The sequence below is a fragment of the Artemia sp. Qi Xiang Cuo genome, chromosome 2, assembly GCF_049724085.1.
Source record: "Artemia sp. Qi Xiang Cuo chromosome 2, ASM4972408v1, whole genome shotgun sequence".
In the NCBI taxonomy this organism is placed as follows: Eukaryota; Metazoa; Arthropoda; class Branchiopoda; order Anostraca; family Artemiidae; genus Artemia; species Artemia sp. Qi Xiang Cuo.
The window spans coordinates 47,287,826-47,412,492 of NC_142795.1; the positions used below are offsets into that span (position 1 = coordinate 47,287,826).

A 124,667-nucleotide genomic window follows, 5' to 3' on the forward strand; every position below is an offset into this window, starting at 1 on the left:
TTCCGATAAGAAGGGTGTATTCCGATAAGAATAGTGTGTGCACATTAGTCCAATAAATGTTGTATTTTTTTTATAGATAAATAAACAGAAAAAAAAGTGTATTTATTTAAGTGTTTTTTTTTTCTAGTGGTTATGTAAATGTTGTATTTTTTTTATTATAAATAAAGTTAAAAAAAGTGTATTTTTTTTATTGATGTTTAATGTGTCTTTTTCAATGTAGTATTTTATTTTTTTAAAAGTATTGTTACCTTTTTTATGTGTATAATAAAAGAAAATATTATTCGTCTTCTTCTTCTTCTTCTTCTAATTATTATTCTTGAACGGAGTAGTAGTAATAGGGAAATTATTTAGTCATTAGACAGCCATAGTCTACAGTTAGTTGTCCAGGTGAACTCTTAAAAGGAGCAAGTATCAATTTAAAACACCATTCAGATCGTTTCTGTGTGGACCGTCAATGTCGGGCAAAACAACACTCTTAACTAAAATAATTAAAAAGTGTGATAAAATGTTTGCGGAAAAGCAGAAAAAAATCTACGATTGCTGCAGTATTTGGCAGGAGTCATATGATAAAATAAAAGCAATTGCTGCCACGACAGGATTGGTGCAGATACAATTCATACAGGGACTTGATGTTTTCAGCATTATTGAACCAAATTCTTGGTTGATCATTGACGATCTGGCTAAATCTATTGAATAATGGTCCCAGGAAAGGCTACAACTGTTCACTGTTCGCTCTCATCATGAACAGATTTCCGTTACTCTGGTTCTACACAATCTCTTTCATCAAAGCAAGTGTATGAGAACACTTGCATTGGACTGTACCTACTATATCATCTACAGAGTTGTTCATGATTCTAGCTCGCTAATAACTCTCAATAAACAAATCTATCCAGGAGCCCCCAAATTTCTGCTCTCAGCATACAATCAGGCAACGAATAAACCCTATGGCTACATCCTATTGGATCTTAATCAAAATACACCCGAGGATCTGCGTGTAGTCACAGATATTTTTGACAATGAAATTACAGTATATCACCCCGTGAACACTAAAAAGACCTATTAGTTGCTATCATGACATTAAAGAAACTACATGAAAATAGACATTTGTTTTCAGTTCTAAGCACTTCAAAACCTCCGCTTAGGAAAGCAATACTCAAACACGGTACTGACAATGATTTCCTTAATCTAACATCTGAACTTTGTTTAAATTCTATTGAAGGTAATATTCAACTGCCAGAAGTAGTTAAGGAACTGGCGAAGCAAAATATTTCTACTGTACGTACATTGAACTCTAAAAGTAAATGAAGGAATTTTAAAAGGAAACGAATTCTTCAGGCGGGCGGTAGCTTTTTCACACTTTTACTGCCAATAATTGCAGGACTTGTAAACAGTTTTCTCTAGATGGCAAAACCCTATAAATTGACTCCAATAGAACTCGCTCTCTCACCCGTCGAACACTTTTAGGACAATCTGATTAAATTCCTCGACAATGAAACTATTGATGATTATAAAAAACTGATTTTACTTCAAGATGCACTTCTCCGAGTGGGCAAACACTATTGATCAAAGCCCACTGCTGGTACTGCTGCAAATCCCAAAAAAGAATCATCTCCTCAAGAATCTGCTGCTGCTGGAACAAAATTAAAGAAGGAGTAATTGGATTCAATTGTTTTTAAAATTGGAAATCTAATGCCCCACTATTATCGTGAAAAAATAAAACGACTCCTAATCTATCTCTTGGAAAGCAATCAAATTCAAGTTGAGAGCAATGGGGAAAGGATTATAATTCAGGGCAAGAGCTATAATCTACTTGATTTAATGTATGACATCGTTAAAAATCGTAAAGGACTATTATCATTTGACACTCGTCTATACAACTTTCTAAATACATTAAACTTCACCAAAAGTCTTATTGGCAATAGACAAATTCTAAAAAAAATTAAAGGAACACGAATCATCATCAACATTAAAATATAAATATGAAGAAGAAGAAGATATTATAAAAATGGTGAACACTACTAGCACACAACGGAGAGCACGACAAAAGCGAAGACGTATCACGTCAACTTCCACGCCAGCCCCACCAGCAGCAGCCCGGCAACGAAAGGGTAGTGGACATTACACACCGTGTTTACATTCAAAATGGCTGAAGTTCTGAAAGGTGTTTATGAAAATATTGGCGAGGCGGGGAGTGTAAGTTCCCCCACAACTCTTTCCAAAGTCACGGGTGTTCACACTAAAAGTGTACAAGACTATCTACAAAATGAACCAAGTTACACTCTGCATAGAAATCATAGACTTCGTGCCAATCAATATCGAAAAACTAAAGCCTTTTACCCATTGCATATAATGCAAGCAGATCTCCTGACTCTAGATGAGCTTCAAAGACGTCACAATCCCCCGTGCAAGTACATTCTACTTGCAATCAGTGTTTTTAGTCGCTATGCATATGCAATTCCATTGCAATCAAAGAGAGGTGTTGAAGTTGCTCAGGCCATTGAAAGTATTCTCGAAAAGGATTCATATAAAAAAAATTCAAACGGATCGCGGTGGTGAATTTGTTAATCCTCATGTTGCAAAAGTACTAGACAAGTATAGTACACTGCTCTACCATAGTCACAGTCCTATAAAGGCTGAATTGTCCGAACGATTGATAAGAACTATTCGACTTTTAATTTCAAGATATTGTACATTGAAAAATACGCCGGCTTTTATTCATGATCTGGATAAAATCATGTTGATTTATAATCAACGACCTCATTACTCATTGTCCAACTCTACACCAATGAAAGTTTATTATTCTGATCATGATACAATTGACACCTTTCTTAAACAACATTCCAATGAAACAAAGGCCGAGAAGAAGAAGAAGAAAAACAACTTCAAGGTGGATGATACGGTTCGAATTAATAGAACAACTAATTTTTTAGAAAAGTTGAATTACTTGTGGTCCACTGAACTTTTTAAAGTTGCAAAAATCCTATACAATAAACCCATAACTTATATCCTGCGAGATACCCAAGTTGAAGAGATTCTCGGCTTCTTTTATGAAGATGAATTGCAAAAATTTAAAAATGCTAGTGAAATCTATCAAATTGAAAAGATATTAAAGACACGTACTTGCGAGGGTAAGAAACAGTTAATTGTTCGGTGGCTAGGATACAACTCTGATTTTGATTCTTGGATCGGTGTTGAAGATATTGACAATGCCCCATGATTTCTATGTAACTTTCATGTCCACCGTTTCCGATTCTCTTTACAACGACTTAAATGAAACAAGGGACTTCGTAAAACCACTCTCCCTTACCGTCTTATTCGACAGGGTGTATGAAGTGGCTCTTGTCGACTGTATCCTCAAAAATACATATGAAATCCGGTGAAAGTCTCGTGTGTATGATATAAAAGTTATACCACTCGATTGGGATACGACCGGGTTGAGCCCTATCACCTCTGAATGGGCAGAAGCACTTGAATATAGTGACTATTCACATGTCGGATTGAAATATATTGAATATGATAACATGGGGGATTTGTGTCGTACAATCAATAGAAAAATCTCATATCGTCGGAATGGTACATTCCATTTTAATTATTCATTGGAACATGATAGGATTTACATTAGCTCACCTGTTGACACTGAAACAATTATTCTCAATGACACCCTGAGAGATATTCTTGGCTTTAAACAGAATATGACCATGGGAAAAATGCTGGCACCGTTTACGGGATGGATCAAGTTATTCTTGCTGATTATCCACCTGGTTTTGCCTTGGACTCTTGCATATTTCTCTATGCATCCTTTGTGGAAACGTCGAGAGTCGGTAATTCAAATGCCCCCCTTCTCCGTGTTCTTGAATGAAAAACAACCCATGAACTTGTTCATCACCATAATATAAAGTATATTTAGTATGTTCCTGTAAACACTTCATATTTGGAACTCTGTTAGTTAACACTGAGAAGTGAATTGGATGCTCCTCTAGCAATAACAAAAGGCTTCGCTGTGATTACATGTAATTTTCGACCCATTGTCAATGACGACGGTACAATAACCTAAAATGAACAATAGAAGAATTCAATTTGTCTGTCCCGATATCGATTGTTATGTTGGTGCTTTGAGTCCACGTCAAATAGGCAATGGATTGGACTACTACAAGGGGCGCAATACGTTGCCTGGCTATGTTCTTGGTAGCTGCTTTGTTAGGCTATTTTATTATGCACTACCCCTTACCATACAATATCTTGTGCCTGCTGCATCGAATTTTGCTGCCTCAAAACTAGAGGAATGGGGGTCGGGCAAGAATTTCACTGAGAATGTTAAGGAAAATATTAAATCTTCAGGAAGAGCTGTTGGTGAACAATTAAAATCTCGACAAAATGGGGAGGGATTGAAAAGGATGCGTTCGCGTCATTCACTCATCTGTCTCCACCCAGGCAGGAAGCAAAGGACATCAACAAGGACTTTGAGAAATAAAACAACGAAGGCCAATAAGCAGAAAAAGAAGAAAAAGAAAAAGATGTTTCGATCAAAGAAGGATTTTTTCTCTTAAGATTAACTATCTCCACCACAGGGAGGCACATCAATCAATCAACTCTTCATTGAATATGTCCAATACCGGAAATGATAATTTCTGCTTCGAGTTTAGGTGCTATGAAAAATTTTCTCCCCAACAGCCCTTCTTGGAATAAATACACTTTCAGATATTTTCCAATGAAGACTATTTCATTGATTTGTCAATGAAGACTATTTCATTTATTGATTTAAATGTTGTGGTGAAGAAAAAGTCAGATAATAAAACTCCAAATGCCGGCGATGGTCTCTCCTACGAAAATTGTATTCTACACAACCTATTCAAAAAAATTAATGTATTTATTAATTTAACATTGGTGAGCACTAGCAATAATTTATCAAACTATGCAAGCTACATACAATTTATGATGATGACGCCAAAGGCTTACAAGGAGTTGAGAGGACAATCATTAGGCTATGAATATCGATCAGATGTTGATACTGACGGTGAGTTGACTACTGCAGTCACCCAGGAGTATCATCTAGTTGGAAAATTAAATCATGAGATATTCAATATATCCCAATGGCTACCCTCCAATGTCAAGATTGAAATAAAGTTACAGATGGCCCACTCGAATTTCATTTTGAGAAAAACACTTCCTGCAGCACCCGATGCAAATGTCATTATCACATCGGCAAGTCTCCACGTCCGAAAACAACAAGTTATGAGCTCTGTTGCATTGGCAGTGGAGAAGCTAAGAGCCAATGGTAACAACATTAAACTTCTTGTCCCCCATACAATCACCAATCAACGTCACATTGCCAACGGCTCTCGTAGCTTTACCGATTCATCATTTATCAATGAAGAAACCCCTTCAAAATTGGCATTGGGCTTTGTGAAGAGTGTCATTGTCTTTGGATCCTGGACTGAATCCCCCACTGATTTTAATTTTTTCGTTCTATCTAGCCTCGTGTGCAAAGTGAATGGTATTCCACTGTACATTATCATTTGACAAAAAAATCTTATAGAACTCTGTACGAGTTGACTATGCAATCCCTAGATCATGACTCTCAACTATTTGAAAATGGAATAACCGATTCAATGTTTTAAAAAACTCATGGGGTTATTGTTTTGGATTTGTGAGGCACACAAGATATGAGCACAGTACGAACTGGGAATGTACCTTTAGAGTGTACATTTGCCGATGCTCTGACTGAGAGTATTACGCTAATATCACTGAGTCAATTTGAGACCTATTGGTAAATCACGCCCGACGGTAGTGTTCTACTAGACCTAGCACCATGAACACAAATTAAATAATCAACGTATTTAGTATGGATCCATACATGTCCCAGTACAAGTCCTAAAGCATACCCTCGGACTTCATTGAAAAAATTCCAAGTGTTAACAACACCCTAATCATTGTTAATAGCAGTCCATCGACTTTGAAGACCGGTCATTGGCTATACATCTTTCAAACAGCAAAGAATATTGAATTTTTTGATCCTCTTGGCCTATCGTGTAAATTCTACGCTCCATACATCAGCAACTTTATTGAAAGCAGGGGGGAAACTATTATTCAAAATCAACGAAGAGTACAGGATTTAACGACTAAAACATTTGGCTTTCATGCACTACTCTTTTTCATGTTCAGATGTCGTGGCTATACATACAAGCAGTTTCTCTACATCTACGTTGACTTACCTCGATTTAACGACTTTCTAGAGGATAATATAATTACATTTGTATTTAATATTTATTTTAGTGCCTTAATAATAAAATGTTATAAGGATTTATGTTAAATTTTTTATTAATAAAAAAAAAAAATTAAACAAATGATAAAAAGAGTTTTCTAATCTTTCTATTTCGTCCCCTACTAGATATTGTTTAACAACAACTAGTCTGGGTATATCATCTGAATTCAAAGTGTACTGATCCTTATGTACCACAATGTCAGGGTCACATTTTCTACAGTAGAGTGTAACTTCACTCTTGTCATATCTCTTTGTATAGTCAATGATACTATTATCATTCATTCTGTAGAATTCACATGTTTCAATTTGTCTATTTGAAGCAATTTCACAAACAGCGTCCTCAAGTGTCGAATCACATTCCGTCACAGCCAAATAAAAAGCAGTGGGTTTATAATCATAAGACCCATTGTCTTCACAACGATGACGTAGAAACCATATTCTTTTGTTGATCCAACAGTTGAATCGTTGACCCGGTTCCTCCTCCCAGAACAATCTAAAACCACGACGATACGAATCTCGTACCAATAAACTAAAATCACGGTTAGGATTCTTTCCAATCATACCGGGATATTTAATCTCCCACTGATTACATTTATCATAATAACAATTGGAGCATAGGTGACCTCTAGGATGAGAGTCACACACCTCTTCAAGACAGGAAGTACAACCTTTAATTTGTACAGCATATCCTCTATGCAATTTACACGGGTTGCATAATCTACACTTTTCATCATACTCCTCAATCATTATGCAATTCTCACATGATGACCAGCTGCCCAGTGAGTACATACATAAAGGACATGTATGGAACATTTTTTCATGTGTTGACACTCTCACTACCACAATGAAACTGAGCTAGCAACAAAAAAAAATTGTCTGAGATAGAAAGAGAGGAGTAAATCATCCTTGAGCACTATCTTTCTTATGAAAAAAGGTCATAAATTTCTAAAAACTAACGTTTAAAAGCATATCCACAATATCATTTTGCAGTGTCGTGATCAATAAATCATTAAATTATGTAAATGCAGTTGGATCACGATCTCGAAGGTTAATACGGTACTATAATGATGGAGAATAAGTTTTCACTATATCGACAAGCATTCCTCGAGAAAATATCTTCCCTTGAATAGACAACTCTAGAAAATCTTCGTCTAGAATTAAATGTTTTTCCATAAGAACTAGATTCCTCATGATTCGATCTTTCTCAAATCTATCCATTTTTTTTTTTAGTCCTAACTCTCTCACAACCAACTTCAGACTAACCAGAATTTCTTTTTTCTACTCTAAAAAATATACGCTAGTCTACTATGGAAAAAGAAAAAATACCATTGATTTAGAAACAGTTTTATTGATCATAATTACAATGATAATATTCACTGATGCATTTTGTTCTCATCAATATATTTCGATAGGACATCTAATGCTGACCGAAGTTTATTTATATGGAGAATATTTACTTTTCCAGCAAAACACACAGCTGCTCCTCCTGCTTAAATTTGCTTAATGATATCACGTATCTAGCATACATAGTGTCCCATTCAAGACATAGTCTACAGCCAGCAGTTATTTCCACAGCTACATTAGGTACTCGTATATCGTTGTTGCTGCTGCTGTCGGTTCCATCATTAATCTCCAATAATGTAAATGCACCACTCATTTTTTTTCTCCACTAATATCCTTGCAAATAAAAACTATTCTCTTTGAATTCAATTCTCTTACTAATATGAATTGTAAAGAAAACTATTCCTTTTATTCAAATCCTAATCACCAATCAAGTTATACTCCTTCCTCTTGGCAAAGGTGTAATGACCTGTAGAATAGGACTACCAGAAAAACCTGTTTGGTACGGGGGCGTAAGCAAAGTATATAGCTTCAAGCAAATTCCATATGATATTTCAAATTGCTATAGCTTCTATAGAAATGGTACCTCTTTGCAAATGACCCTGGTAACCCCATTACTTGAAAATATACACACATATCCATGCCTCAGGCTTGTGAAAGTGCATGTAGGTTTTCAATCTTATATGGCCTTACTACTAGAACCCCCTCATATACGTAATAACATACACGTAATAAAAAAAAACAATAAAAAAACAATTGATACGGTTCAATAGTAATCGAAACTTTTAAAAACGGAATTTTAATGTCAATAAATGTATCAAAAGAATGAGCTTATAATGCTGATTCTAAATATATAAATTTTATTAAGTTTAGTATTACTCATCAAAGGCTACGAGCCTGAGAAAATTTACCTGATTTTTTAAAGAGGGAGGAAACATCCCCTACAAGTGAAAGAATTTTAATGAAAATCGCACTGTCAGATTCAGCGTATCAAAAAACCCTATTACATAGGTTTCAAGCTCATATCTGCAAAAATCTGCAACTTTGTATTTTTTGCCAGAAGAAAAATATACGAATATACAAGTTCGTTACGTAAGTTAATTTGTAAATTACGTCGGAACCAAATTTAGTGACAGCCATTTAGCAAAAGAAAAGTAAAATTTGTATGCAAATTTTGTTTACTTATTCAATGACGGTGAGCCAAAAAAAAGCTGCATTAGTAGAGATGCCATAATAACTCCGATCAGAACACCATATATGGGCATAGAACCACGTGGTTTATGGACTTTGTCAGTGAGAATTTGAAAAACAGGGGCTTTCTCACATTTTTGTATGTTTTTATGGTTTTTGTCAGTGAGAATTTGAAAAAACAGGAACTTTCTCACATTTTTGTATGTTTTTATGGTTTTGTAAGTGAGAATTTGAAAAAAAGGGGCTTTCTCACATTTTTGTATGTTTTTATGGTTTTTGTCAGTGAGAATTTGAAAAAACAGGAACTTTCTCACATTTTTGTATGTTTTTATGGTTTTTGTCAGTGAGAATTTGAAAAAAAAGTAAATTTATAAAATTTTTTTATTTTTTTTTTTTTTTTTTAAGTGATAATTTCAAAAAACAGGAACTTTCTCACTGACAAAACCATAAACCACATGGTGCTGTCACGAGTCAGAACACCTGTGCTGTCGACCTCAATTCACCTATCGTGAATTAATAATTCCCCTTAGAAACAACAAATTAATTTGTTTGTTGTTTAATTTGTGAATATTTCAGTAGTGTTTGGTTGTGGTTTACCTTGTCACAGTTACATTTTCTTGATTTTTCAAAGTTCATTTTGAATTTCTTTTGTTGAAATGCAAGAGTTGGAATATTTCAGTAGCGTTCAGGTTGTGGTTTAACTTGTCACAGTTACATTTTCTTGATTTTTCAAAGTTCATTTTGAATTTCTTTCGTTGAAATGCAAGAGATGGAATATTTCAGTAGTGTTTGGTCGTGGTTTACCTTATCATAGTTAGATTTTCTTGATTTTTCAAAGATCATTTTGAATTTAGTTTGTTGACTTGAAAGAGTTGGACTATTTAATTAGAGTTCGGTTGTGGTTTAACTTGTCAAAGTTAAATTTTCTTGATTTTTCAAAGTTCATTTTGAATTTCCTTTGTTGAAGTGCAAGAGTTGGAATATTTCAGTAGTGTTCGGTTGTGGTTTAACTTGTCACAGTTACATTTTCTTGATTTTTCAAAGTTCATTTTGAATTTCTTTCGTTGAAAAGCAAGAGTTGGAATATTTCAGTAGTGTTTGGATTTGGATTACCTTGTCACAGTTACATTGTCTTGATTTTTCAAAGTTCATTTGAATTTGTTTAGTTGAAATGCAAGAGTTGGACTATTTCAGTTGTGTTTGGTTTTGGTTTACATTGTAAAATTTAAATTTTATTGATTTTTAAAAGCTAATTTTTAATTTATTTCGTTGAAATGCAAGAGTTGGAATATTTCAGTAGTGTTTGGTTGTGGTTTACCTTGTCACAGTTACATTTTCTTGATTTTTCAAAGTTCATTTTGAATTTCTTTTGTTGAAATGCAAGAGTTGGAATATTTCAGTAGTGTTTGGTTGTTGTTTACCTTGTCACAGTTACATTTTCTTGATTTTTCAAAGTTCATTTCGAATTTCTTTCGTTGAAATGCAAGAGTTGGAATATTTCAGTGGTGTTTGGTTATGGTTTACCTTGTCACAGTTAAATTTTCCTGATTTTTCAAAGTTCATTTTGAATTTCTTTCCTTGAATTGCAAGAGTTGGAATATTTCAGTAGTGTTTGGTTGTTGTTTACCTTGTCACAGTTACATTTTCTTGATTATTCAAAGTTCAATTTGAATTTATTTCATTTAAATGAAAGAGATGGAATATTTCAGTAGAGTTTGGTTGTTGTTTACATTGTCACAGTTACATTTTCTTGATTTTTCAAAGTTCATTTTGAATTGCTTTCGTTGAAATGCAAGAGTTGGAATATTTCAGTAGTGTTTGGTTTTGGTTTACCGTGTCACTGTTACATTTTCTTTATTTTTCAAAGTTCATTTTGAATTTCTTTCGTTGAAATGCAAGAGCTGGAATATTTCAGTAGTGTTTGGTCGTGGTTTACCTTGTCACATTTACATTTTCTTGATTTTTCAAAGTTCATTTTGAATTTCTTTCCTTGAAATGCAAGAGTTGGAATATTTCAGTAGGGTTCGGTTGTGGTTTAACTTGTCACAGTTAAATTTTCTTTATGTTTCAAAGTTCATTTTGAATTTCTTTTGTTGAAATGCAAGAGTTGGAATATTTCAGTAGTGTTTGGTTGTGGTTTACCTTGTCAAAGTTACATTTTCTTGATTTTTCAAAGTTCATTTTGAATTTCTTTCGTTGAAATGCAAGAGTTGGAATATTTAACTAGTGTTTGGTTGTGGTTTACATTGTCACAATTACATTTTCTTGATTTTTAAAATTTAATTTTTTAATTTATTTCGTTGAAAAGCAAGAGTTGGAATATTTCAGAAGTGATTGGTTGTGGTTTACCTTGTCACAGTTACATTTTCTTGATTTTTCAAAGTTCATTTTGAATTTCTTTAGTTGAAATGCAAGAGTTGGAATATTTCAGCAGTGTTTGGTTATGGTTTACCTTGTCACAGTTACATTTTCTTGATTTTTCAAAGTTCATTTTGAATTTCTTTCGTTGAAATGTAAGAGTTGGAATATTTCAGTAGTGTTTGGTAGTGGTTTACCATGTCACAGTTACATTTTCTTGATTTTTAAAAGTTCATTTTGAATTTCTTTTGTTGAAATGCAAGAGTTGGAATATTTCAGTAGCGTTAGGTTGTGGTTTACCTTGTCACAGTTACATTTTCTTGATTTTTCAAAGTTCATTTTGAATTTCTTTTGTTGAAATGCAAGAGTTGGAATATTTCAGTAGTGTTTGGTTGTGGTTTACCTAGTCACAGTTAAATTTTCTTGATTTTCAAAGTTCATTTTGAATTTCTTTCGTTGAAAAGCAAGAGTTGGAATATTTCAGTAGTGTTTGCTTGTGGTTTACCTTGTCACAGTTACATTTTCTTGATTTTTCAAAGTTCATTTGAATTTCTTTCATTTGAAATGCAAGAGTTGGAATATTTCAGAATTGTTTGGTTGTGGTTTACCTTGTCACAGTTAAATTTTCTTGATTTTTCAAAGTTCATTTTGAAGTTCATTCGTTGAAATGCAAGAGTTGGACTATTTCAGTAGTGTTTGGTAGTGGTTTAACATTTCACAGTTACAATATATTTATTTTTAAAAGTTCATTTTGAATTTCTTTAATTGTAATGCAAGAGTTGGACTATTTCAGTAGTGTTTGGTTTTGGTTTACCTTGTCACAGTTACATTTTCTTGATTTTTCAAAGCCCATTGCGAATTGATTTCGTTGAATTTCAAGAACTTGTCAATTTCAGCAGTGTTTGGCCTTGGTTTACCATGTCAAACTTATACTTTCTTGATTATTTACAGATCATTTTGATTTTCATTTATTGAAATTCTCTAGGTTGACTATTTCACAATTGTTTGCTCGTGTTTTACCTTTTCACAGTTACATTTTCTTGATTTTTAAAAGTTTATTTCGAATTTCTTTCGTTGAAATGAAAGAGTTGGACTATTTCAGTCGTGTTTGGTTTTGGTTTACCTTATCACAGTTACATTTTCTTGATTTTTCAAAGATCATTTTGAATTTCTTTCGTTGAAATGCAAGAGTTGGAATATTTCAGAAGTGTTTGGTTATGGTTTACCTTGTCACAGTTACATTTTCTTGATTTTTCAAAGTTCATTTTGAATTTCTTTCGTTGAAATGCAAGAGTTGGAATATTTCAGGAGCGTTCGGTTATGGTTTACCTTGTCAAAGTTATATTTTCCTGATTATTCAAATTTCATTTTGATTTTCTTTCGTTGAAAAACACGAGTTGGAATATTTCAGTAGCGTTCGGTTGTGGTTTACCATGTCAAAGTTATATTCTCCTCATTTTTCAAAGTTCATTTTGAATTTCTTTCGTTGAAATGCAAGAGTTGGAATATTTCAGGAGTGTTTGGTTGTGGTTTACCTTGTCACAGTTACATTTTCATGATTTTTCAAAGTTCATTTTGAATTTCTTTCGTTGAAATGCAAGAGTTGGAATATTTCAGTAGCGTTCGGTTGTGGTTTACCTTGTCACAGTTACATTTTCTTGATTTTTCAAAGTTCATTTTGAATTTCTTTCATTTGAAATGCAAGAGTTGGAATATTTCAGAAGTGTTTGGTTGTGGTTTACATTGTCACAGTTACATTTTCTTGATTTTTCTAAGTTCATTTTGAATTTCTTTCGTTGAAATGCAAGAGTTGGAATATTTCAGTCGTGTTTGGACGTGGTTTACCATGTCAAAGTTACATTTTCATGATTTTTCCAAGTTCATTTTGAATTTCTTTCTTTGAAATGCAAGATTTGGAATATTTCAGTAATGTTTGCTTATGGTTTAAATTGTCACAGTCACATTTTATTGATTTTTAAAAGAAAATTTTGAATTTCATTCGTTGAAATGCAAGAGTTGGAATATTTCAGTAGTGTATGGTCGTGGTTTTAACTTTTCACATTTAAATTTTCTTGATTTTTAAAATTTAATTTTGAATTTCTTTAGTTGAAATGCAAGAGTTGGAATATTTCAGTAGTGTTTGGTTATGGTATACCGTGTCACAGTTACATTTTCTTGATTTTTCAAAGTTCATTTCGAATTTCTTTCGTTGAAATGCAAGAGTTGGACTATTTCAGTAGTGTTTGGTTCTGGTTTACCTTATCACAGTTACATTTTCTTGATTTTTCAAAGCTCATTTTGAATTTCTTTCGTTGAAATGCAAGAGTTGGAATATTTCACTAGTGTTTGGTTGTGGTTTACCTTGTCACAGATGCATTTTCTTGATTTTTCAAAGTTCATTTTTTAATTTATTTCGTTGAAATGCAAGAGTTGTACTATTTCAGTGGTGTTTGGTTATGGTTTACCTTGTCACAGTTGCATTCTCTTGATTTTTCAAAGTTCATTTTGAATTTCTTTCATTGAAATGCAAGAGTTGGAATATTTCACTAGTGTTTGGTTCTGGTTTACCGTGCCTCATTTAAACACATGTATACACATGTACACACATGTGCTTATCATAAGCGCTCATGATAAGTTAACCTAACCCTTTCCGGTGAATATGGTTAGGTTAGACTAGATTAAGTTAGGTTAGATTAGGTTAGGTTAGGTTAGCCTACGTACGCTTCACTTAGGTTAGCTTAGGTTAGGTGAGAGACATGCGAAAAGTTAGGTGTACGATTAGGTTAGGTTAGGTTAGATTAAGTTATGTTATGTTAAGTTAGGTTAGGCTAGGTTAGCCTACGTACGCGCGTGTACGTAGGCTAACCTAGCCTAACCTAACTTAACCTAACCTAACTTAACCTAACCTAACCTAATCATACACCTAACTTTTCGCATGTCTCTCACCTAACCTAAGCTAACCTAAGTGAAGCGTACGTAGGCTAACCTAACCTAACCTAATCTAACCTAACTTAATCTAGTCAAACCTAACCATACTCACCGGAAAAGGTTAGGTTAACTTATCATGAGCACTCATGATAAGCACAAGTGTGTACATGTGTATACATGTGTGTAAATGTGGCAAGGTAAACCAGAACCAAACACTAGTGAAATATTCCAACTCTTGCATTTCAACGAAAGAAATTCAAAATGAATTTGAAAATCAAGAAAATGTAACTGTGATAAGGTAAACCATAACCTAACACCCCTGAAATATTCCAACTCTTGCATTTCAACGAAAGAAATTCAAAAATGAACTTTGAAAAATCAAGAAAATGCAACTGTGACAAGGTAAACCACAACCAAACACTACTGAAATATTCCATATCTTGCATTTCAACGAAAGAAATTCAAAATGAGCTTTGAAAAATCAAGAAAATGTAACTGTGATAAGGTAAACCATAACCAAACACCACTGAAATAGTCCAACTCTTGCATTTCAACGAAAGAAATTAGAAATGAACTTTGAAAAATAAAGAAAATTTAACTGTGACAAGGTAAACCATAACCAAACACTACTTAAATATTCCAACTCTTGCATTTCAAAGAAATAAATTCAAAATGAACTTTTAAAAATCAAGAAAATGTAACTGTGAAAAGGTAAAACCACGACAATACACTACTGAAATATTCCAACTCTTGCATTTCAACGAATGAAATTCTAAATGGGCTTTGAAAAATCAATAAAATGTAACTGTGACAAGGTAAACCACAACCAAACACTACTTAAATAGTCCAACTCTTGCATTTCAAAGAAAGAAATTCAAAATGAGCTTTGAAAAATCATGAAAATGTAACTGTGAAAAGGTAAACCACGACAAAACACTACTTAAATATTCCAACTCTTGCATTTCAACGAAAGAAATTCAAAATGAACTTTGAAAAATCAAGAAAATGTAACTGTGACAAGGTAAACCACAACCAAACACTTCTGAAATATTCCAACTCTTGCATTTCAAACGAAAGAAATTCAAAATGAACTTTGAAAAATCAAGAAAATGTAACTGTGACAAGGTAAACCACAACCAAACACTTCTGAAATATTCCAACTCTTGCTTTTCAACGAAAGATATTCAAATGAACATTGAAAAATCAAGATAAAGTAACTTTGACAAAGTAAACCACGAGCAAACACTAATGAAATAGTCCAACTCTGTCATTTCAACGATAAAAATTCAAGATTAAATTTTAAAAATCAAGAGAATGTAACTTTGACAAGGTAAACCACAACCGAACGCTACTGAAATATTCCAACTCTTGCTTTTCAACAAAAGAAATTCAAATGAAATTTGAAAAATCAAGAAAATGTAACTTTGACAAGGTATACCGTAAGCAAACACTACTGAAATATTCCAACTCTTGAATTTAAAGGAAAGAAATTCAAAATGAACTTTGAAAAATCAAGAAAATGTAACTGTGACAAGGTAAACCATAACCAAACACTGCTGAAATATTCCAACTCTTGCTTTTCAACGAAATAAATTCAAAATGAGCTTTGAAAAATCAAGAAAATGTAACTGTGATAAGGTAAACCATAACCAAACACCATTGAAATAGTCCAACTCTTGCATTTCAACGAAAGAAATTCGAAATGAACATTGAAAAATAAAGAAAATGTAACTGTGACAAGGTAAACCATAACCAAACACTACTGAAATATTCCAACTCTTGCATTTCAACGAAAGAAATTCAAAATGAACTTTGAAAAATCAAGAAAATGTAACTGTGACAAGGTAAACCACGACCATACACTACTGAAATATTCCAACTCTTGCATTTCAACGAAAGAAATTCAAAATGGGCTTTGAAAAATCAAGAAAATGTAACTGTGACAAGGTGAACCATAACCAAACACTACTGAAATATTCCAACTCTTGCATTTCAATGAAAGAAATTCAAAATGAACTTTGAAAAATCAAGAAAATGTAACTGTGACAAGGTAAACCACGACCAAACACTACTGAAATATTCCAACTATTGCATTTCAACCAAAGAAATTCAAAATGAACTTTAAAAAATCAAGAAAATGTAACTGTGACAAGGTAAACCACAACCAAACACTTCTGAAATATTCCAACTCTTGCATTTCAAATTAAAGAAATTCAAAAGAACTTTGAAAAATCAAGAAAATGTAACTGTGACAAGGTAAACCACAAGCAAACACTACTGAAATATTCCAACTCTTGATTTTCAAGGAAAGAAATTCAAAATGAACTTTAAAAATCAAGAAAATTTAACTGTGACAATGTAAACCATAACCAAACACTACTGAAATATTCCAAATTTTGCATTTCAACGAAAGAAATTCAAAATAAACTTTGAAAAATCAAGAAAATGTAACTGTGACAAGGTAAACCACAACCTAACGCTACTGAAATATTCCAACTCTTGCATTTCAACAAAAGAAATTCAAAATTAACTTTGAAAAATCAAGAAAATGTAACTGTGACAAGGTAAACCACTACCGAACACTACTGAAATATTCCAACTCTTACATTTCAACGAAAGAAATTCAAAATGAATTTTGAAAAATCAAGAAAATGTAGCTGTGACAAGGTAAACCATAACCAAACACTGCTAAAATATTCCAACTCTTGCATTTCAACGAAAGAAATTCAAAATGAACTTTGAAAAATCAAGAAAATGTAACTGTGACAAGGTAAACCACAACCAAGCACTTCTGAAATATTCCAACTCTTGCTTTTCAACGAAAGAAATTCAAAAATGAACTTTGAAAAATCAATAAAATTTAATTGTTACACATTAAAAAAAATAAAAAAAATTGATAAATATACAAAATAATTAATTAAAAATTAATAAAAAAAAAATGAAATTTGAAAAATAAATAAAATTTAAATTTGACAAGGAAAACCACAACCAAACACTACTGAAATATTCCAACTCTTGCATTTCAACGAAATAAATTCAAAATGAACTTTGAAAAATCAAGAAAATTTAACTGTGACAAGTTAAACCACAACCGAACTCTACTGAAATATTCCAACTCTTGCATTTCAATGAAAGAAATTCAAAATGAACTTTGAAAAATCAAGAAAATGTAACTGTGACAAGGTAAACCACGACCAAACACTACTGAAATATTCCAGCTCTTGCATTTCAACGAAAGAAATTCAAAATGAACTTTGAAAAATCAAGAAAATGTAACTGTGACAAGGTAAACCAAAACCAAACGCTACTGAAATATTCCAACTCTTGCATTTCAACGAAAGCAATTCAAAATGAACTTTGAAAAATCAAGAAAATGTACCTGTGACAAGGTAAACCACAACCAAACACTACTGAAATAGTCCAACTCTTGCATTTCAATGAAAGAAATTCAAAATGAACTTTGAATAATTAAGAAAATGTAACTGTGACAAGGTAAACCACAACCAAACACCACTGAAATATTCCAACTCTTGCATTTCAACGAAAGAAATTCAAAATGAACTTTGAAAAATCATGAAAATTTATCTGTGACAAGGTAAAGCACAACCAAACACCACTGAAATATTCCAACTCTTGCATTTCAACGAAAGAAATTCAATATGAACTTTGAAAAATCAAGAAAATGTAACTGTGACAAGGTAAACCACAACCAAACACTACTGAAATATTCCAACTCTTGCACTTCACGGAAAGAAATTCAAAATGAACTTTGAAAAATCAGGAAAATGTAACTGTGACAAGGTAAACCATAACCAAACACCACTTAAATATTCCAACTCTTGCATTTCAAATAAAAAAATTCGAAATGAACTTTGAAAAATCAAGAAAATGTAACTGTGACACGGTAAACCACAACCAAACACTACTGAAATATTCAAACTCTTGCATTTCAACGAAAGAAATTCAAAATGAACTTTGAAAAATCAAGAAAATGTAACTGTGACAAGGTAAACCACAACCAAACACTACTGAAATATTCCAACTCTTGCACTTCAACGAAAGAAATTCAAAATGATCTTTGAAAAATCATGAAAATGTAACTTTGACAAAGTAAACCATAACCAAACACCACTGAAATAGTCCAACTCTTGCATTTCAACGAAAGAAATTCAAATGAACTTTGAAAAATAAAGAAAATGTAACTGTGACAATGTAATCCACATCCAAACACTACTGAAATATTCCAACTCTTGCTTTTCAACGAAAGAAATTCAAAATGAACTTTGAAAAATCAAGAAAATGTAACTGTAACAAGGTAAACCACAACCAAACACTACTGAAATATTTCAACTCTTGCATTTCAACAAAAGAAATTCAAAATGAACTTTGAAAAATCAATAATATGTAACTGTTACAATATAAAACACAGCTAAACGCTACTTAAATGTTCCAACTCTTGCATTTCAACCAAGGAAATTCAAAATTAACTTTGTATAATCATGTAAATGTAACTATGATAAGGTAATAAACAACCACACACTACTGAAATATTCCAACTCTTGCATTTCAACGAAAGAAATTCAAAATGAACTTTGAAAAATCAAGAAAATGTAACTGTGACAAGTTAAACCACAACATAACTCTACTGAAATATTCCAACTCTTGAATTTCAGAAAAAGAAATTCAAAATGAACTTTTAAAAATCAAGAAAATGTAACTGTGACAAGGTAAACCACAACCAACCACTACTGAAATAGTCCAACTCTTGCATTTCAACGAAAGAAATTCAAAATGAACTTTGAAAAATCAAGAAAATGTAACTGTGACAAGGTAAACCACAACCAAACACTGTTGAAATATTCCAACTCTTGCATTTCAACGAAAGAAATTCAAAATGAATTTTGAAAAAATCATGAAAATGTAACTGTGACAACGTAAACCACAACCTGTGTGTGTCTCTGTGTGTGTGTCTCTGTGTGTGTGTTTCTGTGTGTGTGTCTCTGTGCGTGTGTCTCTGTGTGTGTGTCTCTGTGTGTGTGTCTCTGTGTGTTTGTTTCTGTGTGTGTCTCTGTGTGTGTGTCTCTGTGTATGTGTCTCTTTGGGTGAAACAGTTTGAAGAATTTTAGGCTATTATTTTAGAAAAAAAAAGAATAAATTTTAAAATCAAAAAAACTTAAGTTCTGTAAATAATTCCTTGGGGGGGCCCGGGGTTGGCCTTTGGGGGTGTGGTTGGGCGTTTGGGGGCGCCGGTGATCCTTTGGGAGCTTGGGGGCCTTTGGGGGGCACAGGGAGGGCCTTTGGGTGCCTGGGGGACGTTTGGGGACTGGTGGAGGGCCTGGGGGACCGCGGTGGTCCTGTGGGTGCTGGAGGGGCCTTTGGGGACCGGTGGAGGGCCTTTGGGTCCCCGTTGGTCCTTTGGGAGCTCGATGGGCCTTTGGGGATCGGTGGAGGACCTTTGGGGCACAGGGAGGGCCTTTGGGTGTCCGGGGGGATAGTTGGGGGCCTGGGGGACATTTGGGGCCTGGGGATGGCCTTTGGGGGTCTGGGTGGGCCTTTGGGGACGCCGGTGGCCCTTTGGGAGCTTGGGGGGCTTTGAGGACCGAGGGCTTCCTTCGGGGTTGGGGTAGGAGGATCGGAACCCTTTGGGGTTGGGTTAGAGGACCTCACAACACTGTTCAAATGAAGCTTGTGTATTATAACGACCACAGAGTTTCACCATTAAATTCTCTTCTAAAATCTCTTCAAAAATCTTCTTTTAAAATGTCTCTATCTGTTTCGCCGAAATAGTTCAATAACCTGTCTAAAACGGTTTCGCCCAAATAATCCCTAAACGTAAATTCAGCGTGTTCCTTTGTTATTGGCATCTCTGCGCTAACGCATTTCAAATTAATATGAAAGCATTTCGCGCGCTAAAACAATTCATCGCTAAGATGTTTCTTGCCTAATTGTTTCCATGGCCTTTGGTTATTAATATCTTTTGGAGTTCGACCAGTAGAACTGTTCCTGAGGCGAAGACATTAATGACTTGGATCTATTCCTGGAGAAATGTTTCTAGGCGAAAATTTTTAAAGTCTGACAGATGATGTCATTGATTGATTGATCCGTCAGGAAATGGGAAATTAATTTGTTGTTTCTAAGGGGAATTATTGATTCACGATAGGTGAATTGAGGTCGACAGCACAGGTGTTCTGACTCGTGACAGCACCATGTGGTTTATGGCTTTCTCAGTGAGAAAGTTACTGTTTTTTCAAATTTTCACTGAAAAAAAACATAAAAACATACAAAAATGTGAGAAAGTTCCTGTTTTTTCAAATTTTCACTGACAAAAACCATAAAAACATACAAAAATGTGACAAAGTTCATGTTTTTTCAAATTCTCACTGACAAAAACCATAAAAACATACAAAAATGTGAGAAAGCCCCTGTTTTTCAAATTCTCACTGACAAAAACCATAAAAACATACAAAAATGTGAGAAAGTTCCTGTTTTTTCAAATTCTCACTGACAAAAACCATAAAAACATACAAAAATGTGAGAAAGCCCCTGTTTTTCAAATTCTCACTGACAAAGTCCATAAACCACGTGGTTCTATGCCCATATATGGTGTTCTGATCGGAGTTATTATGGCATCTCTACTTGCATTAACTAAAAAACGATCAGAAATTAAATAAAAAAAACAAGTTTTTTTAACTGAAAGTAAGGAGCGACATTAAAACTTAAAACGAACAGAAATTATTCCGTATATGAAAAGGACTGTCCCCTCCGCAACGCCGCGCGCTTTACGCGCAAGTTTGACGGTGTCTCACAACTTTATTTTTTTAAAAAAAAAAAAACTTTAACGTAAAGAGAGAGGCGTTGAGGAGGGGACAGCCCCTTTCATATACGGAATAATTTCTGTTCGTTTTAAGTTTTAATGTCGCTCCTTACTTTCAGTTTAAAAAACTTTTTTTTTATTTTCATATTCAGTATTACCCTAAATATGAGGGAAAATACCATCCCTTCTGAGCCCCCATCTTTCACAATTAGACTCAACATTGTGAAATATTAACTCGATTCTATTTGGTTGATTTAAGTGCATTTGCTGTTCAGAATGAAGCCTAATTGTCTTCAACCAGAAAGAGACTGTCGTCCCCATCAAAGCCAATATCTGTACACTGACGTTCAACTTTTTATCACAATACTTCAATGTTCAGAAACTAACGCTTACCATTAAAACTAATGATTTCAATCGGTTCGTGGTAACGAACTGTTAGTAAGGAGCGACCCGGCTTAGTGGTAACCGAAACTCTAAAAAACGGAATTTTGGTACCAATAGATACATCAAAAGAATCAGATTTTAATTCTGATTTCAAATATATATATTTTATCAAGTTTAATCTTACCCATCAAAAGTTACGTGCCTGAGAAAATATAAAATTTTAGCCAAAATTTGTGTTTTGCTGCTCTCTTCCTACATGAATATCCACTGACCTCTCCCCTAGTAGCTGATTATTTAGCTTCTAATGCTCCCGAAGATAATGGACGGATGGAATGCGTGCTATCTGAAATGTCATAATTTAGGGATGATGCTAGGCATATTTCCCCTTGAAAAATCCCCCCCCCCGTGCGGGAAATTCCTCCTAGACACGAAATTGAGCAGTCGAAGAGAAAGTATGACAAATAGAAATCATGAAGAAAAAAAAAGGAATTATGAAGAAGGAAAACATGTTGAAAATAAAAAAAAAAGGAAAATACATACAAAGGTTTTCCGTCTCAAGTACATCTAAGGTGCATGTTTTTTTATTTTTTTTTATTTTAGCTTAACTAACATGGGATTTTTAAAATCTCATTAAAATAATATGGAGTCAAACTCTAAGTCAAAACCAAGCCAAATTTGAAATCAATAGGATTCTGATTCTTGAAGGAAGTTACCTTGGATATATGTTATGCACCCAAGTCAAATCCGGCATCGAAAAGAAGAGCCCCTTTGAATCCTTAGTTTGACGCCTGGACTCCTTAAAAGTTGGAGGAAGAAAAATAATCCTTGAGGCTTATAGGTCCTCTAAGCCATCTTCGTGTGATTCTCGATTTCAGCTTAAGCTTACAATTCAAGCTTAAAGAAGAGTTTTCAATTTGCTTTGCCCAAAGGCTAAATCGTTATTTTATTTTAGAAAATTTTCTGCGTGCGGTAAAGACATTAGAAAGACATAGCAAGTTATCAATTCTGTTATCAGGCCATCTTCTTTGCCTCCTTCAGTCCCTGCAAATGTTGTGATTGACGGCGATAATGTAAAGGGTGAGCTAAAAGTTCAAGATGCGTTTACTTCCTATTTTGCTAATATTGGCAAAACTACAGCCTCTTCTGTAAGTCCTTCTTCTTCTCTGCCTGATTTTAGGTCTTATCTTGAATCACCTTGTCCTAAATCAATGGCATTGGAACCTGTCTCTGAAGCTGAAATAGCCAGGATTGTCAATGATTTGAGGGGTTATTCATCTTCTGACCCAGAGCGTATCAAAGAGTTCAATCAAATCAAAAGAGTTCAAGAGTTCATCAGAGCGTATCAAAAACTGTAAGTAAGGAGCGACCCGGCTCAATAGTAACCAAAACTCAGAAAACGGGATTTTGATACCAGTAGATACATCAAAAGAATTGGATTTTTATGCTGATTTCAAATATATAAGTCTCATCAAGTTTAGTCTTACCCATCAAAAGTTATGAGACTGAACAAATTTGTCATATTTTCGAAAAAAGGGGAAAGCACCCCCTAAAAGTTATAGAATCTTAATGAAAATTAAACCATCAGATTCAGCGTATCAGGAAACCCTAATGCAGAGGTTTCAAGCTCCCATCTGCAAAAATGTGGAATTTTGTATTTTTTGCCAGAAGAAAGATCATGGATGTTTTTTTTTCAGGGGTGATCGTATAGATCCAGTGGTCCTATAATATCGTGAGAGGGCTTATCCGAACAGAAATTAAAAGTTCTAGTGCCCTTTTTAAGTCACCAAAATATTGGAGGGCAACTTGGCCCCCTCCCACGCTCATTTTTTCCCGAAGTCACCCGATCAAAATTTTGAATAGCCATTTTGCTAAATATAGTCAAAAATCTAATAAATATGTCTTTGAAAATGACTTAATCCCCCACAGTTCCCGGGGGAACGGCTGCAAGTTATGAACTTTGCCCATTGTTCATATAGTATTGGTTATTGGGAAGTATACAGACGTTTTCAGGAGGGATTTTTTTTCTGGTGGGGGAGGGGGGTCGGAGGAGGGGGTTATGTGGGAGGATCTTTCCATGGAGGATTTTTCCTTGGGGGAAGGGAAATTTCTAGGAAGGGGGCGCCGGATTTCCCAGCATTTTTTAAAAAACGATCAGGAATTAAATACAAAAAACAAGTTTTTTCAACTGAAAGTAAGGAGCAAGATTAAAACTTAAGACGAACATAAATTATTACGTATATGAGGGGGTTTGGCCCCTAGTCAATATCTCGCTCTTTACGCTAAAGTTTTTTTTAGTACTAATGAAAGAGTCATCTATTCTAATTAAACAGCCTTTGTGATTTAGGGTTTTGTTATTCGAAAAAAAATCGAACTTTAGCGTAAAGAGCGAGGTATTGACTAGGGGCGAACCCCCTTATATAAGTAATAATTTCTGCTCGTTTTAAGTTTTAATGTTGCTCCTTACTTTCAGTTGAAAAAACTTGTTTTTTTTTATTTAATTCCGACTAATGTTGTCAAGTTCATTTTTCCTGTCATCGTTTCTGCCCTCACGAGACTTGTAAGTCTTTTTTTTTTTTTAATGGTGTCTTCCCAAGTGCTTTAAAGCGTACTCGTGTTACTATTCTTTTTAAAGATAGATGAAGTAATGATCCTGCAAATTATTGTCCCATGTCTCTTTTATCAGTGTTTAGTAAAATTTTTGAAAAAGCTTTGCTATCTCGACTTCTTGATTTTCTTAATTCTAAACATTTTTTTCATGATTTTCAGTTTGGTTTTAGGGCGAAGCACTCAACTGAGCATGCATATGCAACTCTCTTGAATTATTTACATTCAGCTCTTGACTCTGGTCTGATACCTGCTGCTCTTTTTTCTCGATGTACGAAAAGTATTCGACTTTGGAAACTGTCAAGATTCTTCTTTGGAAACTGTCCCATATTGGTATAAGAGGGACTGCTTATTCTTGGTTTATATCATATTTATCTGTTCGAGTCGTCTCTGTTGATCTGTACTTTTCTGACCCTTCTGGAAAAGAGGCGTTCCACAAGGGTCTATTATTGGGCCGGCACTCTTTTTAATATACGTCAATGACCTTATTAATGCGGTTAAAAATTTAAAACCTACCATTTACTGTCGTCTTTGTCAACCAGCGTCCGTCACTAATTGTCACAGGAGTTCGTCCTTACCGGATGCACTTATTGCTTATGATGATGACAGTACTCTTGGCATAGCTTGTAGAACTGAGTCTGATCTTCGTTCAAAGACGATACCGGTAGCCCTTTTTGAAAGAGTTATCCAGTGGTTTGATGTAAATTATCTTGGCTTAAATGTCGGAAGGTCATGTTTTCTCATTTTCTCCAGAGTTTCTAAGGCTTGCCGTGACTTAAATGAAATACACGTATCAAGATGTTCTTTAAGTAGACCTAAGGATCGTTACGTTCGATTCCTAGGCATCTTGCTTGACAAAAATCTTTCCTTCATGCATCATATTGACCTGATTAAAATGAGATTCTCCAGGAGTCTCGGAATCCTTAGAAAGCTCAAACACATATTTTTAGGGTCGATTCTTACGATCTTGTCCTGAAGTCTAGTTCAGTCTTATGTTTCATATTGACGTCTTTTTTGGGTGTCAACTTTTCCCTCGTCTCTGAAGCCACTTTCAAAACTTTATGATAAAGCAAGGACTCTTATTCAGGAAACTTACCGATCTTCACTTAAACCCTTGCTTGATTTGATATCTCTCTATTTTTTTTCTTGTTCTTCTTTCATTTTTTTACAGTTGCGCGGCCATCTTCCTGCTGCCCTATGTAATAATATATCTTTTGTTTCTGATCAATCGACTTATCATTGCCGCACTTCCAACAATTTACAGATTCTTTATGCTCCATAAGTGAGGTCTGACTTCGACCCTCTGACAGCTTGCAACAGGATCTGGAACACGCTCCCAGAGTCTGCACAAAGCTGCCCCTCATTTTGTGCGTTCAAAAATGATGGTAGAGAATTTGTAGCTAGTTAATAATTTTTTCCGGTTTCTCTTGGAGTTGATGTGTCTGGATTGAGTTGGAGATTTAATTGAATTGGTGAAATCATGCACTACCCCCTGCCTAGCTGGTCATTCTGGGGATTATTAAGATGAGCGACTGAAATTTGTTTTGGATTTTGTTTATATTTGTTTTGTGTTGGTATTTGTTCTCCCCTTTTCTTTTCCGGCCATGGAGCCTTATGGGGGAGATTGTATTGAAGTAGTTATTTGTTCATGAATTTTATTGTTAAATAAAGAACTCAGAACAGAACTTTTTATTCAAATTACTTTCGACTATTGAAAAGGGCACGAGCCCTTTGAATTTCCAATCGAATGAGCCCTTTTTTCAAGTTTCTACGACAAAGATTTCAATAAAAACCTTATATGTCCCAAGGGCATAACTTATAACCCTTGCCCTGAAGACTGTGGGGCGAGGGTCCTGCTCAAAGGTATAATTTCCTGAACTTTGAACTTAATGGACAAAATGGCTATCTCGAAATTTTTATTGAATGTGTTTGGGGAAATGGTGGGCACAAAAGGGGTGTTAGTCACCCTCCAATCACTTTCGACTATTAAAAAGGGCACAAGCCACTCCAATTTCCAATTTAATGAACGCTTTTCGAAGTTTCTACGACTACTTCTTCAATACGATGTGCCCTACTCTAAAGGAAAAACAATAATAAATAATACATTGTGCCCACATCGATTTTATATACCCCCAGGGCATAACTTAAAACCCTTGCCCTGAGGGTTGTGGGGGAGTATCCTCCTCAAGAACATATTTTCTATCTGGAAATCAACTACGCTGAACGAAATGGCTATCTCAAAATTTTGATTGGACGTGTTTGGGGAAATAGTGGGCGTGGAAAGGGTGTTAGTCGCCTTCCAATCACTTTCAACTATTAAAAAGAGCACAAGCCACTCCAATTTCCTATTGAATGAGCCCTTCTCAAAGTTTCTACGACAACTTCTTTGATACGAAGTGCCCTGTTCTAAAGGAAAAAAATGATAAATAATACATTGGGCCAACATCGTTCTTATATGCCCCCATGGCATAACTTAAAACCTTTGCCCTGAGGGTTGTGGGGCACTGTCCTCCTCAAAAACATATATTTTCTATCTGGAAATCAACTACGCTGAACAAAATGGATATCTCAAAATTTTGATTGGATTTGTTTGGGGGAATGATGGGCGTGGTGGGGGGGGGGGGGCTAGTTGCCCTCCAATCACTTTCGACTATTAAAAAAGGCGCTAGTCACTCCAATTTCCAATCGAATGAGCCGTTTTCGAAGTTTCTAGGACAACTCCTTCGATACGGAGTGTCCTGGAATGGAAAAAAAAGTACATTGCGCCAACATCGTTCTTTACTTAGGCAGCGCGATTGCCCTGCCTATGATTAAACGGCCTTGGCATTTCAGCAGTCGTTCTTATTTAGGACAAAATTTGTATGTTTAATGTATTTACAAAAATGCTTTATCTATTTTTGTGACAGAATTTTGAGTGAACCGAGAGGGGTATTATTGTTCATATGGATTGAAATTCTGCGTGAATTTTGACCTTCTACACGGCTGAAGCCATCGCGACCACTATAATAAGGTTGTCCGATGCTTAAATACATTGAAGGATTGTATACAAATAGGAAAAGAGAAATATGACCATTTAATATCGCTGAAAACAAAGTTCCTGGCTAGAATAGCTACCCCATCCCTAAAAAATATTGTGGCAAGGCTGATGAAGCCCCGTCTTGCCTTTTCCACCTCCGTACTGGTAGGCATGCGAATGTTATATTTAATGCTACATAGAAAAAATATTGTCGCAATATGAAACCTTTTAAAGTTTGTCCCAAATCTAGGTCGTTTTGTTATTCCACAAAATATCTTTTTCTCATTTTACAATCTTTTCTATTGTTCATTTCCAAAAAGTGGTATCATAGTTGTCTACGCATGCTTGACGTTTATGAGTCATTAACAGTTTTTGGTCACCAAACTAAGAATTCGGTGCTTTTCTGGTGACACAAATTGGATTTTCAGCACACCTTAGAATAATGGGACAGAGTATAGTGCAAGCAAAGCGCAAAAAGGTCCACCTTGCTTTGCTTGATAATGGCAAAAACCAAAGAAGTTTCTCAAGAAACACCATCTTTTCCAGTAACAGCTACAGAAAAGTCCACAGATCCATGAACACTTCGCTTTAGTAATCTGTTGTTTTTTTTTATTTCACCCCTTTTATTGGCTATAACACTTGTAAAGTAAGAGTTTGGCAAGAACATCAACAAGGTACACATTTAATTGTCGAATATAGCGATAGCGTCATTTCTTTTGTAAGGACAAGAAACCTTAAAGCTGATTTACACGTTTTATCCTCATATGAAAAACCATGGCTTAAGAGTATTAAAAAATGTAGGAAAATGATGATTTTAGTATTAATAGAGCTAAGTAAGGCATCATTAGTTCGGAGACAAGCCAATTGTGTCATAGAACAATCCCTTCGTCACTTCTAATAAGAAATTCCTTCCTTTTAAACTTTGCGGAAGGTTTTACTCTCCTCAAACATTCTTACCAGTTTTCTGTTAATTTTCTAGCTTTTTTTTTTTTTTTTTTTTAAAGCTACAAGTTTATTAAATTAAAATAAAAAAAAAAATAAAAAAAACTTAAAAAAAAAAAAAAAAAAAAACCGTCCTCAAACATTCTTACGAATTTTCAGTTCCTTTTCCAGATTTTTTTTCTTTTTTTTTAAGCGACAAGTTTATTCAGTTACTTTCGTACAATTCACTTACAATAAAAAACAACAATTTTCGGCAAAGTAAAGAAATATATAATAAATAATGACCATAATAAAGTCTCTCAAGGTATTGGATCTGATAAATTTAGCTCATAATGTTGCCCCTTCCAATGGGAAAAAATCATAAATTTGCAAAAAAACTAGTCTTTTGAGGGTTATTTCTTCTTCTAACGAAAACCGGGTTTTAACAGTAATTAAACTCTTCTGGTAAATCTAAGCAACAAATTTGAAGCAAAATTGTAGAAAAGAGAAGGACGTTTACAGCTGGAGAAAAACACGACGGTAATATGATATTTAAATGTTTTTTCTTTCTGGATTTTTTTAAATGAATGCTTCAATTCCTCAATAACTTTCTTCAATTTCCTCCAAATTTAAATTCTGTTGACGATGAATATTTAATAGCTATGTTTTTTTAAAGTTAATAAAACTTAGATTTAATATTAACATTTTTGAATGAGTTTTGTTCCTATCTCGATGTGTAGGGTATTATTGTGTTGACATGTTAACTATATATGGTCAACTATATATATATATATATGGGAAAATAGGGTCAAGGCGCAGGAGTAGGCTCTCTCTTGCAGTAGCAAAATCAGAGGCAACGCTATAGCGTTGTCTATAGTAAAGGCCATACAGCTCCAATGTTTTATTATTATCTATTTATTTTTTTCCCAGAGGCACATATAGAAGGGGTCGTCGTAGAAACTTCAAAGGGGGCTCACTCGATTGGAAATCGGGAGTTATAGTGCCCTTTTTAATAGTCAAAAGTGATTGGAGGGCAACAACCTCCACGCCCTTTTTTCCTCAAACTTAACCGATGAGAACTTTTAGATAGATTTTTTTTTAAATAGTTCAATCAGCATATAATGAAAGCTCAGGGGTCAACACAGCCCCCCAGGGCCCGAGGGCAGGTGTTGTAAGTTATGCCCTGGGGGAATATATGGTTCTTATTGAAGGGATGCACTTAAAAAATTCTGAGATAGCTCATTTGATTGGAAATTGAAGGGCAACTAGCCCCCCCCCCCATGCCCCTTTTCCCCAAATGCATCCAACAAAAATTTTGAGATAGCCATTAACTTAAAAATTTCTCAAAAGTCAGATAACAAAAACTCAGATGTCGTCACAACCCCCCAGGGCCCGGGGGCAGGCGTTGAAAGTTATGCCCTGGGGCATATATTGTTCATATGAAAGGGATGCTCGTATAAACTTCAGAGAGGGCTCATTTGATTGGATATTGAAAGTTCGAGCTCAGTCTTGATAGTCAAAAAAGATGAGGGGATGGGTATCCCCCAATCCATCCCCCCATGCCTCCTTTTTCAAAACCCATCTGATGAAAATTTTGAGATAGACATCTTGTTAAAAATAGTTCAAAGGTTGGATAAGAAAAAATCCAGTGTCAATAGAACCCCCCAGGGCACAGGGGAAGGCGTTCTAAGTTATGCCCTAAGGGTATGTATGGTTCTTATGAAAGGGATGCTCGTATAAACTTCATAGAGGGATCATTTGATTTGAAAGTTCTAGTTCACTTTTTAAGAGTCAAGAGAGTTAGACTAGCCCCCCCATGCTCTTTTTTCCCCAAACCCGTCCGCTAAAAATTTTGAGATAGCCAGTGTTTTGGAAATTGTTCAAAAATTAGATAACAAAAACGCTACCCAAAGCCCTGGGGATAGGCGTTGTTAGTGTTGTACTAGGGGCGGATATGTTCTTATGAAAGAAAAGCTCGTATAAACTTCAGAGGGGGCTCATTTGAATGGAAATTGAAAGTTCTAGTTCAATTTTTAAGAGTCAAAAGATATCCGAGGGCAATCAAAACCCCCACACCCTTTTTTCCCCAAGCCCATCCGATAAAATTTTTATAATAGGCATTTCATTAAAAATAGTTCAAAGGTCAGATAAGAACAATTCCTGTTTCGACGAAACCCGCCAAGGCCCGGAGGCAGGCGTTATGAGTAATGCTCTAGGGGCATATATAGTTCTTATGGAAGAGATGCTCGTAAAAACTTCAGAGAGGTTTCATTTGATTTGAAATTGAAAGTTCTTGTTCACTTTTTAAGAATCAAAAGAGATCGGAGGGCAACTAGCCCCCCATCCTCCACGCCCTAAATGCATCAGATAAAAATTTTAAGATACACATTTTGTTAAAAATAGTTCAAAGTCCTGAAAAGAAAAAACTCCGGTGTCGACATAGCCCCCCAGGGCCCGGGGGTAAGTGTCGTAAGTGATGCCCTGGGGGCATATATGGCTGTTATGGAAGAGATGCTTTTATAAAATTCCTAGAGGGCTCATTTGATTGGAAATTGAAAGTTGTAATTCACTTTTTAAGAGTCAAAAGTGGTTAGAGGGCAGCTAGCCCCCCCCCACACTCTATTTATTTTTTTCCCAGAGGCACTTCAAATAGAAGGGGTCGTCGTATAAACTTCAAAGGGGGCTCATTCGATTGGAAATCGAGAGTTCTAGTGCCCCTTTTAAGGGCCGAAAGTGATCAGAGAGCAACTGGCCCCCCCAAGCCCTTTTTCCCCAAATACATCAGATAAAGAATTTGAGGTAGTCATTTTGTTAAAAATAGTTCAAAGATCATATAACAAAAACTCCTTTACGTATGGTCATTTCGTTAAAGAGAGTTCAAAGATCAGATAAGATAAATTTCTGTGTCGACACACACGCCCCCCCGGGCCGGGGCAGGCGTTGTAAGTATTGCTCTGGGGGTATATATGGGTCTTATGGAAGGTATGCTCGTATAAACATCAGGGAGGGTTCATTTGAATGGAAATTAAAAGTTGTAGTTCATTTTTTCAGAGTGAAAAAAGATCAGAGGACAACTAGCCCCTCCCGCCCTCCACGCCTTTGGGTGTATCAGATGGATAAACCCATCCGATAAAAATTTCAGGTGACCATTTGGTTGAACGTAGTTCAACCATCAGATATTAAAACTCCAGGGTTGACACAACCCCCCAGGACTCAGGGATAGGCTTTGTAAGTTGTACTTTGGGGAAATATATGTTTGTTATAGAAGAGATACTTGTATAAACTCCATAGAAGGCTCATTTGTTTGAAAATAGAAAGTTCTAGTTCACTTTTAAAGAATCAAAAAAGACCTAAGCTTAATCTAGTCCCCCCATGCCCTTTTTCCTCAAACCCATCTGATAGAAATTTTGAGATAGCAATTTTGTTAAAAATAGTTCAAACATCAGACAATAAAAACTCCGAGGTTGACACAAACCCATTTTTTAACTTTGATATTGTTACTTTGGTATCAGTTTTGATACTTTGATGAATATTTTATTTTTTTTTTTAAGTTTGATTTTGAAATAAGTAATTTTAAAAAACTTGAAATTTTTTGCAATCAAAAACTAACAAAAATTAATTAAAAAAAAAAAACGTTCCGAAAAATAAGTTTTTCAAAGAAAGTAAAGGCCATTTTAAAATTAAGCTCAGCAGATAGAAATACCTTTTAAAATTCAAACTCAAAACGACCAGAAATTACTATTAAAGAATAAATGAAACCCAAAACGAACCGAAACTAAATAAACAATTATAGCAAAAACATACAACAAGTAATAATATAAATGAATAAATAGATCTTAAAGCGAGTAATGCTTAAATTGAATATGAATATCAAGCTTAAAACAAAAAAAAACAGTATATTTTCCTACTGAAGTATAATGAAACTTAAAACGAGCAGAAATTAAATAAATAATCAATGCAAACAAGCATACAATAGATATTAATGAAAATTAATAAATAAATCTTAAAACGAGTGAAACTTAAATTGAATATGCAAATCAAGCTTGAAACGAACAAAAATCACCACAAACAAGAGTTTGGGTATGACCCCCTTCTCTCACTGTAAGTCAAAACCTACTGGGTCATTGGCGCTTTACTGAAAACTATATACGTCTTGAACAGTCTTGGAAAGTATAAACAACATCAAATTGAATGTTTGAAAGGTGTATGAATTGTTGTTTTAAATGATATTAATTGTTGAAAGATCCATCAGTTCAAGAATTTATTTTACTGTAATTGTATTTTTATTTTCAATGCTGTAAGAACTGGAAAATAAAATATTTATAATATAATCCGTTTTCACTAAAGCGCCAATGACGCAGTAGGCTTTTGGTTTTTATTTACAGTTAGGAAAGGAGACAGTATCCAAACAATTGTTTGTAGGGAAAAACTATATTCGTCTTTAACAACTTTAAAAAGAGCTAACAATTAAACTGAATATTTGATGTATAATGATATTAATTGCTGAAAGCTAATCAGTTCAAAATTTTACTGAAATTTTATTGTTTATTTTCAATATTAAGTACAAAAGAAAATATTTGTCATAAAGTTAGTTTTCAGTAAAGCGCCAATGACGCAGTAGGTTTTAGACTTTTACAGTGAGAGAAGGAGGTCATACCCAAACTCTGGTTTGTGGTGATTTTTTTTCGTTTCAAGCTTGATTTGCATATTCAATTTAAATTTCACTCGTTTTAAAATTTATTTATTAATTCACATTTATATTATTACTTGGTGTATGTTTTTGCTATGATTGTTTATTTAATTTCTGTTCGTTTTGGGTTTCATTTATTCTTTAATAGTAATTTTTGGTCGTTTTGAGTTTGAATTTTAACAGGTATTTGTATATGTTGAGCTTAAGCATACAATGACCTTTACTTTTCTTTGAAAAACTTATTTTTCGGAAAGTTTTTTTTTAAATTAATTTAATGCAACAAAGAATGATTTTACATTCAAACATGCAAAACAAGCAACTTGCTGCTGAAAGTGACGTCTTCAAGCCAAAGTGACACCTGCCTTTCTTCAGAAGCGAAGGGTTTCGGATAGATCGTCTAGTAATTTTACAGAATTTATCGCATCTTCAAAGAAGGCTCATCACTAATGTTGTTTTCCAAGGCCAGGGTTGCAATTTAAAGTCGTTATAATAAAATAAAGTGTGTACTGAAAAACCATTTTCAGGCAAAATTAAACCTTAATAAGGCACGTCTTGAAGACCCTCAGGATACATGAAACTTAGTGAGTGATTTTAAAAAGGCAAAGCTCCTGGGTTACATTCTCTAGTAAACAAATAGTTGATATCCAATGGAAGCATATTTATATTTGAGAGGTTATGATGGACAATTTTGACAAAGATTTCTGGCACACATTGATTGTGCAAATTTAAAAAACAAATGTAATCCAATAGTCCAAACCACATGGGAGTAACTTTCCTCTCTAACTAGCACAAACTATTTCGTATGTTAATTCTATCTGGAGCTTGTGATGCTGTACGCAAGCAACCTTTCTAAGAGACGAAGAAAGCACTTTCAGGAAAAAAAGTTTTATTGTATAAAACTTTAATTTTTATTAATTTAATTAAAAACAAAAGTTTTTAAACAAAATATTTTTTATTTCATTGTCTTAAATCTTTATATTTAAACAAAAGCTTTTCTGTCTTCTTGCTTTGCTTTAATAAGCTAAAAAAAAATAATAAAAAAAATGTAAGGTGTAGTAACTACTCAATGGTTGACGACGTTTAATTACGGTCATTCAGTTTTCGACCAAAAAGCACAATACTAAGTGAATTAAATACGTTTCTCTGTTCACATTCAAATATATTGCGGATTTTGAGTAAGTAAATATAAAAAAAGCAAACAATACTGGGAATATAAATACATAAAATAGCAATAGAATAATACTTTCGAAAGATAAAATGGACTTCTAAAACTCTTTAACTATACAAAAAGTCATACAAATCCCCTGTTCCTTCCTTTCTCGGTTTTGTGGGTGGCACTTCTTCTGAATTGTAATTATTCATGCTTTTGTTAGGTACAGAATTACTATCAAATAGCTCAGCGTTAGTCACAGATAAGTTCATAAGAGCTTTCCTCTTTTCTGGAGGAATAGAGGGATCGCTGCTTAATATTTCAAATTGATTTTTCAAGTCAGCAAAAATATTAGAGTGGCTACTATCGTTTTTTCTACACTGAACAGATTCACATTTGACGTCGTCCACTTGAGGAAGTTCCCCTTCAGAACCACAAACTATCTTAGAAGGGGGCACAGGAGTTTCACTAACAAGTGCGTTTTCATGCGAAAGACCTTTCAAGGTTTCTTTCACGACGTCTCTTGGGCAAAAACTTTCAACCACTACATCTCTGGACGACAAACGAGAAAGAATCTTTTTCAGAGGAGATGGTAGTGACATACTATCGATGCATGTTTCGGAAGATTCAACAGTGTGCTTGACATTTTTTATCTGCTCGGTATCATTAACTTTGGATTTACACTTTTCGAGGTCCACTTTGCGGCTGGAACCTTGAAAGATTTTGTACTTTCTGGAGGGTAAACGATTATAACTCGTTTTGTTCGTTAGATTAGAGTTCCAATTAGGCACATGAATGTCACCTTGCAAGCGTAACTTTTGCGCCGAAGACTCAACTTCAGCTCCTCGAATATCAACGATCTTAAATGAAGGTTGAATTAGTCTATCACATGTATAATTGAGATTCAAATTTACTTTGGAGGTCGAACTGGAAGGTGGGACATTTTTTCGCTTCGACGCCATCCTTTTTTGATAAACGGTCATATAGCTACCCCTATTAGATGTCAAGGCAGAACTTATCTTTTTCACTTTAATGAAATCGCCTTTCTTTTTGCTAATACTAATTCTAAATGGAGTAGAAGTCATTAATGGCTTTGCACTTGCCGTCAATTCCCTGCTTTTACTTTTAGAATTAAAAGTCATGTTCTTTGAAACTAAGCTCTCATTTCCATGGCTATCATAGTCAATATAAAGGCGACGAGACGTCTCAGGATCCGAATCCTCTGAGAAAGTTTTATCTTTCTTCATCGAAATATTTTCTTGAAGTTCCCTTTGCATTACTGACTGCAACTCTTTAGGATTATCTTCTCTTAAAACGGAAGGGATATCACTCATCTGAGAGTCATACAGTGCTTGTGGTTCTCTGTAAAAAGCAGGAGATTGGACTTCAATTGATGAAAGACCACTTCCAGTCAGATTCTCTTGATAGCGATTTCTTCCATACAATAATTTTTTAGGCGTTGGATTTTCGACTGGCAAAAATATATGTCGCAATCGTTTAGGACAGAAATACTCATATTCAAAGGTTTTTTTGGAATGCAGATTTCTGGGATCTACTAGATTAAAACTAGGAAGTTGCTCAAGAGGAATTTCAATGATACCCGGAAACAAAGTCATCTGCATTGGAAACTTATCATCCTTTAGGTGACGAGATGGCTTGGTATCTGAAGACAGTAATTTATCCACTAATAGTGAAGGAACATCTGAGTGCTGAAAAACTTTAGATGATGATATCTCCTCTGGCTTATCTATGGCAGAGGTTACGTCACCCAAGTTTGAAACACACTCGGAACTTTCTTCTATTAAGGTTTTACATTCAGAAGCTAATGTTTTAGATTGGCAATTCTGACTTTCATCGTGTTTATATGAACTATTGTTTTTAGACGTATTAACAATATATTGACTTTTACTGCTTAAAACAGAAATCTGGTTGGGGTCTTCAGTGTGCCATAAATCTGTACAAAACGAGGAATTATAAGAGGATGAAAAGTCGTCTGAAAAAGATAAAACAGGTGATGTCTGCGATTGGAGAGTAGTAGATTTTCGACCAGCTGATTTTGTCACAGACTTTTCCTCTTTTCTTCTACAACTATCATTATCTTTGTGGACCCGAGTCCTTTTCTTATTATTTTTCTTTGGAGACACATCATTCTTTATAGCGTCCGATTCACAATTTGTATGCTCAAATTGCGCATTTGAACCTGTAGGTTCAGCTTCTGGCACGTCGATTGAGCTAGCTTTGGATACTGGAAAGTCAACAGAATCTGCAGACCCCAAGAAACCCTGAAATCCTGCTTTTCTATTGGCTTCACACAGATCCAAGTCTCTACCAACTTTGTCACGGCGGCAAACTTTACTTCTGAGAACATTTGGCGGTGCGTTTAAATCTAATTCCACAAATTCCTCTTTACGTGAACGGGATCTAGTGGTTCGCTTACAGGCAAGCTCCGTTTTCTGTTCCACCTTTTCTTTACCTTCTTCTTTGGTATTTCTGGAACAATCCAATTCATCCACAATCATATCTATAGGTGAAACATGAAGGGTAAACAATGTTTTTTCATCTACTTCAACACCACTACATGATTCTTTTTTTGTCGGTTTAACTTTTTCAGTTAGGTCCTCTGTAGCGATTTCTGATGTACATTTTAACATTCTCTGTTTCTTACTTTTCTCGTTTGCTTTAGTTTCTCCTTTCCTTTTACGTTTCTCCTTCGGTCTCGGACTAGACTTTGAATCTACTTTGTTTTTCTGGCCAGAGCTTACTTTGTCATAGACTAACTCATCTTGCTTTTGACGCAGAAAAGTATTTTCTGAAAGTTGTTTCGGTTCATTCTGTCTAGTTCTTAAGGCAGAAATAGTTTCTTTTCTCATTTGAACACCATGCTTAGCCTGGCTATTTTGGACAAATTTTTCAGGCTCTTCACTTTTGTCACTCTTGCTAGAAATAAATTCTGAGCATCCATTAACAGGTCTGTCCTTTTCAAGCTCAGTACCAATATTAATCAGAGCATTCTCAGCTGAGTCAATAGAGTCATTCCTAAAAGGAATAAGTTCACTTCCATCATCAATATTTTTCTCACTTGATGATACGTAATAATTACTCAAGAGCACCTGTGTAGGGCTGATATTGCAGGCAAACGTGTCATGTTTTAGCTCTGATAATCTTGGAGTGTTTAATGTGCACCCCATCGTTCCCTTAGAATCAGGAGTTTCTTGGAGCAATCTTGGAGTTGCAGGGGGGCCTTCAAGAAAAGGACTCTCTGATGACAGTGGTAAATAAGAGAAGCCTTTGGTGAGTGATAACTGAAAAGGGCTTGAAGATTCAGAAGAAAATGTATATTTTCCTGGTGTTGCTGGAATTGAATCATTGCTATCTTTTGACGGGGTTTTAAAGTCACTAGGGTCAAATGTATGTGTCGCTAAAGTCACGGGACCTGAGTTGACTTTTTCTCGATTCACTAACGGCTCAGAAAAAGTTGGCTGGTTTTCTCCATTCATTGGCAGGCTTCGACTTTGTTGCGGTTCAGTAATACCGACAGACGAAGAGCTATCCCTTGACTTCTCATTGGCTATACTGTTTAAAGCAAACACAAGAGGAACTTGTTCAGCTACATTACAAAGTTTGTTATGAGATGAACTGGCCACTTTGTCTTCAACTAGTAGCGGCAATGTGGGCTGGGCTGATTCTTTAACTGCTACGATAGACACATTATCACAGTTCCTAATTACTTCTATTTCACCCGAAGAAGCACATGAGGCAGCACATTTGCTCCCTTCTTCTTCTTCACTTAATTCTTCACTGCATTTTAACTCATCATCTTGTTTTAAAGGGGTTTGTAAAGAATCTTCGATTTGTTGGGCACACTTAATGGTTGAATCTGTTATTTCCTTCGATTTGTTCTCGTCATTTTCCGATGTAGAAACGTTAGCGTCATAAGAGTTCCGCATCTTCGAAATCGCCTTTTGCTTCTTGTTACTTTCTAAAAGTAAACAGAAAGGTAAAAAAGAAATAGATGCTAGATGTATAAAAGATACGTAAAGAGTTAAAAAACAGCTCATTTTAAAATATTACGAAAATCTAGATCAAATTTCTTATTCTATTTGAATATTGACAGAAGCAAAACCATTTGCAGCCCTTTAATAGCTTACACCCTCTTTGATGCCTTATACATGCCTAGTTTTTTACTCTGTAGATGAATCTGTATATTGAGTCAAGATAAATACTCACATCGTTCTTTTGTCTTTTATATTTCATTATATACTTAAAATAATATATAATATACTGTAAATCTTGGTTTTATAAATAAAAAATATAATTGTGTTTATATTAGTGATGTTCATATTTTCACCAATTCTGATGCCAACTAGACTTAAAAATCCCAGTTCTGGTTATCAGGGGTATGATGTCACTCCTCTGACAATGCTAATTTTTCACTGTTTTAAGTTTAATTACTGTTCCTTTATTTTTGAACACTAAGGTTTGAAATCGTTAAAAAAGAGCAAAAAAAACCTCAAAGCTTTTACTTCCGATAACCTTGAAACAAAAACAGATCAACATTTAAATCAATACATATAAATCCGTTTCTATTGTACGGTTATCGGAGGGGAAATAAAAAAGTTGTGAGGTTTTCTTTCCTCTTATGAAAATTTAAAATTATAGAGATACGTCTTTTTGATACCTGGCTCACCAAATGAGCGATAAGCACCGAAACACACTTTAAATTAGTGCAAAATCAGCTTCTACAAAAATTGCGAGAAACATTTCTTCATCTCTCCATTTTTAGCAACGATTAAACATTGGACGTTGAAAGCGAACAAGCTTTCAACGAACATCTGTATTAGGCCAACCTTTGCAGTTTATTGAAACCCATTATAAATGAGAAGATGTATCTAATTTCATCTTGGCTTTCCTCTGTACATGTTGTTAATTTTATTTTTGATTGCACTGCTTTTTTCAGGCTTATTACTTAATATTGATTTTTTTTTTCATGAAAATTTTAAATTTATTCTTGTTTCGATTTGGTCCTTACGAGAAATATCACTGAAATAAATCCTATATTGTTTTCTATCCAGAAAACAGCTTCAGAACATCGCCTTAAATATTAGAGTATCAAGATCGAGATGTCGCCTAAAACTCCTTCTACTTTAATTCTCCAACAGTGATCACAAAACACTTTTGTTTTAGAAATGTCAAAGTTCCCTTTGTATTTCTGTATGAAGGGGTTGAGTTTACTTCAGTTTCTTTTCTTATTTTACAAGACAGCCGAAATAAGATTTATAAGCATATTGCGGCAAGGGTTTTCTATTCTTCAAATATGTAAATAAAGAACACAGATAAACAATATGGGTTCATTATGGTTCTTAATGCGTAAAATTTCGCCAGCTAGTCTTTGAGTTAGGTACTGGAAGAAGAATTATGTTGGGCAGTGTATCCGACAGCCGAACTAGACAGTAGATGAGCCTCTTCAAATAGGACCAGTGGGTAAAGAGGCAGTATATATTTTTCTAACATTTAACATTTTAACATTTATATATTCTAGAAATGAATATTCTAACATTATTAACATTCATTAACAATTAACATTAACATTCAATTAACATATTCTAACATTTTAGAAATGTTAAAGTTCCCTTTGTATTTCTGTATGAAGGGGTTGAGTTTAATTTAGTTTCTTTTCTTATTTTACAAGACAGCCGAAATGAGATTTATAAGCATATAAATGGTAAATAGGTGGGTAAAAAGGCAGTATATATTTTTCTAACTCCAGCTTTCCACCTACGCAAGTGGACTGAAGACCTTTATGCAGAAAGGTAGGATAAGAAAACGCGTGGGTGAAGTCTATAAGTCATCTTTTCTTTAATAAGTCATATGTCAAATCTAAATAAAAATAGGCCTATGTAAATGCAAAAAATTTGAATTAAAATCAAGCTGGTGGACTGTGATGAAAAAGTTAAGAGCCATGGCTAATTGGAAAAAAAGCCAAGACAGATAGTCTGAGTGAGAGGCAAAGCTGGAATAAGCCATTTTCAAAATAGTACAAAAATGATGTCATTTCACTTGTTGATAAATAGTCTAGCATACATGCATCCTAGGGCGGTACTAAGGTATAAAGTCATGGAATAAGGGTAATTCAATAGTCTATAAGCCATTTGAAGGCTCATAGTTTTGCATCTAGAGATCGAATCTAATGATTAAGCCTGAATTAGACACTTACTAATTCAGGAAATTAGTTTTAAGATGAAATGGAAGTGATTGGGGCGAATATTAAAAGTATTTTTAAACCATTACATTAAACATAAAGTAAACTCAATATTAGACGGAGAATTTATTTCGCTTCTTCAACTGCAGTTTAGAAGTCAGGAGCCTAATAATTAAACAACTTACTCTTCGTAATCTTGTCTTGCTTTTTCTTTTTGGCTTCAAGTTTTTGGTCTTTAGTAGAAATAGGCTTCTTTTTCTTCTTCTTTCTTGCTGCTGTATTGACAAGTTCCTCTTCTGGAATTTTGATTAGAGAACGGAGTCCTTCATCCCAAGTTTTCTTCACCGTTACTGGGGATGGAAATGCTGGTTTATCAGCAGGGAACTGTTCTTCTTTCTCATTTTCGGTTGTACCTTTCAATGGTGAATCACCAAAATGCAATGTTCGAACATGGTTACTAGGTTTTTTCACCAGCACTGGAACAATCCGCCGAAACTTTTTCTTTGCCAAGACTTCTTTTGGCTGATGACTCTCCACAGTATTTTGCGGTAGTAAAAGAGGAACTGAAGCTGACTTTTGATCAGCTATTTTTAGCTCTATAATCGATGACTGACTGTCTCTTTCATCTTCTCCTTCACTGCTCTTCTCTTTTTCATTCCTCAGTTGTGACTTCGGTGAATCTTCTCTTTGATATAAAGCTGCTGGATCAAGTTCTATTTGTTTATTGGCTTCTATCATAGCCATATCGATGCTAGTCCAAAAATCTGAAACTAAGATAAACAAAGCATAATCATCAATGATATTTCATTGTCACTTAACAAAAATCCAATGAAATTGACATGGTACTACGATTTTTAAAGGTCAGAGCATAACTAGAGTAGCTCCTTATTCTTATAATTTCTAGCCAGTTAAACCACTCTTTAGATTTGCCTCAAAAACTTAAAATATTAGCACTTCGTAAACCTATTAATTGATCAATTTTTTTTTTATTATATTTGATATTTGGCAATATATTTATTATTTGTCATTATACTAGCTTAAAGTAAAAGGTAAGAAAAGAGATAGGAGAAAATATCATATATACAATAAATCACCGGCTTTTAATACCCTCCTTCTACTCACTTTACTCGCTACGGTCAACAGCTTAGGCAACCCTTACACGGTTGTCTTCACGACGTCACACTTCCAGTTTTTTCTTCATATTTTTCAGATTTTCAGAATCTATTTGCCCCCTCCCCCCAATCAGAATTTTCTGGGTTTTAAATTTTTTGCCCCTTAGCATATCGTTGATAGAGGCTCCACTATTAAAATTTCAACTGGATCAGAGACAAAAAGTGCCAAACCTTGGACCTTTACCTTCTCCATCGAATAAACTCTAAGTCATTAAGACCCATGGAGAATACTCCCGAAAATTCAAGTCGATCACCCCGGCCACTCCTGAGATTAGGACCGTATCCATGATTTTTGTTCAAGGGGAGGGGGTTACACAAAAAAAAAAATTAAAAAGCGTATCAAAATTTGTTTATATGCATTTTTGGTACGTTTTAATGAGTCGGACAAGCATTTCAGGAGGGGGGGGGGAGTTAAACCCCCTGGACATGGCATTGGTTGAGATAACACATTTTTTGCACGTACGTTGTCTTGATTGTGATGGTTAAAGAGAAATCATACGTCTATGTTACTCATCAAGTTTTTAGAATAAATATTCCAAATGCTTTATGATTAGCTTTCTAATTATTACGCAAATCCCACGCCTTTGAAGGGGCTAGACCCTAAGGCTTCACTTAAGTTGTGTAGCTGATATTATACTGATGGGCTTTCATTCAAAGCTAATTCGGGTAGAAATCTGAACATGATAGCTGTAAAATCCTCTCCAATGAAGTTGGACAAATAAAGTTGGCTAAATTTTACTTTATGCAACAATACACACATAAAAGATACCATCTTCAATAGAGCAATATTTTGGGTCAAATCAAGTCTAAAATATTGTACCACAGCTGCTGATAACATCAACAATTTATATTAGTTTATCTTCTTTATAGATATTTCAAATTTTTGTAATATCTTCAGACATTGCAAAATAATATATTTATATTTCATGCTCCCTTTTTTCCAGTAATTTTAGTGTCTGATAATCAATTTAGTAAATATATGACCTATCGGGAATACTGCAGTCTTATAATCAATTGTACCACAAAATGGACTGCATCATAAAGAGAAAGAATTAAAGAGGAATATGTGAACAGGACATAAATTCAAACAGAAAAGAACAAATTAACTTAAGTGCTCTGAGTTGCCGCTAGTCTACCCTTAACGGCTAGAAAATGTAGTGCAAATACACGGATTTATTTTCCAACAGACTCAACCTTAGAAATCACTTGGAACTTAAACTTGGTCGAATTTCTGTAGAGTATATAAAATTATTGATTCGTGTTATTAGTAAAGTCTCTAATTGATTAAAATTATTCTAAAGACTTTAGTGGGACAGACGTTTCTCATTGTTATAAACTAAACACACATCTTAAACTCGGATGTAGCCGTGGTCAATTAACCTACTCAAAACACGGTATTATATCATATTGAGGTTTTCCACGGAGGCGGGGGGGGGGTTGTTCAGGGGCTATTTTTTAATGGAAGGGAGAATTTGTTTTGGCGGAGAAGCTTTCACATGGGGAAATTTTTTTAAGTACTTTTCAATTAGAAAATATGATCGCTATTAATATGCTCAGGGAAGTTCCCGGAGGCGTGGGGAATATTTGCGCGGGGGAGACTTCTGGAATTATTTCCCGTGGTGGGGGGTTTTCCGACATAGGGTAATCTCCCGATGAGGAATTTTTAAGGGGGATTTTCCTTGATTTTTTTTTTTTAGATCACAGCAACGCGTGATAAATTAAGCTAGTTATTTTATTAACTATTTTAGAGAGTTTTTTCCTCCATACTAGCTTCTCAATCTTGACCTGTCTAGCTTGACTTATTGTATTTTAAGTAGAGTCTCAATTCTATGCGAAGAGCATAGAACAAAGAGCAAGGAGACACCAGCCAAAAAATTGATAATAATAATTCAACTGAAGTGAATTAAGTAATATTCTGAGAGGAATCGAACTTCCTTTGTCGATTTAATTGTGCACAAGTAAAAAAAAACGCAAGCAATACATTAATTATAATGAAATATAAGGACCTGTAGGACTAATCATTAATGTCTCAGAATTTTTGAAGGAGGCACGGTCCCAGGTAGTTTAATCCCCACTAAAAAAAACACTAAAAAAAATGAAATTTAAGGTGACCTTTTGGTAACAAAACTTTTAAAGTTTTGCTATATTGAAGCCAGTGATTATGTAGTAAAATAAGATTTCAGATATGAGCAACATAACCAAAATCCATTCTGAATGTGCAATGGGGTTCAAACTACTCTTTAATGCTTCAATATATTCTCTAGTAAGCATTCCGAAAAAACATTCAAGAAATCATCTAATTCAACCATGAAAAGAAATATAATTCCAAATTTGGTCATTTTTTAAACAATCCTTTGGGGAACAGAAAAAATATGAATAATACGAAAAATACAGGAAATTAGGGGGAAACTGGCCACTTATTTCCAGAAAATTATATTCGATTCGTATTACCAACTTGTTGTATCAAGAAATCGTTTAATTCCTAAACCCAACCCCTCCTACTTCACCCTATCCAGTTTAAGAGTTCTGCTTTAACCACTTCCAAAAGAATACAAAAAAATATCAAGCTGCATATTCGTCAAATATCACACCCGGCCTATGAAAAAAGGCTGGGTAAGATTCAATTTGCTTCTGTTCTAAATGACAACTAAAAATTTGTTTATCTGACTTGAAAATTGCGCTTAAAATAAAGAAAAACTTTTCGTTTATGCACAGGTAAAAAGGTGTTATCACTCTTTTTTTTATATTAATCTAAAATACCTACCAAAGATAAAAAAAAACTTTTTTCAAAAGAAAAAATTCTCAAGGAAGACTTCCGGGAATTTTCCTTTTAATAAGATAATACTAGTCAGATTTCAAATGATGGCGTCACTTGGTCATTTCGCTTGACAAAACTTATCGTCCTTTATCAGAACTTACCTCTAGATATCCAGCACCTAGATAAGGCTTTTATAAGAGTTAAATTACAAAATTGTTTTTATAGGACAAAATGAACCAAAAACCTAATGCTAGAAAAGGAAAATTTAAACGAGATATTTTTTTTTCAAAAACGTATATGGTAATTTCAGGAATTTTTAACTGAGTCTGTTGAAAACTGCTAGTATTATGGAATGCAAATGTTTGCACAGAAAAAAAAACTAGTAAAGAACATACGTTAATGATTTTATTTGAAAACATTAAATGGCATTATTTAGGTATCTGCCCTCAGGTGCTTGCCTCCTCTTGGGAAGGGAAGCCATCCTTCTAGCCTTCGTTTGTCTTCCTAATTAGAAAAGGAAATGAATAGGCCGTTTTTTCTGTTATGTAAAGTGTAATATTGTATGTGTATTTCATAATGAATAAATCTTATCTTATATTTAGTTTCAAGTCATAGGGAGGCAAATCATCAATTTCAGTTGAATTAAGAAACTCTGTCGTGAGTTCGATTCCTCCTTCCCACTTATACTTTGCAGAGTCTAAAATATGACGTTCCTTATTCAACTTAATTTCCTGAAACACCTATTTTAAGCAATAGCATAATTATCGTGTATTCTTTTTTTGGAGTCATTTGGGGGTGTCACAAAGCATTGCAGCCAAAATTTAGTTTCAAATTTGCTCTCTCCCAAATGAATCCGAGGACGTAGCAATACCATGCTGATAAGTTCGAACTAAATGGTAGTTAAGAGTCATGATTGAGTTTTTCTAGTGATTTAACCAATAGCAAAAAGCTGCAGCAGAAATACCTGCTACTAAAGCAGCCACAAGAAAAAATAAATTGGGTTTTTCCTCGGTCCCATTGTTTTCATTTGACAAGTTAGTTGGTTTGTTCAGTAATTCGGAATTATTCATTATATTGTCTCTACTATTTAAATTACTTTCCTCGGTTATTAACTTTGTGTTTTCTTTATTTTTGGCTCCGCTTAATGTAATTTCACTGTCATCTTTTACCTTTTTCTCTTCGGTCTCAACTTTACTTACTTGTTCAATTTCGTCCTTACTTTTTTCTTCCTGTGTCTCATTTTTCACCGGTTCTAGGTTTTCTTCTTCTTGTTCTTCAGTTTAGTACTTATTCATTATGCAGTCATTAATGTTTAAATTATCTTCCTCGGTCTTTATTAACTCTGTGTTTTCTTTATTTTTGACTTCGCTTAATGTAATTTTACTATCATCACTGGCCTGTTTTTCTTCGGTCTCAACTTTACTTTCTTGTTTAATTTCGTCCTTGCTTTTTTCTTCCTCTGTCTCAGTTTTGAACTTGTTCATTATTTTGTCACTAAAGTTTAAATTACCTTCCTCGGTCTCTATTAACTCTTCATTTTCTTTATTTTTGGCTTCGCTTAATGTAATTTCACTGTTACATTTTACCTTTTTCTCTTTGGTCTCAACTTTACTAACTTGTTCACATTCGTCCTTGTTTTTTTCTTCCTGTGATTCATTTTTCACCGGTTCTGGGTTTTCTTCTTCTTGTTCTTCAGTTTCGGACTTATTCATTATGCTTTTAATGTTTAAATTACCTTCCTCGATCTTTACTAACTCTGCATTTTCTTTATTTTTGGCTTCGCTTAATGTAATTTCACTATCATCATTGGCCTGTTTCTCTTCGGTCTCAACTTTACTTTCTTGTTTAATTTCGTCCTTGCTTTTTTCTTCCTCTGTCTCAGTTTTAACTAGTTCTGGGTTTCGTTCCCCTTGTTCTTCAGTTTTGAACTTGTTCATTATTTGGCCACTAATGCTTAAATTACCTTCCTCGGTCTTTATTAACTCTTCATTTTCTTTATTTTTGACTTCGCTTAATGTAATTTCACTGTCATCATTGGCCTGTTTATTTTCGGTCTCAACTTGACTTTCTTGTTTAATTTCGTTCTCGCCCTTTTCTTCCTCTGTCTCAGTTTCTACTAATTCTGGGTTTCCTTCCCCCTGTTCCTCAGTTTCGCTCCTATTATCTTTACTTCCTTCGTTTTTGTCACTCTTTACGCGTTCAAAATTTTCTTCTCTATCCTTGTAAAGAACAAAGATGGGCTTCTTTACTTGGGCTTCTTGTTTGATATCTTTCAGCAGTATTTCATTATCCACTTCTTCTTCCATAGTCGTTGAGGAGCCAATAGACGACAATGACATATTGTCATTTTCGGGTGTTTCTTCTGCATTATAATCGAGTTCTTCCACCTTAATGTGAAGTTTGGCGACAAGTCTTTGTGATCTATTCTTTTTTATATCAATGATGAATTTACCTGTTTTTAATTCCCCCTTTTTAATTATTCCATTGCCATGTCGTAACCTCTTTTTATAATCCCTAGCATATTTATTTTCTCTTTCATCCGAAAGTTAACCTCAATCAATTCATATTCGTTCGCTTTGAAATTAGCTTCATGATTCCAGATGGGCTTGAGGTCATTCCCCACTTTGTCGGTGGAGTAATTTTTACCATTGTATGACATTTTAACATAAAGTATAGGGTTCGGGTTTCTTTCAAAAACAGCCGGTTCTAAAACGGAGTGTTCTACAGTTAGTCGGATAAACATCATTTGAATATTTTTAAACAATTTAACCTAAAAGACAAAACCGTTACCTCAATAGAGTTTACCTCTCTCGGCGTTAAATTGATTTAAAAGAAAATAATGTAAGGTAAATATTTTTTGTCATATATCGATTCATTTTCAAGCTCCAGGGTTATTTTTGAGATTATTATATTCTAATAGTGGTAGATATTTCTTTTTATGAAGGTCAAACATGGCTCTGATATATTGGTTATCATCAGACATCAGTAACATACTCAGATTTTTATCTGCGTATCTTATTTGTATATTTGTTTCGTATTATGAACCTAATGGAGACAGAATATTGCTCTGATATGGAGTATATGCTAATTGTTACTCTAACAGAACCAAATATGGCTCTAGAATTGACCCAAATCAAGCATATGATGATTTATTTTACGATGAGCTAGAACTCGTTCTTAATTATTAAGGATAGTTAAGTGGCCTATACATGTTAGTATGGGCAAGAGTTCGTTCTTTATTATATTTATTTTTAATTACAAAAGTGACTAGATGTTGCAATTTCCTTTAAAATGAGCTATTATACAGCTCTCTATGATTTTCCAGTGCCCAGCTAGCTGAGGAGAAAAATCAAGCGGAAAGAAAAAAATATCCCGTTTGTGGAGAATAACGTGGTAAAAGTCTATTTTCTTGATTTTCAAGCCAATATATTTTCTTTGTTATTCAAGCCAAAGGGCGGTAAGTTTCCTTTATAGAGGATTCGGACAAGGCGGTTATAATGGTGTACTTTTTGTTTTGATCTGACTCTTTTTTTAGGAGTTGTGGGGTTTTATATTTATTGACATTGGATGTGATCGTCTATTACTAGGTTGCTAGCTACCGCTGCAACCCGGATTATCATAAACGTTATCGATCCTTTATGTAAAATTCTCTTACAACGCCATGCCTAATTTAGTATAGCCAAGAGGTCGTTCTTTATTATAAGGCCTATATAATTTAGTATAGGCAACAGGTCGTTCTTTATTATAAATCTAGTAAGGTTTCAGACAAGGTAGTTCTAATGATGTACTTTTGTTTTGATCTGACTCTATTTTTAGGAGTTTTGGGTTTTTATATTCCTTAGCATTGGACTGATCGTCTCTTACTAGGTTGCTAGCTACCGCTGCAAACCGGATTCACATATATATTATTTATGAGAGGCAGCCTGGCCGAGTGGTCCAAGGCACTGGTGTTAGCCACCAGTCTCTTCAGAGGCGTGGGTTCAAATCTTGCCGCTGGTATACGATTATGTTTGAAAGACTGCAGTGTGAAAAGACATCAAAAATGCAGTTTTTGGTGGAAAAATTTATTTTCTTTTAGAAATAATGTATTTTAGTTACTATAGATTTTTAACCCAATTAATTTCCTTTAAAATGAGCCATTGAACAACTCTCTACGATGTTCCAGTGCCAAGCTATCTGTGGAAAAGAAAAAAAGAAAAAAAGAAAAAAAAAAATATCATGTTTAGGCAGAATGTTGTAGTAGCTGCCACTTTTCTTGATTTTCAAGCCAATATATTTCCCTTCCTGTTCAAGCCAAGGTGCTGAAAGTTTCCTATACAGGGGTTTCGGACAAGGCGGTTCTAATGGTGTACTTTTGAATTTGATCTGACTCCTTTTTTAGGAACTATGGGTTTTTATATTTCTTAACATTGGACGTGATCGTCTCTTACTAGGTTGCTAGCTACCGCTGCAACCCGGGTTACAAACAGGAAAAAGCCTACGGCTTTTTCTTCTTTGAAATAGTAAGAGACGAACCACAAGTAACTACCCCTGGAACCACCATATATCAGATACTATGCATGACCGATCGTTCTTTACTGTAAACTTTTTTTTAGGAACTATGGGTTTTTATATTTCTTAACATTGGACGTGATCGTCTCTTACTAGGTTGCTAGCTACCGCTGCAACCCGGATTGCTAGCTACCGCTGCAACCCGGATAATATGAAATTATAATCTGATTTTAGTTACTATGGGCTGGAAGTTTGTTCTTTACTGTAATGTTCCAGTGCAAAGCTATCTCTCGATAACAAGAATGAAAAAAATATCCCGCTTAGGCAGAATGTTGTAGTAGCTACCACTTTTCTTGATTTTCAAGCCAATATATTTCCCTTGCTGTTCAAGCCAAATGACAGAAAGTTTCCTATACAGGGGTTTCGGAGAAGCCAGTTCTAATGGTGTACTTTTTGTTTTGATCTGACTCCTTTTTTAGGAACTATGGGTTTTTACATTTCTTAACATCTGTGGAAAAGAAGATAGCCAAGCTATCTGTGGAAAAGAAGAAAAAAAAATATCCCGTTTAGGCAGAATGTTGTAGTAGCTGCCACTTTTCTTGATTTTCAAGCCAATATATTTCCCTTGTTGTTCAAGCCAAGGGAAAGTAAGTTTCCTATGCAGGGGTTTCGGACAAGGCGGTTCTAATGGTGTACTTTTTGTTTTGACCTGACTCTTTTTTTAGGAGTTGGGGGTTTTTATATTTCTTAACATTGGACGTGATCGTCTCTTACTAGGTTGCTAGCTACCGCTGCAACCCGGATAAACAGTAATTATAATAACTTTATATTCGTTCTTTATTATAATTATGTAAGACTACCGCTGCAACCTGGATATGCATGATTACAAACAGGAAAAAGCCTACGGCTTTTTCTTCTTTGAAATAGTAAGAGACGAACCTCAAAGCATCAAGTAGCTAACTAAGTTCAATGTTTTCAATGGTTTAAATTCCAATGATCGTCTTTTAGTGTAACTTTTATTACTTCCGTTAATATGGGTTAAATTTCGTTTCTTAGTCTAAATGCCCAGCTAGCTGAGAAGACAAAAAAACGGAAAGAAAAAAAGATGCCGCATGTGGAGAATATCGTGGTTAAAGTCAATTTATTTTGATTTTAAAGACAATATATTTTTCTTGTTATTCAAGCCAAGGGACAGTAAGTTTGCTATTTAGAGGTTTTGGACAAGGCGGTTCTAATTATGTACTTCTTGCTTTGATCTAAATCTTTTTTCAGGAGTTATGGGCTACTTTAGTTTTTACTATGGGGCCTGATCGTCTCTTACTAGGTTGCTAGCTACCGCTGCAACCAGGATCTTCCAATGCTCGTCTTTTAATATAACTATGGACTAAAGTTCTTTCTTTAATGTAATCTCACTAGGTTGCTAACTACCGCTGCAACTCGGATATAAGGGAGAGTTCCTCTTTTCTATTATAATACGGTGCAACCCGGATCTTCAGTTACTACGGGCTACAGATTGGTCTTTACTGTAAACTTTTAATCTAAAAAAATATAAATACTGTAATCTTAGCTATAGTGAAGTTGCGTATAAAAGTTAGTAGAGGGAAGAGTTCGATCTTTATTATAACTATAGATTTTTAACCCAATTAATTTCCTTTAAAATGAGCTATTGAACAACCCTCTACGATGTTCCAGTGCCAAGCTATCTGTGGAAAAGAGAAAAAGAAAAAAAAAGAAAAAATATCCCGTTTAGGCAGAATGTTGTAGTAGCTGCCACTTTTCTTGATTTTCAAGCCAATATATTTCCCTTGCTGTTCAAGCCAAGGGACAGAAAGTTTCCTATACAGGGGTTTCGGACAAGGCGGTTCTAATGGTGTACTTTTTGTTTTGATCTGACTCCTTTGTTAGGAACTATGGGTTTTTATCTTTCTTAACATTGGACGTGATCGTCTCTTACTAGGTTGCTAGCTACCGCTGCAACCCGGATCAAATGTTACCGCTGTTATACGATTATGTTTGAAAGACTGCAGTGTGAAAAGACATCAAAAATCCAGATTTTGGTGGAAAAATTTATTCTCTTTTAGAAATAATTTATTTTGGTTACTATAGATTTTTAACCCAATTAATTTCATTTAAAATGAGCCATTGAACAACTCTCTACGATGTTCCAGTTCCAAGCTATCTGTGGAAAAGAAAGAAAGAAAAAAAAAGATGCCATTTAGGCATAATGCTGTAGTAGCTGCCACTTTTCTTGATTTTCAAGCCAAATATTTCCCTTGCTGTTCTAGCCAAGGAACAGAAAGTTTACTATTAAGGGGTTTCGGACAAGGCGGTTCTAATGGTGTACTTTTTGTTTTGATCTGACTCCTTTGTTAGGAACTATGGGTTTTTATATTTCTTAACATTGGACGTGATCGTCTCTTACTAGGTTGCTAGCTACCGCTGCAACCCGGACTATACTATAGTTAAGTGGCCTATATAATTTAGTATAGGCAAGAGGTCGTTCTTTATTACATGTATGCCATACCGTAGAGAAGCAACTTTTAAAAGAAATTTGCTTCAAGTCATCTTGTCAATAGATTATGTCAGTTGATACCGTCGTTCTTTACTATAAACTACTTTAGATACTCTTGACTGACATTTATCTTTTATGTAATGTTCTTTACTAGGATTCAGCCATCTCTACAGCCATGACACTGATGGAAATTACATAATCCCTATTTATGTTTCAGATAACATAGGCTAGGTGTCGTTCTTTATAATAAAATCACAAACAGGAAAAATCCTATGGCTTTTTCTTATTTGGAATCATAAAAGACGAACTTCGAAGAGTCAGGCAGGTAACTAAGTCTAATGTTTGCCATGGTTTGTTCTTTAGTAGGTTTCAATCATCTCTGCAGCCATGATACTGATGAAAATTATATAATCCCTATTTACTTTTCAGTTAACATGGGCTAGATGTCGTTCTTTACTATAAATTTTAATTACAAAAGGTTTTTAATCCCATTAATTTCCTTTAAAATGAGCCATTGAACAACTCTCTACGATGTTCCAGTGCCAAGATATCTGTGGAATTACTAACCTATATCCGGGTTGCAGCGGTAGCTAGCAACCTAGTAAGAGACGATCACCTCCAATGTCAAGAAATATAAAACCCCCCAACTCCTAAAAAAAGAGTCAGATCAAAACAAAAAGTACACCATTAGAACCGCCTTGTCCGAATCCTCTATAAAGGAAACTTACCTCCCTTTGGCTTGAATAACAAAGAAAATATATTGGCTTGAAAATCAAGAAAATTGACTTTTACCACGTTATTCTCCACAAACGGGATATTTTTTTCTTTCCGCTTTTTCTTTCTGCTCAGCTAGCTGGGCACTGGAAAATCATAGAGAGCTGTATAATAGCTCATTTTAAAGGAAATTGCAACATCTAGTCACTTTTGTATTTAAAAATAAAATACTTTTTAAAGTAGAATCAATTTTGTCAAAAAAATTGCATTTTTGATGTATTTTCATACTGCAGTCTTTTCAAAGATATTTGAATTTTGAAGCAATAAAACAGTCCATGTAATGAACTCTATAGTAATAATAGCTACTTGTCTCAATAGTAACCGAAACTCCTGGAACCAAAATTTTCTTTTTTGGCTTAATCGCTAAAATTATTATGTAAACTGCAAAAATATTTATGATGCCTAATCAGTAATAGTAATTTTTTAATTTAAACAACAAAAATACATGAAAATTCTAAAATTAGTTTTGCTTTTTGTCTCCTGGAAGAAATTTTTTTTTCATCTCAGTTCAAATTTATTATTGTATCCTGTAATTTATAATAAAGATCGAACTCTTCCCTATACTAACTTGCATACGCAACTTCACTATAGTTAAGATTACAGTATTTATATTATGCATCATTATAAATTATAAAAGGTTCAAATGTTCGAAGATTATAGAGTTAAAAATTTTCCCACCCCGGGAATCGAACCCGAGCCTGTTAAATGAAAGTTAACTATCCTAGCCACTAGACCATATTGAACCATAAAGAAGTATGATTTAAGAGCCATATGCGTATTATTATTTCACCATACCAATTATAATAAGGCCAAAACAAAATCGTCGACTTGCAACCTTACTTTTGACACATTAGTTAAATCTTCATCAGGCTTAAAAAATGTTTTGCTAGTTTTACATGAAAGAACGAACCTTAGTCCATCTGGGTTGCAGCGGTAGCTAGCAACCTAGTAAGAGACGATCACGTCCAATGTTAAGAAAAATAAAAACCCATAGTTCCTAACAAAGGAGTCAGACCAAAACAAAAAGTACACCATTAGAACCGCCTTGTCCGAAACCCCTGTATAGGAAACTTTCTGTCCCTTGGCTTGAACAGCAAGGGAAATATATTGGCTTGAAAATCATGAAAATTGACTTTAACCACGTTATTCTCCCCAAACGGGATATTTTTTCTCTTTTCTTTTTTCTTTTCCACAGATAGCTTGGCACTGGAACATCGTAGAGGGTTGTTCAATAGCTCATTTTAAAGGAAATTAATTGGATTAAAAATCTATAGTAAATAAAAAAAATTATTTCTAAAAGAGAATAAATTTTTCCACCAAAAACTGCATTTTTGATGTCTTCACACTGCAGTCTTTCAAACATAATCGTATACCTTATAAATAAGTGGCGTATAAAATTTAGTATAGGCTGGAGGTCGTTCTTTATTATAAGCAGTTGCCAATCCATACCTTGGAAGCTTTTCATTAAACTGACAACATTTCTTTTGGATATTACTATGAAGCTTTGCCAAGGAATTTCTAGCCGACTTTTCAACAGCATCCGCTCTTTCAAAGAGAATTTTAATCTGTAATTTTGAATACTTTTCGTGATCCTGGTAAAACATGCGTAAAATGTTTCTCAATTTACGAAGATCAGCCTGCATTTTTGCCATCTTCTTGTATTTCTGAATGTAATTTTTCCCTTTGTCCTTATGCGTTCTTCGGTACAACCTCGCAGAGAATTTAATTTTTTCATTATAGCTTTTGTCACCCCAGTATCTACCCATTATTCTGGTAGCAACTTTTTCTTATGTTTGTTTCGGTAATCTTCATCATTATCATACCGTTCCCTGCTCTTTTGTCTAGCCTGCTCAATTGTTGCTTCTCTATAAAGTTTATCATTGTGATAACGCTCCTTGATCTTTTGTCTAGCCTGCTCAATTCTTGCTTCTCTGTAATGTTCATCATTACCATACCGTTCCTTGATCTTTTGTTTGGCTGTCTCAATTTTTTCTTGTCTATCAACTTAATAATAGTTATAACTAAAAATTATGTTTTCTAGAGAAATCTCAAAAGTAGATTCAAGATATAGATTCTCATTTTGATAAATATCATTGATCTTGTGTTTAGCCTGCTCAATTCTTGCTTCTCTGTAATGTTCATCATTACCATACCGTTCCTTGATCTTTTGTTTGGCTGTCTCAATTTTTGCATGTCTATAATCTTCATCATTGTGATAACACATCTTGCTGTTTTCTTTTGCTCTCTCAATTATTACTTCTCGATACGCCTGGTCGGTTGAATACCTTTGTTTTGCTCTCTCAATTTTTACTTCTCGATACGCCTGGTCGGTTGAATACCTTTGCTTTTCTCTTTTCAAGATACTAGCTCTGTTGTTTGTGTAGTACTCTTTCTTCAAATTGCGTATAGCTTGCTTCGATCTAACCATTATTCTAATCAAGAATGAGAGAATTTTCAGTTTTGACTTTCCTTATATACTAATTATGACGTCACTCTATTCACGTCATAGCTCTAATATAAAACTATGATGACGTTCATTATTTATCTAGTAGTGTTTCAGACAAGGTATTTCTAATGATGTACTTTTGTTTTGATCTGACTATATTTGTATTAGTTTTGTGTTTTTATATTTCTTAGCATTTGACTGATCGTCTATTACTAGGTTGCTAGCTACTGCTGCAACCCAAATTCACATATATATTTATTTATGAGAGGCAGCCTGGCCGAGTGGTCCAAGGCACTGGTGTTAGCCACCAGTCTCTTCAGAGGCGTGGGTTCAATTCTTACCGCTGGTATACGATTATGTTTGAAAGACTGCAGTGTGAAAAGACATCAAAAATGCAGTTTTTGGTGGAAAAATTTATTCTCTTTTAGAAATAATTTATTTTAGTTACTATAGATTTGTAACCCAATTAATTTCCTTGAAAATGCGCTATTGAACAACCCTTTACGATGTTCCAGTGCCAATCTATCTGTGGAAAAGAAAAAAGAAAAAAAAAGAAAAAAAAAAGAAAAAAATATCCCGTTTAGGCAGAATGTTGTAGTAGCTGCCACTTTTCTTGATTTTCAAGCCAATATATTTCCCTTGCTGTTCAAGCCAAGGGACAGAAATTTTAATATGCAGGGGTTTCGGACAAGGCGGTTCTAATGGTGTACTTTTTGTTTTGATCTGACTCTTTTTTTAAGAACTATGGGTTTTTATATTTCTTAACATTGGACGTGATCGTCTCTTACTAGGTTGCTAGCTACCGCTGCAACCCGGATTATCATAAACGTTATCGATCCTTTATGTAAAATTCTCTTACAACGCCATGCCTAATTTAGTATAGCCAAGAGGTCGTTCTTTATTATAAGGCCTATATAATTTAGTATAGGCAACAGGTCGTTCTTTATTATAAATCTAGTAAGGTTTCAGACAAGGTAGTTCTAATGATGTACTTTTGTTTTGATCTGACTCTATTTTTAGGAGTTTTGGGTTTTTATATTCCTTAGCATTAGACTGATCGTCTCTTGCTAGGTTGCTAGCTACTGCTGCAACCCAGATTCACATATATATTATTTATGAGAGGCAGCCTGGCCGAGTGGTCCAAGGCACTGGTGTTAGCCACCAGTCTCTTCAGAGGCGTGGGTTCAAATCTTGCCGCTGGTATACGATTATGTTTGAAAGACTGCAGTGTGAAAAGACATCAAAAATGTAGTTTTTGGTGGAAAAATTTATTCTATTTTAGAAATAATTTATTTTAGTTACTATAGATTTTTAAACCAATTAATGTCCTTTAAAATGAGCCATTGAACAAAGCTCTATGAAGTTCCAGTGCCAAGCTTTCTTTGGAAAAGAAAAAAAGAAAAAAAGAAAAAAAAATATCCCGTTTAGGCAGAATGTTGTAGTAGCTGCCACTGTTCTTGATTTTCAAGCCAATATATTTCCCTTGCTGTTCAAGCCAAGGGACTGAAAGTTTCCTATACAGGGGTTTCGGACAAGGTGGTTCTAATGGTGTACTTTTGAATTTGATCTGACTCCTATTTTAGGAACTATGGGTTTTTATATTTCTTAACATTGGACGTGATCGTCTCTTACTAGGTTGCTAGCTACCGCTGCAACCCGGATATCTCTTACTAGGTTGCTAGCTACCGCTGCAACCCGGATATAAACTTTTAAAAAGATGCTGGTATTATCTTAACTTTAGTTACTGTGTGCGGTCGATTGTCCTTTACTAGGTATCAGCTATATCCGGGGATCGATCCTTTATGTAACAAGGGACAGAAAGCTTCCTATACCGGTATTTCGGACAAGGCGGTTCTAATGGTGTATTTTTTGTTTTGATCTGACTCTTTTTTTAGGAGTTATGGGTTTTTATATTCCTTAATATTGGACGTGACGTCTCTTACTAGGTTGTCAGCTACCGTTGCAACCCGGATGTCTTCAACGGTACAATGGTAAGGATGCCCTCTTGATACGTGAGAGAATGGGGTTCGATTCCCCGTCGGGGAGAACAATGTGCTATGGTTTGTTCTTTACTCGGTTAGGCCCCAATTATCATGAACGTTATCGATCCTTTATGTAAAATTCTAATCCCAAGGCTGCAGGTTCAAATCCTGCCAGGGACGATTTTTACATATTTATCTATTTAAAGTCTAAATAAAACTTATATTAATTAGTACTACATTAGATTCTCTTGACTGACATCGATCTTTTATGTATGTATACCGCTTGAACCCGGATTATAAATTACAAACAGGAAAAAGCCTACGGCTTTTTCTTCTTTGGAATAGTAAGAGACGATCCTCAAATAATCAGACAGCTAACTAGGTTCATAATTTGTTCTTTAACATAAATTTCATTAATCGGATATTTTAGGTTGGGTCTAGAGATTGGGATAGCTCTCACCCAGTTGGCTTGAGTTCAATTTCCGTATGAGAAATTTTTACTTATGATGATTTCTTAAGGAATATAATTAAAATTTTTTAATGTAATAAAAATAATTTGTTTTAATTACAAAAGGTTTTTAACCCCATTAATTTCCTTTAAAATGAGCCATTGAACAACTCTCTACGATGTCCAGTGCAAAGCTATGTGTTGAATTACTAACCTATACTATAATTAAGTGGCGTATACAATTTAGTATAGGCAATAGGTCTTTCTTTATTATAACATAGCTCTAATATAAAACTATGACGACATTCATTATTTATCTAGTAGGGTTTCCGACAAGGTGGTTCTAATGATGTACTTTTGTTTTGATCTGACTCTATTTTTAGGAGTTCTGGGTTTTTATATTTCTTAGCATTGGACTAATTGTCTCTTACTAGGTTGCTAGCTACTGCTGCAACCCGGATTCACATATATAGTTATGAGAGGCAGCGTGGCTGAGTGATCCAAGGCGCTGGTGTTAGCCACCAGTCTCTTTGGAGGCGTGGGTTCGAATCTTACCGCTGGTATACGATTATGATTTATGTACAAAATCAAATATCTTTAAAAAGACTGCAGCATGAAAAGACATCAAAAATGCAGTTTTTAATTGAAAAATCTATTCTCTCTTAGAAATAATTTGTTTTAGTTACAAAAGATTTTTAAGCCAATTAATTTCCTTTAAAATGAGCCATTGAACAACTCTCTACGATGTTCCAGTGCCAAGCTATCTGCGGAAAACAAGAAAAAAAGAAAAAAAAATATCCTATTTGGGCAGAATGTTGTAGTAGCTGCCACTTTTCTTGATTTTCAAACCAATATATTTCCCTTGCTGTTCAAGCCAAGGGACAGAAAGTTCCCTATACAGGGGTTTCGGACAAGGCGGTTCTAATGGTGTAATTTTTGTTTTGATCTGACTCTTTTTTTAGGAACTAGGGGTTTTTATATTTCTTAACATTGGACGTGATCATCTCTTGCTAGGTTGCTAGCAACCGCTGCAACCCGGATTTTACTTATGATGATTTCTTAAGGAATATAATTAAAATTTCTTAATGTAATAAAAATTGTTTTAATGACAAAAGGTTTTTAGCCCCATTAATTTCCTTTAAAATGAGCCATTGAACAACTCTCTACGATGTTCCAGTGCAAAGCTATCTGTTGAATTACTAACCTATACTATAACTAAGTGGCGTATAATTATAACTACCGCTGCAACCCGGAAAGATGAACGTATATAAACGTTGCATAATAGAACTTAAATATTGCTTTTCAAACAGTTCGTGGAAACGAAATGTAAGTAAGGTGACCCGGCTCAATAATAACCAAAACTATAAAAAAGAGAATTTGGTACCAAAAGATATATCAAAAGAATCAGATTTTTATGCTGGTTTTAAATATTTTTATTTTCATCAAGCCAAGGGACGGTAAGTTTCCTATATAGAGGAGCTGGACAATGCCGTTCTAATAGTGTACTCTGTTTTTGATCTGATTCTATTTTTAGAAGTTATGGACTATTTTTTTTACTACTGGCTATGATCGTCTCTTACTAGGTTGCTAGCTACCGCTGCAACCCGGATAATTCCTTATTATAAAAAATTTGTTAAAAATAATGTGTGATGTTATAACCAGATGTTACAACCATCATGGTTGCAGGGGTAGCTGCAACCTAGTAAAGGACGAACCACGGCCCTTTGTAAAGTTTTTAGTTACTATGCCCAGGTTTGTTCTTTCCTAGGTTTCAGCAATCTCTACAACCATGACATTGATTGTACTTATATAATCCTACGTTTTAATGAACTAAATCAAGCTTTTATGTAATGGCGTCAGTTGCAGCTGGGGTTTTTTATATGCTATATGATTACAAACTGGAAAAAGCCTATGGCTTTTTCTTCATTGAAAGAGTAAGAGACGAACTTCAAACAATCAAATATCTAACTAAGTCCAATGTCAGCAATAGTTTGTTATTCCAATGATCGTCTTTTAATGTAATTGCAGTAGCCGCCACTTTTCTTGATTTTCAAGCCAATATATTTCCCTTGCCTTTCAAGCCAAGGGACAGAAAGTTTCCTGTATAGGGGTTTCGGACAAGTCGGTTCTAATGGTGTAATTTTTGTTTTGATCTGACTTTTTTTTTTAGGAGTTATGGGTTTTTATATTTCTTAACATTGGACGTGATAGTCTCTTACTAGGTTGCTAGCTACCGCTGCAACCCGGATCTTATATGTAACATATTTTTCATAGGTTTTCAATAGTACAATGAGTAAGTGACCAGCATACCTGCTTGTCACGCGGGTGACCGGGGTTCGATTCCCCGTCAGAGGGAATTTTTCATGTCTTGACTTTAAATATAAATGTACAAGCCTATGCTGCAGTTAAGTTGCCTATGCAAGATAGTATCGGCAAAAGTTCGTTCTTTATTATAAATGATTACAAACAGGAAAAAGCCTACGGCTTTTTCTTCTTTGAAATAGTAAGAGACGAACCTCAAACAATCAAGTAACTAACTAAGTCGAATGTATGCAATGGTTAATTATTCTAATCATCGTCTTTTAATGTAATTCACATATATAGTTATGAGAGGCAGCGTGGCCGAGTGGTCCAAGGCGCTGGTGTTAGCCACCAGTCTCTTCGGAGGCGTGGGTTCAAATCTTACTGCTGGTATACGATTATGATTTATGTACAAAAATAAACTATCTTTGAAAAGACTGCAGTATAAAAAGACATCAAAAATGCAGTTTTTAGTGGAAAAATTTATTATCTCTTAGAAATAATTTATTTTAGTTACAGAAGATTTTTAACCAAATTAATTTCCTTTAAAATGAGCCATTGCAACAACTCTCTACGATGTTCCAGTGCCAAGCTATCTGTGGAAAACAAGAAAACAAGGTTGCTAGCTACAGCAGCAACCCGGATTCACATATATAGTTATGAGAGGCAGCGTGGCCGAGTGGTCCAAGGCGCTGGTGTTAGCCACCAGTCTCTTCGGAGGCGTGGGTTCAAATTTTACCGCTGGTATACGATTATGATTTAAGTACAAAAATCAAATATCTTTGAAAAGACTGCAGTATGAAAAGACATCAAAAATGCAGTTTTTAATTGAAAAATCTATTCTCTCTTAGAAATAATTTATTTTAGGTACAAAAGACTTTTAAGCCAATTAATTTCCTTTAAAAGAGCTATTAAACAACTCTCTACGATGTTCCAGTGCCAAGCTATCTGCGGAAAACAAGAAAAAAAAATATCCCGTTTAGACAGAATATTGTAGTAGCTGCCACTTTTCTTGATTTTCAAGCCAATATATTTTCCTTGCTGTTCAAGCGTAAGGGACAGAAAGTTTCCTATAGGGGTTTCGGACAAGGCGGTTCTAATGGTGTACTTTTTGTTTTGATCTGACTCTTTTTTTTTTGGAACTATGGGTTTTTATATTTCCTAACATTGGACGTGATCGTCTCTTACTAGGTTGCTAGCTACCGCTGCAACCCGGATCATAGCTCTAATATAAAACTATGACGACATTCATTATTAATCTAGTAGGGTATCAGACAAGATGATTCTAATGATGTTCTCTTGCTTTGATCTGACACTATTTTTAGGAGTTCTGGGTTTTGATATTTCTTATCATTGGACTGATCTTCTCTTACTAGGTTGCTGCAACCCGGATTCACATATATAGTAATGAGAGGCAGCGTGGCCGAGTGGTCCAAGGCGCTGGAGTTAGCCACCAGTCTCTTCTGAGGCGTGGGTTCAAATATTACCGCTGGTATACGATTATGATTTATGTACAAAAATCAAATATCTTTGAAAAGACTGCAGTATGAAAAGACATCAAAAATGCAGTTTTTAATTGAAAAATTTATTCTACCTTAGAAATAATTTATTTTAGTTACAAAAGATTTTTAAGCCAATTAATTTCCTTTAAAATGAGCTATTGAACAACTCTCTATGATGTTCCAGTGCCAAGCTATCTGCGGAAAACAGGAAAAAAATAAATCCCGTTTAGGCAGAATGCTGTAGTAGCTGCCACTTTTCTTGATTTTCAAGCCAATATATTTCCCTTGCTGTTCAAGCCAAGGGATAGAAAGTTTCCTATACAAGGGTTTCGGACAAGGCGGTTCTAATGGTGTACTTTTTGTTTTGATCTGACTCTTTTTTTTAGGAACTATTGGTTTTTATATTTCTTAACATTGGACGTGATCGTCTCTTACTAGGTTGCTAGCTACCGCTGCAACCCAGATAAAAAGTTATCTCAGTAATTAAATTAATTAATTTATCTTATTAATTAAAAGAAAGACAAAAAATTAACTTAAGCTGGTTGTTCTCTAATATAGATGTTCTTTGTTTGATGTTAAATTACAAACAGCAAAAAACCTATGGTTTTTTCTTAATTAGAATAGTAAGAGACGACCTGGCTACAACCTACGATTATGACGTCATTGATCAATCTTTAACATGAAATATACATTTTTAGTAAAAAAATTTATTCTATTTTAAAAATAATTCGCTTTAATTACAAAACGTTTTTAACCCATTAATTTCCATTAAAATGAGCCATTGAACAACTCTCTACGATGTTCCATTGCAAAGCTATCTGCAGAAAAAAAGCCGTTTAGGCAGAATGCTGTAGTAGCTGCCACTTTTCTTGATTTTCAAGCCAATATATTTCCCTTGCTGTTCAAGCCAAGGGACAGAAAGTTTACCATATGATTTTTGCGATTTATCTGACATTTTCCAGAAATGTTTGAAGAATCTCTGGGTTTTTTTTTGTTTTTTTTTTTGTATCAGCCTGAGGACTAATACTATTTCTTTTGATAATCACCGAAGTTTTCTCACACGGATTGGCCAGCTGGATATAAAAAAAAAAAAAAAATTATAAAATAGTTGTAAAAATCGTACCACTATTTGAGTTCTGTTCTTTCCTCCCAACAGAAGATTTTTCTTGTTTATCAGGCTGTCCTGACGTCCCTTGCACCTTGAATAGAGATGACAAGCTAATTTCATTTCCTTGCAGTTGATTTGTCAAATTCTTGAATAACGTATCCTGTGTATCTATATTAATAAGAGGAAAATCTTGGTCCTCTTTAGATGACACTTTTAGACTTTTAAGATCGATACTCTCTTTTGGCTGATTCGTTGCCAAACAAGACACCTGAGCGTCCTCTGCTGCTGGGATTAAAACTACATCACACGCATTTATTTTGCTGTTCTCAAGCTTCTGGTCAACCAATGTCTCTGCACTATTCAATAAGTTATTAAAAGTGTTTGAAGAAACTGAAACAGCTGTGGTTACATTTTCAGAAGGTAAAGTCAATTCTTTTTGTGTGGGGGTTGATTCAACTTTTTCTGACAAACTGGGTAGAAAAGATACCCCTTCCTGTGGTACAGTGGCAGCATTGAGCACCGTATCAAAATCTAGACTTGACTCCCTATGGACGTTACTTTCATTCTTTGTCTCAGCTGCATCTTGTTCTTTAGTGAAATCAGGAGTCTGCAATAGAGATAATGGTCTCAGCGCCGGCTGCTCATTCGAAGTTTGAGGGAGAGGTGGCAATAAAGTGATTAAAACTTCATTGGGCATTGATTCTGGAGGCTCTGGGGGATTGGTATTCCTGTAAAGAATAAATACTAATTAAATTAGAGATTAAGTAAAACTTTGTAACGAATTTAATGGAAGAAGAAAATTGCCAGTGAGAGTTCTTAATAAAATTAGGTACGTCATATCGACCCTTAAGAAAGCAATACCGAGAATTTGTTTTCTTTATGATCGAACCAATTACAAAAAAAGTTCAATTCTAGCTGTTCAATTCAACTTTAGGTAGAAAAAGGAAGTTCTGTATAATTCCAACTTTAGGTAGAAAAAAAATTCTCTATATTTCCCACTTTAGGTAGATATTTTACCAGAATTATTTCGCCACTAAATTACAGAGAATGATTACTGATAATGTACTATTTTGGACAGGGAAGTGTTTCTAAATGTAACCAAAAACATTTAATTAGACAAGAATTACATACCGATTTTAAGGGCGATGGCATGCAAACCAGCATATTATTGGTTACCAAGTCTACATTTAAAAGAAAAAAACAAACTCTGGCACCTTGTATCAAATAACACCGACGGCAAGTTCCGAACCAGTGTCTTTGGTGATGCATTATAGTTTTTGCCCTGAAGTAAAAATGATTGCAGCAAGACAAACAGCATAAACCTAGATATAATTAAACTATTACTCCAATAATACCTGCAGACGGATTGGTTAGAAAGGGATTCTCCCCAAAGACTGCTGAGAAGTATCTCTAAAAAATGGATAAATTTTGGGTTCAAGAGAGTAATTTTTTAACGCAATTATTTTTGACGTTAAAGGACCTAACCCTTCCAAAAGTTTTACTTATTGCTCCCAAAAGTCATCTTCATTCCACGGTAAACAGCAATTACGAAGAAACAACATGGTTTTTTATCAGGTTTTAAGCTTACTGTTTTTTGTCTTTTTTAATTTTAAAGCAGTTCTATTAAAACTAAAAAAAAAAAAACAACTCATAAGATTCAAGTCTAAAACAAAAGAAAAAGTTACCAAGATCAAAACGAAGTAGAATAACATAAAGTAGAGCATTATAATAACGAATCTACTGTTCTAAAGTGGCCATTTGCTTAATTTTTGCGCCCTTAGCCTTGAAGGGTAACATTATATAATGCGTGGCGGCATATTTCTGATTGCTCTCTTTAAAATAGCTGTCTTGAAGTTTCGTTCAATATCATGTGTTGCCCCGGTGACCAAAAGAGTAAAAAGTGCTTTAGATTGGAGAGAAGGGCCATTCATTGTGTCATCTAAAAAGGGTATTAGATCCCAACACTTGCATTAAAACGATTCGATTAAAGACTTTTGTAGGATCATTCGTATTATACAATCAGGCGGGGACAAAATAAATTAAATAATACAAAGAGGGCATTTTCTTGTGTCTATTGTTGGGGTTTACGATCCCCAGTCAGCTCTCCAAACAGTAAGGGTTAAACTCTGAAAGGCATATACCCGTCTATACACCCTCTAGCACGAGCCTGGCAATGGAGTCACTGGCCATCTAGCTTTCAATTGTGTACGAACTAGCAGTTACGCTAACAATACAGTACAATTAGTTATACGTTTGATTTTCTTTAATTTTACTTCAGGGAGAACAAGCGAATCTATTGAAAGGACTAACTAGGAAAAAAGGAGGTTTACTTAGGGAAAATACTACTACTGCAACTACAAATATATTTTTTGCTACACTTCTTTTCCGAATTCTAAAAATACACCTTTTTAGGAAAGAAATGGAGTATTTTTTTGCCCAATTTTGAATTTCCACTACGTTTTCATATTTATGGCCCAGAAGCAACAAGTGGCATGGCCCTGAGGTGACGCACGGCTCAGAGGATTCATAAATCGACTGCAAACACAACACTAGGTACAAATAGTAGTGCACTGATTCTTAGGTTCTTTAATTCAGGGTTTCATGCAAATAAGTGGTAATAGAGTTGGTTTATAAGCCTTAGCATCAAATTTAATGTTATAGATCAGCTTTCTAATATACAACTGTCCGAAAAATAATAATATGTGGCTATAAAAACAGGTTGCAACACGATATCTTATAATTTTAAAAATATTTTTACTTCAATTAGATTACAAATAGCACAGACAATTTCCACGAGTCTAAAAGAACAGCCTTTTAGATTTTACACTAAAATCCCCTACAGATGTATCCCTTCATTTAAGAAGGGCTACCTCTGGATGGAAATCGGATCAACTTAGGATTATTCTGCACAACGCGAAAATATTTTGTCTCGCAGTAACCTAGCGATTCTAAAAGTTCTGAAACACATTTTTCAATCTAGATTTCTTGCTCTATCGTCACTGATTAACGATTGTTTTTGACAAAAGAAAGTTTCAAGATTGTTTTACCACCCCACACCGGTGTTGACTCTTATTTCTTGTCTCGTTGAAAAGTCTATAAGATTCCGGTTAATACTTTTCAGAGGCAACGCTATAGCGTTGCCTTTAGTAAAGGCCATACGGCTCCAATGTTTTATTTTTTTTTTTTCAGAGGCACTTCATATGGAAGGGGTCGTCGTAGAAACTTCAAAGGGGGCTCATTCGATTGGAAATCGAGGGTTCTAGTGCCCTTTTTAAGGGTCAAAAGTGATTGGAAGGCAACGAACACCCCTTCCACGCCCACCAGTTCCCCAAGCAGATCCAATCAGAATTTTAAGATAGCCATTTTGTTCAGCGTAGTTGATTTCCAGATAGAAATTATGTTTTTGAGGATGACACTCCCCCACAGTCCTCAGGGCAAGGGTTTTCAGTTATGCCCTGGGAGCATATAAGCTTTTTACAAAAAGTGCTGTCGTAGGAACTTCAAAAAAGGATCATTTGGTTCGGAATTGAAAGGGCTCCTTCTCTTTTTAATAGTCGCAAGTGATTGGAGGGCAACTAACCCCCCTCTCACGCCCACCTTTTCCCCAAACACATCCAATTAAAACTTTGAGATATTTATTTTGTTCAACGCAGTTGACAATTCGGGAAATTAGGTCTTTGAGGATAACAACCACCCAACAGCCCTCAGGGCAAAGGTTGTAATTTATGTCCTGGGGCATAAAAGGTTTTTATAGAAAGCGTTTTCGTAGAAAATTCGGAAAAGAGTCATTTGATCGAAATGTTAGATGGCTAGTTCCCTTTGTAATAGTCAACGGTAGCTGAAAGGAACTACCATCCCTTTCACGCCCACAATTTCCCCAAACAAATCGAATTAAAATTTTAATATAGCCATTTTGTTCAACGTAGTTGAAAGTTCTGGAAATTATATGTTTCTGTAGGACACTTCCCCTACAGTCTTCAGGGCAAGGGTTATAAGTTATAATTATTATAACATAATTGGTTACAAGTTATGCCCTGGGGGCATATATGGTTCTTTTGAAAGGAATACCCGTATAAACTTCAGAGAGGGATCATTTGATTGGACATTGAAAGTTCTATTTCAATTTTTAAGCGTCAAAAGACATCGGTGGGTAACCAGCTTCCCCCCCCCCCCCGAACCCTTTATTCCCAAATGCATCCGATAAAAATTTTGAGATAGCTATTTTGTATAAAATAGTTCAAAGATCATAAAACAAAAATACCGGTGTCGACACTTCCCCCACATTCTTCAGGGCAAGGGTTATAAGTTATGCCCTGGAGGCATATGTGGTTCTTATGGAAGGAATGCTCGTCTTAACTTCAAAGAGGGCTAATTTGATTGGAAATATAAAGTTCTAGTTCACTTTTTAAGAGTCAAAAGAGATTGGAGGGTACCTAGCCCCCCCCCCCCTCCACGCACTTTTTTCCTCAAACCCATCCGATAAAACTTTGAGATAGCCTTTTTTTTTTTTAAATAATTCAAAGACCATATAACGAAAACTCCGGGGTCAACACAGTCCCCCAGGCCCAAGGCAGGCGTTGTAAGTTATGCCCTGGGGGAATATATGGTTCTTATTGAAGGGATGCTCGTAAAAACTTCAGAGACGGCTCGTTTGATTGAAAATTGAAAGTTCTAGTTCAGTCTTTGAGAGTCAAAAGAGATCGGAGGGCAGCTAGCCCAGCCCCCACACCCCACGCCCCTTTTTTCCCAAATGCATTCAATAAAAATTTTGAGATAGCCATTAAGATAAAAATTGCTCAAAACTCGGATAAAAAAACTCAGGTATCGTCACAACCGCCCAGGGCCCGGGGGTAGGCGTTGTAAGTTATGACCGGGGGTATATATGGCTCTTATATAACAGATGCTATTATATATTTCAGAGAGGGCTCAATTGATTAGAAATTCAAAGTTTAAGTTCACTTTTAATAGTCAAAAGATATCCAAGGGCAAATAGCCCCCCCCCACGCCTTCTTTTTCAGAACACATCAGATGGAAATTTTGAGATGGACATTTTGTTAAAAATGGTTAAGAGGTTGGATAAGAAAAAATCAGGATAACCCCCCCGGGCCCAGAGGCAGGCGGTCTAAGTTATGCCATAAGGGCATGTATGAATCTTATGAAAGGGATACTCGTACAAACTTCATAGAGGGCTCGTTTGATTGGGAATTGAAAGTTCTAGTAAACTTTTTAAGAGTCAAGAGAGTTAAGGGAAACTAGCCCCCCCTCACTCGCCCTTTTTTCCCCAAACCCATCTGCTATAAAATTTAAGATAGCATGTTTTTTGGAAATCGTTCAAAAATTACATAAAAAAAACTCCCCCCAGGGCCCGGGGGATAGGCGTTGTAAGTGTTATCCTGGGGACGTATATGGTTCTTATGAAAGGGATGCTGGTATAAACCTCAGAGAGGGCTCATTTGATTGGAAATTGAAATCTGTAGTTCAATTTCTAAGAGTCAAAAGATATCCGAGGGCAACTAGCCCCCCTCCCTCTCCCCACACACCCTTTTTTCCCAAGGCCAATCCGATAAGATTTTTATAATAGCCATTTCATTAAAAATAGTTCAAAGGTCAGATAAGAAAAAATCCTGTGTTGACGCAACCCCCCCCCCCCAAGAGCCCGGAGACAGGCGTTATGAGTAAATCTCTAGGGGCATATATAGTTCTTATGGAAGGGATGCTCGTATCCCTCAGATCCCAAACCCATCAGACGGGTTTGGAAAAAGAAGGCGTGGGGGTTGGGGGCCCAACTTTCTATATTTTGAATTAATGGAGAGGCAAAGCCTCCTCAGTTGCGGAGAATATTTCTTTGTGAGCAAGGATCTCACGCCGGCTCCAACAGAATGTTATGCAATTAGGTTCAATAGATTATCAAATAATGTTTTGTCACTTATGTACCCAAAATTTACTTCTTAGGCGCCTTCTCTGAAGTAATTAGTAAAAAAATTAAAAACAATCCTTTTAAACTACTTATTTATTATTCATAACAGTACTCCACTTAACTTTACCACAATCTTCCACCGCCCTCCCCCGCAAATACGGAAATATACAGGCCTAACCAGAATTAATCCTACTGATTTTCAATGAATTTCCCATGCTTGATTTTTTCTTTAAGTTTATTCAACGACTTAGGAGGAAAGCCTACGTCAATTTAGCAACGAAGAAACTCATGGATAATATTTAACTTGAGCTATATATTTAACCTACTAAAATATACTAAAATACTAACCTACTAAAATATATACTTAACCTACTAAAACCTACTGCGTCATTGGTGCTTTACTGAAAACCAATTTTATTAAAAATGTTCTGTTTTGTACTTAATATTGAAAATAAATATTAAAATAACAGTAAAATTTTGAACTGATGAGCTTTCAGCAATTAATATCATTATACATAAAATAATCATTTTAATTTATTAATTCTTTCCAAGATTGTTCAAGACAAATATAGTTTCACTACAAACAAAATTTGGATACTGCCCCCTTCTTTAACTGTAAAAATCTAAAGCCTACTGCGTCATTGGCGCTTCACTGAAAATGAAATATATTACAAATTTATTCTTTTCAAGTTCTTAAAGCAATTAAAATAAAAATAAAAATTACAGCGAAAACAAAATCTTGATGGATCTTTCAACAATTAATATCATTATATATCTAATATTCAATTTGATTTTGTTTATACTTTCCAAGACTGTTCAAGACTCATACAGTTTTCAGTAAAGCGCCAATGACGCAGTATGTTTTAGGCTTCTGCAGTGAGGCGATACCCAAACTCTTGTTTGTAGTTATTTTAATTCGATTTAATCTTGATTTATATATTAAATTTAAGTTTCACTCATTTTAATATTCATTTATTCATTTACATTAATATCTATTGCATTTTTGTTTGTATTGATTGTATATTTAACTTCTGTTCGTTTTAAGTTTCATTTATACTTCAATAGCAAAATATTTTTTTTCATTTTAAGCTTCATTTTCATATTTAATCTAAGCATTACTCGCTTTAAGATCTATTTATTCATTAATATTATTACTTGTTGTATGTTTTCTGCTATGATCGATTATTTAATTTCTGTTCGTTTTGGATTTCATTTATTATTTAATAGCAATTTCTGGTCGTTTTGAGTTTGAATTTTAACAGGTATTTTTATCTGCTGAGCTTAAGTTTAAGATGGCCTTTACAAAGTTTTTCTTTGAAAAATTATTTTTCGGAAAGTTTTTTTTAACTAATTTTAAGAAAATGTTTAGTTTCTTAATTAGTAGTTAGTTTGACTTTCAAATGAATCTAAACACGGAAGGTGCATTGCTATTTCAAACAAGCGTAATTAGATGATTTTGATGATTTTAGATGATTTTGAGGTTGGTGTTGCATTTCAAGGTCTAATGAAGGAGGCTTTGACACAATTGACCATAGCATACTCTTGGAAACATGCAATTAGTATATAATCCGTATTAAACCTTTTGGTATTATTAAGAGCTACCTCAGCAACAGGTACCTGTTTGGGCCATTGGCCCTAATTATCAGATAAATGTCCTTTTTCTTTTGTAAGCTAAACTCATTTTCACTTTGGGACCCACCCTTTCACCCCCTCTCCTACCTCTTAAATACCATATAACCTTCCTTTGGCCTTCCCTTGGTAAATTCAAGTGGTCCTGCTAATTAGATTAACTTAAAATAGACGTCTAGGGTTAGGGATGAATCATCGGATGATCAAAAACCAGGGTTTCACAATTAGACAATTGTGGGGTAGTAAAGGAGGGCTTGGGCAATTCATTTTGAATTGCGGGCGATCACAGCCTCACCCCTTGATGTTTATGATTGGCTGGGCATCCTTGAGCCGTTCCTCCGCGCTTGTTGCCAAGCAGAAGTCAAAGTTAATTTTTAAACACTACATTTTGTAAGCTTGATCTGTAAACAGGAAAAATTTTTCACTTTTCTACCTAGGTCTTCCTATTATAGCTTATTCGGCTAGGTAAAGAGCTCTCCAGGAGGAGAAAGAGAGTAATAACTTTTGGAATAGAGGAAAGAGGTCCTATACTATTGTGAGATATCGCTCCCGAGGGTGATAAGATTTTAGGAAGGAAAATTACGGGCTTGTTATACCGTGGGCGAAAGAATGTGGCACCTACTCCCTACAGATAGTACACTTGCAGTAGCCATACCAGTCATAGATGTAGTCACCATGCAGTATAAACATCGGCAAGGACAGAACAAGTAGAAGTCTGTGGCCCGTAACAAACTGCCCATGAGAGATCGTGGGCCACGATACGTGTACTAGTGGCATCAGTCCTGGCACTGGTGGCACTAGAATACAAATAGTACCAGTATGGGGGCATAAATTCCATACAATCCAGCTACGTCCTGTCGTCTGCAAAGTCCCACGGGGATCTCTTCTAGGTCCAATTCTTTTCTTACTGCTCATTAATGACATGCCTAATTGTGTTCCTGATTATTGTTTTAAGGTTAATAATATGACTAAAAATTTCCAGAATATGACAATACCCTTGTCTGTCGATGAAATCAGAGCTATCGTTACTACGAAAAAAAGCTACTTCAGACATGTATTAAGCACCGAGTTGATAACTTGCATTCTTGTCTGAGGGCAAATAGGCTCAAAATTAATTTGAAGAAGTCGAATTTTGTAATTTCTTCTGGGTTTCTCGGTTTTCATCCTTGGATTGCAATACGATTTGGAGACAGAAATCGAGTTTCTCTCTGTAAGCACCAGGAATAACAGAGCTAGTCCCAAAGGTAAAGCACTTCATATCTCCCTTCTTCGCAGAACCAAGGTGGTTACCCTTAAGGATAGATTTTCTTACATTTCACCAATAGTGCTCTTAGTGATCCCGTGGCAGATTTAATTTTTCCCAGTCACTTTGTCACCATTGACCACACTTTTCCTGTTCTGCTTCAGCAAAAATCCCCATCTATAGACCAATTGAATTTTCCACAGAAAAACATAGAAGAACATTTTTTTCTACATAACTAATACATTAAATAAACGAATTCACTCCTATTTATCCTTCCTCTTTTTACCATATGTTGCGGAAAGTTTGACTAATTTGGATATTCCATTTTTGTAGTTTAAAAAGCTCTATTAGAGCTAACAATAATCTTTTGGAGACAAATGTTATCTTATCGTAGCCTTGGCGTAATAAAAGTTGCTATTTTTTTTCTTTTTATCATAAGCCTTCTTTATTTTTTTCTAATCAAACCACACATAATTCGTTGTAGTAACATTTATCTTTCGAAAATTTTCTTCCATTGTTCGTCCTGTGCGTAAAAAAAAAAAAAAACTCCGTCCGGTTGTGTCATGGTCTACTGCCCCGTAGACCATCAAACATCGTCCTACAGGGACAACAGGCCCACATTTAACTTAAGATGAATGAAGTTTTTAAGCTTAAGTATTGTAAATTATTTGACTATTTCAGCAGCCGGCCGTACAGAAAATGTGACATGACAGAAAGGTAAGATCTGCTACAAACTTTATGATCTTCTTTTGTCACCAAATTTTTCAGCAAAAAACAGTGGAATATCATATACAAAATGTATCATTTACAAATGTATTTGTAAATGAATATCATATACAAACCTGTTCCATATGCTTAAAGTCCTTACAGCATTCAAGTTTTTCCCAAAGAGCTGAATGATAAACAAGCCTATTATTCTAAAACAAATAGATTCATGAAATTACGCAAAAACACATATTTACATGCTTTACAGATGCCAAAAGATTGATATAAAACGACTGTTCTAGAGGATAAAATACGGCTGTTCTAGTTTATGCAAAAAATTACCAGTTCTTATCATACGCAAGTCAACACGGACAAATCTCATTAGAAAATATCACGATTTGAAATGTAGAAGGCGCCGTCGATCACGTTAGTTGATAATCTGTCTGAGGTAAAAACTATAGAATTTCGTTTGCTTAAGATTCCACGGGGTCTTCATACAAATCTATTTCTATACATAAATAGGAAATGCCTAAGGATCTGCCACATCACCCTAACATTTGGCATGTATCCTGTTCCCAATATTTGCCAGTTGTTGTACCTTTTTCATATACTGGGTTCAAATAAAATATAAAATTATTTAATCTCTAGTCTTAAAAAGAAGAAAGGTTGCAGAAATGTCGCTTACCTTCTGTTCATCTGGTCCTCAAGACGTCTTCCTCTCCTTTTAGATGGTAAGTCCCTCTTCGGAGCAGTGACAGCTTTCAGAAAAGAAAAGAACCGTTTAAATACGTGCACTTTTCTCTTTTACAAAAGTGAGGGAGGGGGTCAAATACCACAAAAATATATAAAAAGACATTTTTATGTTCAGTACTTAGCAAGTAGTATCAGTAGCAATGGCATTAGTCAAGTATGGTTCTATAGCTCAGGCGCTTTGAAAGACGGAGGAAGATTTATTAGATATTTTCTAAAGGCATTGTCTGCAAGTTTCGGGTACCCGTTTGACTGACAGGTTTTAAATCAACAGACTTTACGAAAAATGTGGTTCTTTCCCACATTCTAGGACAAAAACGAGAGAGAGGATGACGTGGCTAGGACAAGGTTTGCGAATACAGGATGACAGATTGCCAAAGATAGTCCTTTTTGACCATTCATCTATGGCTAAATGAAAAGCACGTCGTCCCCAAATGGGATAGGAAGAGTCTTAAGGGACGATTTAATAAACAAGAATAAACTAGCAAAACTTCTGGCTCGATGCAAAACGAGACAAGTCCTGACTTGGTGCAAAATGAGCCAAGTCTAAGCTGCAAATAGTCCTCCCTCTCTGCCGATTTTTTTTTCACCAGAAAGGTAGGAAAGTGGGCTCCTTGTTTAAATCAGAAACTTGCAAAGATCTCTAATTTCTATGATTAGACGATTAGAGGAACAAAGTGGTCCTATGTCCACTCCAACACTCCATCTCCCTCTCACGGTCAACTTTTTAGCAGAATGGCAAACATGTTCCACCTTGTTTTGAGCCAGAATCAGGGAAGTTTTTTTAATTTATACGATCAGATGACCAGTGTGTCCGTGTTGAATGAAAAAGTTTCTTTTGGGTCTTGGTTCATAGATGTTTTTTTGTTTGTTTTTTTCTTCTTTTCTTTTTTTTATTAATGCTTTTTTTGCACATTTGTTTTTATTTTTATGAAAAAGAAAGGCCATAATTTGATTGTTTTATTTCGTTTTTGTTTGTTTTCATTTTGTGTTAAGAGTTTTATCTGTTAAGTGTTTATTATATATGTGGTCACCCAGAATCAAGTGCTTTCGTGTCTTTCTTTTGGCAGCCACTTTGACTTATGTTATGTGTTATATAGTTTTGTAATTAAATGAGCGGAACTGAACTGTTTACATGAGTTTAAGATAAGGGCCTAGGTCTTCGACTTACACAAATGAAAGTTAACTTGTATCACATTTATCTATTCTCACATTTAACTATTCTTTTCTAAATATCTTATTCTATGATAAAGAGCTATGGAAAAAAAGAATTTAACCTAGAAAATTACTATACAAAACAGCAATTATGATAAATTCCTAGATGTTAACTATTTCGAAATTTTTATCGCGAGGAAACGAATTAACCGTTAAATCTATAATAAACACGATTTTCTGTTCTTTTTCAAGAACCAGAAAAACATCGAGCCAACAAGAAACTAAAATTAGATTTTGCAGACAGTATCAAACTAAAAAAATTAAAACTTTAGTTATAGTGTATTCATCTTTAATTCAAGTGTTTTAAGCTTTTATATTTTAAAAAACAAATAACACACTCGGGGTTTAATGGGACGGTAGCATTACTATTATTTTTGATAATTCCTGTACGCTTCGTATTTCATTTGAATGTTCATTATAATTTCTGTTCATTTTAGGATTAATATATTTATTCATAGCATCATCTCGTAATGTTGTTTGACATGATTATTCATTTTAATTTCCACTCGTTTAACTTCATTTATTATTTCATAGTAATTTATGTTCACTTGAAGTTTGAATTAACTTTATTTCAACTCGTTTTAGGTTATAATATTTACTTTGCTTTTAAAGGTTCTTTTTGGGAAAACATTTTAAAAATTAATATTAGAAAAGAGCATTGAATGGAAAATCAATACTGTATTTCTTCTTTTTTTCGTATCTGATTTCTGTCCATTGTCAAGTTTACGCAGTCTAGTTTATGTCTTTTTATGAGCTAAGGACTATAATAACAAAATAGTAAATTCATGAGATTCAGGAAATTTATTTTAATAGATAGTCACAGTTGCTTTCAGTTTAACTAAATCCTAGCCCCCTCCTAATGCCTGGATACAGTCCTAAGCTACACATAAAAACTTTAAACTTCGGGGGTTTGCATTATTTTTTTTTGTGCTTATTTCTCATCAACAGTTCCTTCAAAATTCACAATACAGCCAATTAGAAAAACAAATCACCAACCTTTTTATACAGCCTAGGGCTATATTATAGCCCAGTTAGGAGGGGGGACTGGGACACAAACACTATGGCAGTATTTATTACATTTGAAAAGGGTATTAAAGACCGCAAACCATGTTCTTTGACCGAAACAGTAGTAATGCGCACATCAGAATAGAAATTTACTTAAACTTCATCAGTATCTTCCATGCTTAAAATATTGCCGATGGTTTGAATATCCTAGATAGCAAAATGAATGAATTGTTGGAGGTTTTGAGAATTTGGGATGCAAGAACAGACTCAAACAGTAATGTTCAGAAGATTAAATCGCTTAGACTAGGAACAAATGAAGGAGAAGATGTGATGTTAGGTAACGAGAAAATCGATCGAGTGGATAGCTTCACTTACTGGGTAGCATTACTAAAGGCTGTAGATACAGGTAAGATGAAGAGGTGGAATAGAGAAAGCCATAGTGGTTTGTTTACAGTTGAAAAAAAAAAACTTGGAATAATAGGAAGATAAGTCTGCGAGCTAAGATTAGAATACTGTAAGCCATGGTAATGGGAGTGGTCAAGTATGGCTCTAAAGCACGGGCGATTCTAAAAGCTAAGGAACTCTTTGGAAAGAGCTTAGCAAATGGTTTTAGGCAATTATCTTAGAAGTATGAAAATGTCTGATGCAACTTGTAGACGTGGCAGCAGCGATTAAAAAAATAGCAAGCTTACGAATCAATTTTTCGACCAGTTCTTCAACATCAGGGAACTTTTCTGAGCTTGATCTTACTTGATTGATTTTATTGGCAACTTCTTCGTGAAAATTAGCATCTGCCAACATAGCTCCAAAGACATCCTACAAAGTCAGATAAAAAAAATTAATAGACATCCAACTTTTGAAATAGCTTCCAGTTATATTAGTTGAAATATTTTAGATGAGAAGCAACAAATTCTAGTGGTTTGGTTAAATTTAAGAAAAATATCAACAAATGTTATAAGAATTTGACAGCAGCATTCAGCAGTGTTTCAAGTTAATTTTATGTGATCAAAATGATGTTCATGACTTTATTTGACGAACTTTTTATTGATGAAAATAATTTTATTTGATGCTCAGTGGAGCAATAAAAAAATATGTTATTATTGTAATAGGGTAATACTCAAAATCAAAGGGCGTTCGGACAAAATCAATGTACACACCTAAATAAAAAATCATGCACTAAATAATAAGGCAGTCGTCACACATTTCCCAATAACGAACAGCGTATATGCTGCATAGAGCATAAAAATAAGCTATCAAGTGTCCCTTATTAGGTCTTTATCCCTGATAAAAAATGCGATTAAGTGAGTCTTTATCCCCAGAGAAGGGATTTTCTTTATTAAGTCACCTATATAGAACGTTTTAATTTTTTAAACAACACTTTTTGAGCACTTTTACAGTGAAAAAGAAAGCTTCATAGGCATCATGTTTAGTAAAGTCCTACTCATGTTTGCTTGGCTAGACATCAATGTATAGATATAATCATTATTGACCAACAATAATTTGTTTTCTATTTCATGAAGAGCCCCGATTGGTCGAAAGTGATGGTGTCTAGCCTTTGATGGATAGCTAAGCACACATGAGAACGGGGCTTAACTGTTTTTTCACAGTGATGAATTGTAATTATTTTTTTCTCTGTACCATTTGGAAGAGATGAACAAATTATAGTAGAAAGTAATTGTCAGGATTTAACCAAAACCAAATTTTACAGGGGAAAAAGAGAAAACAAACAAACAAACAAACAAAACACACAAACACAGCACATTTTCAAAAAGATTCAGCTCGATTATCTTCACAGGGATATACCAACATTATATTTATACAATGCATAATTAAATTTTATATGATGATTAAATAGCACAGATTCTAACAGATCACTCATCGTACCCAGACTATATCTTCTTAAGCTTAGAATTCCTTTGAAAAAAACTTGTTCAATTAGCTTTTCTATCACACTCATTATTATTTTTTAGACCAAAACTGTAACACAGCAAAAAGTCAAATAAAAGATTTTTCAAATTCTCAAAAACTTCATGGTAAATTAGTATACAGAACATATAAAAAAAAAAAAAAAATAAAGATGGGCCGAAATATTAGGTAAAGAAACAATAGAGTTTAATGAATTGATAACACTCCAGCACGGGTTTATTATACTGAATTTTGATATGCCCGAGCAGTAAATTTTGTTTTACCTCTAATTCTATACAATACCACAGACTATTTCATAGCTACAATTCAGGTTGGATAGGATAGTGAACCTCCAACATTCAATGATTTTGGCACAGTTGTATTAACACCAATCGAAAAGTTAAAAATCGTTTTGCGAGCCTCAGCGTCGGCTGACCGTCTCAAAGACAAAAGGCCTATTAGCAAATATTACCAGCACCACAAGGAACTCCCAAAGCCACCATATGACTATGGTATTTCCATACAAACTTGGTAAAAATTAATAGAGGATCTTGAATGTGTCAACAGCTTGAAAAGGAACATAATCTTGTAGTAATTGTTAAGCCAAGTGCTGTCTACCAAAAGAACCTACAACATAAATTATACGTTCCCTGTGTCGTTAAGATTTCCAATGAAACCACCACAAGGAAGTCCCAAAGCAACTGAATTGCCCAAATGATATCTCCTTTGAGCTGATTTTTAACGTTTCCCTAGCAGATATGTTAGAAAATTTTTAGGGACTGGCATTTCCTGAAGTTAAAAAAAATTTGGCTGTTTAAATGAAAAGACGAAATTCACATTTTCTAATATGTAAGTTCCTATCTCTAGCATAAAGCGGGAGAAATTAAATAGTTTTTCTAAGATTTCTGAGAAAGCAGGAGTCAACTTTTAGTTTTCTGTCGCTTATTAGGATCTTCTATTCAAGCGAATAACTTGTAGTCTTGTCATAGCTCTATAAGGTATGAAAAGATGACCCAATCAATTCTAAATAGTTTGGCCACACAAACTCAAAAGTTTATAATGTATGAGATAGGGCAATTCTTTAAGGTACAACATCGCCTTAAACTTACTCATTAATGTTGAATATAGGTTACTGATCCGATTTCCAGTATCCATATTAATATTTTCACAAGTCTGTGTTGTAATCAGTGAGGTCAGTTCTTGGAAATGTAGGGGGAGGGGTCAAAAATCTATTCTTCATAATTTGGGGGGGGGGGATTTTTTTTTGTTTTTAAATGAAAAATATCAAAAAAGCCGTTTTTGAATAGAAACCCCAAAATAAGTATTTTACAAAATATAGAGGGGGAGAGGCTAAAAATCTTAGGAGGGGAGCAAACACCCCCCCCCCTCCGGCTTGCAACCCCAGTTTACGTCACCGATTGTAATTAATTCTTTTGACATTATCTGACGGTAAAATTGTTTTATAAACAATAGAAAAGCTTTTACGAGCAAACATTATCTATATAATTAACAAAAAAACTTTAACAAACACGACTAACAAATAGATATGACAAAAATCTTGATTACTTTTCGTACTACTAAAAATGATTGAATTATCGTTTAGATGTCTCAATTTTGCATAAATTGTATTATACGTAGCTTACTCATGATTACACATTCCAACTCTCAAAAATAAATCAAAATGATCATTTAATTCATTAAAACACGTCAATACAGTCAAGTGAGATCCAAACACTGTCCGAAGAGTAAGGCTTTGATAATTAAACTGCGAAAGTCTATATAATAAACTAGTTTTGTACAATCATAATTTTCACCAAAGACCCTAGTACAGCAAACTTTTACATAATGACAGATTGTGGCTCACGATCTAAACAAATAACACACCAACCCTTATCACATCTTAAACTTGAATGTTTCAATCAGGCAGAGAAATTCACAATGCAAACTCTTACCGATAGATCCAAACCCTCACTACTCCGTCTGGCTGGAGGGGAAATTCGATCCCTTGGAGAAAGCTTTTCACCATCCTTTTCATCAATAATAAAGGCCTCGGGACTTCTTGGACCTTCAGAAAAACAAAATAACAATGTTAACATGTGTCAGCTTCGTTTTGGAGTCTTCAAAAAAATATTATTACGGATGTGAATCATATCAACTTTACGACATCGTCATACTCTAAGAGTTTTAATCCATTCATGTATCTAAGGGGAGGAGGCTATACTCCATTTCATTTAAACCTCGCGATCTCTACGACTTAACAGGAATAAGATTTACCCGTAGGACACCTGAATGAACACAAAAATTTTAAACGAAAATTGGGACATTTTCATCCATGGCGACCAATATAGGCCAGGACTTATTTTTTGCTCTGATCTCCTTCATACCTAAAAACTAAATTTTGTTCAGTTAATTCGTAACGCCGGGAAATTGGATTAGTTGATCAAACAGTTCGTGGTACCGAACTGTAAGTAAGAAGCAACTCGGCCAAATAGTGACACAAACAAAATTCATTAAGTTTAATATTAGCTACCCAAAGCTACGAGCCTATTAAATGCGCTAAATTCAGCATTTCAGAAAACCCTACTGTAGAGGTTTCAAGTTCCCATCTGCAAAAATTTGAAATTTTTGATTTTTTTTTGCCAGAAGAAAGCTCACGGTGCGTGGTTATTTGCTTTTTCTTTCTCTCTTTTATCCCATAGGTGATCGTATCGACCCAGTTATTCAAGAAGATCGTGAGAAGGCTCATTCCAATGGAAATTAAAAATTATGGTGCACTTTTTAAATGACAAAAAAGACTGAAGGGCAATTGTCCGGAATTGTCCACGGGAAATTCTCCGCGGGAACTTGGACAAGTATATTTATCCATGAGTATTTATATGGATAAAAATTAAGTAGCCATGTAATATTATTACATTGTAACACAATGATAACATAACAAAAGGTACCTCTAGCCCCTTGTGAGCTTTATGGGCGGGGCTCGTTCCGTCCGCGCATTCGTACGCGGTTCGTAAACCAAAGGCGTTTACAGTTACGACCCAGATGATTTTCAATTTCGTTTTGTTAGTTTCGTCATTGGTAGTAACTGGAACTCGAGTCCCCAAACACAAACCTAGAGGGTAAAATGAGGCACAGGCAGTGAAAACGTAGAGCTCATGCTATATTCTCAGCCGAGTTTTCTGAATTTACCCTTTTCAGTAATAACCTCACAGTTTTGAATAACCATAACGGTTTCAAGATAATCATAGGCAGTGCAATCGCGCTACCTAAGTAAAGAACAATGTTGGCACAATGTGTTATTATTATTATTTTTTTTTTTTTTATACTAGGGCACTTCGTATCGAAGGAGTTGTCGTAAAAACTTCGAAAAGGGCTCATTCGATTGGAAATTGGAGTGACTAGTGCCCTTTTTAATAGTCAAAAGTGATTGGAGGGCAACTATCCCCCCCAAGCCCATCATTCCCCAAAACACATCAGATCAAAATTTTAAGATGAGCCATTTTGTTCAGCGTAGTTGATTTCCAGATAGAAAATATTTTTTTGAGAAGGACACTCCCCCATAACCCTCAGGGCAAGGGTTTTAAGTTATGCTCTGGGGGCATATAAGAAAGATGTTGGCACAGTGTATTATTTATTATTTTTTTTCCTTTAGGCCAGGGCATTTTGTATCGAAGAAGTTGTCGTAGAAACTTTGAAAAGGGCTCATTATATCGGAAATCGAAGTGACCTGTGCCCTTTTTAATAGTCGAAGGTAATTGAAAGGCGACTAACACCCCTTCCATGCCCAACATGTCCCAAAACAAGTACAATCAAAATTTGGAGATAGCCATTGTGGTCCTCATAGTTGATTTCAAGACCGTAAGTTTGATTTTGATTAAGACACTCCTCCACAGCCCACAGGGCTCGGGTTGCAAGTTATGCCGAGAGGGCATATAAGGTTTTTATAGAAGGCGTTATTGTAGAAACTTCAGAAAAGGCTTATTCGATTGGAAATTCAAAGGGCTAGTGCCCTTTTTAATAGTCGAAAGTGATTGGAGGGCGACTAACCCCCCCCCCCCCTCCCCCTCACGCCCACCTTTTCCCAAAAGACATCCAATCATTATCAATAGTCGAAAGTGATTGGAGGGCGACTACCCCCCCCCCTCACGCCCACCTTTTCCCAAAAGACATCCAATCAAAATTTTGAGATAGCCATTTTAATCAACGTAGTTTTAAGCTTTGGAAATTAGGACTTTAAGGATGACAACCCCCCAGAGCACTCAGGGCAAGGGTTGTTAGTTATGCCCTGGGGGCATATAAGGTTTTTATGGAACGCGTTGTCGTAGAAACTTCAAAAAAGGTTCATTCGATTGGGAATTCAAAGGGCTAGTGCCATTTTTAATAGTCGAAAGTTGGAAACCAACTAACACCCCTTCCAAGCCCGCCATTTCCCCGAACACATCCAATCAAAATTTTGAGATAGCCATTTTGTTCCACGGAGTTTAAAGTTCAGGAAATTATATCTTTGAGCAGGACACTCCCCCCACAGTCTTCAGGGCAAGGGTAATAAGCTATACCCTGGGGGCATTTAAGGTTTTATTGAAATCTTTGTCGTAGAAACTTGAAAAAGGGTTCATTCGATTTGAAATTCAAAGAGCTAGTGCTCTATTTAATAGTCGAAAGTGATTTGAGGGCAACTAACCCCCCTCTCACGCCCACCTTTTCCCCAAACACATCCAATTGAAATTTTTAGGTAGCCATTTTATTCAACGTAGGTGAAAGTTTTGGGAATTAGGTCTTTAAGGATGACAACCCCTCCCCCCCCCGCCACAGCCCTCAGGGTAAGGGTTGTAAGTTATGCCCTGGGGGCATATAAGGTTTTTATTGAAAGCGATGTCGTAGAAACTTCAAAAAAACTCATTCAATTGAAAATTGAAAGGGTTAGTGCCTTTTTTATAGTTAAAAGTGATTGGAGAGCGACTAACACCCCTCTCACGCCCATTATTTTCCCAAAAACATCCTATAAAAATTTTGAGATATCTATTTTGTTCAACGTAGTTGAAAGTTCTGGAAATTAGTTCTTTCAGGATGATAACCCCCTCAGAGCCCTCAGTGCAATGGTTGTAAGTTATGCTCTGGGGGCATATAAGCGTTATATAGAAAGTTGCTGTAGAAATTTAAAAAAGGGCTCATTTGATTGGAAATTGAAATTGCCCTTTTTAATAGTCGAAAGTGAGTGGACAGTAATTGACCCCCCTTTCACACCAAATATTTTCCCGAAAACAATCAATCAACGTCTAGAGATAGCCATATTGTTGACAGTATTTGAAAGCTTTGAACACTATGCTTTTAAGGATGAAAAACCCTCCAGAACCCCCAGGACAAATGCTTTAAATTATATCCTGGGGGCATATAAGGTTTTAATAGATAGTGTTTTCGTAAAACTTCAAAAGGGGCTCATTCAATTGGAAATTGAGAGAGCTAGTGCCCTTTTTAATAGCCGAAAGTGGTTGGAGGGTAACTAACCCCCCTCTCACGCCCACCATTCCTTCAAACACATCCAATCAAAATTATCAGACAGCCATTTTGTTCAACGCAGTAGAAAGTTCTGGAAATTAAGTCTTTGAGAATGACAACCCCCCATCCCTCAGGGCAAGGGTTGTAAGTTATGGTCTGGGGGCATACAAGGTTTTTATTGAAAGTTTTGTCGTATAAACTTCAAAAGGGCTCATTTGATTGGAAATTGATAGGGCTAGTGTCATTTTTAATAGTTGAAAGCGATTAGAGAGCGACTAACGCCCCTCTCGCGCCCACCAGTCCCTCAAAGATACCCCATCAAAATTTTATCACTGAAATTTTTTTAACGTACATGAAAGTTCTGTAAATTCGATCTTTGAAGACGACAACTAACCTCACAACCCATATATTACGGTTTTTAATTTTTTCCCGGGGGGCATATAAGGTGTTTTTAGAAAGCGTTGTCGTTTCAAAACCGGCTCATTCGATTGGAAATCGAAAGGCATAGTGCCCTTTTTAATAGTCGAAAGTGATTGGAAGGCTTGACATTTTTATTGTAAAGATTAATGTGGGTATAATGTATTATTTTTTGTTGTTGTTGTTGTTTAGACCAGGGCACTTCGTATCGAAAGAGTTGTCTTGGGAACTTAGAAAAGGGCTCATTCAATTGAAAATAGAAAGGGTTGATGCCCTTTTTAATACTCGAAAGTGATTGGAGGGCAACTAATCCCCCTCCCACGCCCACCCTCTAATTTGCCAATTATGTTTAAAAACTAAATGTTGCCTTAATCAAAATGCACTGTGTTAACGTTAATTCCCAATAAGGCATCTCAGCAGTATCCCAAGAACGACGCAAGTGTATCCAAGCTATCAAAGAAAGTAAACAGATTTTTTTGCAAATGGTATCAAGTTTTCCATTTCAGGTCAACTAGAGGAGGTATGAAACTAAATTAAACACTACTATTTGTGTCCAGATTTTTAAAAAGGCGTATTTTGTTAAAAATTGCTGAAAATTTTTCTGCCAAATTATATGCCAAATTATAAAGTCTTAAAAAAAACGAAAAGATTTAAACTATTATTTTCTTTTTCCCTGAAAAGACTATGTCAATATAAAACGAACAGAAATTAATTAAAAAACTTTTTCCACTAAATAAGTTTTTCAAAGAAAAGTAAAAAACTCCATTAAACCAAAAATGAACAAAAAATAAAATCAAATAATCTACCAAGCGTAAAACTACCATTAATCAACATCGATAAATAAATAAAACTCAAAACGAACAGAAATTACAATAATTAACGTTTTGAGTCAAACTCAAAACGAGCAGAAATTAACATAAGTTGGGCTCAAAACCCCTATGCCTTCCCAAGGCTAGAACAAAATTTGTACTTTACTGAAAAAATACAAATGAATGTGCATTGTCAGTTTAATATACATATACAGATATTTAATACCTGACGAAATTAAGATAGTAACGTCAGAGAATATATAGGCCTACGCGGAGAAATATGAAGCCCCGCTGAGAGATGGCGGAAAAAATGTTCAGCGAGCGATAAGGCTGTTTACGGAGGACTCGGAAGGTTTAACCGGGGATTTATCTGAGTCGGTTAACTTGATGCAGTTAGAAAATGTAAACCTTCGTGACGGCATAAAGGATGAAATTCGTAGGAGAGTGGAAGACCAATGCAGTAGATTAGGGAGTTCTTCAGTGACACAGATTGAGCCAGATTTTCTTGATACTGCTACGCAATCTGTCTATGAGGCGATTGATCTGCAATTCAAGGGTAAATTTGAACTGATTGAGAAATCACTTGGCGATTTGCGGGCAAGAATTGTTCAAAATTGCGCAAAGCTCCAAAAGCTTGAATATAAGCTGGATGATATAAACCAGTCTTCTCTTCTGACTAAGGTAATTGTATCTGGGATAGACTCTCCCGCGCGTGATTTGCCTCACCTTGGTGAGAAAGTATTGGCTCGTCTTAACAGTGAAATGGGACTCAATCTTGATAAATCTGTTGTCAAGGGTGCAAGGCGTTTGGGAGGTGCATCGGAAATAAAAAATCCGATTGAACTTACATTTTTTACTGAGGCATCTGCAGTTGAGATCCTGCGCAATCGCAAGAATTTGAAAGGTTCCCGAATCTATGTAAATAAGGCTCTAACCAGGGAAAGGCAAGAAATCTACAAGCTTGCGCGCAATAAGTTTGAATTGAAAAATGTATGGACTTTACGAGGTGTGGTTTATGTCAAGTGCGGTTCGAAAATCATTCCGTGTAAAACAATTTCTGACGTAGTTCAGATTCGCAATGTGTTATATGAACCTGTCGTCTAAACTAAGAAGCGGTAAATTTTTTTTTTTTTGGTTTATGAATCGTTTTCAGTGTTTTCTTGATTCACGTTTGAAATTAGATGTTATTCTAAATTCAGCTGCCGGAAGTGATAAAGATATGCCTTATGTAAATAATCTACCTGAATGGGATTATTCTTCAGGCGACTTTCTATCGGATAAAACAAAAAAATTTGATGTTCCGATCCGATCGTTACATTTAAATGCCCAGGGGCTACAAAGTGCATTCAATGAACTGAAGCTCTTGCTTGCATCTAGTCCTATAGACATTGTTGGAGTTTGCGAAACTTTTTTGTCTGCTAATACACCCCTTACAATATTAGATCTGCCCGGGATGAAGTGTATTTCGCGTACAAGGTGTCAGAAAGCGAGAGGAGGTCAGATGCTGTATACTCGTGATGAGTGGTCTTTTAGTATTCTCAGTGATTTGTCTGTATTAGATGAAGGGTTCTGTGAGACTATTTTTGTTGAAGTTGTACCTTTGGGCTGTAATACATTTATTTTCAGGTCTGTTTATCAATCTCCGTTGGGTAACCCAAAAAGATTTTTTGAAGTTTTTGAACCGCTGTTGAAAAATCTGGAAGCGTTGAAAAAACCAGTTATTATTTCAGATGATTTTAACTTTGATCTTTTGAATATCGATGCTGGAAATAATAAGGAATTTTTAAGTATGATGTTGTGTTCTAATTTCCTTCCAAGTATTTCTCTGCCGACAAGAGTTGTAGCTAACACAGCTACATTATTAGATAATATATTTTTCTCTCCTGTTTTATTTGATGCTGAAAAATCGTCAGTAATTTTGTCTGATATGTCGGATCATTTTCCGGTGAGTTTTCTTCTAAATTTAAATAATAGTAATAATCAACATCGAGATTCAACAATGGATAATTCAAAAAAGCGATATACATGGACTGATTATAAAGTTCTACGTCAGTTAATTGGTGACCATGATTAGAGTTCGGTTTATGACTCAAATGACGCAAATACTGCGTTTTCAGATTTTATTCATCAAATGATGCGACTGCAGGATCGGGCTTCTTGAACACGAGTTTCGCCTGGAAAGTTTGCAAAGAAATTTGACCAATGAATTACTGTAAGCATTTTGATATAACCGAAGAGTAAAGATATAAAGATTGAAATTTGTTTGGATTTACAGACACCTAAGTTGTTTTAATGGATCAGAACTAGTACGAACAAGCTAAAATCATATATCATCCATGAGAAAAGTAAATATTATAAATAGAAATTTTTGGAGCATAAATCGGATATGAGAAAAACATGGCAATTGATAAATGAAAAGATACGTCCTCATAGTCGTAAAATTACTAGTGTTAATTGCCTTGTTTTAAATGGAGAAAATGTTACAGAGCCCAATGAAATTTTAAATGCTTTTGGAGATTATTTCAGTAATATTGGTTCTAGACTTGCATTGACTAAGAATATGCAACTGAATTCCCCTTCTGTTCCAGTTAATGAGCAACATGCAGAAAACTCGTTTTCTTTTTCTGAGATTAAGCCTCATGAGATTGAAAAAGTTATTCTGAAGCTTAAACGGAGTTTTTCTAAGGACGAATTTGGATTTTCGGCTCAAACCGAAAAGCAAATAGCATCAAGTATTTCACCGTCGTTCGCACATATTTTTAATTTATAACTTATGCCTGGCATTTTTCCTGAGCTTTTACAAAAATAAAATTTTATTGCATTACCTAAAGTTGGGAATCTATCTCACCCTGCAAATTATAGAAGTATATCTCAGTTTTCGATTTTCAGCAAAATTTTTGGAAAACTTGGAAACAGTAAATTAAAGAAATATTCATTTGATAGTAAAATTTTACACACGTCTCAATATGGTTTTATGAAAGGAAAGTCAACTGAACTGGCAATTCATGAGCTTTTACTAAATATTAATGATTCACTAAATGATGGTCAACACGCGTTGCCGATTTTTCTTGATGTCGCCAAGGCGTTTGACACCGTAAATCATTCGTTGCTTATTTTTAAACTCAAGTCTTATGGGTTTTCAACACAAGCTGTTAAATTTTTTGCATCTTACCTTTCCGGGAGACGACATGATTGAGTTGATAAATCACGTGACCTCCGTTCCAAAACTTTTCCGATTAATTACGGAGTGCCTCAGGGCTCTGTCCTTGGGCTTATTCTATTTCTTCTTTTTATAAATGATTTGCCAGAAGTCTTGCCTCTTTGTAAAATTATAATGTTTGCTGATGATGTAGTAATTTTTTCTCCTCACTGGGACCTATCAGTTCTTTTCCAGAACCTCGAAAGTACATTACCAACTGTATCTGATTGGTATTCAAGAAATTTACTAGCTCTTAATGAAAAAAAAATGCTAATATATGTTATTTTCACGAACTGGATCAGTAGTGTCAGATACCTTCTCTCTTTTCTTGAATTAAAACGGGTAGATCAGTTCAAATATCTTGGGATTATTTTTGATGAAAATTTGTCGTTTCACAAAAATATGTAAAAACACTGTCGTTAAAAACTTCCCGAAATATTGGCATGCTGACTCGTCTTCGTCATTTCTTTCCTAAAGCAATTCTAAAATCCTTTCGTCCACCCCATATTTTCTCTATTGCATTTCGGTTTGGGCATCTACCTTTTTGTCTGTTTCAAATCTCTCCAAATACTTCAGAATAAAGCAATGAGGATTCTTTTTAATATTGATTGCAGATTTTCAGTTAGACACCTATATGGGACTTCAGGAATTTTTTCTTTGGACCAACTTCATTTAATTTCTATCTCTAGTATTTATCACGATTTTCAATATAGTAATTTACCTGTAAATTTCTCCGGCATTTTTCCAACTAATTTTCAATTTCAAAATTATCCTACTACGCATCGTTCAGACTTTTCGTGCGAAATTCGCCCGACATCGAGAGCGGGATTCAGCATCCGTCACACTGGGCCAAAAATCTGGAACTCAATTCCAGCATCAGTTCGAGGATGCAGCAACAAGCGACATTTTCTACGACTGGTGAAGAAATATCTTATGACATGCTAAGCATTTTGTTCATTAGGATTTTCTTTTTCGTTGTTGTAAAATTTAGTTAGAAAATGGCTGTGTATTTTCGTTTGCAATATTTTCAGCGCTAATGTATGCCACCAGGCATGTGCGCTGTTTTGTGACATTTATTTATCTATGTGTTATAAATAAAAATATTCTATTCTATTTAGTAATCAAAATGTTAATATTATTTGATTTATTAAAGTTATAAAAGTAAAAACATGTATATTTTTTTCAGTAAAGTGCAAATTATCTTCTGGCCTTGGGAAGGCATAGGGGTGAAAAAAAAAATTTAAAAAACACATCAAAAATTGATTTATATTCACTTTTTGTTACGTTTTTACGAGTCGGACAAACATTTCAGGAGGGGGGGGGGTCCAACCCCCTAAAGTGTCTTTAAGGCAACTCCAACATTGCTTTAAGATCAAACCTAAATAAATTTATAACCCTTAACAAGGTTTTTACTATTATTCTTTACGAAGTCAATATACATAAAGGGAGGGATAAATTTGGACACCTTCCTTTTTCCCCATTCTGGTCAAAGCTAAGAATACCAAAATCTACTCATAACACTAGTGAAGAACTACGTTTACCGCTAGGTTATATAAACTGATTATAACATATGGCAAAAAAAGCTTAACATTTCAAAGTCATGAAGCGAAAACTAAATGGAAAACCCATCTTAAACGTATTTTCAGCTGAAAAACTCATGCTTGAATGTACTGAATTCTATCCTTTCTGCGAGAGTTGGGGATATTTCAAATTGCCTCTCCAAGAGAAGCAAAACAATAACACCGTTTTATGAGTTAGTTTTGAACTACTCTTAAGCCACAGATCCTTAATTTCTTATTTTTCGAAACTAGCTCATGATATCCTTAACATTTCCATATTTCATCAGAAAATAAAAATCACATATTTCAGTTTGTTTCTAAATATGATCACAAATCTGGAATTCTGGGCCCCTGTACATGATAGCTGAATAGGAACTACCCTTCTGCTTCCACAGAGATGAAGAAAACCCCTTTTCTTACGATAATTAAACGAAGAATACTTACAAATAATACAGTGTAACTTAAATTCAGGCCTCAATCCGTCAGTCAAATTGATTTATTCACGTGTTTACTTTTGCCATTATATTCCTCCACTTTTTTCTTTTTTACTGTTTACATGGAATTCTTTTCGTTATTTTTGCACTTCTGTGCCAACAAACTGTTTCTAAAACGTCGTATTACCCCCCTCCCTTCAGCACACCACTGAGATGAGGTGAACAGTGAAGTTGTGAATATTCTGGGTTGGAGGAGGAGCTTGCGAAGCTGTGTTATCCTCATGCGACTTATTTTGGTTGAATTCTTTTTATTAATTCAATCAGAGTCAAATCAAACTAAATGAGGAAAAGAAGCTCAATGAAGACAAACTTACTCTCTAATCTTGATTTCCGCAATCCACTTGTATATGAATAGCCTCCACTAACTTGGCGAATCACTGAGTTTGACTAAAAAAAAACGAAATTGCATCATCAGTATCTACATAGGAAGCTACAAAAACTACATTCTGGCAGTAGAAATTAGTATTTGACCTTCTTAACAGGAATTATATTAATCAAAGAAGATAAGAAAGTAAAGAGAAGCAAATCTTTATTAGATTAGCATAAGTGGAAGAGTGATTAGAACCTAAAAGCACCAGAGACACAAAAGCGTTACATAACTGAAAAACTGAATAAACTGAAAAAAGTATAAAGGCCAATAGCAAAAGCAACAGTATTACTGTTGACTGTAGCTACCAGTAAACCCGTACCGTTATGCATAAACGTCCACTTTTTCAAATTTTTCAAGAGAGAAAATAAACTTAAAAAAATTTCGGCAAGTCGAAATATGGTTGAAAGGTCTTTTCCAAACAATTATCTAGGCAATCTTTACCTGCGTTTTCTCGTGGCAATATTGAGATTAGTCTATTGGTTATAGTTTTCTAGGAAATGCAGTGAACACGAGCAAAATATGATTTTTACCAGAAATAGGAAAAGTAGATCGCACAAACGTGTTTAGTCTGCCTAACTTTTGTTCTTATGATAAACAAAGTAAAAATGGCAAGAGCCAGAAATCATTATCGACTATACACTGTAAGAAAAAGCCGGAAAGTATAGGAACAAGAAGTATCAGGCACACAGTTCTTGTGAGCTCACAGTAATCAATTAGTGGCAACAGCGACACAATATCGCCGTATTTTGATCAGGGTTGCCACCGTCAGAAGGATTTTACTAGATCTAGTAAAAAAAAACGAATCTAGTAAATTTAGAGGATCTAGTAAATTTCCCGAAATCTAGTAAAAAATCATGATTTATAGTAAACAAAACTATTTTTTCCCATGAATTCAGGGAAAAAAAATTATCGTAAACATATGACAATTTTTGCTCGTCTGTTTCACAATTTACAATTTTGCTTGTCTGTCTCAGAGACAGACAAGCAGTCACCTATTTTCATAAACAGACAGTTCACTTCCGGCGTCTAAAGGTCGACAAAATCAGCTTTCTGTGCTGACATATATATATATATATATATATATATATATATATATATATATATATATATATATATATATATATATATATATATATATATATATATATATATATATATATATATATATATATATCCAAAAAAAGGATTTTTGAACTTGTAGGTTACCGGAATTTTCAATCATACAATGAAAACGATAGAAAAGAGGAAAAGAGAAAAAAAAAGAAGAAGAAAGGAAAAAAGATTGTGAAAATCGTACTGATTATCCTCCTATAGTAAAAATCGATGCTTGATGGTGCGCGTGCGGCGTAGCCGCACGCGCAAAAAATTTTTTGGGCATTTAGTAAAAACAGATGCGATCTAGTAAAATTTTCCTCTCCGATTTAGTAAATTCTTCCAGGTCAGGGTGGCAGCCCTGATTTTGATTTACGAATTGATTTCCAATTTGGGTCCCATCACTTTTGTTATTTTGTTTTCTCTTTTTCCGCAAGCTTACTACTCTAAACTGCTCTTCATCTTCCAAGTTTGTCTTAAAGTTCAGACTTCCAAAATGTTTCTCATACCGAATCCAACGTATATCTAGCCACGAAAGTACTTTTCAATAAAAATCTTTAAAAAAACGTTTTACAAATGGACTAAAAAAGGAAAAATTATTTTTTCGGTTCTAAAGAATACTTTTCATATAAATACTTCAAAATTTTCTGAATATTTTGAATGTTTCGAACTCTTTTACTCAGACTTGTAAAAATTTCAAAAAATTTAAACATGGTGCGCATTTGCAATCTACAACCTATTGATATGTAACTATTTATCATATAAGCATAATTTTATGAATGCTGCATTTGACAAATTCACAGTTCTTTATTTAAGTAAAATGCCCACCACTTTTAAATTTTTAGAATTTGTTTTTACCACAAAACGTAGTAAAACTACGCCTTTCTGTATAAACACTTCGTTTGCTGCACACCTGCTTAAAAAATTTGCCCCAGTCAAGTAGATCTTCTTTCTTCCTTTCATGTGCCACCATTGGTATTTTACTTCTTGCACACCGCAAAACGTTGGCCCAATCTTGTGAGATTCTGACAAGAATAGCAGATGTTTTTTTGTCTTTTCGATTTGGGCATTGTCAGTGTCATACTCTGGGTGGGTATAACCTGGCTCTAGGAATTCCTGATCGAAAGGTGACAGGGTGTTACCAGCTAAGTGAGATATGTAGAAACAGAACATTATCAACATAAACATATATCTGTATTGTGAGCCACAGGTGTTAGAATCAAGTGTCAAAGTTCCTAAAGACTTAGCAAGATTGGATAGGCTGAGGAACAAGCATGATGCCACCTCACTTGCCCCATTGTCTCCTATTGCTTCATGCCAGAGGTCGTTACTGGGCCGCGTTCATTATGAGAGATAACATGGACTGTGAGATTGTAGGTTCAAGCTGCCATTTATAAAAAACAATTTTCGTTTTAAGATTTGGTCTTGGTAGGCACTGTGGCAGGTCAAGGCACCAAACCTCCTGTTTTCCTTCACTAATTTTTGCTGATGCTGTATCTGCTTTTTTGAATAGTAAGCATTGGTGAAAGCAGATTAATGGTTGGCTTTTTCTGTTCTGACTGCTTCTTTAGCCTCGTAATTAGTGGCAGACGGCACAAAAATCCTTTGCTGGTACAGTAAACCCAAGGTTAAAATGATCGTAAAAATTATCTTAAAGACACCAAGGTTTTCAAATTCCTTTCCAGCAGTTATCAAGGCTTCAACATATAGATCATGCATCTTGTTGATATTCAAATTAGAAGAGAGATACTTCCTCTGAGTTCTCTGTCTTCAATAATGGGATTTATGAGCGGGGAAATTCCCAATTTGTTCTTTTATTTCTTCCACACCTTCTAAGGACGTTTCATTAATTGCTGCTCTTGGACGAGAAGAAGATATAATGCCTTTATTTGACCTTTTACAGTTCCAAGCTCTCTTCTTGTCAAGCAAAATTTTGTCATAAAACACTTCTTGCAAACCATTTGTTTTTTACCTAGGTCATCTGGCAAATAATATTTAAAAATTATAGGAACTTTTCTGGGGTTTTCTCCTCTCTTTGGTTCTGTTTAGGTAGCATACATATCTTTAGGCTATCACCACCAGATCAAACCCAGGTCACCACCACTATCTTGCAGGGCAGCTGTTCTCCAAATTGTAATTCGTTTTCGTAGGTAGACAGCTCGCTGAAAGACTAACAATCTGCTTGATACCTAGCTCACAAAACAAGCTGAAGCAGTAACCTGCGTGTTTGCATAAACAAAATCTCTGAAATATTTGACTAATATCTTTTTTTCAATGCAACATTGATGATGCTGATGAAACTAGATGAGCACAGTCCCAGATTGTTTAAATCGCTAAAATGCATAAGCGTGCTCAGTCCGATAAAGTAGGTACAAGTGGACTGAACACGTTTATACTTAATTACGAATGGCTAAAATGGGACTAGGTATGCACATACAAAATCTCTTGCTTCGACAATAATGGGCTGAAAAACTAATCAAATAGACCAATCGACACAGAAGAAAAATTATTCTAGATAGCACTCATAGTTCTATTTCGGGAAAAAGTGGACTGAACATGTTTATGCATAACGGTACGGGGCCAGTAAAATTATTCAGGACAAAATATAGCGATTTTGGGGTCAAAACCAGAAATTTGCAGTCATACTCTGTAACCTAGCCTTACTTGTTCGGTGCCCACTTACACACTTCTTGCGCACTTTATCGCCTGTTTTTCAATTTTGATAAAGCCCAAAAAATAATAATTTTTACAACATCTTGGACGTTTCGGAATAAAAATAAAAAAAATTTACGGACTAAAAACAAAAACGAAAACAGTTTAACTTAAAGATGGTCTCGAAATACACTGAGTTCTTAAGACCCACTTTATTCTCCGTTTCCGTGCACCTAATTATTGTTAATATTTTTAAAATCCACTATAGATAGATAGATAATTTTATTCACCCACTCGATACAAAACCACAAATGGCACGAATGGAGTATAAAGAAGAAGAAAAAAAAAAAACAAAAAAAAAACAATTAAATGCAAAAAAAAAAAAAAACGTTAAGATACCCCCCCCAAAAAAAAAGACATTATTACCTTGCCTCAAACATAAAAACTAAAACAATCTTTGTTGCTATTTCTAAAATTGCCGCATTAATTTACCTGAGAACATAACACCTATTTATTGTTTCCTACATAATTGATGGTAAGAACCCTTTGGTTTCATGTCTATCCCCGAGTGCTTGTCACCTAAAAACTTTACTTAATAATTGCAAAACTACGTTATTGCGTTGCATTATCATTTATAATGGTTGAAATTTAACTACCCTAAACTGCACTGGAGAAGAATAAAAGGCAAAAAAATTAGTAGAAGCATGTAAGCCCGCGTCCCAGAGGATGAGCAAATTTTATAATTCTTGATTTCAAATCACTCTTTGTGATAGAGGAGAAATTCCACACCAATAAAAATTTGAAGCATGCTTGCGCCTAGGCTGGTAAGTTCTCCGAAACAAGTTGAGTAGCGTCTCTTAGGCTGTATGTACCCTCTTACCAAACTTCAAGTGAATATGAGCCAAACTACTTTAGTGCTGCTTTCAAGTCAGTACTGCAAGAGGGTAGGAAGGAGGCATGGAAGGAGCGAAGGGCCCACTTTCCGCCTCTATCAATACAGTCTGAAATTTCAAAGAAGGTGTAGCATACCTGCCTTTCTGCAAAAAAAGCTTATGGGGGAGGAGGATTGAAGTGACCCTGGGCCTGGACATACCTACCTTTCGGCTGAACAGGTCGTAACGATAAGGGCGGGGATATTGGAGGGGCCATGCATTTTATGCCTATAATTATACAGGTTAAAAAGCCTTGCCTTATTCCTCTTCTGGCAAGATACAGCGTACCTGTTTTTAGCCAAAAAATTCCGACAGAGGGGCCAAAGGCCCAGTTTTTGTTTCCACGTTGTTTTTACAGCAAACCAGGACTGGAATCGTTTTTTTTTAACAGAGTCATTGCCCATTTTTTTTTTTGGGGGGGGGGGGGTTGTACCACAACAAAGATGTTTTCAGCCCCTCAAAATTGTCAAAATAGCGTCTATCATCTGAAAATTTTCGGGCAAAACAAAAAAGCCGATGCAATATAAATTTACTAGCTCTTCAAGAAGTATTGATCAGCGTTAGAGAAGAAAATGGTACTTATTTGGATTCAAAAGTTGATTTTCTTGCCATGGACTCACTATGAAAGGAGCAATAGAAATCTTCTACTTCTTTGGCAAAAAGAAAACTATTAAAATGTAAGAGACACAGTGTGGCACCATTCCTCTGTCTCAGTCCCTAACACATGTACAAAATGTAAACTTAGTCGAAATCACAAACAGAAATGCCTTCAAAGGTTTAGGACTTGTGTAAAATGGCGCTTTTTGGAGATGTAATTTTTTTTTTATTTACGATTCAAAAAGACGTTTCGGCGATGGGTCCTGGAAATTGTTGCATATCTTAAGTACTTTTATATTTTAGTCTAGCTTGAGTTTGGAACTGCTGCCAACTAGTTAACCTGCTTAAACGGAGATTTCCACTCGAAAGGTTCAAGTTGGATCATTTGCAGTAGTAAATTCTCTAAATTATTCGTTACGATGTTCATGAACATAAGCTTTATCTTTCAGAAGAATCAAAAACACCAATTTTGAAATCAAAGACGATCCAGCGTGGACCATATTTTCAAAGCACCAGTCATTGGATAATGTGTTTAAAATAGCCATGAAAAGTATTTTAATCCGCAATTTAAATGTGCGTATTTAAATAATTACCGAATTGTGAGGTGAACGTAAATATAAATTGCGATTTTAGGCCATAGCTTGTCTTTGGGAAGGAGGGGTCTTTCAAACCGGTTTGGACAATCCCCCTACTACCCCTCTACTGCGGCATGTATGTCCACACGCCTATTTAAAGATTTGTTTTAAGTTAACCAGGATGTAACTCTTTTAGTAAACCGTTTAATAAAGAAAACAAACTCGAGTCCAAACTATAATATTCAAAGCCATTTATTCTAGTAATAGTTTGTGCAGCATGTAGTCAAAATTTCAGGAATTTGATCCCCTATTCACGCTTGTTGATTGCCACTGACTCAGGTTTTGAAAATTATTTATAAAATGTGAAAATTAATTTTAAGTCTTGTCAAACAAAAGCTTCCAAATTACCATTTAAACTCCTACCGAAAAAAAACTTCCAATCCCTAATAACATCACGATGTAAAGAAAAACATAACATTCTAAAACGTAATAGCTTATTTTTACCTTGGGAATTAATTTTATCATCTGTCGAGTGATTGTGCTCAGACTGTCATTTCGACGAACTTTACCAAGCAAATCCCGTGGAACTTTTAAAAGTAGATTTCTGACTGAAAAAAAATTACTTTTATCATAAGCAATCACACCGATAGTATTTAAACGACAAATAGCTCTTAGCATTAAGCAACTTCTAACAAGGAATATGTACAGAATTTTACTACCGGGTGAGGCTGCGAACAAGTCAGAAGAAATAAAAACTCAAATCATGGTTGGCCTCTTGGGAGCAACCTAGAAAAGAACGAGCCCTAACCCATAGTAACCAAAAATTTAAAAACACTTTAAAAAAACTGTCAAGTGGAGAAGAATTGCCATTTGAATCTGATTCAGAAATGGTAACTATTATTTCGCTTACTCTTAAGGATAAAAGTTTGTTGGGATACAAATTTACAGGAATTTTGAAGAATAGCCTGAAACTCCACAAAAAAAAGATGTCGGATGGAAAGGAAAACTGCACCATTAAACTTTCTATAGTCAAACATCCAATTTAGAAAAATTACAATTCCCTATCTTGACCAACAGGAAAAACTACTTTTTCACATAGGAATCAGTGTTCTTCTTTTTTTTGGTCACTGCTAGTGGGGCACTAAAATATCATAGATAGATGTTTAAGGTTTCGTTTGAAAGAAAATTTCTATATCTACATGCTTTTTGTAAGCAACAAGACATAATATTAAAGAAACTAAACACAATTTCTGACAGACTGCATCTTCATTTACATGATAATACAACACACGAATGACATCATATATGGTAGTTACTTTAAAGAGCGGCTTGGGTAAAAATGATGACAACGTGCTTCGTTCTTTACAAGCACAGGTTAAGAAAAAGTTGAAGACTTTTTCCAGTGCATGACATACATTTAAGTAAAAAAAAAAAAAAACAATCAAGCTTATTCAATGGCCACCATAAAAAATAGATTCTTCTAATGTATATATTGTCATCAAAACTCCTTATTTTACAATTCTGATTGCTATTAGAACGCCTCCCTGCTCGCTTGCAATCCTGGGTCTTTCTTTCAGTCAAAAGCCACTGATAATAATGATGGAATATATCCTGTCACTGAGGCCACCTTTTAGCATTGTTACTAGGTGGATAACTCAAGACTTTATGTTTACCTTGCACAGTTCGTTTAGTTTTTCAATTAGTTTGCAAATAGTCCTTGTACAATGAGTTACAAACTAAATGTGAGTCTTTTCATATATGTACTGTGTACTGTTTCCCCTTAACCCATAGGGACTAGGTGTTGTGGCATAACACATGGTTTAAATTAAGGGAAGACAAATCTCTGGGGTTTGGTATTCCCCCAATAAGAAGGAATCCAAGGTTTCCATGCTAGAGAAGCAGACAAGTATTTTTCCCCATGTTTATATCCCCCTTGATTACACCTATGTTCGCTGCCACCCCAATAAGGATGCCAAGTATGGCCTGAACCTCAACACTGGATGTCAAACAGAGTGTTAGACATTCTAACACTAAATTGAACACTCGGGTTTCCAACATACAAGTGTATAGTAATTACCCGCCCTTCACTACATGAAGAGAGCTGTGGCTTTTAAAGGCAAGTAACAGTCGAGTCGTGATTGAGCTTGCCATAAAAAATATTTACTACCTTTTGTACATGAAAAATCCATATTAGTCGCGATAGTAGCTTAAAAGGATGAGTCCCAGATTGGAAATCTATTTAGGTCCAAGTTTCGACTTTTAGAAAGTTTAAATGAAAAGCTAGTCCAGAACACTTTTTTTGCAATGATACAAAGTACAAAAAGAAAATTTTATACAACTTTTCTGAAGTTTTTTTTCCCTTTCCTACAATTATAACTGTGTAAATTGGAATTAGCCAAATTATTGGATTTCCCATCAAGTCAAATTGGATTTTTTTTTTTTTTTTATAAACAAATGGTTCACAAGAAACACAACAAAGAAATCTCCATATAATACTAACAAAAAAAAACTGCATATAATACTGACAATATTAAAATAGGTCCTGATACTCTAACATTTTAGCATGTTTGGGATGATCCAAAAAAGGGACACTTCAACAACTAATACACTAACACACTTCGTTGGAAATAAACTCTCTGACTCCTCCTCCCCTCCCCCACCCATAAAAAAAAATTAGTAAACAAACTTAAATCAGTATTCAGCAATATTTGGCAAATTTAAAAATGAATTCGAAGGCTGTCATATTTTAGTCCTAAGCTTAACCTTACTGAAAAAAACTCAAAGAGTACTGTCAAACAGCAAAAATTACTGTCTACAACTGAAGCTGATGTAGCATATGTCCCTACTGCGTAGACTAGGATATAATTTGCCCTTTGCATAAAACCAACATACAATACTTCTTTTGATTTATAGCTAAAATCCCATATTATCTTTCTGAATCTATAACAATTTAAAGAGACAGCAAATTATGTCCAAGTGGGCTCAGTAGAGTGGCAATGGTGAACAGCCACCCTCATGTATGCTTATTTTCTGCTGGCTTCAAGCATCAAATTTTGATTCCATATCTTTCAAAGTTGTTGTTATTCTTCCATGTTTTTCAAAAGTCTCTCTTTACAGTGCCTACAAGTAAGTACACAAAAGTTCACTTGGAATACTTTAGGAAATCCTAAAATTTTTTAGCAATTTATGTAAAAATATTAAGAAATTTACAAGGAAAAATGAATTTTTTTTATAAATCTGAAAGGACAGCCTGAAAGATCCTCCCTGTCTCTTAGTGTGTGCCTCTTTTGTCAGTCTTGATGTGAGTTGCCCCCCCCCCAAAAAAAATAAGGAAATATCCCGCGTATGTGTCTGATAGTTGCAAAGCTATGATTACTTTTCAGGTAGATAGCCTAGTCTTACCCTGTCAAGTTTTTTGTGTTTAATTATTTGGACTTACAATTCAGATTTCAAAAGAATCTGATTTGTAAACGAATCAGCTATAATTTCTATTTTAAGGCAATTTATGCTAAAAAATAAAAAAAGAAGAATTTCCCCTCACAACTATTTTCTTCAGTGACTACAACCCTGTCTTAGATTATGTTGTTTTTAGCTTAAACTGCCACTCCAAAAACAATGTACAATAACTAAATTGATTTAATGATAATGATTGATTTTAATGATAATGGTCCAACCCTGCAAAATGTCAATAACTATATCCTGATATTAGTGGTTTTGTTTCTAGTTGAGCTAAAGTCAACATTATTGGCCTTAAATTTGGCAACTTTCCTATCTATTTCAATTTCCATACAATCAGCACTAGTATTTTCTAAAGTTTTGCTTAAGTCTTTTGATTTTCTTTCCCCTATTTAATTTTGTTGTATTGTAATCTGGTTGGTACTATTTTTTTTTCTCCTCTTTATTAATATTCTCCAGCATTTCAATTTCTGAAAACACAAAAAATATAAATACAACAAATGGGTCTATGGCCAGTAAATCAAAATGAATACTTCGCCTGTATCTAACAAGGTGTCTTCAGCGTGGATAAAAAAATGAACTAAACTTAAAAATATACATAAAACTAAAATAGACTCGCCTAAAAATATAATATACAATTGCTAAATATTTACAATATGAAGCTACCTTCATGAAACCACCTCACAAAAGTAACAGTTACTTTTGTGAGGTGGTTTCACAAAGGTAGCTTCAAATCAAAAATGTTCAGCAATTGTATAATATATTTTTAGGTGAGTCTATTTTAGTTTTATGTATATTTTTTAGTTGTACTTTATTTTTTTTTTCTCTATGCTGAAAACGCCTTGTTAGATATGGGCAAAATATTCGTTTTTGTTTTTTCTTTGTTTTCAATTACTGGCCATAGACCTGTTTGTTGTATTTATATTTTTTGTGTTTTCTGCCATGGCTGGACAGTTTGGCTTTAGATCTTTTATATATTAATTTCTATTCTTTTCCTCTCTCCCCCTTCCTCTTTTCTTTCTTAATCTTTAAATGTGGCAAAAATTAAGAGTTCTTGTTGGGACTGTGAAGTGGAATTGAGAACAGTATCACAACCAGAAAAATTTTGATAATTTTGAACATACGTATTTCTTTTGTTTCAAAATAGTCTTCAAAAATATCAATGAGAGAAATTCCCAAATGTGATGTAGGTGATATTCCTCTAGAAACAAAAGCTCTTCTTTCTTCAAGGTCAGGAGATTCCCTAAGAAAAGTTTGACAGCTTTCTTTGCAGTCACAGTCATCTAAGTACCCTGAAAAATAAAATGTGCAGTAAAAACAAACAAAGACTAACACATTAATTTTTTACTTTTTAAGCCAAAATACAAAACAAACTACCTAAAAAGTAAATTAAAACTAGGTATCCTTCTGCAAAGTCCAAACATTCTTTGCTGCAATCAGGGCTTGGGAGCTTTTCCTAGTTTACTCTGAATATGTTTTTGTCAACTTTTTTTTGGTGTGTGTGTGCAGACAATTCTGAAATGGAAAAAAAACGGACAAATTCCCTAGAATAATTGTTGGATGTCAAGAGACACCCATTGCAATATCAAATAAATGCCTTTTCTCCTTTTTTTTAAATGTTTTTTGTCCTTTTAACTCTAATTTATAATAATGTTTAACTGTCTGATCTTTCTCTCTGATGTTTTGCAATAGTTAATTGGATTCTTGAGGTTCTTCAAAATCAGTTGTCTCCTTTGGGAGAACAACTGTCTTATCATTGCTGAAAATTTAAACAGACATGCTCATAATCTTCTTGGGGATGCTCAACAGTCAAAGAGCATCCTTGGAAAGTACAAAAAGTTCAGTAAATCCTCAATAAGCATAACTAACATGAGATCAACTCTTTTGAGAATAAATTTACACTTGAACTTATCCTGAGCACCATTAAACATAATAATTGAACATGACTGAAAAAGTCAAAGCCTCTTTGTGCACACTATGCAGGATTTGAAATAGCAGACTACCATCTTTATTTTTGCTTATATTAAACAGCTTATTAGTACCTTTCATATGAGCCTCAAGCAAAACCTGAACAAATTATATATAAGTCAAAAGCTCTTGCAATTTCAAGTGCAAATAAAATAAAATAAATTACCACAATCTTCAATGTCCTTCAATACATTTATAAGTAGAAAGAAAGCATGCTCTATATCTAAACCTTGCTGTTACCCAAACTGGAAAGGAGGGACAGAATATATTTCTTCAGTGTCTCTTATCAAAAATGACTTGAAGAGCTTAAACACAGTACACCAAATGGTAATGAAGTGATATGAATTTAACATGTAAGTGTCTTTTTGTCCTTTTTAAGGATGGGGCCAAGGACTTTTTTTTTACCAGAGACTTTTAACAAACATATTGGAGAGGAATAGTACTTCATTCAGCCCATTTCAACACATGATTTATTTGTGCCAAATAGGATTTGATCTCAAAACAGGTATTCTTTTCACTTTGCAGCAGCACAGAACAATCTCATAGAAGGTTGAAAGGCAGTTTGATATTGCTCAGCCTCTCATCACAAACTTTACTGAAAGTCCCACTTGTACATTTTTTCAGTCTTGCAATAAAAACCAGTTTGATTTTTTTTTCATTTTCAACCACAGGTGAGGAGGAGTAAAAGCAAGCAGAGATGGGAAGGTGATTCAAATAGAATTCTTCTTTCACAGCTTTAACTTCATGACTGCCAGAACTAGCAACAGCATAGCCTATGTTAAAAGTTAAGGATAAAAAGCCCAATAAATAAAAGGTTGTCATTTTGAGATCAAGCACAATAGGCAGGAGGAATACAGCTCCAAAATACTTGTGACAGGAGAATTCTGTCATATCTTAGATAAAATATTTGCTGAAGATAACATGTTGAGAGGCTATCTTTTTGTAGAAGGTTAGAGTAGAATTTTAACCCATTCAATGTTTTTTTTTCTAAATTTAGGAAATGTATTTGCAGATATTTGAAACCTCATAAATTGGGACTCAGCAAAGTTGTGAACCTGAAAACAGCTTCTTGTACTTCATTTAAACAGGAGATCTATTTTGCAATGTTACGCTTTTATAACACAAAAGTTTTTAAAGGTCAGTGCCCTTTAGAAGGAGAACAAGTAGAGCTAGGTACTTCACATATCCAGACATACTTTAGTCTGAAGATTCATTCCTTAAAGTTTCATTTTTCCTAACCTAACCCCTTTCAATTTTGGCAAAAGTGGCTTGTCTAAAATTTTACCAAAAATCCTTATAGCCTACCCTATATATTTACAATTATTCCTTTTCATAATACTTGCTTATGATCAGTCTATCTATGATTGAGTCTGTCTGACATTTAGATATTTTGTTGTTTGTTCTAATTTTAAGATCTTGTGTTCATTTGGCAGCATTTCCTCAGTTAGGTTGAAGATTAATTTGTTGGTAAATTTCTAGTGCGCCATATAATTTAGCTAGGATGAAAGTGAAAATGTCATTTGATGCTTTTTTTATGCTCTTTCATAATTCAATAATTGCTTCTGGGGCTAATTGCATCTTGAGCCCTTACATAACCTAACCAAAAATAGGCCTACTTATTTATAACAATGCAAACCTCATTTATTAGGCAACTCAAATATAAACCATTTTCCTACCATTTCAAGTTTTTCAAATGCAGTTGACAAAAATAGCACTAAATTTTGTGATTTGAAACTTTGCTGTTGACAATTCAGGGTATATATTTGCACATTCGGGGGGTGGGGTGGTTGAATTTCATGGTAAATTTACAGTGGGCCATATAATTTAGCTAGGATGAAAGTGGAAAAATCATTTGATACTTTTTTATGCTATTTCATTATTCAAGTAAAATACCTTCAGGGCTCAAGATGCAATTAGCCCCAGAAGAAATTATTGAATTATGAAAGAGCATAATAAAAGGCATCAAATGATGTTTTCACTTTCATCCTAGCTAAATTAGGGTAAAAAAACAGTATACAATTGGGCAAATTATACAAAACTAAAACCCTCACATCTTGTTACCAAAGAAGAGTTGAGAAGGATTGTGTATATTAACAGATAGCTAAAAATCTAAGCTATGTGTCAATATGGTTATTATTAAAATTACTTAAGATTAAACATTTGAAATTATTAGTTTATTGACTTACCTACTGGGACCTCTTTTTGGAAATACCAATTATACTATTTTGATATATATATCATTTTAGTGTTTCAGTTTTATTCATATATTAACAGAAAGCTGATTTTCTTCTGATTTCTAGAAATGTAATTTTTATTGCTTGATATTTATTCTATAAATCACAAATATTAAATATGTTTTCTTTTCAATTGCTTTTCAAAACAGAGACCATATTTTCAATTTATGTTGACAAATCCTTGGTGAAAATTTGACAAAGAAGGCAGGGTTCTTGTTACTGCTCTTACATTGTATCATGCTGTGGTAAAAAGGGGTGGTCCAAAAACCCATTGCTATTTTCTGGAATGCCAAAGAAAAGTGGTCTTTCCGAGAAATAAGTCTTTTACCCTATATTGCCCACTAGAATTTTACCAATTTGTTTGCCTGTGATTGGGCTCTATTATTCAAATCAGTGCATTCAAAATATTGAACAACAACCTCTAAAATATTCTAGCTAATGTAAAAATGATTAAAAAAATTTGTTACATTTTTGTTGAAAATTGTCAACAATGTACTTTTTTGGTGGTATAATAGAAAATTTTACAGTGATGTTGAAGATTTGCTTATCTGTTTAATTACTGGATATGTTAGCCTAGCCTAACAGAAAGTTTCTGTATTTTATAATGCAATAACTTCATAACTAATGCTTTCTTTAGTTTTTATATACCCTGGGGTTATATCTGAGGACATTAGGGGGTAAATTTTTGGCAGTTCATATTATTTACTTACAAATAAAGTGAACATACTGCTCAATGCCTGTTTTTATGCTCTTTATAGCCTAAATATAACAATCATGTTTTTTGGAAATCAATTTCACCCCCATCCCTATATATACCAATTCAGGGTATATATTTGCAGTTTAGGGAGGGGGGGGGGTAAGTTTGAACTTACCTCTCATTTGCATCAGAAATAGCCTAAACTTTACCCCCACCCCCCTAATGTGCAAATATATACCCTGAATCGGTACATATATATAGGGGTGGGAGTAAAATTTATTTCTGACAAAAATGACTGTTATATTTGGAAAGAGCATAAAAAAGGCATCAAGCAGTAGGCTATATTTACTTTAATTGTAAGTCAATAATATGAACTAGTAAAAATTTACCCATTAAGGTGGATGGGATGCAATGCTAGAGTAGCAAATATCAGCCTAAGCCTATATTTGGAAAGAGGACCAATGGGGGAATGAAATGGTAATAAGCTACTCTTTTGTAATCATAGTTTTTAGCCTAATTCAAAAGACCTTTAACTCTACAGTGGTATCAGTCAACTTTGGAAAACAAAATATTAAGCTTTTGCATAGCTACAGCCTAGATTAAGCCCTGTTAGGAGGGCTGCAATAGATAATGACAACAGTAGACGTAATTATTAGGCTATATTTAGGTAGAGCAATGAAATGAGAACTGAAGGGCATTTTTGTTTTTTCTCTATTTGGTTTCTGCTTATTAAGCAGGCTTAACACTAATATGTAACCTAGACTAGCCTAACCTACTATTATTAGCCTACCAAGGACTAATGATGCCAGACATGATGATACAGCCATAAAAGTATATTGACAAAGCAGTCTCAGAGATCAGAAAGGATTTTATTTAAAGCTGCTAAGCTGTTTGATTATGTTCCTATATGTGCTGGTTGCACCTCAGGATGAAGTAGTCTCACACATTTCATTGTTTAAATTCCTTCTTTCAATATGATTGAAAGTAAAATCCCTATACAATTGTTAATTCCTAAATTTTAAAATCCCCCTTTTCCGTGGACGAAACCCACAGGTAAAACGTATGTATTACGGAGGTCCAACTGAAATAATTTTACTTATGATAGCAGTCAATTTGGCGCTTGTGCTCGTCTATCCTCAGTTTTTTCGACCTATAACACACGTTAATGTCATCATTCATAGCCAGATGGCACCAAGATACCCCACCATTTTTAACATTACAAGATAGGTTAGTTAGACACCTGTATCTTACACTTTTTATCTATGACAAGTGACAAACACAGATATCTTCCAGTAGAACTTTTTGGTTAAGCTTGGTTTGCATCAATACCCGCTCCACTGTTCCAGAAAACCAGGGTTCGAAAAATGCTTGCCAACCTGGCTCCCGTTTATCCAAAATTAGCTCACACCAGAATATAAAGGTTGGACATGGTCCTGAATGACTCAAACACCCATGGACATGGCTAGTGGAGGGCGTGGGTGGACAATACCCACCCTACAAAACCTTTTGGCAGCCATAAAAAATACCAGTATTAAAATAATATATTTGTTCTCTGTAGATGAAGATATAGTTCCATTTTTTGTTAAATAATTTATCATCCAAGACAAGCACCACTTTACCAAGTATTATCTCAATTATCACAGCAGTTTCTGACAGCCCTTTATTACCTTCACTACTATGGTAATTAAACACAATTTGTCCCTAGATCATGTTCATTGTTCTGAATTCTTACCTACTCTGTTACTTTGCACCTCAAACCGTCCCGCCACGTGAAGTGTACATGAAAAATGAGTTTTATTGGATGGTTTAGTTGTTGATTAACAATTTGTTAAGAACCGAGTGAAATTTTGGGCCATTAAACGTGCTACTACGTATATTTGGATTGCTGAATTACAGTGTTAAAAGATAATAAATAGAAGATTTCGAGAAAATAGTGTAAGTTTTTAGTTTTTAGTGCTTAGGAAATCATGGGAAGTAGGCACGTATTGCCTAATAGAAACAGGGTATATTAGTGTAAAGATTGAGTCAGAGATTTCAAAATAAATATCATTCCAAAATATATGCTTAATTTATTGTTGCTTGTACCCTGTGAGCTTTATTTCTTTGCCGCATACATAAATCGGGATAGATGTAAGCTTACCATTGTACATATTTTTAAAAGGGCAGAAATTATAAGGACTGACGGTTAGGTCCTGTTTCAATTATACTTCTATAAAACTTAGCATAGTAAATTATTGAATTCAGCTCATGCTTAATGGTTGGTTTTAAGATTTTATATGGAATAATTTGACAAAAGTTAAGCAAGCTACATTTTGACTCTGATTTTATGAAAGGAGAGGAGATTTTTTTACCTGGGCCTACTATATTTTGTGCTATGGATTCATAGCTGTCAAAAGATCGTCAAAATCAAAAGGTGTGTACTACTGTTGCTAGATGTTTGAACCATCTTCTTTTTTGCCAAACATCATCTTAGAGATGCAAAGAAGGCTTAACCTTTTTTCATAAAGGTGTTTTATCTAAGTCAAATACTGGGGTTTATAAGCTTTCTAATAATTATTGAAACATCGTGCTCGTTTACTTTATTTTTTCACATTTAAAAGTTTACAGAATGTAAAAGAGTCAAGATGGCTGACTTCTAATTGCTAACATCTAGTGAACAGTCAAAGATAGGTATAGAACACTATGAAGGACATTTATAAAGGCTGACCTGGGTCATTTTAGCTTAAGAATTAAACGGTTAGTACGCATGGAAGGTTATTGGGAAAAAATATTGCTATGCCAGATTATCAGTTAACAAAAAATGCTTTCAATGAAATGTTACTGGATAAAAGAAAAGATTCTTGGCCTGTGCCAATTAAGAGTATACTAGGCAATCGTGGGCTATCAGGCTGGTGGAATGATGGCATTGGACCTGGGGTGGAAACAGGATGGATTGCAAAAGCTGTGGAAATAGTGCTACAAGATCAAGAGATCCAGGTTTGGCAAGAAGACAAGGTTAAGTCACAATCCCTTGGAATATATAGAAAAATTAAAGAAGCCTGGGGAGAAGAAATATATCTTAAATTTGGGCTCCAAAATGATACTTTAAAATAGGTTTTTATCGGTAAGGGGAAATTTTATGCCGCTTGGGGGGGGAAGAAAGTATTTAGGGAGGGTTAAGGTACTGAGTGGTCCCTTCACTTGTCCGATTTGCAGGGAGTCTGAAGATTTATAACATTTTATGTGTTATTGTAAAGAACTGAGAGTACTTATAAGGGAAATTTTTGGGAGGGATGTCTTGCATCGAAGTTGTTTAGCAAATAAAATAGGAAGTAGTTACAAAGTGGATATTAAAAATTTGGGAAATTTTGTGAGTATGGGGACGAGACATAGGGAGGGTTTTCTATTGTAGTGTTATTTTTAAAAGTGTTTGTACTTATTATGTTTTATGTATTTTGTTGTATCTGTAATATACATGGCCCATGGGGCTTTTGTGAGAAATATCTATCTATCTATCTATATACGAACAATGCCTAGAATATACAAAGTATCCCATTTAACAAACGCATACTTTGGTTCTCCACATATTTTAGAACACCCAGTATAGACACAATTGTCGCCTGGAAGCGGAACTGGCATAAGCGAAGAACACAAAATTTCGAGAAAAACGCGGTTGAATGTCTGCAACCTTGCAAAACAGAAATGGTTAGAGTAAAACAAGTGAAAAAATTGCATGCTGAAAAGCACAGCATTATAAAGGGATGGTGAAAATTTCCAATTGAAATATCAAACAGTTTCGGCACGATAAATTACCAAAGTACTGTTACGCCGATCGGGTTTTAACAGTTGGTAAATTCCCCCAGTGTAAAATTTCCCCTGAACAATTCACCCCTGGAAACTTCCCTCCGCATGGAAAATTATCCCCGTGGAAAATCCCACCAGCAGAAAATTTCTCCCCCCGGAAAATGTATGCACACTTCTCAATAACAAATACTATACGTAAACAACGGGAAAATTTTGTAACTTAGACTTTTCCCTAAGGGCTCTAGAGGGTCATGATGCTTTAAAGGCATAGTTACTCGACCTTTCAACTATGCTGAACAAAATAACTATCTCAAAATATTGAACAAAGGATATTGAATAAGAGGGGCGTGGGAGTGGGCCGGGATGCCTTCCAGTCTTATTGGTCACTTAAAAATGACACAAATTTTTTTAATTTCCGCTCGAATGAACCCTCTCGATATTTTAGGACAACTGGGTCAATAAAATCTTCCTGGGAAAAAAAGACAACAACAAAAAACAGACAAATAAAGACGCGTCCGTGATCTTTCTTCTGGCAAAAAATACAAAATTCCACATTTCTGCAGATAGGAGCTTGAAACCTCTACGGTTCTCTGATACACTGAATCTGACGGTGTGATTGTCATTAAGATTCTTTCAATTTCAAGGGGGTGTTTCCTCCTTTTTTTTTAAAATAAGGCAATTTTTCTCTGGCTCGTGGCCATTGATAGGTGAGACAAAACTTAATAAAACTTATATATTTGTACTCGGCATAATAAGCCGACTCTTTTGATATATTAAATAAAAAAAAGAAGTTTTTTAACTGAAAGTAAGGAGCGACACTAAAACTTAAAACGAACAGAAATAACTCTGTATATGAAAGGGGCTGTCCCCTCCTCAACGCCTCGCACTTTACGCTAAAGTTTCTTATTATTTTAAAAAGCAAAGTATTGAGAAAGAGAAAACTTTAGCGTAAAGAGCAAAGTATTGAGGAGGGAACAGCCCCTTTCATATACGGAACAATTTCTGTTCGTTTTAAGTTTTAAGGTGGCTCCTTACTTTCAGTTAATAAAACTTGTTTTTTTATTTAATTTCTGAACGTTTTTGAATTAATGCTGGTTTCGAATTTGTAGTATCCTCTTTTTGGATTCTGTAACATCATTAGGGACTACTCTCTTCTTCCATTAACCAAAATGAAGGTTTAGCGGCGCATCTCTGTTTCTACGACATGCCCCGTTTCTACAACATGCTCTGTTACGTCACAACATCCCTAGTAGATTCCCATGACACCCGGAATTCCCGTGACCAGGTGCATGGGTGCCCATAAGCTGAATTCCAGGGGGGCAAATCTCATCTAATTGGCACTTTTAATGCTATATAATAGAAATCTCAGAACAAAAATATATAATAAGGCAGAATCATTCAGCCAGGGGGGGCGAGTGCCCCCCCCCCCTTATGGTTGCCCATGACCAGGGGTAGAAAAGGGTGACGCCATCGTGTGTGCCTTGATAGACTTATTTAGGGTGATGTAATCATACATGGATTTATTGGGAATAACTTAATGATGGCGCACACCTTACGCAATGACAGCGCACATGTTGCGTAATGACGGCATACACGTGGGTCTTATGTAATGACGGCACACATGTTTATTTTTCCTCGAGATTTCCAAGAAGTTTTTTTTCTTTCAAACGTTTCTTTTTCTTTCTATCAAAGTTTTACTTTCTTTCCTTCAAGAATTTTTTTCTTCAGTTTTTTATCCTGGTTAGGACTCGAAAGATCAATTTCCATCCAATAGAACAACGCCCCAGGCGCTGGAACCAGCGAATTATTTCCAATATTCTGTTCTGGTTAATATATTCTAGAAATAGCCTATTGCACGAAAGAGATTTCCGATTGTTCACGCATTCTAGAATGAAGTGTTTCCTACGTCTGCAATAATTAACGTGGAGACGGAGAATATCTATTTCTAGAAATTGCGCCTGTTCTTCATGTATTTTTAGTAATAAGGACGAAAGGGGACTACAAGATGCTTAAATTGTGTAAACATATAGGTATTCAAGATTCGTTCTAAACAAAGAATCTAAGAAATACACAGGGCTTTATACATACACATTTTTTAATAAAACCAAATTTACAACACTATTAAAACACAGAAAAAGCAGTTAAAAAACATGAGAAATGGAAGAAATAAAAACATGCGTAAATTAAAAGAAAAGTATGGATCCCAGCAGGCAATTCCAGGGAGGGAGGGTTGATATTAGATGCAAATTTAGGCGCTATTGAAGTATTCCCGAGAGCCCTTAACGAAAATACAGCGTTTTTGAGCCAAGACTCTGAACATTTCACACCACCGTGACAGTATTTGGCTGCCCTCCGCTATCAATCATTTCCAGAGGGCGGGGATGATAGAGATAAATTTAAACCGTATTCAGAGGTATTTTTGAAGGGCCTTAAGGATAATATCTCGTTTCTTCGAGTGAATGTTAGATTTTCACTCCCCCTTCGACGGAAAAAATTATTTTAACACCTCCACCTCAACTTTTAAGGTGTAGAACATGCTATTCCTTGCAATTCACGCCACAGTGACATTATTTGACTGCCCTTTGGACACCCCATTCATCAGTCCTAAGACATTTTTCTGACATTTCTTGTTAAAAATTTATACTTAAAACCATTGATTCAAGTTTTTGCGAGCCAAGCCTATCATAATAACCTCAAAAACACTCCACACCACCATGGCATTGCACATCTGCCCCTCCGTCATCCATATGGCACCACCCCTAAAACATTTTCAACTTTGTCCTTCCGATACAGAGCTTTGAATCAAATTCAACACTGCTTGTGTTATTTGAACAGCGGTAACGGCACTTCATTGCAAGAGCGTGATACTCCATGCAATTATCACCACAATACCACAATATCGATGCTCTGCGGCACCCTATGACATCGCCCCATCATCCCCAAAGACATTTTTCAGAAATTTCTTGTTAAAAATTATGCTTCAACCCATTGATTCAAGTTTTCGTGAGCCAAACCTATCATAATAACCTCCAAAATGCTCCACAGCACCATGCTATTACGCACCCGGCCCTCCTTCATCCATGTGGTACCACCCCTCATCACCCCTAATACATTTTCAACCTTTTGCCACCGAAAATAAGCTTCTGAATCTAAATTACACTGTTTTTATTATTTGAACATCAGAAACGGCATTTCATTACTAGAGTGTGATACTCCATGCAATTCACACCACAATGCCATATTATTACTGCTCTACGGCATCCTCAGACATAAAAGGGAAATCAATTATTTAATTAACTTAATTTTCATTTTATATCTCCAGTTTCCATCTTCCCCAGAATATGGCCTTTTTCCTTCTCCCTAGAGTATGATCTTCTTCTTGTATCTAAAAAAAAAACCTAAGAACATTATTGCATGTTATATAATTCTTTTTGTGTTTTGATCTGTCATCGTTTTTAGGGTTTTGGACTATTTGTTAGGTTGCTATTGGCCGTGTTCGTCTTTTACTAGACTATCACTATTACTCATTCAAAGGATATTAACCTTATTTCTTCAAGGTAATCAAATTGATTTTCCATCTTATGCTGCAATCTGTAGCTTCTTCCCCAGAATATAGCATTGTTCTTTCTCCCCAGAGTATGATCTTGTTCTTGTATCTTATACAAACCTAAGAACATTATTGCATGTTATATAATTCATTTTGTAATTTGATCTGTCATCATTTTTAGGGGTTTTGGCCTATTTGGTTTGGTTACTATTGGCCGTTTTACTAAATACTGGGAAATTACAAATAGGACTTTTTCTTAGTTGAAATAGTAAGATACGATATTCCAGACAAGTAACTTTTCAAAAGACGCTTATATTATCTTAACTTTTAGCTACTATGCGCAGTGGTTTGTTATTTACTAGGTTTTAGCTATATTCCATGAAACTTACATAGTCTCCATTTATAATTAACTATATCAATCCTTTATGTATTTACCCCAGACAAGTAACTTTTCCAAAGATGATTGCATTATCTTTATTTTTAGTTACTATGTGCGGTGGCTTATCGTATCTTCTAGTTAAAATGTGCCCTGATTTGTTCTTTACAAGGTTCTGAATCTAAATTAAACACTGGTTTTATTGTTTTGATTTGAAAAAAAACTACGTTTTCTAAAGAGTTAAAGAGGCTGAGTCACAAGTTCGAACCTTACAACGTACAGGGATTAGGAGGTACAGTTGAGGGGCTGCTGGCCCCCAAACCTCCCGCTTTTCCAGCCTTTAAATAAAAAAACGAGTTTTTTAAACTGAAACAGTTGGGCGGCAGCCCCCCAACTGTACCTCCTAATCCCTGTGCATTTTAAGGTTCAAATTTGTGACTCAGCCTCTTTAACTCTTTAGAAAACGTAGTTTTTTTCAAATAATTTCTGCACGTTTTTGTACAGTTTGTTACTAATTATTGCTTGACTAACTGTTAGCTGATTGTGTCAGGATTTAAAGTTGTGGGACTGCCGTCCTCTAAACCCCCCGCTTTTGAAGATTCTTGTGTTAAGGCTTTTAAAGGTTTTAAGATTTTCGTTTTTCGAAAAAAAAAACTTCTGGGAAAGAGCTGGAATTTTTGGAAGCTTGTAGTCGGTCTTGTCAGGTTAAGAGGACTATTTTGATCTAATTTAATAATGAAAAACTATGCTTTTAGGAATTTCTAAAATTAACAGGGGCTCTTATAGGACAACAAGGTTTTTGGTAAATGTAAATTCGGGGGATATTTTTTTCGGTCTGAAAATATCAAAAGATACTAACAGGTTAAAATCCACTTCAAATGAGTCCTTATTCACCCGGATCCGTTGCCAATTTTAGCCTGCAAGTGTGTCTGATAAAAAAAATAATTTGCTTAGCATTCAGTGGCTATATTTGGTTTGTGGACAACAGGGAAGGAGTGATTAGATTGAGTTGAAATTGTGAGGATGAGCTCCCAGGCCATAGCAAAGCTTACCCTCTAAATTTCAGCCCGATCAGACAACGTTAAAGGAGGGTTATGATGGGAGGGTCGAAACTTTTCCGGCCCACTTTCCCCCATGAAGATAAAGTCGGAGGGGGGGGGGGAAATTTTGCATGTTTCTTAGTTTGGGCTTTGGCTACAAAATGCAATCACCGAAGTCTCTCTGCGACCGCTAGGACCGGAAATTGCTTAACATTGTGGTGGGTCGCCTCTTTAAAGAGGCACAAGTGTGCCTCCTTGATAGGCTGTGAAGTAACAATTTTTGTTTGTTTTAAGTTCCCAGTTCATTCTTTACTTTCCTAAAAAAACTGTTTTTTTATTTTCGACAGCCGAGACAGCAGATTTTATTAACTTGTGTTATTACAATCTCTTGATATTCCTCAATGAGTTATGTAGTTCCAAGAAGAAGGCCGACACAAGCTTTCGGCGGCATGCCTAAATTAATATGAAAAAAATGTTTATTATAAATGTAGATTCGGGGGATAATTTTTTCGGTCTGAAAATATAAAAAGGCCCTAACAGGTCGAATTCCGGTGCGAATGAGTCCTCATTCACCCAGATCCGGTGCCAACTGGGGCCTGTAGGTGTGTCAGATAAAAAAAATAATTTGATGAACATTAAGTGGCTATATTTGGTTTTTGGAAAACAGGGAAGGAGTGGTCGGATTGAGCTGGAATTTTGAGGATAAGCTCCCAGGCCCTGGGAAAGCTTAACTTCTAAATTTCAGCCCAATCGGACAACGTTAAAGGGGGGCTGTGAGGGGAGGGTCGAAACTTCCGGCCCACTTTCTCCCATGAAGATAAAGTCAGAGGGGGGGGTGAAATTTTGCACGTTTCTTAGTTTGAGCTTAGGCTACAAAATGCGAGCCCCGCCGTCTCTCTGCGACCGCTAGGACTGGAAATCGCTTAGCATTGTGGTGGGTCACCTCTTTAAAGAGGCACAAGTGTGCCTCCTTGAACAGCGAGAACTCGGCATTTTATTGCTAGAATGCGATACTCCAAGCAAATTCACATCACAGGGCCATATTATTACTGCTCTGCGGCACCCTCTGACATCGCCCCATCCCGCAGGACATTTTTCAGACATTTCTTGCTAAAAATTATAGTTCAACCCATTGATTCAAGTTTTTCGCAAGCCAAGCTTATCATAATGACCTCTAAAACACTCCACACCACCTTGGCATTACACACCTGCTTCTCCGTCATCCTTGTGGCACCACCCCTCATCACCCCTAGGACATTTTCAACCTTTTCCCATAGAAATTAGGTTTCTAAATCTAATTTAAACACTTTTTTTTTTATAATTTGAACAATGGGAATTCGGCATTTCATTGCTAAAACGTGATACCGCAAGTGATTCACAACACAGTGCCATATTATTACTGCTCTGCTGCACCCTCTGACATCGCCCCATCACCCCTAAGACATTTTTGAGACACTTTTTGTTAAAAATTACACATTGAACGCGGTGATTCAAGTTTTCGCAAGCCAACCTTATCATGATGCCTCCCAAAACACCACCACACCATCACAGCTTTACAGACCTGTCCCTCCTTCATCCAAGTAGAACCCCCCCCCACTAATCATCCCTAGGACATTTCCAACTTTTTCCCACCGAAAATAAGCTTCAAAATCTAAATTAAACACTGCATTTCATCACTTGAACAATGGGAACTCGGCATTTCATTGCTAGAACGTGATACTCCAAGTGATTCACACCACAGTGCCGTATTACTACTGCCCTGCTGCAGCCTTTGACATCCCCCATCACCCCTAAGACATTTTTCAGATACTTCTTGCTAAAAATTACACATTGAATCCAGTGATTCAAGTTTTCACAAGACACCCTTATCATGATGCCTCCCAAAACACCCCCACACCATCACAGATTTACAAACCTGCCCCTCCGTCATCCCCGTGAAACACCCCCCCACTCATCAGCTCTAGGACATTTTCAACCGTTTCCCCCCAAAAATAAGCTTGTGATTCTAAATTTAACACTCTTTTTGTTTGAACAGCGGAACTTGGCATTTCATTGCTAGAGAGTTATTCTTCAAGGCAAGTCACGCCTCAATGCCACACTGCTACTGCTCTGTGGCACCCTCTGACAGCGCATCATCACCCCAAGACACTTTTCGAAAAATTCTTGTAAAAATTATTTCCTCATTAAAATCAAGCATTAAATCCATTGGTTTAAGTTTTCGCAACCCAACCCCCCTGATACACCGCATCAATTCCCAACCTGCGTGACCCTATTTCTCTCCCCCTGGCACCAGCTACCATCCTACCATCATTTCTAAGATATTTCAAGATATTTTTTAATAGAGTGATAACACTGCTTCTGACCCCCCGGATACAACGATTCCACCTCCGATTCTGCAAACTTCCACCCCGGCACAACCGATTCCAGCTCCATCTATCCCCCTCCAACCCCAACTACAAATCCAGTTCCCGTCGTGTCAGTACCAATTCCCCACCCCCTGATTCCACAATTGCGATTTCGCCAATTCCGCTCCAAGTTCCGACAATTCCAAGATTTTGCATACGGCTGGCTCCGTGGCAATCTTCGGCTGATGATTGAACTTAGTTACTTTATTGTATATTTTTGATCAGTATCATTTGTAAATTGGATGCATATACATCTACATCTTATTTAAGAAATAAAAGTGAAAATGAAATATTCCAATAAAACGTGTGCACATGATAAAGTTATTGTCGCATTGTATACTGACAATGAGAAATATTTGAATTATGAAACAAGTGCTAATGGCGATCTTATTGGAAATGTATGCGTGCGTTGTCATGACAGTAAGGAGTTAAATTTCTTTGGAATACGAAAAAAATCAACACTACTGAAGGTGGATATGCGAGAGTGACATTCCCAGAGATGATAGTGCTCAAAGAGAATGCTAGTCCAAAACTTTTTAGTTGCAACGAAGGCTAATTTCTTGCTAATAGTCTTGGTAATACATTACTCGTTGACAAATCCTATGTCCATCTTTCGGCTATTAGCATTCAAAAGAAGACAAGAAGAAGACAAGACTACTCTTCTATCTATATTATAAACCATATCATATCCAGTTGTCGAAACTGCGACCTATGTCAATATAGTGTCGTAATAGACAATAAAACCGCAAGTACAATAAAAATAACACTAGCACATATTATCACCGGGGAGATTTAATATGATTCGATGAAAAACAAAGTCCATACAAACTTTACTAGTACCATCACGGAAAAGGTGAAGATAAAACATTTCAAGAAAGGATGTGCACATAATAAAATTATCGTAGCACTGAATACTCGCAAAAAAAATATTTGAATTATGAAACAAGTATTAATGGGGATGTTATTGGAAATTTTTGCGTCCGCTGTCATGACAGTGAGGGGTTAATTTCCTTTGGAGTGCCCATGAATTTCTACCGTTAAAATGGTGGATATGCGAGAGTAACATATCCAGATATGATAGTGCTCAAAGAGAATGCAGCCCTAAAATTTTTAGTTGATGACGAAGGCCGACCTCTTGCTACTGCTTGTGGCAACACATTACCCGTTGGTAGATCATATCACCACCTTTCTGGCATTACCATTCAATTGAAAGCATAAAAAATAACCACCAATATCAAACTATAATTCCCGTAGCAGACCACTTGGGGCACTGTTACTAATAGAGTTACTTCGATGAAAGCACCAAAGCTACTACATAAAAACTATTTAAAAGGGAAATAAATTAATAGATTAACTTAATTTCCATTTTATATCTCCAGTTTCCATCTTCCCCAGAATGTAGCCTTGTTCCTTCTCCCCAGAGTATGATCTTGTTCTTGTATCTTAAAAAAATCTAAGAACATTATTGCATGTTATGTAATTCTTTGTGTGTTTTGATCTGTCATCGTTTTTAGGGTTTTGGACTATTTTGTTTGGTTACTTTTCGCCGTGTTCGTCTTTTACTAGACTATCATTATTTCTCATTCAAAGGATATTAATCTTATTTCTTCAAGGTAATCAAATTGATTTTCCATCATATGCTGCAATCTGTAGCTTCTTCCCCAGAATATAGCATTGTTCTTTCTCTCCAGAGTATGATCTTGTTCTTGTATCGTATAAAACCTAAGAACATTATTGCGTGTTATATGATTCGCTTTGTATTTTAATCTGTCATCATTTTTATGAGTTTTGGACTATTTGGTTTGGTTACAATTGGCCGTTTTACAAATATTGGGAAACTACAAATAGGACTTTTTCTTAGTTTGATTAGTAAAAGACGATATACCAGACAAGTAAATTTTCAAAATACGCTTATATTATCTTAAGTTTTAGCTATTATGCGCCGTGGTTTTAGCTATATTCCATGAAACTGAAATAATCCCCGTTTATAATAAACTATATCGATCCTTTATATAGTTACCCCAGACAAGTAACTTTTCCAAAGATGCTTGCATTATCTTTATTTTTAGTTACTATGTGCCGTGGCTTATCGTATTTTCTAGTTAAAATGTGCCCTGGTTTGTTCTTTACTAGGTTTCAGCTATATACAATGAAACTTAAATAGTCCCCATTTATAATGAAATATATGGATTATTTATGTAAATATGGTTACAGCCTATGATTATGACGTCATTCATCAATATTGCACATGAAAATGCTGCTTTTTTGTACTAAAAATTAAGCTAAAATTTAGCAGAAAAACATTACCATAAAAATTTTTTGTTAATGGATTTCATTTTTTTAATATTTCTTTTGAAAGTACTAAAAAAAAAACTTTAGCATAAAGAGCGAAGTATTGACGAGGGGATTACCCCCCTCATATACGTAATAATTGCTGTTCGTCTTTAATTTTAATGTTACTCCTTACTCCCAGGTCAAAAAACTTTTTTTTTAATTCAAATTCTGATACTTTTTTGAATAATACTTGGAAAACAGCGAGCCCTTCATGGAAAATTGCCTTCCCCCATGAAAAATTCCTCTACGGAAAAATCCTCCCACGTACCTCCTCACCCCAACCCCCCTCACCAGAAAAAATCCTCCCTGAAAACGTTTGTATACTTCCCAATAACCCATACTATATGTAAATTATAAGCAAAGTTTACAACTTGCAGTCCTTCCCCCAAAGACTGTGAGGATTAAGTTATCCTCAAAGACATTGTTATTAAATTTTGCGACTATACTAGAACTATTAATTTCCGTTTGAATGAGCCCTCTAGCAATATTCTAGGACTACTGGGCCGATAAAATCACCCCTGAAAAAAAAACAAAAAAAAAAAAAAAAAACATGCATCCGTGATCTTTCTTCTGGCAAAAAATACAACTTACCACATGTTTGCAGATAGGTGCTTAAAACCTCAACAGTAGGGCTTTCTGATACGTTGAATCTGATGGTTTAATTTTCACTAAGATAATGTGACTTTTAAGGGGTGTTTCTCACTTTTTCCGAAAATAAGGCAAATTGTCTCAGTCTCTTAATTTATGACAGGTAAGAATAAACGTGGTCAAACTTATATATTTGAAATCAGTATAAAAATCTAATTCTTTTGAGGCATCTGTTGGTATCAAAATTCCATTTTGTAGAGTTTTGGTTACTATTGAGCCGGGTCACTCTTTACTTATAGTTCTTTACCACGAACTGATTGATTCTCGGTAGTAATTTACATTGACAACCGGCATGAATCACATGAGAGGCTCTATATCTTTTATCTTATCTTCTGGTACGTATGACCTAAATGACAGGCTTTGGAACCTCGAGATTCTAAACTATCCTTACCTCTGAGATGCCTTTCCCCTTCACTCCCTGAATGGTTATCTCTAGTGCAATTCGGAAAACTTTACAATGATCATCTGCAAAAACACACTTTGAGTAGAATGCATATATGGAATTTGCTTGACGCCCTAGGAATTCCCATACTATTGGCTTGATGCTCAACACCTTTTTAAAGAGAGTGAGTATCCTCTCACAAGAATATACACTACAGTTTGACGTGCACATTGCAAAAAGCGAGCAAACCTATAAAGTGGTCAAACACGTTTTGAAACTATAGTCGAGATTGTATAAAACAATCTGACTGGTTATTGCTATATATTTCAACTATACATGGATTTGCACAAGAATATACACTACAGTTTCACGTGCACATTGCAAAAAGCGATCAAACCTTTTTTACCTATAAAGTGGTCAAACACGTTTTCAACCAGATTGGTTTTTGAACCACAGTCAGCATGGCGTGTTTTCTTTTTTTTCTTTTTTTTTGGCAATTGACATTTTTTTTCTGATTACAAGTACCATTCATTGCCATCGTAGCTCTAAAAAAAGGGTTTAGTATTTTCGAATAGGACTCTATGAATGATATTAATTAATGTTTGAATAATAGGAGCGTGAATGATTCTAATTAGTGATTCGATCGTATGAAGATGGAGAAAAAGGCTTATGAGTTGACCTAGCTTTACTTCTTCGATGTGTTCTGTATAATACACAAGTGGCGTTTGAACAGTGTTGTCAATTCTAAATAGAGTTTAACGTTATAGTATACTAAAAAGTTGATACTAAGAGAGTTGTAGATGGCAAGAAAAAAATTTTAATAACGGATAGCTTTACTTCTTCAATGTGTTCTGTATAATACACAAGTGGTGGGGTGATGGAAGCGGGGTGTTTTAGAGTACTTATAGTGCTATACTGTGGGCCGAATTGCTTACGAAAAAACCCGAATGAATGAGTTGAAATAAAATCTTTAACGAGAAATAGCTGAAAAGTGTTTTGGGGAAGATGGGTCGATGACAGAGGGTTTTCTTAGCGTAGTTATAGTGTGATAGTGGGGGGGGGCAAATTGCTAGCGAAAAACCCAAATGAATGAGTTGAAATAACAATTTTAACTAGAAATTTCTGAAAAAATATTTTTTGGGGGAGATAGTGCGATGGCAGCCGGCTGTCATAGAGAAGTTATAGTGTGATAGTTTGGGGGCGTATTGCTTACAAAAAACCCGAGTGGATGACTTGAAAATAAAAATTTTTAACGGGAAATGGCTGAAAAGTGTTTTGGGGGAGATGGGTTGATGACAGAAGGATGTCTTAGCGTAATTATAGTGTGATAGTGAAGGGGGGCGAATTGCTAGCGAAAAACCCAAATGAATGAGTTGAAATAAAATTTATAACGAGAAATGTCTGAAAAGTGTTCTTGAGGAGATGGGTTTATAGCAGAAGGATGTCTTAGAGTAGTTATAGTGTGATAGTGGGGGACGAATTGCTAGCGAAAAACCCGAGTGGATGACTTGAAATAAAATTTTTAACTAGAAATGGCTGAAAAGTGTTTTTGGGGAGATGGGTCGATGACAGAGGGGTATCTTAGCGTAGTTATATTGTGATAGTGGAGGGGGGGGCGAATTGTTAGCAAAAAAACCAAATGAATGAGCTGAAATAACATTTTTAACTAGAAATCTCTGAAATTTTTTTTTTGGGGGGGGGGGGATAGTGCGATGGCAGCCGGATGCCATAGATTAGTTATAGTGTGATATTTTGGGGGCGTATTGCTTACAAAAAAACCCGACTGGATGAATTTAAAATAAAATTTTTAAATAGAAATGGCTGAAAAGTGTTTTGGGGGAGATGGGTTTACAGCAGAGGGGTATCTTAGCGTAGTTATAGTGTGATAGTGGGGGGCAAATTGCTAGCGAAAAACCCAAATGAATGAGTTGAAATAAAATTTTTAACTAGAAATCTCTGAAAAAATATTTTTTGGGGGAGATAGTGCAATGGCAGCCGGCTCTCATAGAGTAGATATAGTTTGAGAGGTTGGGGGCATATTTCTTACAAAAAACCCAAGTGGAAGACGTGAAAATAAAAACTTGAACGCTAAGTGGCTGACAAGTGATTTTAGTCAGCTGGAACGATTACAGAATGGTGTCTTAGAGTTGTTTTATGGTGAAAGTGGTAGTTGAATTACTAGCGAAAAACCCGAATCGATGACTTGAAATAGAAAATTTAAACAATAAATCTGAAAAAATATTTTTTGGGGGAAGGGGTGATGTCAGCGGGGTGTCTTAGAGTAGCTATAGTGCTCTACTGTGGGTCGAATTGCTTGAGAAAAACACGAACGAATGAGTTGAAATAAAATTTTTAACTAGAAATCTCTGAAAAAATATTTTTTGGAGGAGATAGTGCAATGGCAGCCGGCTGTCATAGAGTAGTTATAGTGTGATAGTTTGGGGGCGAATTGCTTACAAAAAACCCGAATGGATGACTTGAAAATAAAAGTTATAACGATAAATGGCTGAAAAGTGTTTTGGGGGAGATGGGTTGATGACAGAGGGGTATCTTAGCGTAGTTATAGTGGGATAGTGGGGGGCGAATTTCTAGTGAAAAACCCAAATGAATGAGTTGAAATAACATTTTTAACTAGAAATATCTGAAAAAACACACAGGCAAAGACACACAGGCAAATAGAGTGAGAGAGATAAAAACACATACAAATACGTAGATTTAGACACAAAAACCGAGAAAGACATGGAGTGTACACCGCGACGGCGCATACATAGTGAGAGAGACATGCAAAGTCGACATAGCTTTATTTCATTTTTTAAGGTTAATTTAGACGAGGTTAAGTGTGCGCACGTAACCTCGTTTAAATTAACCTTAAAAAATGAAATAAAGCTATTTATCAACATCCTTTGTCAGATACATCAAATAAAATTGACAAAATCTAAATTTCATAAAATATCGGATAAAATTGACAAAATCTAAGTATAAGACTGATTAAATTCTATATCAACATCCCTTTCTCAGCTACATGGGATAAAATTGACGAAATCTAAGTATCATATTGATTAAATTATATATCAACATCCCTTTCTCGGGTACATGGGATAAAATTGACAAAATCTAAGTATCAGAGTTAATAATTTATTTTAACAATACCTTTTATCACTTACAACAATTATAAATAACAAAATCTAAATATCAGAGTGAATAAATGCTTTTTCAGCATCCTTTGTCGGATAAAACTGACAGAATCTAAGTATTAGAGTGATTAAATTCCATTTCAAAATCCCTTTCTCGGATACATGGGATAAAATTGGCAAAATCCTGATAACAAAGTGAGTAAATGGCTTATCAACATCCTTGAAAGGCATTATCAACATAGTTTGTCAGCTATATTGGGAAAATTGACAAAATCCAACTATCAGATTGATTAAATTCTATATCAACATCCCTTTCTCGAATACTTGGGATAAACTTGACAAAATCTAAGTATCAGAGTTATTAATTTCTATATCAAAATCTCTTTCTCAGTTACATGGGATAAAATTGACACAATCTAAGTATTAGAGGGAATAAATGCTTTATCAATACCCCTGAAATGCATTATCAACATCAAATGTCAGAAACATCGGATAAAATTGACAAAATCTAAGTATCAAAAAGAATGAATTCGTTTTCAAAGTTTTTATCGGATGCATCAGATAACAGTCATAAAATCCAAGTTCTATTCATTTTGACTGTATGCGTCCTTACGTTAAATTTAGGTTAGACCGGTTATAGATAGCACTACACCCGCTCAGACACACAGTCATAGTGAGAGAGATATTCAAAAAGTTGAGTTAATTTAAGTTCACTTAGAGTGGCCAGACATGCATTAGAATAAGCAAACACCCCCCAGACACACAGACAAAAAGAGTGAGAGAGATAAAAACACATACAAATACGTAGATTTAGACACAAAAACCGAGAAAGACATGGAGTGTACACCGCGACGGCACATACATAGTGAGAGAGACATGCAAAGTCGACATAGCTTTATTTCATTTTTTAAGGTTAATTTAGACGAGGTTACGTGCGCGCACGTAACCTCGTTTTTCATCCAACATACTCGTTTCATCCAACATATCCGACAAAGGATGCTGATAAAGCATTTATTCACTCTGATATTTAGATTTTTTCAATTATATTTGTTGTATCTGACAAAAGATGTTGATAAAAAATAAATTATTGAATCTGATACTTAGATTTTGTCAATTTTATCCCATGTACCTGAGAAAGGGATGTTGATATAGAAATTAATCAATCTGATACTTAGATTTTGTCAATTTTGTCCGATATTTTATCCTATGTATCCGAGAAAAGGATGCTGATATAGAATTTAGTCACTCTGATACTTAGATTTTGTTGATTTTATCCGACATATCCGATAAAGGATGTTGTTAAAGCATTTATTCATTCTGAAATTTATATTTTTTCAATTTTATTTGATGTATCTGACAAAGGCTGTTGATAAAAAAAATTATTCACTCTGACACATAGATTCTGTCAATTTTATCCGATGTATCTGACAAAAGATGTTGATAAATAAAATTTATTCACTCTAACACTTAAATTTTGTCAACTATTTCCTATGTATCCGAGAAATGGATGTTGATATAGAATTTAATCACTCTTATAGTTAGATTTTGTGAAATTGCCGTATTGTCTGTCTAGGAAGCGACTTCAATCGATAATGAATGTTAATAAAGAATTTGTTCAATTTTTTTCATAATTTCCTGAATTAAATTTCTGTATTTTGTATCCAAGAGGTGAATTCAAGAAAGAGTTTGTTACTTACTTACTTACAATTTTTTCATAATGATATAATGACATATCCAACAACGGATGTTGATAAAAAATTTATTCATTCTGATACCTAGATTTTGTCAATGCTATCCCATGTGTCTGACAATAGATGTAACCAAATTGCTTTTGTTACATCTCCGATGTTTTAATAGACATTCTAAACGTTTGATATGCCAGCTTACTCTAAAAATAATGAACACATAACAATGTAATGCATAATATATTTTTAATGAATTAATGCTATGTAGAATATTAATACAAAAATATATTACGATACATTATTAATATCAATGATTAACTTTGGACATTTTGAATCTGTTCCATAAAATAGTTCACCATGTTCTCTCTTGATATTGTAGCTATTGTCTTCTCTTAGTTCGTAATCAGTAGAATAATCATTATTCCATTTTGAGTCATACACAATTTTTACTGGTGTGTCATCAACAGGCTCAATATGCTTTTCGTCTTTGGTATTATTTGGTTCATTGATTGTTGGATCAATGGCAGTAACGTTTGCTGGTGCTTTGTTTTTTATCGATTCATCTTTATATTCCATAGTGATATTTTCTGCCAATGCCCTCTTTATTTTTCTGGCAAATTTCCCTGTCCGTTATCACATTAGTCTTACACAAGTAATAGTTTCGACACGTAGACAAGATATGGTTTATAATATTAGTAGAAGAGTATGCCTTTCTTTTTTTGACCTTCCGTTGAATAATAATACTCGAAAGCTGACGATTGGATGTATACGTAGGTAATGTGTTACCTGCAACAGTAGCAAGGAGTTGTCCTCTATCATCAACGATTATTTTTATGTTGGCATTCTCTTTGAGTGCAATCATCTCTGGAGATCTCAATCTCGCATAACCACCAACATAAGAGTTGAATTTTTTCGATATTCCAAAGAAATGTAATTCCTTACTGTCATGACAATGCATGCTTACATTTCCAATAGTGCTACCATTTTTACTTTTATCATAGTTTAAAAACTTCTCCTTGTCGGCATTCAATGCTACAATAACATTGTCATGTGAACACACTTTATTAAAATGATCCATCTTCACTTTTTTTAAAGATATGACTTATGTGTTTATTGTTCTAATGCGTACAAAATACTGATTTAATACATGCAATAGACTAGGTAGTGTCGATAACCGGGCATAGAGTACCAGTGGGAAAGCCACGTCGTGTCTCTGAGCAATCATAGAGTACAATTGCTAGAGCTGTAAGCATATTTTGTCATTTTAAGATCCGTACAAAAAATAAATAAATAAATAAAAAATAAATAAAGTTGAATAATTTCGAAGTTTAAAAAAATAGTTTGTTTTTATGAAAAAAACATTGAATTAGAACCATCAGTCCTAATCATTATGAGTATCCAAAACTGGACTTAAGTTTCACATTTGAACTACAGAATTGTATTTCCCAAAAGTTTCTTAAAAAAAACTAGAGTTTACGGTCAAAAACCCTTATTAGCTCAGATGTTACGGAAATAGTTTTTTTTATCCAAAAATGGACTTAAGTTTCACATTTGAACCAGAGAATTGTATTTTCCATAATTCTCTTACAAAAAACTAGAGTTTACAGTCAAAAACCCTTATTAGCTCAGATTTTACGGAAATAGTTTTATTTTTCGATTGAAATTTCACATTTGAACCAGCAAATTGTATTTTCCATAATTTTCTTTAAAAAACTAGAGTTTACGGTCAAAAACCGTTATTAGCTCAGATTTTACGGAAATAGTTTTATTTTTCGATCCAAAACGGGACTTAATTTTCACATTTGAACCAGAGAATTATATTTTCCATAATTTTTTTACAAAAAACTAGAGTTTACGGTTCAAAACCCTTATTAGCTCAGATTTTACAGAAATAATTTATTTTTCGATCCAAAACTGAACTTAAGTTTCTCCTATGAGCCAACGAATTGTATTTTCCATAATTTTCTTATAAAAAAAACTAGAGTTTACGGTCAAAAACCCATATTAGCTCAGATTTTACGGAAATAGTTTTATTTTTAGATCCAAAATGGACTTAAGTTTCACATTTGAATCATAGAATTGTATTTTCTATAATTTTCTTACAAAAAACTAGAGCTTACGGTCAAAAACCCTTATTAGCTCAGATTTTACGGAAATAGTTTTATTTTTCGATCCAAAAATAGACTTAAGTTTCATCTTTGAATCAGAGAATTGTATTTTCCATAATTTTCTTACAAAAAACTAGAGTTTACTGTCAAAAACCCTTAATAGCTCAGATTTTACAGAAATAGTTTATTTTTCGATCCATAACTGGACTTAAGTTTAACCTATGAGCCAGCGAATTGTATTTGCCGTAGTTTTCTAAAAAAAAACTAGTTTATGGTCAAAAACACTTATTAGCTCAGATTTTACGGAAATAGTTTTATTTCTCGATCCAAAAAGGAGCAAAGTTTCATAGTTGAATCAAAAATTTGTATTTATCAAGATGTTCTTACAAAAAAACTATAGTTTACGGTCAAAAACCCTTATTATCTTAGATTTTACGGAAATAGTTTTATTTTTCGATCCATAACTGGACTTAAGTTTCACATTTGAACCAGAGAACTGTGTTTGACGTAATTGTCTTACTAAAAACTAGAGTTTACGGTCAGAAGCCGTTATTAGCTCAGATTTTAGTCTAGCAATTCGCCCCCCACTCGCTTACGTTCACTACTCGCAGATCGCCCTCGGGACTCGACCCATCTCCCCCAAAACACTTTTCAGCCATTTCTGGTTAAGAATTTTATTTCAACTCATTCATTTGGGTTTTTTCGCAAGCAATTCGGCCCACAGTATAGCACTGTAAGTACTCTAAGACACCCCGCTGCCATCCCCCATCCCCCAAAAAACATTTTTCGGACATTTTTTTTTTTTTTCTAAAATTTCTTATTTCAAGTAATTTATTTGAGTTTTTCGCAAGCAATTCGGCCCACAGTACAGCACTATAACTACTCTAAGACACCCCACTGCCATCACCCCATCCCCCCAAAAACATTTTTCAGACCTTTTTTTTTGTTAAAAATTTTTAT

At 34.9% G+C, this 124,667-nt stretch overlaps 1 protein-coding gene across 3 annotated transcripts; it reads right to left on the reverse strand.

Annotated features, from left to right (window-relative positions):
* Window positions 1-33,504: 33,504 nt before the first annotated feature.
* LOC148955291 (uncharacterized) lies at window positions 33,505-103,340 on the reverse strand. 3 transcript variants are annotated; one of them, XM_089101345.1, is made up of 10 exons: window positions 103,317-103,340; window positions 98,491-98,658; window positions 94,415-94,518; window positions 88,007-88,079; window positions 77,674-77,786; window positions 74,509-74,632; window positions 71,532-71,604; window positions 61,368-62,080; window positions 40,044-40,628; window positions 33,505-37,638 (listed from the first exon to the last, which is right to left on the reverse strand). In XM_089101345.1, the coding sequence occupies exons 3-10, from the start codon at window positions 94,433-94,435 to the stop codon at window positions 33,785-33,787; spliced, it is 5,556 nt and encodes a 1,851-aa protein (XP_088957471.1). In that variant the 5' UTR covers window positions 94,436-94,518; window positions 98,491-98,658; window positions 103,317-103,340; the 3' UTR covers window positions 33,505-33,784. The 3 variants fall into 3 exon arrangements, with proteins under 3 accessions (XP_088957471.1, XP_088957460.1, XP_088957465.1); XM_089101334.1 differs by lacking the exon at window positions 103,317-103,340 and adding an exon at window positions 103,056-103,202; XM_089101339.1 differs by lacking the exon at window positions 103,317-103,340 and adding an exon at window positions 102,901-102,927.
* Between the last annotated feature and the right edge of the window lie 21,327 nt (window positions 103,341-124,667).

Excerpts from the sequence above, each read along its gene's own strand:
- LOC148955291 (XM_089101334.1), bottom strand. The coding sequence starts at position 103,092 with ATGGCTGTATCATCATGTCTGGCATCATTAGTCCTTG. Across the intron at positions 98,659-103,055 it reads TCTGGCATCATTAGTCCTTG|GGTACTTAGATGACTGTGAC; the intron begins GTAGGCTAATAA and ends TTTATTTTTCAG. Across the intron at positions 40,629-61,367 it reads AGAACAGAACTCAAATAGTG|TTTCAGATTTTTGGACTAGC; the intron begins GTACGATTTTTA and ends TGTTTATCTTAG.